We start from the raw sequence: 125,825 nt of genomic DNA on the forward strand, positions 1-125,825 counted from the left end.
ATCCCCACTGGTCTGTCCAAGGCCAGGCTTTGTCCCACCAGCTGCATTCAGCAGCCCCAGAACCCAGAATGGGAGTGGCATAGATGAGAGTCCCCTCTCCTTCCCGTGATCTGGAAGAAAGAGCTTTGTCTGCTGAAGGGAGACCTCAAAAAAGAATTAGGGCACTATCATCCCACCCCAAACATTGCTTTTCTTTAAATGTCAGTGATTTCAGGTGGAATTTCTCCCCCTGTGGAGACGAAAGTGCCCAGTGTCCCAGCTGTGTTGGGAAGAATGTCGGGTACACATCGTTAGAGAACAGATGACCCCTGGCTGGTGGACTTCTCCCCAGTCCTGCTGCAGTGGAGGCCCTCTAGGCATGTGTGGGTGGGAGCATCCATGTTGGGATTACTGGTCCAGGCAATACTGGGTGCAGATTAAGGCCAGCGTTGGGTCTGAACGCTGTCCAGAGAGGCCGCATGACCGGCCCTCATTAGGTGCTGAGGTCAGAGTCTCCATATTAGGGAACAGAGTAAGGGACTTGTAATGGCCCTCACAGTCTCACTTTTAGAGGGTCAGCTTGTCTAAATTCTTGTAACCTGAGGGTCCCTCCCTTTCTCCCATTAGGGAGCTTCAGGAATGGCCTGTCCCACTTTCCTGGAACTGACCACACTAGGGTTCCTTTCTGCTGCCTGCAAAGGGTGTGGAATGATATATGTGGGGTATCCCAGCCTCCACCACACCCCAGTTACTGCGGAGCAGGAGAGGGGCTGGAGAAATCGGGTGCTCCCCACAGCTGATGCCAGCGCCACCATGGAAATTGGCCAGGGATAAGGCACTCCAGATCATTTCAGGTCATTTTTAGCCTATAGCCCAAAAGGGGTCAGAGACAGGTGACACTGGCTCAACCCAACAGCTGCCAGTGGTTCTCCCATGCAACTCCCTGACCCCAACTTTTGAGGAAATAAACGAATAAATAAACCCCACTATCTCCGAAGATTTTTCTTTAATGAAAAGGATTCGTTTGTCCAAGTTCTATTTCCAAAGCAGAGGTGGTTGCCCGGCTGGAGCGCATGATTCCCGAGCTTCTCGGACTCTAGCAGCGGTTGGAGGAGGCTCAGTCCATCCGTCCGTCTGGAGGGGCTTGTGGGAGGGGTTGGTTGGCTTGGAATTTAGGGGCAGATTAGGATTTTGTTTGTTTGTTTAGGGGATACCGGTCGGGGGGATGCGATAGAACAAATTCAAAAACGAGTTAACGAGCGCGTTCGCCGGCATCTGCTTTCACCCCCGACTTCCTGCGGCTCTGGCCGAGGGCGGGCTCCCAGACCACATTTGGGTCCCGCTGCTGCGTGCCAGTTTCGTTTGGGCAGAAATTTTAAAGGGGGGAAACCAACGCGATCTACTGGAGGACCCCGCCAGGAGGGACCAGTCACCCGCAGAGGAGGAGAAGGAAAGAGGATGAGGATGGCGACGGCAACGCTGATGGCAGGGATCGGCGTCCCTCTGCGCGTCGAGCTGGGGCCGCGATCCTCACACTTGGGGCCAGTCAGCCGCCCCCATCCCATCCCCCAGGGTCTCGGCTTCCCTGAGCTTGGTCCCTGCAACCCCCAACCCCTGTTGCGCCCAGAGCTCAGCCACAGATGTCCAGCCACAATTCTCGGTTGGCCGCAGACTCGTACAAGAATTGCGTTTGGACAATCAGTGGCGAAGCCCCAGAGTTCAAGGCCCCGGTCTCCTGCGGGTTTCCGCTTCGCTCTTTTCTAAAAACGCCGGACCCGGAGATCTCCGGAGCTGCCCCTCGGAATACCTCGCAGACGCTCAGCAGTCTCGCCCCATCCCGCGGTAAGGTGGACGAGCAGGCACGCGGATCCCAACACAGCACGGGGATCCCCATCACCCCTGGAGTCTTTCCTTCGAACGCGGCCCGGGGTCCCTGGAGTAGACCGCGCTGGGTCTGTGCCGCCCCATGTTGGGGAAATCTCCTCTGCCAGGCCCGGGGAACCCCGACTCCCCTCTCCCTGTCCCCCAGCCTGGGCTCGCCGAGAATCCGGAAAGCTGGGGCCCGAGGCCGGGTCGCGTTTCCGAGCCCGGGGTCTGGGCTGCTGGACTCGCGGGTCCCCCGCCCCCGCCCAGCCCCGCGCACGCACCGGCTCGGGCGCTCTCCGCTTCCCTGTGGCTGAGTCGCCGGAGGTGGCGGCGGCGGTGGCGGTGGCCCGGGCGGCGGGGAGCACTGGAATGCGCCGCCGGGTCACCTGCAGCGCCCGGGGAGCCGGACTAAGAACCGGCGTGCTGGCGAGGCGCAGGGCTGAACCCGAGCGGGCGCCTCTGGCGGCTCGGGGCCGGGGCGGGCTTTTAGTGGGCCGCTCCAACAATACGGGCCTGGCGCGGAGAAAGGGGCTCGGCTGCAATTGGTACTGGATTTGAATAACGCCACGGGGCCATCAATGGTCATTGTGTCGGCGGGTAATGAATCTCCGCTGTCTCTCCTCGGGCTGGCCAGGCAGCTGCAACCTGCGCTCAGGCAGCTCTTAAAGACATAGCGTGCCCCTCCCTGGGGGCCGCCCCCCTCTGCACCGGCCGGACCCTTCGCCCTCCCACCCCCACACAGCGCCCTCCACTCCCAATGCCCCGCCTGCTCCCTCAGCCTGACCCCTTTACCCACGTCCCCTCCCTCCTGGGCCAGGCACCCACATCCCGGCCTTGCGCTTTGTGACCCGAATCAGGCCCTGGCCTTGGCTGAGCTCCCCAAGAGAATTCAGGGGACCCCAGAATATTAAGGCCCAATCCCTGCCTTCCAGCTATGTCTAGACCTATGACCTGGCCTCTGAATCGCTTCTTCCTTGAGCTCCTGTCCAGGGTATTATTGGGAGGGGGGGGGGGAACAGTCTGGAGGTCAGAGGGTCAGCCAGCCCCTAAGAAGGCCATGTAGTAGGATAGGATAGGAGGGATGCAGCCCCAACCCCCAGTCTGAGGATGCCATCTCCAGAGACCACACCACTAGGGATCTGGAGGCTGCCCCCTTCTCCAACCGAGGAAAAAGGCTTGGTTCCCAAGCTCCAGGCTCCAGGATACCTCTGCTGTAGCAGCCGGGGAGGGGGAGCAGGTGGGTGTTAGAGGGGCGTGGAATTTATTAATGCTTGTGTCCTCACTGTCTCTTTCATTGGACAGCCCACCCATTCAGGAGAGCAGGGACTCTGAAAGGTCTGATACCCCCACACCCACTCCTCACTAGGTTCTTACATTGCTGGGTAAAGAGGTACCCGACTCGCTTCCTGAGCTCAGTCTGTCAATCCCAGTGAATATCACCCCTGGAGGGGGAATGAATGGCCAGTCTTCATTCATCCTGCCTTCTATCCACCTTAAACCCAAAACTCTGCCCTTGCACACCCTATCATCCTGCTCTGAAATGCTCTCCTGTCCTCACAACCTCTGGGCAGCCCTGCCATATGCCCAGATGAATTGTGATTATCAGTTTGACTGATTTTGTTCCCTAGGACAGGAAGTGAGTCCTTTCTATCTTTATTCCTCCAGAGTCTAGAATAATGTCCTCCCCCAACAAATCAAATGTCTGTGGGTGTTTGCATGCATACCTCATTAACTTAAAATGAACCACATAGATTTCTTGGAGTTTCTTTTTAAAAGGTGGCAAAATATGGCTTCTAGATTTTATAGAGACAAAGCCCTGCCAACCAGATCTCAATTCCTGGAAGTGCTCCACTTAATAATAATAGCAATAAGTGTCTTAGATGCTGAGCACTAAGTGCTTTAAAGATAGTTTAACTGGGCATGGTGGTACACACCTCTACGGAGGCTAATGCAGAAGGATCACAAGTTCAAGGGCAGCATGGGAAACTTTGTGAGACCCTGTCTCAAAATAAAGAGTAAAAGGGCTGGGGATGTAGCTCAGTAGTAAAGTGCCCCTGAGTTCAGTTCCCAGTATCACAAAGAATAAATTGTTTAGAAATAAAAAAAATAAAGGTAGCTTACTGACACTGGTGCACCTGTAGTCCCAGCCACTCAGGAGGTGGAGACAGAAAGCCAGCCCTCAGCAGAGCAAGACCCTGCCTAAATAAATTAATTAATTAAATGAAGGTAGTACCTTGTTGGCTCTCCACACAACCTTGGGAATTAGGTACTATTATCATCACCACCACCACTGAAAAACTGAGATTAGTGGTTAGCTCCCATCTGCCAGGTGATGTTGCCAGAGTTGGAACTCAAGGCTGTCAAGCTGCACACTGGTTTTTCCAGGCTTTTCTTAGCAGATGTGACTGTTGTAAATGCACTCAAAACAGTGGGACCTGGGAGACACTCTATCCCTGTCCGTTTACATTATAATCCAACCCTATACTATCCTCGTGCAAGTACAACCAAGATGGAGCGGGCAACGGGATGTCTCTGAGCGGGTGGGGAGCTCCCGGCTGGGTCTTAGTTGAGATCTAGGAGGAGGACTTTTCCTCCTGCTCCTGGGGATGTGGACACTATTGTTTTGTTCATTTGGTTTTTGGTGTTGGGGATCTAGCCCAAGTCCTTGCGCATGCTAGGCAAGTGCTCTTCCACTGAGCTGCACCCCAGCCCAGTGTCAGCACTATTTAAAGCCCATCAGTTGCCCTTCCTCTCACCCTTGGGGACTGAGGAGCCAAGGAGCATCTACTCTGGTCTTTGAATGTTTATGGAATGCCTACTGTGAGCTAATTAGGGGCTCAGCAGAGGATAGATATTCCCAGAGGGGGTACAGTGTGCAACTGAGGCAGGTCACAGGAATGGAGAGCCCCAAGGAGGAGTGAGGAGTTAGGCAAAGGCAGACACTGCATCTCCCATCCAAAGCTAGCAAGCAAAACGGAACATGGCACGGCGCATAGTGCACACCCATGTAATCCCAGTTTTTTATGAGACTGAGTCAGGAGGATCACAAGTTCAAGGCCAGCCTGAACAATTTAGTGAGATTCCGTCTTAACTAAAATTTATCTATATATCTATCTATTTATTTATTTATTGGGAATGAAACCCAGAGGTGCTTTACCACTGGGCTGTATCCCCAACCCTTTTTATTTTACATGGGGTCTCACTAAGTTGCTGAGGTTGGCATTGAACTTGTGATCCTCCTGACTCAGCCTTCTTCGGAGCCACTGGGATTATAGGCGTGCACCACTACAACAGGTAAAATAAAATTTAAAGTAGAGCTGGGGATGTAGTGACAGAGCGTTTGCCTGGCAAGCTTGAGGCCTTAGGTTCAATCCCCAGTGGGGGTTAGGGGGCTGGCAAATTCTGAGAAGGAAAGGAATTCAGTGTGGCTGGAGTGCCAAATGGAAGAGGAAGTTCCAGATAAAGCTGAGGTCAACCCTGCTGGGTCTTGCAGGACATTGGGAAGGATTTGTGATTTTATCCTAAACGCTGTGGGGATCCTGAGAGGTCTGACAGGTTCAGATTTACATTTTTAAAGATTTGCTGGGGCTGAAGTGTGGAGAAGCGGGAGGGGGATGGGCCAAGTTCATGACGGGAGACTAATTAGGCTACTGCTGGTTTGCAGGTGAGAGCTTGCAGCAGTGGAGCAGGGTCTGTGTTCTGGATGGTCTGGGTGACCTGTGCCCAGCAATGTTTAGTGGGCACCTGATGTATACACTAGGGGAGAGGAGGTGAACAGTGATGTTGCCCCTCCAAAAGCACCCAGCTGGTGGACAGGCAGGATACCCAGCCAACCCCAGTGGAGGTGGGAGAGCCACAAGGAAACACGTTCGTTCTTTTCTTTCTTTCAATTGAATCCAGGGATGCCCTACCACTTCGTTGAGGCAGGGTCTCACTAACTTGCTAAGGTGGGCATCCATGGAACTTGGAATCCTCCTACCTCAACCTCCCCAGGCGCAGGGATTACTAGCATGTGACACCACACCCTGCTCCAGGGAAGTATTGGCAAAGTTTAACTGAAGTATTGGCAGAGTGCTCTGGGACTACAGAATGCAGACGCTCATTTGAACAGGGAGGCTGTGGGGAAACTTGCGGAAGAGGCAATCTTACCTTGGGCTTCCAGGGCCAGTGAATTCCCATAGCTGAACCATAGTTATATAGTCTATAAAGTGGGATCACTTTATACCTGGCCACTGTGCCTGCCCTGCCTCCCTAGAGATGGTTGTAGTGCAGAGGATCCAAATACACTTGGCCTTTGCTTGTTGTAAGGAGAGAATTCTCATTGTCCTCTAACTTGGGTGCACATGCACACACACACAAATGGGTGAGTGTTTGGGCTCCTGTGTGCACTCAACTTGTCTAGCCTTTATGAAAACCAGCTCTGCCTTCTCCCTTATGAAAAACAGTTCTCAGAATGTGGGGAGCAGAGTTGTCCTCACTCCCCGGTAGCATGCTCTTCCTTCCCCCTAGGACTGGCATTTTACCAAGGATTTGACCAAACACTGTACCCAGCACAAAGGAGCTGCTCAGTAAACATCTGCTGAATGAATGATGGCTGAATGTGTGAATGAATGCTTTATTGACGTAATAATTACATGAATGAGCAGATAGATGGACGAAAAAGCAGACTTGGGGACAATTGAGTGAAGGATGAATAAAGAATGGACCAAAAAAGTGGACAGTAGGTGATGAATGTTTGTAGCCAATCAAGGTTCTAGGTGCAGAACTGCAAGTGTTGATGTGGGGCTCATTAAAGGGGCTGGAAGAGGGTTTAATCACACAGGGCCTCCATTTGGTGCTTTGAAGTTAGGCCAGGATCCTGAGGATGACAGCCAGGTAGGTGTCCAGGCAACAGCTGTAGCTGTTGTACTGGACCCAGCTCTGTACTGGGTATTTCCAAAGCTGGAGTCCTGTCCCTGAGTGTTCTTATCAATCCAGGTCTCAGTGTGACCTGACCCTTCAGCCTGGGATCCACTGGTGTGCCTCCTCAGGCTAGCCCTGGCCCACTCTGGGGTCCAGTTGCTCCATCAGTTCTCTAAAAGGGACCCATGCCACATGGTGACTGGCCATGTGGCCCACCTTTGGAAATGAATTGACAACCTGACATGCCCAGTCTCAGAAGATGCCAAAGCTCGTCATCTGTCTTCACTCAGAAAGGATACCAAGGACTCCTCCACCCTGCATTGTGTGTTTCAGTGTATGAAAGATGTCCTTCTCCATGAATTGGGTGAAGCAGGGCAGGAATGCCTTCTAGTGTAAAGGAGCCTTTGCTGCTAGCCATGCCTGTCACCCCAGCCACTCAGGAAGCTGAGGCAGGAGGACTGCAAGTACCAGGCCAGCCTGGACAAATTAGTGAGACTCAAAATAAAAATTTTGAAAGGTTTGGGGATGTAGCTCAGCAGAAAAGTGATTGCCTAGTGTGATGAGGCCCTGGGTTCAATTCTCAGCTCCACAAAATAATAATATTAATAATTATTAATTAAAAATAAATATATAGTAGCTGTCACCATCACCCTGTCACACTGTGCTGTGGTTTCATGGCAAGTATCACTCTCTGAAAGTGTCACACTTATCAGCTTTCTTGCCTGTCTCTCCATTGGAATGGAAGCCTTATGAAGGAGGACGGGGTCATGTGCTGTCCACTGCTCCCTCTCTGGCAACGAGAATGATGCCTGACCCTTACAAAGTGGCAAGTTTTATCAAATGCTTGGGTCAAAGAATAAAGAGGAAGCTGCGTGGATTATTGTAATCCAATTAACAGCCCTGCGATCCTGAGCAATGGGCACTTTTCCTGCATCACTACAACCCTGTAAGAGAAATGTCACTCTCCCCATATTGCAGATCAGGAACCTGAGGCCCAGAGAGAGGAAGCAACCTGCCACAGGCACAGAGCTACTGAGCAACAGAGTTAGGTTTTAGACCCATGTCTGTCAAACTGCAAAGTCCGTGTTTTTAACCATTCCACCCTCGCCAACCAGCACCCAGCCAAGTGAGGTAGCAGCCACTGAAGTTGTAAATTGGCATTCAGATATATTGTATGATTAAATTTGTATGCAGTATAGGCAAATATGTAGAGACAGAAAGTAGATTAGCAGTTTGCTTGGAGCTGGGGAGAGGGGAAGTTGGGAGGAGCTGTGGGGAGGTGATGGCTAATGGTTCTTTCTTTTTTGGAGTACGGGGGGATTGAACTCAGGGGTGCTCTACCACTGAGCTACATCCTCAACCCTTTTTATTTTGAGACAGGACTAAATTGCTGAAGTTGGCCTTGAACTTGCTATCTTCCTGCCTAAGCCTCCAGAGTGGCTGGGATTACAGAGTGCACCACTGTGCCCAGCAACCGGGCTTCTTTTAAGAGTGATGGAAATGTTATAAAATTGAAGGAGGTGATGGCACACAGTTCTAAATATACTATGAACCATCGAATTGTATGCTTTCAGTGGTCAAATTGTATGCCATGTGAGTTACATCTCAATAAAAGTGTTGTTTAAAAAAATAATTGAAGCCAGCTTGGCACAGTGGCGCACATCTGTAATTCCAGTGGCTGGGGAGGCTGAGACAAGAAGATAGTTCAAAGCCGGCCTCATCAATAGCGAGGCACTAAACAACTCAACAAGACCCTGTCTCTAAAAAAATACAAAAATAGGGCTGGGGATGTGGCTCAGTGGTTGGGTGCTCCTGAGTTCAATCCCCAGTACCTAATAATAATAATAATAATAATAATAATTGGAGGGGCGGGGATGTGGCTCAAGTGGTAACGAGCTCGCCTGGCATGCGCGGGGCGCTGGGTTCTATCCTCAGCACCACATAAAAAAATAAAATAAAATAAAGATGTTGCGTCCACCAAAACCAAAAATAAATATTTAAAAAATTTTCTCTCTCTCTCTCTTTAAAAAAAAAATGATAATAATTGGAGCTCAAGAATCCCACCTCTGCCACTTACCTACTAGTCATGTGAGGTCACATCTCTGAGCCTCAGTTTCCTAACCAGTAAAATGGGAAAAATAAAGTCTCATGGGTTTTCTGAGGATTAAATGAGATAATATTAGTATTCCCATTTTTGTCAAGGAAGAAGCTTAGGCCTGGAGAAGGAAAGTGACTTGGTGCAGACAGGACAGCTGGCCTGTGACAGGTGAGAGACTCAGGCCTAGGTCTCTTGTCAGTTCCTTGTCTTTTAGAATTATCTAGACTGGATCAATGTGCGCCCCTCCCACTTCACCACCCCCACTATGTACTGTCTTCCATCTTCTCTTGGGCTCTGGGACCTGTCTCCCCACTGTCCATGTCCAGAGCAGGTGGGGGTCGCATGTTTCCCCCAGAGCACAGGACGCCCTTTTCCCCAACCCCCACCCTGCTCCTCTCCTGGGGCCATGATGCTGTCTTGCTTTTGCTTGTAATAAAGAAAATATCTCAGCTACCCTTCCATGGTTGCTTGGCAACCCCAAGGGGGGTTGGGAGGGAGCAAAGGGGAGGAGGGAAGGGGAGGACTCTGGAGCCAATCTGGAGACAAAGAGTAGGATTTGGGTGACATGGAGCCTGTTCTTAGTGCTAACCTGGCCTGGCCAGGGCGGTGGGTGGGGGCGGGGGCTTGCTCCCACCCCAGGGTCTCACACCAATAAATATGGATTAGGGAAATGGGCAGAGTTTTTCCCACGGGCCTGAAAGGCCACATCTGACCTTTCTACCTCCTTTATGTACCAACGTGACAGTCAGAGAGAGCAAAGAGCAGGACCCCCTGAAACGCCTCCCCATGGCCTTCTGACTTGGGGAAACTTTTCACCCTCCTCCTTCCCCTGGCCCCAGACCAGGTCACAGCCCCTCCTGGGCCCTGTCCTGGGGATGATGAGGAAGCTGGTTTTCAGGTGGACATCAAGAGCTTCCAGTGGCAGTGTCCAGCTCAGGCCCTGCCAGTCATCCTGGCACCGAGCCAGGTGGTGAGGCCGTACCAGTGTGTCGAGGTCCTCCTGCTTCCTGAGCCAGTCATAGTTCCAATTGTACCCTCCTGCCCCTTAGACTGCAGCCTCCTCCAGTCCCTTGTCCACCCCTTTTCTACCTTCTGAATTTATTTCCCTCTTCGCCATCCCCCTATTTTCCCTTTCTCTCTTCTCAGGAGTGGTCCCTTCTTCCCCAGTCCCCCATGCAGCTGAGAAGACTTGTGGCTGCTGTGTTCCCGCAGCAAGGATGGCAGGGAGCTCTGTGAAGGAGGGGAGGGTGGGCGGTGATCTCGCTCCCTGGTGCCCTGGCTTGCTGCTGGCCGCCGGCCTGGGGTGGGGATAGACCAGTCTGAAAGGAGTCAGTGTGGAGAGAGGAAAAGCAAACACCAACACCGCAATGTGGGCCCCACCGGCCTGGGGGTGCGGTGGGGGAATGGAGCAGGGGCCTGGGTCTTCTTAGCCTTTCCATCGGCCCTCTCCCTACTCCTGAGTAGTGCCTCCTTGGACCCTTGGCATGGTGTCCACAGGAGAGTGGGGCTAGGGTTTGGTGATAAGCCTTCTAGGAGATACCCTCACTCAAATCTTTCCCTGTCCCTCACCCACCCCCAGGCCAGTGCCCTTCCTGTCCAAAGATGCCAGGAAAATCTGGGCCTGGGAAGGGCTGGCCCAGTACCTGAGGGCTGCCTGACTGGCTCTCCTCAGCCACAGGAACTGGGCAGGCAGTCACCTTGTGCTAGAGACACCCCAGCAGTGCCATCCACCTCCAGGGCAGAGGGGAACCCCAAGATGCTCTCCCCAGGTAAGTGCCCCTCTGGCCACAGCCAGGAAGTGAGGGAGGGAGAGGCTGACCTTGATGGGTTTCCTCAGGACACCCCACAAGCTCTGAGTCCCAAGATATGTGGCATTTTCTGTTGGACTATCTTATCCTCTGTCTGTGGCTCGTGTGTCACTCACAGGTGTTTTGGTGCAGGGAGCTGAAAGGATGTTTGGAGAATCTAGAGGAAAACCCTGGGAATGAGGGGAGGTGGGAGGGACTGGAGCCTAGGTTGTAGGACTCCTGGATTCTAAGCCACTTTTTTTTTTTTTTTTTTTTTTGAGATGGATTCTCACCATGTTGCTGAGGCTGGCTTTGAACTTCTGAATTCCAGTGTTCCTTCTGCCTTAGCCTTTCTGATAGCTGGGACTGTAGTCACAGCACTCTGCCAAAACTGACTTTGATTAGACTTGGCGAAATCAGAGGCTGCTTTAACACTTTGGAATCTAAAAGACTTTTGGAATGAACTCAGAAAGTTCATCCTGGATGAACAGCAAATCAGTGGATGTGGTGTTCAAACCAGTCAGGCCCCTTTACACACTGAGGCCAGTACCGTTTGTGCTGTGGTCATCACCCCTGGCCACCTTTATCCCTCCCTTTCCAGACAGTTTTGCCCTTTTGGACTTAGGAGGCTGGTTGCTCTGGGCGTGGTGGTGCACATCTGTGGTCCCAGTGACTTGGCAGGCTGAGGCAGAAGGATCACAACTTACAGAGACGCTGTCCCAAAATAAATAAATAAATAAAGGGGGGTTGGGATGTATCTCAGTGGTAGAGCACTCCTGGATTCAATCCCCAGTGTCACAGGAAAGAAAGAAAAATAATAAGGGCTGGTTGTGGGTAGAAGAGGAGCAGGGTCTGAACAGCACCTCAGGTCCCCTCCCTTTCTGTCCCTGCCCTGGCACCATAACATGGAAAGAGCTGGAAGCCAGAGCAATCACTGCTGTGCCTCAGAGTAGCTAGTCTCCTCTGATCCTCCCTGGGGATTCAGGGTTGGCCTTTGCTTACAAATCCCAGAGAACAGGGACCTCTTTGCTCTGGGTGTCTAACCATGACTGCATGCTACAGGGCCCCAGAGATGCCCACTGTGAAGTGTCCCAGCCTGTGGGACCCAACTTGGGAGGATCGTGCCAAGTAGAAACAGGGTGTCCACATTGTGTCAAACTCTGCTCGGAGGTCTTCCTGTACCTCCCTGAAAAGTCACCACAGTCCTACAAGTTGGGTTCAGTTTTATAGACTAGAAAACCATGGCACAGAGGGTTGAAGTAACCTGTTCATGGACACACAGCCAGGAAAAGTCAGAGCTGGAATTCCAGCTCACAGCCGGGCTGGCTCCAGAGCCCCAAGCTCTTAAATGTTCTTCTACATGGCCTCTAATTCCTCAGAGGCCTGCACTGGGGGTTACTGTGTCCAGTCCACTGAGTCTGGGTGTCCACCCTGGCCAATCTCTGGGCACAGACAAGAACCAATCTAGTTTTTAAAGGCACCTGCTCCAAGGGTGGAATTCCCCCTGGGGGTAATCAGACATTTATTTATTCATAGCCTTCTGGCTGGGAGGGGAGGCCCTCCCACCCGGAACTCTCTAGTCTCAGCTGCCTCCATGCTCCTGTCCTTCCCACTGGAGTATAATCAGGAGTAAAGCAGCCTGGCCATGACAGCCTCCAAGCTGGGACCCTGGACAAGTGACTCAACTTTTTTTTTGGGGGGGTGGGGTGGGGGAGGGAGTTACCAGGGATTGAACTCAGGGGCACTCCACCACTGAGCCACATCCCCAGCCCTATTTTGAATTTTATTTAGAGACAGGGTCTCACTGAGTTGCTTAGTGCCTTGCTTTTGCTAAGGCTGGCTTTGAACTCGTGATCTTCCTGCCTCAGCCTTCCAAGCTGCTGGGATTACAGGCAAGCACCAGTGCACCCAGCATGACTCAACTTTTTTGAGCCTCATTTTATCAAGGTTAATTTCTACCTGCTTGTGAAGTGCATGAGGTTTAAATGATTAAAGGGACTGAAGGCTAGACAGGGTTGTCCTATCAGCATAGTGCCAGCACCTAGGAAGTACCCAGATAAAGTGGAGTATATGTCCTTTCACCAACGTCATCATCCCATGATCTTGCTCTGTTTTTTTTTTTTTTTTTTTTTTTGGTGGGGGGGAGACAGATTTCATGTTGCCCAGACTGGTCTCAAACTCCTGGGTACAAGGGATCCTCCCACCTCTGCCTCCTGAATAGCTGGGACTACAGGCACTTGCCACTTGCCCAGCCATCATTATTGAAATCCTTCTGCCCACAAGATCAGAATCTCCTGCTTTAGTCTTGTACTTGAGCCTTATTACAGAAAGGGAAACTGAGGCCACGGTGAGGAAGGACTTGCTCAGGGTCACACCGCAAACTGGTGATGGAGTGGGAAGTGGCTATTATGACATAGTTGGATCCCACTCTTTTTTCACCTCCTGCCCACCTCAGGTTATCCCCCATTGTGCCCTGAGTCCATAGCCTGGTACCCAGTTTAGCCTAGGCAGAACCCAGGAGAGAAATGGGCAGCGGTTGGTGGAATCGACACTGAGGCCTGTTCGTTCTCAGCCCTGGCTCTTTGTCTGCTGCTTTGTGATGGTAAGTGCTGCTCCTAAATCAGTTCTGTGACACTGTTATTGTTGCCCAGGGCGCAAAGAGTCTAAACTTTTCCCCTGAGGTCAAGAATGTGGCCGGTCCCCAAGCCGCCCAGCGTAAGGCCTGGGTGGCTGGGGGTGGGGCTGGGGCCTCACCCCGAGCTGGGGCGAGATGTGGGGGGGAGGAGGGTCAGCAGGAACAAAACGCTTTGAAATGCCTCCTCTCCATCACTGCCAACATTGTCCGCTGCCCGCGGGGGGCCTGGCACCGCCTCCCGGGGCTCCGGCCCCCAGCCCTGGCCAGGCCCGGCCGCATCTGAAAATGGACAGAAGGTTATTGTCCCTTCCCGCAGCCCTTTGTCTGCCCCAGTTCCAGATGTCTAGGCTGGGACCAGGGAACTGACCCATGGTGGGCAGGGGGGAGGGGACAAAGGGGAAGAGCACGGGTCACTGCATCCTGAGGGGTCGTTCCCAGACCCTGAGATCCCACCCAGCCCCAGTCAAGTCACCTTCTGGGCTGTCTTATCCCTCGGATTGTCCCTATTCCCTTGCCCTTTCCCCAGACCAGGTTCTGGCCTCAGGAGAGAAGGCACAGGGAGACAGAGTTAGAACAGGCGGCCTTGGGAGATCCAGCAGATGGGCTGAATTTCAACTCTCCCCAGGTGACTGGTAACTGTGATCTTGGGCACATTGTGGTCCTCTTCCAGCCTGCTTTCCCCTGGACCAGGCTTCACTCACATATTAGGACAGGGCACCCCCCATGTACCCACTCTGTGCTGACCATGGAGGTGCTCCTTGGTGGCACTCAGATCCTTCCAGATTGTGGTTAACGGTTACTCTAGCTTTCCCACCACACCTTCTGTGTTGGGTCCTGGACTAACCACTTGCATTTTCTTATCCTTTCCACAACAAAATCAGGGATGCAGTACCCTTGTTCTTTTCTCCATTTTCCAGTTTTGGAGACTGAGAGACTGAGAAAGAAAGTCCCTTGCCCAAAGGAGGTACTGAGCTGGAATTCTAGCCCAGGCTGACCGCAGCCACCAGGAGTAATCCACTAATAAATACTTGGAAGGTGTTGCGCACAGCTCCTGGCACAGCGCCCAACTCAACATCCGGGAACTGGTGGGGTGTTAACTCCATCCACTGGTTTCCCCATTTCTCAGAGGCCCAGACTAGGAAAAGAGAGCCAGGGTCACAGGGCTCAGGGAACCTTAAACAGCAATACCTGGTGTGTGTGCGTGGTGGGGGAGGTGATTCCAGAGCCATCAGGATTGGCCAGATAAGCAGGTTTCAAACCCTACTCGCTGTGAGCTATGACTTAGACTCTCTATATTTTGGTTTCCTCGTTTCCTCTTCTGGAAAGTAAATATGTTCCCCACATCATGAGGTTGTTGGGAAAAGGAAATCAGGTGATGCATCTTAAGCACTCAGCACAATGGCTGCCACACATCAAACAGTTAAGGGTGGGTATTAGTACTATAATTATTCTGATAAAATTTGATGGCCCTTTGAACCTCCGCATCACCTGGGTTCACCTGAGGACAAGGCTCTGTGTGAGTAGCAAGTTAGCAGTTGTTGGGGGGGCGGGGGATAAGATACTCCATCTTCTTGGAGTCCTTAAAAGTCCTTGGGACAGGATACTCTGTGGGTTTGGGGAAGGCAAAAAGGATGAGGCCAGGAGGAAGAAGGGCCGCCTGGGCTGGAGGAGTTAACAGCTCCCAGGCCCTGGCCCAGCAGGGCTGCCACGCTGCAGCAGAGCAACGATTTTAGCAGAGGAGCCAGGGCTACTTCCTGATGGGCAAAACAGCTGGTTGCCCAGGGAAAACAGCTGGCCTGGTCCCAGCCTCCTGAGAGCAAGGCAGAGCCTCAGAAGAGGACAGCTCCTCATCTGGGGTCCTGAAAGAGGAGGGCATGACCAAGAGGGAGAGGGTAGTCCTTCAGGATGTGTGTGGGTGTTGGGTGGACCCCTGGAGATGAGAGGGGTGTGAGCAGATTCCAAGAGCAAAGGAAGGATATGCTGACTCTAAACAGTCAGGGCAGGGGTGCCTCCAGATGGGATTCAGGGGTCTCAGTCTTCCCTCAAATAGGGAACATGAGGGACAGGGTTGCATATGGAAGACAAGCCTCTGCTCAGTCCTCTTGGAAGTGGGCTTGGAACCAGAAGTGGGGAGGGGGCCCAGGCTGGGCTCTCAGATTCCCATCAGCTGAGCTGCACCAGGAGCAGGGCCAGGGGCTCATCCTCTGACCAGGATCCTGGGCTTCCTTGGTCACAAAGCAGGACGCGACCCAGAGAGCCCCCAACTCAGGAGCTGTGAAGCTGGCAACTGGTAAGAGCTCTATCCAAGCATCCTCCCTGCTTTGGGTCCCCATTCCTAGCCTGCTTCGCTACCAGGTCATGAGAACTCCCAACCAGAGTGCCTCTCCTGCTCTGGGGCACCTCCAGGTTGTTCCTTCTCATTAGCAAGCGATACCTGGGACCTCGAATGAGGTTGGGCAAGGTAGGAAGATGGCTAATGGGGGAGTGGCCAGACCCCATTTAGCCTGAGCTGCCTACCAGGGCCACTGACCTCCAAGTCCCAGCAGCCTGGCACCCCTATTTTCTCTCTGACCAAGGGGGTTCTTCTAGCCTATCTACTTAACCCTCAGGTAAGGGCTGGCCCCCAATTTGGGTGTGCCAGCCTTAGTACCCCTCTCTCTGGTAAAGGCCAGACTGTAAAACCTCTGCCAGTTAGTAGCAGACCTTGGAACTCAGGCTCCCAGCCCGATGTGGGTCTTGGGGAGGGGGCCAGTTCTCTCAGGGTCTCTAGCTTATGAAGCCAGAGTGAAGCCTGAGGTGCTGGCGCCACCATCTGGTTTGGTCCAGAACTGAAATGAGTTTTGGAGGGACGGAAACTGAACCCAACTAGGGGTGGATAGGTCTGTTTTTTGTTTTTGTTTTTAATATTTATTTTTTAGTTTTTTGGTGAACACAATATCATTATTTTATTTTTATATGGTGCTGAGGATCGAACCCAGCGCCGCACGTATGCCAGGCGAGCACGCTACCGTTTGAGCCACATCCCTAGCCCCCAACAATCATTTTTTTCCCCAGGCGTGTACCCAACATAACCTGGATGAGGACTTAGGCCTCATAGATCAGCAATTGCAAACTTTAGTCTGAATCAGAATTACCTGAAAGGCTTTTTAAAACATTGCCGAGGGCCCGGGGTATAACTCAGTGAAAGAGCACTTTTATAGCATGTGCAAAACCCTGGGTTCAACCCCCAGTATCCCACATACGAAAAAAAACAGATTGCTTGGCATCCACTCAAAGAGTCTGATTCTCTAGGCATGGGATGGGGACTAGAATTTGCATTTCCAACAGTTTCCAGATGGGGCTGATGGGTCCATGCTTTGACAACTACCCTAGCTTTTGAGTTTCTGTGAATTTGACTAATGTTACTCTTGAAGGGTATATTCTTATGACTATTTTGCAGAACAAATAAATGAGCATTAGGGCTGGGGATATGGCTCAGGCGGTAGCGCGCTTGCCTGGCATGCGTGCGGCCTGGGTTCGATCCTCAGCACCACATACAAACGAAGATGTTGTGTCCGCCGATAACTAAAAAATAAATATTAAAAATTCTCTCTCTCTCTCACACACACACACACACACACTCTCTCTCTCTCTCTCTCTTTAAAAAACAAAACAAAAAACAACAAATAAATGAGCATTAAATGAGACTACAGGCACTTGAGTAGCTCACCTCCATTCATGACCCAATTGTTTTTCTCTTTTTTGTACTGGGGATTGAAACCAAGGGGCACTTTACCACTAAGCCACATCTCCATCCCTTTTTATTTTTTATATTGAGACAGGGTATCACTAAGTTGCTAAGGGCCTCACTAAGTTGCTAAGGCTGGCCTTGAACTTGTGATCCTCCTGCCTTAGCCTCCCAAGTTGCTGGGATTACAGGCATGTGCCACTGTCCCTGACCTCAATCAACCATATGTCTATGGAGAGCCTACCCGATGCCCTGTGCCCATGGGTCCTGCACCAGGGGTAGGGATGGGATGGTGAATGTGGAGGATGGTCCCTGATGTAAAACTCAGAGCCAGATGAGTCTGTCATGAGCTTTCTCAACTAGAGTTCCAAAGGCAACACAAAATAAGGTCCAAAACAATGCTGGGTTTTCACATTCCACTTGCCTTTTCTGGGTCCTCTCCATTTAGTAACTAACCCACCATATTCAAGCTAGTGACAATGGCCATCCTGATTTCTTGCTCTGTCATCCACATCCAATCCCACAGGGCCTGTGGGCTCTGCCTCCACCATACATCTTAGCTCCACCCACCAGAATCATCTCTCTGTGAACTGGGATCTCCCAGGTTTCATCTCTGCCCCCAGGTCCATCTCCTTTTTTCTTTTTTCTTTAATTTATTTTTAGGTGTAGATGGACACAACACAATGCCTTTATTTTTATGTGGTGCTGAGGATTGAACTCGGGTCCCGCCTGTGCTAGGCGAGCGCTCTACTGCTGAGCCACAATCCCAGCCCCCAGGTCCATCTTCTGAGTAGTAGTTAGAGCAGTTTTTTTTAAAGTAAATCACATAATTCCTCTGCTGACTTGCTCATTGTCTTCCTAGCTATTGGACTTTAAAAAAAAAATCTAGGAGCTAGAGTAAATCACAAATTTTGCATGCATGAGGCTCTAGTTCCATTCCCAGCACTGCAGGAAAAAAAAATTCAAAATCCTGTCCTGGTTTCAAGGCCCTGGGTAGCCAGGCTAAGTCCACCCACTGGATCTCCCATTTTCCCACATTACCCTGCTGCCTTGCTCCAGCCACACTGGCTTTCTTGCCTGCTCCACCTCAGGACTTTTGCACCACCTCTCCCTCCATATGGAACACTTTTCTTCAGATCTTCCTTTGATCCACTCCTCCTTATACTCCAAAATGTCTTCCAGATCTTTCTGGGTGTTGTCCCACTTCCAGCTACTCTCTGTTCTTATTCAGTTGTTCTAATTTGTTTATACTACCTACCATTCCTTGAACTTATTTATTTATGGGTTTGTCTGTCTCCTGTCTATCTACCCTCATGAACATCCTAACAGCAGAGACTATGTCTGTCTTTTTTTTTTTTTTAATTTTTTTTAGATGTATGAACCTGTATTTTATCCATTTATTTACATGCGATGCTGAGAATCAAACCCAGGGCCTCACACATGTTAGGCAAGTGCTCTTACCACTGAGCCACAACTCCAGCCCCTTATGTCTGTCTTTTGCACCTCAGAACCCACAGGACCTCGAGTTCTCTGTGCACTCAGCACATGCTCAGTAAATATCTGCTGAGTGGATGGAGTAGGAGGCTATGTAGGGGTATGCCCCCCAGACATCGCAGCAAGGAAGGCTTTCCAGAGGAAGGAAGTGCAGCTGAGACTGCAGGGCCTTAGTGCAGGAGTCACCCTGGAAGGGAAAGGCCAGTCCATACAGAAGGACCTAGAAAACAACAACAGAAAAGGGATATAGGAAGGTCCAAAGTGTGGAGCATTCTGGAAACTGTAAATTGTTCAATTTGACTGGGGTAGAAGCTGGGCAGGGTCAGAAATCAGAGGAGCTGGAGAAGTAGAAGGCAGGACACTTGGCCTTATTACTCCCTGAAGAATTGGAGCTCCGTGGCAGTGGGAACAGTGTCCTGGCGGGCATTTTAGAATGGGCTGCTGAGTGCAGAATGCTTTCTATGAAGAAAGCTTGGTAGTGGTCCTGGGGTGCTGGGAGGTGCCGTGCCCAGGTGAGTGATGTCAGTGCCCTGAGCCAGGTAGGTGGTGATGCAGAAGGAAGGACGTGGCCACGTGTGCAGGAGACATTGAGGAGCAGCCTGGCCAGGGCTGAATGGGGGAGTCAGAGTCCAAGTCTCAACCTGCAGGGACTCTGTGGACAGACGTGCTGTTCCCTGGAGGTAGGGAGGAAAGAGCAGGTTTTGGGAAAGACTGGGGTTCTGTGTTGGATTGGTCGAGTGAGTTGGGTCCAGGTAGAAAGTTGTACAGTTTAGGGTTCCAGAAAGAGGGTGCAGTCGGCCACAAAGGGAGGCTGCACCCTCTTGGATGACATATGAAGAGGAAGTGTCCACTGGGGGAGTGGCTGGAGGACGCTGGACTCTAGCAGCCTTGGCTTGGGTCAAGCAGTGAACGGAAGTGAAACCAGAAGTGGAGTGCAGATTTCTCTGTCAAGAAGTTTGGAGGGAGAGCAACAGTGCTGCTGCTGGGAGCCTCGCAGATGCCTTAGTGTTTTCTTATTTGAAGTTGGAAAGGATTCAAGTCCTTTGGAATTTGGAAGGAAGGATCCAGAAGAGAGGGAGGTTGGCAATACAGGTAGGGCAAGGGGATGGCATGGAGCCCAGGTGGTTGAGGAAGGGAGCCTCTTCCTTTGTAACAGGCAAGGAAAGCAGAATCCAGCTTGGATGCCAGGGGGCTGGGAATGAGAGTTCCCAGGCAATGGCTTCTATTTTCTCCAAAAAGTGGCAGGGGGAGATCCCTGGATGGTTCTGGAAACTGTGAATTGGCCATAGAGTGGGGACCTTGGAAGACTGGGGGCATTTGAAATGCCACTGAGGGGAATGGGCAGGGAGCACAGGAAACAGGGCTGCTGGCATGAGTGAGAGCCCATCTGAGGATGGAGATCAGCAATCTGCAGTGGCTCCAACCTGGCCTTCAGCAAGATGGCTATAGGGTTTTTCCAGACAGAGGTGACAGGAAAATCCTATGGGCTGGAAGTCAGTGATAACTGGTGACTGGGCACCGGGAAGGTAAGAAGGGAAGAAATAGAAAGGTCAGTGCACTGGGTGGGAGGAGAGGACTCCATGCCAGGGAAGAATCTGGAAGTCCCCATCTTAGTTCATTGGGCTGTTATAACAAAATGCATTATTTATTTATTTTTGCAGTGCTGGGGATTAAATCTAGGACACTGTGCGCGTTAAGCATCCCCAGCCCTAGACTGGGTAATTTATAAACAGGAATTTATTGCTCACAGTTCTAGAGGCTGGGAAGTTCAAGGTCAAGGTGCCAGCAGATTTGGTGTCTGGTGAGGTTCTGTTCCTCAGAGTGGTGCCTTTTAGTCATGTACTCTTTTGTTAGGAGTGGGGAACAACCTTTTTCAGGCCTCTCTCTTTTGAAAAAAAAATTATTAAAACAAAAATTATTTTTGGCAGGGCCTAATACATGCTGGGTTTTAGGACTCAATCTCTCAGTCTCTCTCTCTCTCTCTCTCTGGTACCAGAAATTGAACTCAGGGGGACTCAGTTACTGAGCCACATCCCCAGCCCTATTTTGTATTCTATTAGAGACAGGGTCTCACTGAATTGCTAAGCGCCTTGCTGTTGCTAAGGCTAGCTTTGAACTTATGATCCTCCTGTCTCAGCCTCCTGAGCTGCTGGGATTACAGGTGGGCGCCACCACACCCTGCTCAGGTCTCTTTTTTAAGGAGAAAACCCTCATGATCTAATCATCTTTCAAAGGTTACCTCTCTTTTTTTCTTTATTTTTTAAATTTTGCAGTAATGGGGATAAAACCCAGGGTGCTCTACCCCATGCTACTCTCCAGCCCTCCCTCCCCACCTTTTTAGACAGGGTCTTGCTAAATTGCTGAGGCCAGCCTTGAATTTGCAATTCTCCTGCCTTAACCTGGCAAGTTGCTGGGTTTACAGGCATGTGCCACCACACCTGGTCCTGAAGACTTTTAATACCAAAGATGTCAGTCACTAAGTTTTTTTTTTAATATTTATTATTTTTTTTTAGTTCTCGGCGGACACAACATCTTTGTTTGTATGTGGTGCTGAGGTTCGAACCCGGGTCGCACGCATGCCAGGCGAGCGCGCTACCGCTTGAGCCACATCCCTAGCCCCAGTCACTAGGTTTTAACATGAGTGTTGGGGTTCAGGAACATTCAGACTATATCACCCCCTGGACCAATAGGGATGGGCAGAGGGTCTAGGGTGGGGAAGTGACAGGGACATTGTTTGACTTTAAAAAGGGAATCCTGGGACCTGGAGTGCCTTCCAGCCAGAGGCTACCATATAAGGGAGGGGACCCAAGATGCTTTCATGGGACCTAGATCCCTTCTCTGGCCCTTCTCACTTTAGGGCCACTGGCCTGGAAATGGCCCAGCTGGAATTTGAAACACTGGAAGCTGTAACACTGGAAGCTGTAACTGGAGCCTTTGGAGCCAGGCCTTGGACCAGGATGCCAGAGTTCAACATGCTCCCCACCACCAACACGCTCACCCTTAGGTAAGCCCATTCTTTGCATGGTCCCACCCAGCCCCTGCCCATGGGGATAGCATGCACCAGTCCAATTCCCCTTCCTGACCCTGGAAATAGGCTAAGAGTGTTCATATGGGAATAGGGAGGGTGAATAAAGGGGACCTCTTTTCTCCAGCTCTTCCTTCCACTTCTGAGCTTTTCGGAAGTAGGACTTCATGCCAAGAGCTTCAAGTGCATTCATTCTTTGAAGGAAACTCTCATCAGCTGGATGGCGCCCCATCAAACTCAGAACTTCCCGCGCTCCAGGCAAGTAAGTACTCCACTACTAAGCTACATCCCCCAGCTCGCATCAGCCGGTTTTGCCGCTCAGGATCCTTGAGGCTCCTGTCCCTCTCCCAGAGGAGACTGGAGACTCCCTTCCATCCCAGCAGGGTCCTAGGATCTGGCTCTGCCCCAGGGAGGCTGTATCTCCCGCTTTGGAAGGGGGCTGGGTCACCATTAGGGGTTCTGTAGTGCCCTATACTAGACTCAGTCTGAGTGGACTTTTGCTCTCTTAAAGAGCCGAAGCAGTGCTGGTGCCGGCGACCACGGCGAGGACTGGACATGCGGGGGCGCCAGGCGCAGAACGCTGCGGGAAGGCGCACCCAGGTCAGGGGGACTCCGACCCCGCCCCTAGAGCAGAGGCTTCCTCTCCGGCCCTCACGTCTCCTCGCGCTTCTGCGAGTTCGCGCCTGGGCCCGCCAGAGGGCGCCCGGGGCGGAGGAGGAGCGGGAGCCGGGGCGCCCCGGGAATGCCAGGCCGAGTGGGTCCCACAGCGTGGGTGCGGCTGAGGTCCGTGCGTCTGCCGGACTGCCAGGGAACTGGCATTCAGGGAAGTCCTGGTTCCAGGGGTTGAGCGCTCAGGGAACGGGCGTTCTCCGACACCGGGCCGCTCCAATGCAGTCACCCCGGATCCTCCCTGGCCCCTTTGGCCGCTCTGGGAGGGACTGTTGACGGGCTGCGACCTGGCCTCCAGCCTCGGTCTCCTGGTGCCGGGGTGGAGCGCAGGCTGAAGCACCCGCGCGCACCCCAGGCCCCTCCCCTCCCCTCCCCTCCGCTTCGCGGGCGAAGCTGCTGCAGCCGCCGAGCGCCCGCCATGGGCGTTATGCTCGCCGCCCGGCTGCTGGGACTGCTGCTCCTGCTAGGGCTGCGGCTCCAGGCTGCGGGCATCGCGGAGCCACCGCTGCCCACCGTGGTGCTTGCCATCCTGGCTCGAAATGCCGAGCACTCACTGCCCCACTACCTGGGCGCATTGGAGCGGCTGGACTACCCCCGGGCCAGGGTGGCCCTCTGGTGAGAGACCCCGGCGCAGGCATCGCTAGGCACCAAGCCCCAAGCCTCGCGATTCGCCCCTCAAGTCTCTGAGCATCCCGCCTAGGACCTCCATCATTTTGGGGGACAGGACAGGCCTCTGAGGCCATAGGTCGACCCACCCCTGCTTCCGGCCCCCTGCTCCTCCTCTTGGGGCCTCCTCTGGGTAATTTGGGTCCATCCCTTCTTGTCCCAGCCCACAGAGCCTAAGCTGAACCCCAGTGGGATCTGTTGTCGCTTGACTTGTGGTGGAGTGGACAGGAACCTCTGGAGTCCCTTGGAACCTAATGTGGCAGAGACCAGTCAAGCTGAAGGTTCCTGGGGAGCAGATAGGGTTGAGTCAGCCCTGGGCCCTATACTATGTGGAGAGTCAGGCTGGCTCCCTCCAGCCTATCTGGGTAGAGGGGTAGGTAAGTCCTGCCAGCCAAGGGCAGCATCCCCCTCCTGGGAGCCTCCCTCTGACATCCCCATAGGGCAGCACTGAGATCAGAGGCCACAGCCCCCAGTTTAAAGACTAGACAGGGAGGAGTCCCAAGCTGAGGTCAGGGATAAACTGAGAGAAATGACAAACTACCCCTCACAGCAAACCAAAGTTGGTCTGGGGTGGAGTCATGGCCTGCAAAGGCGCCCCACAGTCCCAGTCTGGGAGTGAGTTAGTTCCCACCCCATAAGACTTGACACGTAGTTAGTCTTCACTTCTAGGGAATTGGCTTAAAGGGGCAGCATCATCTAAAAGCTTGGTTCTTGGCTAAGTCTACCGCTTCTGGGTATGAGAGCCCCTTCCCCAGGAGACAGGAGGCTGTGCTCCATGGCAGCAGAGCTTTGGCCCATCAGCATTTCTCAGGGACACTCAGGGCATGGTTTAGTCCTCATTACAACCTGTGGGTGGAGGAAAGTAGCAGCTCTTTTGTCTAATTCTGATTCAGAGAGGAAAAGGGCCTGGCTAGTGGTCACAAGGCAAAGAAGGAAGGTGACTAGGGAATGTGGAACCTTAAAGCCATCCTTAAAAATGCACTCCCAGCAGCTCCAGAGGGAGGCTGAGGCAGGAGGATCACAAGTTCAAGACCTACCTCCACAACTTAGTGAAACCCTGTCTCAAAATAAAAAGGTGTGGGGATGTAGTTCAGTGACTGAGTACCCCCGGGGCTCAATCCCCAGCCAAATAAATAAATTAAAAAAAAAACCCCACTTATTTGTGACTTTGGTTATGACATAGGCACGCAGCTTAAAGTTAAAGAGGGAGGATGCAAAGCCTAAAGAGGGACAGGACTTGTTTGAGGTCACACAGCAAGTCACAGACTGACGATAGGGACTTGGCTGTCCTGGTTTCATTCCTTCTATTCTAACACACTTCTTCGCTGCTCCCAGGAGAGGCCAGCCTCAAAGGTGTGGGTGCACCTGAATCAAGATTGCCTTCTGTGATTGTGCCCCCTCACCTTTTCCTCCTCTGTCCCCAGGTGTGCCACAGATCACAATATGGACAACACCACAGAGATGCTGCAGGAGTGGCTGGCAGCTGTGGGCAGTGACTATGCAGCTGTGTTCTGGAGGCCTGAGGGGGAGTCCAGGTTGTGATCTGAGGGATGGATACTGGGGAAGATGGGAAACAGTCGCATCCCAGAGACAAGAAGAGGGAGCCTAGAGCCACAGCCTTCAGGAAAGGGCTGCACTGCAGAGAGGGAGAGGCATGGTAACTACCCATGGGAACAGCTCATCTCTTTACTCCCTTAGGTCCTACCCAAGTGAAGAGGGTCCCAAGCACTGGACCAAAGAAAGGCACCAGTTTCTGATGGAATTGAAGCAGGAAGCCCTGACTTTTGCCAGGAATTGGGGGGCTGACTATGTCCTGGTAAAGAATCCTGGCTTGGATTGGGCTTCTGTGGTGTCTGTCCCTGATATAAATCTTGATGTGACTTGATCATCAGGCTGAACCCAGGGCCTTGTGCATGTGAAGCAGGCACTCTACCAACTGAGCTCTATCCCCAGCCCCATCAAGCTGAATCTTTCAGAGCCAGATCAGATGTTGAGCTGGAATCCTGTGTTTGATCTCAGACTGGGTAGTAAACCAGGATCCCAGAGACAGATCCTAAAATATTTACTGAGCCTAGATTCCTAGGTAAGTGTCCAGAGTATAAACTGAGCCTGGATCCCTGCATTAGAGCTCAGAGTCAGTCTTTGGATCCACTCCAGGTCTCAGATAACGTTTCTAGATAAACTACTCTGTTCTGCTCTCTGGGTCTGGTCTCTAAGCCGGAGTCCTAGACTAGATCCTGGTTCAGAAACACATCTATTGGGTTTATTGGTTAGGACTCTATAAGGAAATGCCCACTGGATCCTAGCAGCTGTTCCGGGTCTCTGGCAATCTGGAGGGATTCTTGCTTCATGAGCTCTTTGGGGGGTCTGCTGCCCAGACAGGCCTTGGGCCCCTGACATCCCCCTCCCCAAAGTTTGCAGACACAGATAACATTCTGACCAACAACCAGACGTTGAGGCTTTTGGTGGAGAAGGGGCTGCCAGTGGTGGCCCCAATGCTGGACTCCCAGACCTACTACTCCAACTTCTGGTGTGGGATCACCCCCCAGGTGAGGGTGGGGCTGGGATGTCAGGAGGCTGAGGTCCTGGGAGGAGGGGCATGAAGAGCAGAGAGCCTGGAGGCCCTGGGGTCTGTGGGCTGAGGCAGGGGAGTTGCTCATAGCTGAGAGCATCCCCCTTCCCCAGGGCTACTACCGCCGCACAGCTGAATACTTCCCCACCAAGAACCGCCAGCGCCGGGGCTGCTTCCGGGTCCCCATGGTCCACTCTACCTTCCTGCTGTCCCTGCGGGCTGAGGGGACATCTCAGTTCGCCTTCTACCCACCTCATCCCAACTACACTTGGCCCTTCGATGACATCATCGTCTTCGCCTATGCCTGTCAGGCCGCTGGTGAGGACTAGCCCTCCTTGAGCATTTCTTGGAGGCCCCTGAGCGTTTGCACATGCTGCTCCCTCTGCCTGGCATGCCCTTGCCTGCTCTGCATTTCTTCTTGTCAACTCCTGTCTGGCCTTTGGGTCAGAGCATTTCTTGAGTCTACTGCCTTTCTGGCTGCCACCGTTGTGGCACTTTCGTGTATTCCTTCACGAGGCAGATATTTATGGAGCACCTGCCATGTTTGAGGCAGTGGGGAAAGAGTGGTGAGTAGATTCAGGCAGTCCTTGCCCTCCGGGAGCTTCCAGTTCAGTCAATCAAAAGACCACACGAATCAGTGTTCAATCACAACCACGACAGGAAGGGGAGCTGTGTGTGTGTGTGGTGCTGGGGCTCGAGCCCAGGGCCTCACGTATGCTAGGCAAGTGCTCTGTTACTGCGCTACATCTCTAGTCTGTGAACTCGTGATCATAGGTACTCTGGAGGGTTAGACTAGAGCTTCCTGGTCAAGGAAGTCTTCCTGGAGGGAGTGAACTTCTGGTCTGTGATCTAAAATCTGAGCAGGCAGACACGCGTGGTGCATGCCTATCATCCCAGCAACTCAGGAGACTGAGTCAGGAGGGTCACAAGATGGAGGCCAGCCTCAGCAACTTAGTGAGAACCTGTCACAAAGTAAAATAAAAAGGTCTCAGTGTGTAAAGCTCTGGACACTGGGGCAACCCTGAGGGGCTGTACCACTGAGCCACATCCCCAGCATCCCCAGCCCTTTTTATTTTTTTGAGATGGGGTCTTGCCAAGTTGCTTAGGGCCTCTCTAAGTTGTTGAGGCTTGCTTCAAACTTGTGATCCTCCTGCCTCAGCCTCCCGAGTTGCTGGGATGCCAGGCATGCGCCACCGCACCTGGCTCTGTTAGTTTCTCGTTGCTACTACTACTTCGATGAGCAGCCACTATTAATTGGTCAGCGTGTGAAGGAATCTGGCGGAAAGTGGTTTTATCTCCATCACTCAGGCTTCTACATGTGCTGTTGTGCCCTTGCTCTGATCAGGGTCTGTGTGCAGTGCTGGGCATGGGTTAGCTTTAAAACAGACACTGAGTGCCTTAATAATTAATAAAGGTGACAGTTTTGTGTATGTGATCCTGGAACTGAACCTTGGGCCTTGTACATGCCAGGCAAGTACTCTACCATTGGGCTACATCCCCAGCTTGAAGGTGACAGATATTGAAGGGGAAAAAAGGTCACTGTGGCTCTCAGGTAGAAGACAGTGTGAAGGGGCAGTGGGGGTGGGGAGAGTTGGGAGTTCAGGGGTGTAGCCACAGGACTTGCTGCCATCCCTCAGCTAGGGTCCTGCTCCTTCCTCACCTGACTCCCTGAGGGCAGGCACCCCATATGTCTAGCTCAACACCACAGCCCCAGTGCCCTGCAGGTGTCCTAGACAGGTCTGTTCAGTAAGCCACCATCTGCTGTTGTGTGTCCCACAGGTGGGGAGCTGAGTCCCAGAGAAGACTCACACACTGGGTTCCTGGCAGGTACTGCGCCGGGGGCCTCTGCTGGGTCCTGCAAGCCCTAGCTCAGTTCTGGCACTCCTTGACCTCTCTCTACAGGGGTCTCCGTCCATGTGTGCAATGAGCAACGTTATGGATACATGAACGTGGGGGTGAAGTCCCACCAGACCCTGGAGGATGAGAAGGTCAACTTCATCCACCTGATCTTAGAAGCACTGGGTGAGGGCTGGGAGCCTGCCCCGCCCACCTGCTGGCTGGTCCCCTGCCTCCTCTTGCTGACCCTTTCCTAGGCCCCAGACTCAAGTCTGCTGGGCTTGGGATTCTAGCCTTTCCCCTAACTTGTTCCATGATGCTGAGCAAGCCCCTTCTGTGGGCCTTTCTTCCTGTCTGCTATGGGGCGGGCAGATCTGTCATCCCAGCCTTTTCTGCCCAGTCTTCTGCTGAGGGGGCAGGAATGAGGCTGGGGGCGAGGACTGCAGGCTGGCTGTCCCCAGAAGTTGGTGAGCTCATGATTAGGGTGTGCTTCCCTTTGCAGTGGATGGGCCTCCCATGCAGGCCTCAGCTCACGTATCTCGACCTCCGAAGAGGCCCAGCAAGATGGGTTTTGATGAGGTATATCTCCCAACCTGTGGAACTGGGGACAGGGGGTGGTGGTCTCTCCCCTCCCCCTGGCCCCACCCCTCTGTCTCCTCCAGATCTTTGTCATCAGCCTGGCCCGTAGGCCCAACCGCCGAGAGCGCATGCTGAGCTCGCTCTGGGAGATGGAGATCTCTGGGCGGGTAGTGGACGCTGTGGATGGCAGGTGAGGCTTCGTGTGGATGGGGTCCAAGGGGACAGCCTAGTCCATCTCTGAGCTCCTGGGAGTGGGTAAAGCAGAAGAGTTGAATTAGTTGCCTGTTCCAGGAAGCATCCAAATAGGGCCTGAAGAATAGGTCTTAGGGAATTCCAGGGCAGACAGATGCAGGACAGGACACCCTCGCTCAGCCCACTAGAGGGAGGAGGTAGAGTGGCTAAGGCTCCAGACCTGGGTTCTGCACTGCCACTTTCCAGCTCTGTGACCTTGGGCAAGTTGCCCCCATCTCTCTGCCCTGTTCTGTAAATGGCAAATAATCCTGCCTGGCTCTTCCTGTTTTGCAAGGGTGCAGTGAAGATTCAGCCAGAGCTCAACACCTCTTAATGCTGTAAAGGGTCAAGTGTCCTTGATACCACTCCTCTCCATCCTGGACTTAAGTCCCTGATGGGTGGGGGTGGGTGCAGCCCAGCCATATTCCTTGGGGAATGCCAAGGCCAGGTTTCTCCAGCCAACCGGGCCTTGTGGCCCGTATGCCCGTCACAGTTTGAGCCCTCCCTGTCTTTCTTTCCCTTCAGTGCTCGGATGGAACGCAGGCTCTTGTGCATACTAGGACAATGCTTTAGCATTGAGCCATGTGCCCAGCCCACCCCCAGCGCTTTTGCTTGTAGGATGTCCATCCTTTGCTTGGTCATCTGCCCGAGAAGTAGCTACCACGGTGCCCATGTTCACCTTGGGGGGCTTCCCCCCAGGCAGCCCCCTCTGTGGAGCTCAGGACCTCCTGAGGTGATGCTGGTTCCCTCCAGTCACTGACAGCTTTAGACCACAGAAAGGAATTACAGGGCTTAAACCTCCTTTGAACTAGAGTCTGTTGTGACTGTCACCAACATGTGCCGGTGAGGCCCTCTGGAGGAGTCTCTGGCTGGCACCTGTCATTCCATTACACCTGTGTCCTGCAGGATGCTCAATAGCAGTATCCTCAGGAGCCTTGGCGTGGACCTGCTTCCTGGCTACCAGGACCCCTACTCGGGTCGCACACTGACCAAGGGTGAGGTGGGCTGCTTCCTCAGCCACTACTCCATCTGGAAAGAGGTGAGGATACCTGCCTTCTGGGCCACGCCCTTCAGGGACATCAGGGGCTGGCTTGTCTTAGACATGATTGTTTTCCCAGCACTCAGGTGTGCAGGTAAATGAGTGAACGAATGCATCCACAAAGCATCTCTAAGACTTCTCTGTGTCCACAGAGGGTGCCCTGGTTCACTCCACAGTCTCTACTGACCATCTGCTGGGTGCTAGCAGATATTCTGTCGAGGAACACACAGAACAGGAAGAAAGCACATCTGTCTCCTTCCTGCCAGAGGGGGATCTGCCTGGGGCTCAGGGACCAGAGATGGGCACAGAACTCAAGAAAGAACCAAACCCCCAGGGGAGAGAAGCGCAGCCTGTCCCCACAGTGCAGTGGCCCTATCTGCTGCCCAGGTTGCCATGTGGGCCTCACCGTGGAGAGTCAGGCAGAGTGAAACTGTGGCAAAGGCGCAGAGAAAGCAAGGGCTTTTCAGGAACAGAGACAGGAAGCCTGAGGCGTGGCCTTGCTCATCCCTTGGCCCAGAGGCCTCTCAGCCAGGGGCCAGGGGGCTGGGCCTCCAATCTCCAGCAATGGTGTGCAGATTCAGTCCTTGTTTTTATTTTCATTTGTTTTGATTTTATAGTGCTGGGAATTGAACCCAGGGCACTCTACCACTGAGCTACGTCCCAGACATTTTTGTTCTTTCTTCTTTATCTTTGAGTCAGAGTCTCACTAACTTGCTGAGGCAAACTTTCAATCCTCCTGCCTCAGCCTCATGAGTAGCTAGCATTTAAGGTGTGCACCATGGCACCCAACTTCTTGTTTTATTTTCTTCTATAGCCACAATATGTATGTATGTGTGTGACCTCATGTTTACATTTATGGTTGATTTTTACCATCTGAACAAATTGAAGGATGACATGGTTCATCATTTACTGAGCTGATTTCATGTTCTTTTCACATTTCCAAAGTTACAGAAAGTATTTTTTCTTTGCAATGTTGGGGGCTGGGGTCTCCCCTCACCCCCACCCAGCCCAGCGTCCTTCCAGAAGCTCAGGAGGCTGAAGAGATGAGCCAAGTCCTGGAGCCCAGCAGTTGCAGGTCTGCTGTGTGCCCTTGGCTGGGCAGTCTCACCTCCTTCCTGTCATGGGGGGTCACATTCCCGCCTCCTGGGTATCCCTGGAGGTGAATGGTAGCACTAGCCCCAGGGATAGAGCAGAGCTCAGTGACCACAGCAAGGGTGGTGATTGCCAAATACTTCTTTTTGGCAAACTAGGCTGGGGATCTTGGGGAGGGCCTGAATTTCATTTCCTAGGCAGTGGCAGCCCCGGTGGGCTTGGGAGTCACTGTGTGAGCCTTGGGATGTAGCTAAGGAAGGCAGATGGGAAGTGGGTAGCTCAAATCTGCAGAGCCATCTCCCTATCCCCACCATGTACCACAGGTAGTGGCCAGGGGTTTGGCCCGGGTGCTGGTATTTGAGGACGACGTGCGCTTTCAGAGCAACTTCCAGGGGCGACTGAAGCAGCTGATGGAGGAGGTGGAGGCCCGGAAGCTTCCATGGGACCTCATGTAGGCAGCCTGCACCCCAGGGGGAAGGGAGAGGGCTGGCTACTTCCTGCTTGGAGTCCTGGCCACTTCCCACCTCTGAACCTGGCTGAGAGGGGACTTGACACCCCAGGACCTACAGTGGCTTCTGGGGCCCTTGATTCACTTGCAGCTACCTTGGCCGAAAGCAGGTGAACCCTGAGGAGGAGGTGGCTGTGGAGGGGCTACCAGGCCTGGTGGTGGCAGGGTACTCCTATTGGACACTGGCGTACACTCTGAGTCTGGCAGGCGCCCGCAAGCTGCTGGCCTCCCAGCCTCTACACCGCATGCTGCCTGTGGACGAGTTCCTGCCCATCATGTTTGACCAGCACCCCAAGTGAGGCTTTGTTGGGGCTGGGCAGGGCAGGGGTGTCCCATCCAGGAGCCTATCTCAATAAGTTCCCTCGCTGGGCAGCTGGGGAGGTGGAGCCTGATCAGGCCCAGGTCACCCAAGAGTGACCAGTGGTCAGACCCAGCTGCATGTGAATGCCTTGCTGCCCTCATGTTTTTTTTTTTTTTTTTTTTAGTTGTAGGTGGACACAATACGTTTATTTTGTTTGTTTCTATTTTTATGCGGTGCCGGGGATCAAACCCAGTGCCTCATGCATACTAGGCAAGCGCTCTATTACTGAGCCACGACCCAGGCCCCCACCCTCATGGTTTTAATCAAATGGCTTCCCCATTATGAGCCTCAGTTTCCTTATATGGAAAATGGGAATAATAGAAGTCCTACTTCTCAGGGCTGTTGTAAGGACCAGTGGGGAGGGTGGTGAGGGGAGGGGAGGCACCAGGCTCCTAGCTGGTCTGGGGTCTGGGATCAGGGGCCCACCTTGGCCCACCTGAACTGTCTTCCTGTTTCACAGTGAGCAGTACAAGGCACACTTCTGGCCAAGGGACCTGCAGGCCTTCTCTGCCCAGCCCCTGCTCGCTGCCCCCACCCACTATGCAGGGGACGCTGAGTGGCTCAGTGACACAGAGACATCCTCTCCTTGGGACGATGACAGCGGCCGCCTCATCAGCTGGACTGGCTCTCAAAAGACCCTGCGTGGCCCTGTCCTGGCTGGCAGCAGTGGGCACAGCCTCCATCCCCAGCCCCGGGATGAGCTCTAGGTGAGGCCCTGCTTGCTGGGCTGAGTCTGGACCTGTTTCCACCTCCTCGGCCATCTTCTCTTGTTCTATCACTGGCTTTGTCTTTGTCTCATTGTGTCTTTGACTCGCTCTTGCTCTGGCTGTTCTCTGTACCTGTTGGTGTTTGTCTCTCTCAGTTTGCATCTGACTCCAGTTCTTTCTGTTTTTCTGTTCCTGCTTCTTCCACCTCTGTCCCATCAGGTCCAAACAGTGACTCCAAAGGAGTGCATAGGAGCAGAGGATATTGCTGGCAGGAGCTGCGCCCAGAAGCCACAAAGCCAGAGAGATCTGGCTGTCGCCTTAGACTTGGCCACTCTGCCTCTGGACCAGTCCAGGTTGGGAGAAACCACTTAGAAATGGATCCCGTTTCCCAGAGGTCGCTTAGCAAAAGGGTAGGATTCAAAGACTCCTGACCCTGCTGGGCCTGGTTCATAGCCCCAGATAGAGGGACAGAGGGGGCTCCTCAGCTCTCAGTTTCATGTTGGGCAGACTCCTGGATCCCTCCCTCCCTAAGGACTCAGCCACTGGTCTCTTCTGTCCCTTCTACCTCCACATCAACAGCCTCCCCTGCTCAACGCCTGGGTCTCACCAGCACCTTCTTTCCTGGCAATGGGAAGTTCAGGGAGGTGGAAGTGGGAGGTAGAGCCCTGCAGACCTGGTGTTAAGCACAGAGTAACCTCAATAAAAGCCAGATGTATTTGCACTTTATACTTTTTAACAAATGGCCAAGCCTCTGCGTCTCTGCTGGCCTGGGAGGGAGGCTTTCCCTATCTAGAGATGAGGAACAGAGGGGAGGGCAGCCAGAGGAGGAGTCAGGCTAGGCTGGCGTCACCTCCTTGCTGTGTGTTCTTGGGCAAGGGCCACCCCATCTTGGCCTTTCTCCCATCCCCAGTGGACTGAGGGTGGGAAGGAAGAAGCTCGTGGGCTGGGTGGTGTAAAATGCTGGGCAGTGAGTGCTCACTTGATGGAGCCATCATGGTGGTCACTGATATCATCACCATCCTTGCCTTGCTGTTGGTCAAGGAGGCCCAGGCCAGACCCGGAGCTGCTGATTCCAGCTGCTCCCTGACCACTCCTATCTTTGGAGCTCAGAGGAGGTCCAAGTTTCACCTCTGGCCCTAACCAGTGGTGCCACAAGAGGGCGCCAGATTCTAGGCCCTGGACCATCTGGGCCAGGGTGCCCTCTGCTCCTGTGAGTTTGAAACCCGGAATGGAGGGCGGGGCATTTGGAACCTGCCCCTATGCAGGGTCATCCCCAGCAGCAACTGCTTGGAAAATGTGCCTTCCTTCCCTCCCATCTGCATAAGCATAGGGCTGGGCCTGGGCCTGTCTCCCATGCCTGCAGTTGAGTCAGAGCAGGAGGGAGAAGTCCCTTTGCCTAAGGTAGCTAGCTGCCTTGGCCTCTACCAGGACAGGATCAATGCCCTGGTGTCTTCAGGCTCCCTTCTTCAGAGAAGCCCCTTCCTTACCCCTCTCCATGGCGGACCCACTGGGTGGTGTGAGCACCCCTGTCCCGGCAAAGTCTAGCAGACACCTCTATGGTTGGACTGTCCCTGGGCTCTGTCCTGTGGTGGGGATCAAGGACTTGGCATGACTGTGAGAAGGGCTTTAGGCCAGAGCTGGGGGCTTGGTGCTTTATTTCTTCCCAAAAGGAAAGTCATTAATCCTGAATGGCTATGACCTTGGGCAAGTCCCTTCTTCTGGTATTCCCTTCATTCAGTGAGCCAGGACCAGGCACTGGGGGTTATAGCAGTAAAAGACACTTCAAAAGTGGACTGGGGAGTGGGGGGCCGGCTCTGTGGTAGAGCACTTGCTTGCACAAGGCCCTGGGTTCAGTCCCAGCACCTTAAAACAAAAACAGACAAAACACCCCAGACCTCGTGGAGCTGCCATCCCAGCAAGGGGGACAGACAACCAGTAAGGAAATTAATTAGAGGCTCTTGGTGCTACAGAGGAGAAGGAGGAGCGAATAGGTAAGTGAACGGGCAAGCCTCGTGGAGGTCTGAAGGAAGGCAGAGCAGGCCAGGGGACAGGTCTGCAAAGGTCCGGAGCAGGGCAGGACTGCAGCCTGAAAGACAACGAAGAGGCCATTGTGGCTGGAGCACAATGGGAAGAGGAGCCAAGGTCAGAACAGGCAGGGCCTTGATGCCAGGTTGGCTTTACTCTGAGATGGAGCCACTGGAGTTGAGGAAAGAGAAGCCACCTGACCTAACTAACTTAGATCAGCACCGACACAGTTTCACCCCAGCACCCAGGCTGCCGTCCTGAGAGGGGACTGTGGGTGGATCCAGAGTGGAACCAGGGGGACCCATGAGGAACTAGGTGTAATAATTCATGTGAGACTCAAGGTGCCTCAGACCAGGTGGTAGCCATGGAGGTGCTAGGGGGTAGAGCAACAGAGTTCCAAGAGGAGGGAACTGCTGAGGGTGACCCTGGGGATTTGACTGAAGAATGGAATTTCCATTGACTGAAATGAGAAAGCACATGGATGGTACTGGTTGGGGACGGATCAAAAGCTCAGGTGCCTAAATTGGAGATCTAGGTGGAGATGTCAAGTAGTAGTTCTCTCTTCTTTTTTTTAAGCCTTTATTTTATTCATTTATTTATGTGCAGTGCTGAGAATTGAACCCAGTACCTCACACATGCTAGGCAAATGCTCTACCACTGAGCCACCACACCCCAGCCACCTCAACTTGTGATGTTCTTAACAGCCTCCCGAGTACCTCGGATTCTTAAATAAAGTATAAAAAAGGGCTTGGGATGTGACTCAGTAGTTGAGCAACCCTGGGTTCAATTCTCATACCAAAAAAAAAAAAAAGATGAATTTGACAGGTCATATACTATGTAATCCCATACATATGAGGGATTAGGGATCTTCCTAACAGCCTCCCAAGTACCAGGCATGTACCACTGTGCCTGGCTCCTGTTTGAATTTTTTTTTTTTTCCTTTTTTGTACTAGGGGAACTTAATTACTAAGCCACATCCCTAGCTTCCCCACCACCTTTTTTTTTTTTTTTTTTTTTTAATCCCTAGCCCTTTTTATGTTTTATTTTGAGACTTGGTCTCCCTAAGTTACTTAGGGCTTCACTAAATTGCTGAGGCTAGCTTTGAATTTGTGATCCTCCTGTTTCAGCCTCCCTGGCTTCTGGGATTACAGGAATACACTACCATACCTGGATGGAAATCTTTTAAAACCTATTTAGCTGGATATGGTGGCACACGCCTGTAATCCCAGTGATTTAGGAGACTGAGGTAGGAGGATTGCAAGTTCAAGGACATCCTCAGCAAATTAGTGAAGCTCTAAACAAATTAGACTGTCTCAAATAAAAAGGGCTGGGAATACAGCTCAGTGGTGCCCCTGGGTTCAATCTCCAATAAAAAACCTATTTAGATGATGGTTTTTCTAAAAAATCTGCTCCCTCATATCTGCAATAGTAAGTAGCACACTCTCTTGTAAACTCAATATTGTAAGCACCCTGGTGCTCTTTGTCTACTGAGGTATAAGGACCATCTGTCCCTTTACTAAGTGACCACAAACCACTGAGCTTTCTAAGTTCCTTAATCATTTTTAAAGTTATTTTGCTTCTTCCCTCTCTCTGAAGTTGCCAGGATGAAGAACATAGATTCTGGGGCTGGGGATGTAGCTCAGTGGTAGAGCACTCACCTAGCATGAGCAAGGCCCTGAGTTTCATCCCCAGCACCACAAACAAAACTAAACTCTAGAGTGGGAGTCTACATGGTTAAAGTTCTACCATCTCATGTGACCTGTGTGACCTTGGGATGTTACCTAGCTTCTCTGAACTTTCATTTTCCCGTGTGAAAATGGGGACATGCTGCCTTTCAGTGGGAAGTAATGCATGGTGATTGTTATTTTATCATTTGGTTGTCTGGGGATTATCCCAGAGCCATGAGTGATGATGATTTCTGCTGCAGAGGGCCAAGAAGCATAACTTGAACTGGTTTAACCAATAAAGACATGTGCATAAGTTTCCCCCAAAGATCCATAGATTAAAGACATGTTTCCTACCCTGTAGCACTATTGTGAGGTGGTAGAACCTTTAAGAGATGAAGCCTAGGGGCTGGGGCTATAGCTCAGTGGCAGAACTCTTGTCTAGCATGTGTGAAGCACTGGGTTCCATCCTTAGCACCACATAAAAATAAATAAATAACATGATGGCATTCTGTCCATCTTCACTACCAAAAAATAAATAGGGGCTGGGGTTGTGGCTCAGTGGTAGAATGTTCGCCTTGTACATGCGAGACCCTGGGTTTGATCCTCAGCGCCACATACAAATAAATGAATAAAATAAAGGAATCCAAAAAAAAAAAAAAAAAAAAAAGCTTTAAAAATAAATAAATAAATAAAAAATTTAAAAAAGAGATGGAGCCTAGTGGGAGGTTTTCTTGTCATTGGGGACATGCCCTTGAAGAAGATATAGGGAGCCCAGCCCCTTCCTGTCTCTCCCTTTCATAGTTTGGCCATGAGATGACCAATTTTGCTAAAGCACTACTGCCATGAGAAACTGTCTCACCACACACCCAAAGCAACAAGACTAATATGATCGTGGAATGAGACCTCTGAAACCCTGAGTCAAAATATTCTCTCCATTTTTTTTTCTTGATAATGCTAAGGATGGAAACTAGGACCTTGCATATACCAGACAAGTGCCCTACCACTGAGCTACAAACCCAGCTTTTTAAGTTGATTATCTCAGGTACTTTGTTATAGCAATAGAAGGCTGTCTAACACAACATGTATTGTCTAACCTAACTAAGTGTCCATAAGTGAAGTGAACTTTGAGTTTGGTTTAATCTCTGCTTCTTTTTTATCTTTTGGGCCTGTGTATTGGTTTATTCTCAGGTTGGTGGCAAAATGGCTGCTGCCATTCCCAGTATTCTATCCTAGACCAGAAATACATCCAGTGGAAAGAAGAAGTTTACTTCTAGAGGCTCTCCCAGAAAGAACCCTGGCGTACCTCCCCACATTGGCCCAAGTTGACTCACATGCCCATTTCTGAATTAACTGTTGATGATCGCAGGCAGAGGGTAGGATTTTCCTCAGGCAACTAGACTCATCCTCAGGGCCTGAGTTGGCCTGCATGAAGCAGGGTCTGAGGTCACATCCATGTTCCTGTGGGCAGTGAGCATGTGGTACTGATGAGCTGGCATGGTCAAGGTGGTATTCCACACCCTGGATGTCTACTTAAGCAGTCCTGCAGGGATCACCACTGCCTATCCTGGACAGAGGACCTTGAACCTCTTGTTGCAAAGGTTCTGGTCCCATGAGCCCCAAGGCAGCCCCTGCAACCCCAAGTGAAGCTGGTCCATGGAGGAGGAGGAGACTGTTGTGCGTCATCTCCTCCAAATGGTTCCACAGATTCATTTTCCCAAAGTCCTGATAGCCCTATCTGTTTATAGCTCACCTGTCCTTTTATTTTTTCAGTACTAGGGATTGAACCTTAAAGTGCTCTTCCACTGAAAAACATCCCAGCCCTTTTAAAATTGAGACAGGGTCTTGCTAAGTTGCCCAGGCTCACTTTGAACTTGTGATCCTCCTGCCTCAGCCTTTTGGATTGCTGATATTACAAGTGTGAGCCACCATGTCCATCTGCATCTTGACAGCTTTAACCACGCATGAATGTTCTGCAAATTAGTGCTTTAGCCTTATTTTGAAATACTGACATGGAGAAGTTGACATTCAATTAAAAATCCACTTGTAAATTTTCAATTTATCGGGGCTGGGGATGTGGCTCAAGTGGTAGCGCGCTTGCCTGGTATGCGTGTGGCCCGGGTTCGATCCTCAGCACCACATACCAACAAAAATGTTGTGTCCGCCGAGAACTAAAAATAAATAAATATTAAAAAAAAAAAAAAGCAAACGCTGGTTAGGAGCTTGCATTTAAAAAAAAAAAAAAATTTCAATTTATCAATTAGTGAAGAGAAAGTTGTTCAAATCTTAAAATATAATTTTAATTTGATGGAATTTTTATTTTAATACTGAGGTTTGAACCCAGAGGTGTTCTACCCCTGAGGTGCATTCCCAGGACTTTTTATTTTTAATTTTTTTTAAATTTATTTTTTGGTAGTGCTGGGGACTCAACCCAGGGCCTCACACATACTAGGCAAGTGCTTTACCACTGAACCACATCCCCAACCCTTATTTTAATATTGAAACAGGATCTTTGCTAAGTTTCCCAGACTGACCTCAAACTTGTAGTCCACCTGTCTCAACCTCCCCAGTTGCTGGGATTACAGGTGCAGGCCACCGTGCTCAGCCCAATTCCTTCTTAACTACCTAGTTGCTGTGTACGTATTCTGTTTTTCAATATGTGCTCTAAGAGCTGTCATCTTCCCCCTGAGTGCTTCTAATTTGCCCTGTTCTCTCTACCCGCAAAGTCAGTACAACTGTGTGCCAACCAAGAGTCAAGAGGCTTTCTAATAAGTAAATGGTAATAGATTTTGGGTATTAACTCTTTTGCCAGGGAAATTTTGTCTCCTTGTTTCTCTACCAAATTGTAGATGCTGGAAAGGGCCCTCCCTGGAAAAGGACAGTTTCTGCAAAGCTTGGTGTGGTTTTGCTAACCACAGCATGGATCATGGGGGCAGAGAAAGATGATCTGAATCTTGTCTTGCCCTGTCTGTTCTGTAACCTTAGGCAAGTGACCTGACCTTTATCTAGCCTCAGTTTTCTGTTCTGTAAAGTGGGGTGAGTACTCATGCCAACCTCTAAGGATATAGTGGGGATTCATGGAGCTATTGCAGGTGGGCATGGTGCCTGGCACAGAGGGAGTACTCCACCATTGGGTGCAAGCCCCCAGGTGACACTTTAGACAATAACAGAGTAAATCCAGATGGACTTGGAAGGTCAGTTGTGCCAGAAGAAAGAGAAGCCCCTCTGGAAATGATGGTCTAGCTTCCATTATCAGATTCATGACTTAATTATATCTGATCTGTGCCAGGTCCTTCTATTCCAAGAATCTCAGTTTCCCCCTCTATGAAAAAGAAGGAGCATGGGCTGGGGTTGTGGCTCAGCAATGGAGGGCTTGCCTAGCAGGTGCAAGGCCCTGGGTTTGATCCTCAGCACCACATAAAAATAAATAAATAAAATAAAGGTATTGTGTCCTACTACAACATATAAAAAACATATTAAAAAAAGGAACATGACTAGATTTGCCTTCCAAGATCCCTCCCTAATGGTCTAGAAACTGTTTCTCAAGTTGAATTCCCTAGAAAACTTGTTAGATGGCTTGTTGGTCCTCAATTCCAGAGTTTCTCATTCAGTTGGTCTGGAATCAGAGAATTTGTATTTCTAACAAGTTCCCTGGTGATACTTATGCTGTTGGTCCAGGGACCACACTTTGAGAACCACTGATTGTAGAACATAGTACCAGCACTGAATGCAGTGTTCTAGTTTCGGAGGCTCAGGATCAGTGAGTTCAGAGAATCCAAGACAAGCAAGTCTTGATGGGGCCTGGGAGAATTTTCTCTCCTAGCTCCTCCCCAAACTTGCAATCTCTCAAGACATCTGAAAGAAAAAAACCCGATGTTTTGTAGCAGGATCCTTATTCCCAGGGGCAGTGCTGGTACAGTTGCATCAAGGCCTTGGAGGAGTTGTTCCTGGATGGAAACAACAGGTAATCAGGCCCTTGGGCAAAGGAAAAGTCTGGACCCTGAGCCCAGAAGACTCTGGCACCTCCCTGCAGAGAGTCCTGCAGGCTGGGGCCTAGTGCTGGAGCCAACACCTCCTTCTTCACCTAGGGCTATTTTCTTCTTCTTTTTTTTTTTTTTTTAAAGATGTTGATGGATCTTTATTTTATTCATTTATTTATATGGGGTGCTGAGAATCGAACCCAGTGCCTTGTACATGCTAGGCAAGCATTCTACCACTGAGCCATAAACCCAGCCCCCACTTGTGGCTATTTCTTTAAGATTTTTTTTTAATAGAGAGTGAGAGAGAGAGAGAGAGAGAGAGAGGGAGAGAGAGAGAATTTTTTTAATATTTATTTTTTAGTTTTCAGCGGACACAACATCTTTGTTTGTATGTGGTGCTGAGGATCAAACCCGGGCCGCACGCATGCCAGGCGAGCGCGCTACCGCTTGAGCCACATCCCCAGCCCCACTTGTGGCTATTTCTAACTAGTGAGAGAAGTCCCTGTTCATTGTGTAAACTTAGAAAAATAGAAGTAGGAAAATAAAATAATCAGCGTTAATATTTTTGAGATATTGGGGCTGGGGAAGTAGCTCAGTGGTAGTACACTTGCCTAGCATGAGCAAAGCCCTAGATTCCATCCCTAGCACTGCAAAGAGTAATATAAAATACACCCTTGTACCCTCCATCCAAAACCTACAATCTTGCTTTGCATTCATACCTACATCTTTCTCCTACCTTCATGCCCAAACACAGTAAAGAGAGTTACATGGAACTTGAGTTTCCTAACCCCTGTTTTTCAACCAGTCCATCATGGATTATTTTTTTCAACAAGTTTTTAATCTTTGAATGTTTTTCTACCTAGAAAGATATGCCTTTTTAAGAACATGTGGAGCTGGGATTATGGGGCTGGGATTATGGCTCAGCGGTAGAGCGCTCGCCTAGCACAGGTGGGACCCAGGTTCCATCCTCAGCACCACATAAAAATAAAGGCACTGTGTTGTGTCCATCTACACGAAAAAAAGAAATATTAAAAAAAAGTGTTTTCACAGAAATGTATAATTTGTAAGTGAAAATCTCCCCTAATTCCATTTTCCAGAAATCATTAGTTTTAACAGTTGAGTGTATAATCCTCCAGATTTTTTTTTTTTTTTACATGCATGTATTCACACAGAAATAACTTGTGTGGGTCTGGGGATGTGGTTCTGTGGTAGAGTGTCTGATTGGCATGCACAAGGTCCTGGTTTGGATCCCCAACACCACAAATAGAAGAAAAAAAAAGAAACAATTTGTGTGTGAACACATGCATGTAGTCTACTTATAATTTTGTACCTTGCCACTCTGAATGACCAGTGCCTTCCATCCTGAAGCGAGCGGCTCTGACCTATCACTACATTTCATGGTGACTTGGGCGTCGTCCCAGCTCAGGAAGTTGAGGGCCTGTCTTCAGGTGTAGGCGTGTCACCCATGGAGTTGAGCTACACTCTCCTGTTCCTTTGTAATCCTACCCCCCTGTTTGGGATAGAATGTTCCATGGAAATGCCCTTTGTGTGTCCCCTTCTCTTGCTCAGTCTTTGGGTGTTGCCTTCCTAGATGTCAATCAACCTGCTGATAGCAGACGTCAGGAGGCTAGGTTCACCCCCCTGAAACTTGACCCCTTGCCTCATTTGAATGGCTTCTCCTCAATAAAAGGGTTCAGCACTTGTTCTCTCTCTTTCTGTGGACCCTTAAGTTCAGAGGAGCCATCACAGGACCCAAAGAAAAAGGTATCTCTGTCTCTTGTGTGATTATTTCGTGCAGCCCAGTTCATCTGGAGTGACCCTGAGTGTTTTAGTCGTGAGGAACGCGACACTTTCCAATGCTGGGAATCAAATCGAGGGCTTTGCATATGCCAGGCAAATGCTCCTCCACTGAGCTACAACTAAGGCTAACTCACTTTGAAAAATAAAAGCAAAACAACTCAGCTATGTTTTTTTTTTTTGCATTTTAAGACAAATATTCTTTTATTTCTGTTAAACTGAATATACAATTATTGCTCTCTAGGCAACCAACTTTTGCTTATAACTACAATTTCAAAAAATATGGAATACTTCACAAATTTGCGTGTCATCCTTGCACAGGGGCCATGCTAATCTCCTCTGTATCATTCCAATTTTAGTATATGTGCTGCCGAAGCGAGCACAGCTATGTGTTTTGAGATCTTTTCATATCTAAATAGTAGTTCTGTTTATCTTTTTTTGGGGATTGAACTCAGGGGTGCTTAACTACTGAATCACATCCTTAGCCGTTTTAAATATTTTATCTAGAGACAGGATCTTGCTAAATTATTTAGGGCCTCACTAAATTGCAGAGGCTGGCTTTGAACTCAAAAACCTACCAAGCCGCTGGGATTATAGGTGTGCGACACAGCTCTGTCTCATTTTCAGTGGTGCTGGAATAGTGTGTAACATAATTATCAGGCAGCTAGGGTTTTTCATCCTTTTACAAATAGTAGTCATTTTAATTAGGCCTCAGGATTAGATAGACCTGCATGCTGGGATTTGGGGGTTATGAGTTCTGCCCAACTCAACTGCCCTTTATTCCCAACTGCACCTAACTACATATTTGTACCAGATTCCAGAGAGAAATAACATACAGGATTTAGTGTTACTTATTGATCTTGCTGCAAATTTCGTAGATTGACTTTTATCTTTTATTTATGTTTATTTTATTTTATTTTTTTGTATTAGAGATTGAACCCAGCACTTTACTACTGAGCTACATCCTCTTTATTTTTCACTTTTTATGTTGAGACAGGGCTTTGCTCAGTTGGTGAAGCTGGCCTTAAACTTGAGATCTTCCTGCATCAGTCTCCCAAGAATCTGGGATCACAGGCATATGCCATCCTCAGCTTCTGCCCCTTCTGAAGGGCACAACTCTTAAGAAACAAAGGCAGGAGAAAAGCATTTTTTGTTCTGGGGTGTTTTGTGTTTGAGCAAGGAATTTTTTCAGGCTATCTGTATTTCCTGGAATGGCTACATTTCTAGATGTTTTTCTGTAACCATGAGATCTATATTAGCCAGAGCAAGAATTCCCGTCACTGTCCCTAGGGACTAGGAAAAATGAGGGATGCAGAGGTCAGGATGGTCTGGTATTCTCCACACTTTGGGGTGGTATGCAGGTGGCAATCACCTGGTGAATACTTTAGTGGTCCTGGCCAGGAGTTTATTAGAAATACAAATTCTCTGGCCTCTTATTAGACTTACTGGATCAGCAACCTTGAGGATCAGGGCTAGTACTCTGTGCTTTAACAAGCCTTATGATTCTGCCTAGAGAATCATTGTCAGGGATGTTTATTTCACATGAGGAACAGAGCCAGCCTGGGCTACCCTAACTCCTGCCCTCCAGCCCTGACAGCTCAGACTTCTCTGAGCTCACTTTCTATGGGTGTCATTTCTGACTGACAGTTACTTGGAGGACTGGGACAGGAGGAGGGTAAAGCCTGCAGGGACTACCAGTGAACTCCCTTGAATACCACCTCCCCACAGGAGTCCCTGCCCGCTTCCAGACACACCCACACAGAAGAGATCCAAACTCTGAGCTCTTCATTGGTCCAAATGATGTGTCAATATGAGCTTCTGGATAAAGGTGGGTTTGGGAAGGCAGGGAGTTCTTGTCTCCAGAAATGACTGCAAAATAATCCCAGCCCTTGGGCTGGGGTTGCAGTTCCGCGGTAGAGCGTTCACCTGGCATGTGCGAGGCCCTGGGTTTGATCCTCAACACCACATAAAAATAAACAAAATAAAGGTATTGTGTACAACTACAAATAAAAAATAAAATATAAAATAATAATAATCCCAGCCCTCAAAGAACTCATGGTCCAGTGAGGACACTGGGCCAGTCAGCAGCACAGTTAGGGCAACCTCCTAAGTATTGATATGGCCCAGGCCTCTTCTCTCCATGTGCGCCCTTGTCCTTCCTTGTTCCATCTTTGCACCTATTACTGTTTAGAGTTCCCTCATTTGCTTGTCTGTCTGGCAAACTTCTACTACCATCTGTCATGGACTCAGCTTTTCTAACACTTAACCTCTGGGAACCACCTCCTGCCTCCAGGCATATTGGGAACCTTCCTTTTTTAGGGGGGTGGTACTCAGGGGCACTCAACCACCCAGACCTATTTTGTATTTTATTTAGAGACAGGGTCTCACTGAGTTGCTTAGCACCTCCTTAAATTCCAAGACTGGCTTTGAATTCCTGAGTTGCTGGGATTATAGGCCTGCGCCATCCCACCCAGTTTGGGACCTTCATTTTTTTTAAAGGAGTGCTGGAGATGGAAGGCAGAGCCTTAAGCATGCTAGGCAGGCACTCTACCATTGAGCTATACTTCCAGCTACCCCCCACCCCTTTTTTGAGATGGACATCTATGTTACCCAGTCTGGTCTCAACTCCTGGGCTTATAGCCATCCTCCTGCCTCAGGCTTCCAAGTAGTTGCAACAGTAGTGTTGCCAAAAGCTTGGGCCTTGTCCCCAGTGCTGAGGACACAATTTTGAGAAAAAAGGAAAAAGAAGATTTATTGCTTTGCTAGCAAAGGAGAACCACAGGGGATTCCTATCCCACAGGCTGTGATTCTGCCCATCAGCAGGAACAGGGAGCTTTTAAAGAGGTGATTCAAAGGTGTGTTCCACAGTGTTCCATTTGTTCTCTGTTGGAGTTGTAATTCACTTATTAATTTGGGATATAGTCACTTCTGAGATCTTCAGGTACCATTCCCAAAGTCTGGATTACTTCGTTCCTAAAGTGGAAGTGTGCTCAGGGGCAGATAAATCTGCCTAAAATGGGGAAGAAAGGTAACCCTGTTTCCCCTGAGACTAGGGAGCTGGAGAGATTAGGGAGGAGCAGGGGAGAAGAAGAAAAAGAACCTTGTCCATTTTAAGAATAAGTTGCAGTGGCAGAGGAGGAAGGGTTATATTTAAAGCATAAAGCAGACCACTGTTACAGTAGTTCAAGCACAGTAGCCTCACCTGGCTGGTACCTTCTTTTCCTTGGACATGTATACATTTCTATTATAATAGCTGCAAGATCACAACAATGCTTTGAAAACCACCACCCGCTGACTAAGAGTGGTTTGCATTCAGAAAACATGGTCTAGCAATTCAAAGCAATATCAAAAGAACTCAAGATTTTTACTTTCATGTCTTTTTCTTTTTCTTTTCTTTGGGTACTGGGGATTGAACTCAGGGGCGCTTTACCAATGAGCTATATCCCTAGCTCCCCCCCCTTTTTTTTTAAATTTTGAGACAGGGTCTCATTAATTTTCCAAGGCTGTCCTCAAATTTGCAATCCCTCTGACTTAACCTCCAGAGTCACTGGGATTACAGGTGGGATCACAATGTTGCCCAGCTACTTGCATTTTTTTTTTTTTTTTTTTGCTGCTTGCATTAAAAAAAAGTTTTTTTTTAGTTGTTGATTTACCTTTATTTATTTACTTATATGTGGTGCTGAGAATTGAACCCAGCGCCTCACACATGCTAGGCAATCACTCTACCAACTGAACCACAAGCCCAGCCACACTACTTGCATTTTAAAAACAGTACAAAAAGGACAGATATCCAGACCACAGCTCTAGTTTTTTAAAATTTCCCTTTTCTTCCCCATCCCATGATCTTCATACCCTGAGCCCCTGTCTTCAGCACAACTCCCCCCAAACTTCCCTGATCCCACCTTCTGAGTATTTCCCTCTTCCTCCTTCCTTTCACTCAGTTTGTGTACTTGTAGAGTGTGTGGGTTGGGAGTGGGGTGACTCTTGATCACAAAATCCCAAAGAAATGCACTGGTAGGGCAGGATTTTTTTTGGGTTTTGGTACCAGGGATTTAACCCAGGGGCACTACCACTGAGTCATATCCCCAACCCTATTTCTTTATAATTTTGAGACAGGATCTTGATAAGCTGCTGAGGACCTTGCTAAGTGATCCTTGCCATGATCCTCCTGCCTCAGTCTACCCAATGCCTGGGATTATAAGCATGTGCTACTGTATTCAGCAGGGCAAGATTCTTATTAGATGGTGGTGCTGAGAGGATGAAACCACATATGCCTAATCACTTTGGAGATGGGGAGGGGAAAGCTTTAATCATTTTTTCTGGTTACACTACAATATCAGAGCATGGGCTAATATCGGAGACTGATCAGACTTAAATGCCCCTTACAATGGGCTTGGCACATAGCACAGATTTAATGAGTTCAATGAATGTGGGGACACTGAGAATTGATCAGTTCTGTCTTGGGGATGGCAAAAGGGACATATTTACAGATGTTTGTTCTAGGCCTTGAAGCAGGAAGTGTATCTTAGGTAGCAAGAAGTATATTTCTACCCCTGAATGGAGAATTAAGGATGGGAGAATAGAGAAAGGATAGGGAGGTTAAGGGAATTCCACTTGATGACTTTATTTTTTTCTCTATGAAAAACGAGATCTTTTTTTTTTTTTTTAATAGAGAGAGAGAGAGAGAGAATTTTTTTTTTAAATGTTTATTTTAGTTTTCGGTGGACACAACATCTTTGTTTGTATGAGGTGCTGAGGATCCAACCAGAGCCACACGCATGCTGGGTGAGCGAGCCCTGCACCATTTTTCTTGAAGCTGCACGGAGCAGGCTCCTTCTCACCAATCAGGTTTCCAGGTGACAACTCCTCCAAGAGGCCTTCCTAGACCACCTTCTTAGGTGGCATCCCCCCATGTCTGTCACCTTATTCCATCTTAATTGTTGTCTTAACTGAAGCCGTTTTATGTATGTTGTCTTTCTCCCCAGCATGAGAATGTAACGAGGGCAGGGAACTTGAATATCATTTTTTTTTAATATTTATTTTTTAGTTTTAGGTGGACACAATATCTTTATTTTATTTTTACGTGGTGCTGAGAATCGAACCCAGTGCCTCACGCATGCTAGGCGAGTGCACCACCACTTGAGCCACATCCCCAGCCTCACTGAATATCATTTTTAAAAAAAAAATTTAAAAATATTTTTAGTTGTAGATGGACACAATATCTTTATTTTATTTATTTATCTTTTTATGTGGTTCTGAGAATCGAATCCAGTGCCTCACATGTGCCAGGTAAGCACCTCTGAGCCACAACCCCCGCCACAGGGACCTTGACTATCTGACCATCATGCTGATGGATCCCCAACACTCAGAATAGCATCTGACACCCAAGGCTCCATATATTTGTTTTGTTTTGTTTTGAAAAAACGAGATCTTGAGCCAAGTGGGATGGTGGTGCACACCTATAATCCCAGCGGCTCAGGAGTCAGGAGGATAAGAGTTCAAAGCCAGCCTCAGCAATTTAATGAGGCGCTAAACAACTCAGTGGGATCTTGTGTCTAATAGAATACAAAATAGGGCTGGGGATGTGCCCCTGAATTCAATCCCAGTACTCCCCGTCCCCTCCCCCACTTCTCCCCACCCCCGCCTAAAAAAGGAGATTTTGAGTATGAGATGGGGAAGAGGAAAAGATTTGAAAAACCCATTGTTGGGAGGGGTCTAGGGACAAATAGAGCAATTGCTTGATGGTGGCCTGTGTGTCAATTGAGGGTGGAGGCAAGGACTGGTGGATTTGATGTTTGCAGAACCTCTTGTGATTGGGTTACAAGAGGGATTGTAGAGCCATTGTTAAACGTGGGAAAAATGAGTGGGTGGAGGAAGTGAGGGCTCCCTAGCATTGAAGAACAAATACTGTATGGTAGATGGTGAAGTTCCTGAAGGCAGAAAATCAGGTTATGCATCAAAGAGAGGTATGCTGGAATTTAAGATTTCAGGTGGAATAGTGGTATGACGCTAGGGTTCCACGGCCAAAGGGCCGGGGAAGGTCGTTGAACTAAGGAGGCCAAGTGACTAAGGAGGCCAAGTGACCCTGAAGTTGTGAAAGTCTCCCAGAATCCAGGGCGGCACTGTGAGCCACGTGACAGCGCCCCAGGATTGGCTGGCTGACAGTGAAGCGGAGTTGAGAAGATGGCGACCCACCAAAAACCTCATCAGAATAGGTCTGTACAGAGAGCGGCCTACAGTGTGCAGGCGGGCAAGGGACAAGGGGCATTCCGACCCTTTCTCCTATGTGGCAGGGTGTGAGCAGTTATGCACTGTGGACTGGGCAGTACTGGATTTCCAGAAGCAGTGTGCAGCCCGGGCGACTAACTTGTTCTGTGACCCCTTTGGGCCTGGTTTCCTAGTGTGAACCCCAGGGAGCGCGGTGGGGCTTGGACGTTTGAGTTCTGGGAAGCAGGAGGACCTGAGGCAGGGAAAATGGCGGAGTGGACAGTGGGTCTCTAAACCGCTGGGCAAGACCCAGCAGGACCGCTGGAGGCGTCGCGCGTCTCCCTGGCGACTGGAAGCGTGGCCCGGAAGTGGGCGGAGCATCTCTGTGACGCCAGGGGCTGGGTCTAAATGGCGAAACCCGAGAGGCTCCGGGGGGGTTTGAACTGGCCAATGGGCGAGCTGCCGACCGGGTGTCGGAAAAGGAGGCGGAAGCGGGGAGGAGCCGCCGCCGGAGCCGGACTGCTTCCGCCGCGGCGTCTCCATGGCACGTCCCTGGCCACCGACTTCAACGACTTCATAAGGAGGCGTTTCTGGGCGCAGCCGTGTCGCTCCTGGTGAGAGGCCGCCGGCAGGCGGGACCGGGCGCTCCGGGCGTCCCCGCGGCAAGTCGCCCGCTCCCACCCCGGCGCGGCAGCCCCGGCGCGGCAGCCCCGGCGCGGCAGCCCCGGCGGTTCCCCGCCGGGTCGCGCCGGGTCCGGGCCTGTGGCGCGCTCGTCCCTTCTGTCAGAACCCAGCCCCGCCCCGCCCCCCGGCGCGGGGCTTCTCCTCCCGCTAACGGGTGGGCCGGCCGCCTCGCTCCTCTCCCGGCCGTCGGCGGGGCTCTGCCCCTTCCTCTGCTGCCCTCGGGCAGGGCTTCGCCCTTTTCTCTATGGGCAGAAACCGGTTCCCTCCTGCCCACTGGTGGGTGGCCGTCCCTTCTATCCACGTCGGAGGGTTTCCCCTCGCTCTCTTGCCGGTCGGCGGGCATCGGCCGGTCGCCTCATTCTCCCTGCGGGCCTCGGCACAGCAGTTACGAGTGGGCAGCGCAGTCCCCTGACATCGCCTCCGGGCCGCCCAGGGGCCTCGCCCGGCATCCCGCCCGCTGCCTGCACAGCCCGGCGTCTAGCCCTCTCTAACTCGGCTTCTGCTGCGCCTGGGAGCGCAGTCCCCAGCAGTCCTGGTGCCCCCTCGCGGCTGAGCGCCCCTTGCCCCTCAGCCTCCGCGCCTCCCTCCTTCAAATACTATTGGTCCTCCCGGGTATCTGTTCTGCCGGGAACGCCCCTTCTCCTAGGAAACAGTTGCTCCGGCCCCGCCCCGAATATCCCTCCAGCTCCCAGCAGGGTTCCCGCCCCTTGGGGGCCCACTTGGGGCCTAGCGGTTCTCACCGGCCCTCCTCGCACGCCAGCCAGCCCTCAGGTTTTCCCCCTGGTAGTCACCCACCCTCCCTCCCGGGTGGGGCCTGGGCGTGGTGATCCTTTCCCTCGCAGCTCCACCCTCCCTTGACCCTACCCGGGGAACTGAGCTCCCCTCACCTGCCTACCGGCTGCCCACCTGGCGCCCTGCAGGTTGCTCAGCCTCTCCTATCTCCTCCCACTTTGGCAGGACAGTTGCTGTGCGACTTGGACAGTAGAGGAGCGCCTCCCAAGTTTTCATCCAACTGCCACCCCCCAAGCTTCCACCCTCCTCCCCTCAGAGAGGAACATTTGATGCCGGGCCCCTGAGACTCTCATTGACAAGCCCCTCTGGGTTCCCCTGAGCAGAGCCTGCTGACCCAATTGCCCACCTTTGCGGCTTTGATGCCTAGCCATGTCTGCCTCATCCTCAGGCGGCTCCCCAAGGTACTGCCAATGTGGGGGGCACCTCTGCCACAGGGCAGGGGAAGGTGGTCAGGGGTCCCCTGGCAGGCTTGCTGGGAGCTTCTTTTTTTCAGCTTCCCTGTTCTGTGTACTAAGAGTCTGTACTAAAACATTTAAAAATAATTTTTAAGGGGAGGAGGAAAGAAATTAACACACAACATCCCATCTCTGCTTCCCCCTCTCCCTTCCCCAAGTGTGGCAGCTTCCTGGTAGCAAACAGGTGTTGTCTTAGTGGAGTACTAAGCTCTGAGCGTTTTTAAAAGGATGCCTGGTGTAAATAAATATGTTGTTGGAGGAGGATGCATAATTTAGCAAGTTGATGATGAAATACAGGTGGCTTGATGGTCTTTCCCCAAACTATTGGTTTTTAAGAGGACAGAAATGTAATGGGGGAGGGGCTGTCTTCCCAGATTTGGTGTTCCTTGGCTAAATGATTAGTAGGACTCAATAAATAATTTTTTCCATTTTTTAACCCAAGGTGTGATATACAAATACCATAAAATGCATGCTGAAGTGCTTGATTATTTTTCTGTTGCATTATTTCCCCCAATAACTTGTGGGGGATGTCAGGAGACAATAGGATGGATCAAATGATTATTCCAAGACCCCTCTCATCCTGGAATTACATGTACTGGCAGATTTTGGATAGATTAAATTTTTTTTGTCTTTGCAAATCTGGTGCTGGGCTATATGTGTATCAGAAAGTTGAATATCTGAGCCTTAATTTGAGTTTGATTCACAGTGACTTTGTTCCTCAGCTGAAAGTTCTATTTCCTCTCTCTCTTTCTCTCTCTTTTTTGGTATCCAGTGGTATCATACCTACTGAGCCACATCCCCAGCCCTTTTTTATATTTTATTTAGAGACAGCCCTGAATTGCTCAGGGCCTTGCTAAGTTGCTGAGGTTGGCTTTGAACTCACAATCCTTCCCCAGCCTTCCCAGCTGATCTGGCTCTGTTCTCTTTGTTTATTTAGTTTTTTTGTTTTGTTTTGTTTTTTTTAAATGTGGTGTTGGGGATTGAACCCAGTGCCTCATGCATGCTAGGCAAGCACTCTACCACAACAACCCCAGCCCTGTCTCTGTTCTCTTTATGTTATTCATTCACTGAGTATTTCTCCAGAACTACCTCAGCTCCAGGCACTACCTCAGCTCCAGGCACTATTCTGGAGATTGTCACACTTGCCCAAAGTAGCACTTTTGCTGCTCTCAGATGCTGCCTACTTTTTGTCACCTAACAGGATGACAGACAGCTAAGCTCCTCAGCAAAAGGTCACAATACATGTGATGCAATGGCAGGTTATAAAAGGTTAGCTATATAAATGCCCTTTGCCCTGTTTCCATCCTACTGATGGGCGCACCATGCGTGTCTGGTGCTCATTTTCAGGGAGCTGAGGGATTCTAGACTGGCTCTCCTGGCTTTGAACTCATTAGTCATCACATGCAGTGTATAGTCTTCAGAGATCTAAGAAATAAGAAAGACCTAGTTTTCTGCTTATAATCTGGTTTTTATGCCCGGGTGCAGGTTTCCATCGTGTGGAAAGAACGGAGTAACGAGTCTCACGCAGAAAAAGGTCTTGAGAACACCTTGTGGCGCACCAAGTGTAACTGTGACGGTAGGTGACGTGCACATGAGCAGCCCTCTCTGGTCTGTGACCCAGCCAGAAATACTTCTGCATACCTTTCCTAGGAACTGCGAACCCTGCTGGTCTGAATGTTCTGCATAGTGCTGTTGCGCATACCCTGCTGATTTCTTACTATTTTTTTTTTTTCCTGTAATAGGCTGCCAATTGTGAGGGGGTCGTCTTAACATTGTCCTTCCAGGCAAATTCCAAAATCTTAGGACAGCGATTTGATAAAAGGAAAGGAAAAATAAATGTATAAAAAAAGTTATTTGGTTTATGTATTGCATTGCTGGGGATCGAACCCAGGGCCTTGCATATGTGAGGCAGGTGCTCTGCCACTAAGCTATATCCCCATCACCTAGGAGAAAATTTTTAAAAGATTAAGGGCAGGGGATAGGATCTGGCAGTAGGCACAGGTTTGTAGCTGGGGTTCTTCCCTGCTCATGGTTTCTTTAGAAAACCTTCTCATCCTTGGCATTTCTGCTGGCTTTATATTTTAACAGTCTTTGCCTGCCTGCTGTCCTATTCTGCATCCTAACCATGTTGTGCATTTCCCATGCTAATCTGCATGCACTCTAGAAGGATCCACCTGCTTTCTAGCTGAGCTACACCAAATCCAAGGAGGAGCTTTGCATTCCGGCAGGCTTAGAAGGCAGTTCAGCTCTGGGGACCTAGAGTCTGCATCTGGGCTCTCTTATAGAGCTGGTTGGTCTCACAGACCCCTCTCTTGTGTGAACCTGGGTCTTCCCGGTGGTCTTCAGCTGGGATCTCTTCGGATGCCTGCCGAATGATACTCAGTGCCTTGGTTCCTGCCTGCATGCTAGTAGTTGTTGCTGTCCTGCTCGCTTGGTGGCTAGGCTTTCTCCCCAGAGACTATGAGCTCTGTTTTTATGCCCAGTTTACTCGTCCACAGATCAACCTTTTTTGTGTTGCTCTCCCCTGCCTGCCAGAAGCGAACCATGAAGGACCGCTCTTCAACTCCCCCCTTACATGTTCACGTGGATGAAAACACCCCTGTCCATGTCCACATAAAAAAACTCCCGAAACCTCCAGCGACCAGCACCCAGGTAGGAGCATGCCAGCGGGCGAGGTAACAGCTGTGGATCAGGGTGATACCTCCCGGCCCAGCCTCCTCGTGCGCTTCTGATTCCAGAGGTTGGAAGACACATACTCTATTCCAGAAGTCACTTGCCTGGTTAGAAGGTAGGCGCCTGTTATCTAGCAACAGCAGCAGTAACTTTAGTCAGGAGAGGCGCCCCTGCAGAGTTTGGAGGTGGATGCCACCAGAGTGACACTGTGGCCAGCTGGGCATGGAGTTGACCCTGGGTTTGTACCTTTCAACAGAAATCTCATAAGCGCGGAATGAAAGGGGACACCGTGAATGTGCGGCGGAGTGTCCGGGTGAAAACCAAGGTACCTTGGATGCCCCCTGGAAAATCATCTGCCCGGCATGTGGGATGCAAGTGGGAGGTAGGCTCATTCTTGTTCAGGCTTTTCTTCTCGGACTGGTCAGATTCTAGCAGGCCTCAAAGTCGGTGTGACTCAGGGTTGCCTGTAGCTGCTGGAGACATCCTAATAGGCCCTTGCTAAATCCTGAAAGTATGTGGCTCTTCTCAATTCCTTACAGTACTGCTATGTGGTAGGTTCTGCTGTCCTACGCTAGGAATGAAGAAACTGATGTTAAGAGAGAACTGATTTATTCCAGAGAAAATAACAAAGATTAGGGCTCCTTCTAGAGGCTAGAAGGAGAAGCTATGTATATGTTTCCCCCATATATCTCTTACAGCACCTGGAGCAATATATAAAACTATACACACATACACACACACACCCCCCAGCATATTCCAACACATTGTAATATGGGTATCCCATAGATGCTGCTTTTTCAAAACCACTTTTGAAACAGTTTTCTATGCAATAATTAATTTTCTTTAGTAATAGTGATTAAGGGAACTAGTGTCTTTTTTTTTTTTTTTGTCACATCTTAACATGTTTTGCTTGTCTCTTTCACCCCACCCACCTGTCCACCTATCCATCTGTTCATCCTTCCTTCTATCCATCCATCCATCCATTCATTCATCCATCCGTTTATCCATTCATCTGCCTACCACCCACTATCTACCATCTATATCGACTGACCCACCAATCAACCAACCCATCCATCCATTTTCTATCCATGTAATGATTCAGCATGTATTTGTTGAGAGTCCAATGAATTGCTGGACAGTTGGGTTACAGCTACAAATGGGGCAGATGTATCTCTTTAATCTTACTTTCTCATCAATTGCAATGAAAAGATTCAATGATAAGACAGGGCTAAGAGCCTTTTGGCCATGTTTTGAACAAAGATCTCATTGGGACAAATAAAGGCCTTAGGACAGCTTTGATGATGCTTAATTTATTTGAAGTTCATTCTTTTTCCTACAGTTTATTACTTTTTTTTGGTACTGAGGATTGAGCTCAATGGTGCTTAGTCACTGAGCTACATCATTAGCCTTTTTATTTTATATTTTGAGACGGGGTCTTTTTTTTTTTTAATTTTTTTAGTATTGGAGATTGAACTCAAGGGCACTCGACCACTGAGTCACATCCCTAGCCCTATTTTGTATTTTATTTAGAGACAGGGTCTCACTGAGTTGCTTAGTGCCTCACCATTGCTGAGGCTGGCTTTGAACTTGTGATCCTTTTGCCTCAGCTTCCTGAGCTGCTGGGATTACATTTGTCCACCACCACACCAGGCTACTTTTTTTTTTTTTTTCCCCAGTACTGGAAATTTAACCCAGGGCCTTGTGTATGCTAGACAAGTGCTCTGCCTCTAAGCTATATCCCCAACTAGTTTGTTACTTTTAAAATGAGAAATCTTTTTTTCATTTTTATTTTTGTTTGTACTGAGGATTGAACCCAGGGACACTTTATCATTGAACCACATCCCCAGCCTTTTATTATACTTTATTTAGAAACAGGGTTTTGCTAAATTGCTTAGGGTCTCACTAAGTTGCTGAGGCTGACTTTGAACTCTGGATCCTCCTGCCTTAGTCTCCCACAACACTGGGATTACAGGCACTGGCCACCACCACACCAGGCTACTTTTTTTTTTTTTTTTAGAGAGAGAGAATTTTAATATTTATTTATTTTTTTAGTTTCTGGCGGACACAACATCTTTGTATGTGGTGCTGAGGATCGAACCCGGGCCGCATACATACTAGGCGAGCGCGCTACCGCTTGAGCCACATCCCCAGCCCCTAGGCTACTTTAAAAAAATTTTTTTTTTGGCAGTGCTGGAAATTGAACCCAGGGCCCTGTACATGCTAGGGGAGCACAGTACCTCTGAGTTACATTCCCAGCTAATTTGTTACTTTTACAATTAGAAATGTAAAACAAAAGTTATATTCTTTTTTTTTTTTTATTTTTTTATTTTTTAATATTTATTTTTTAGTTCTCGGCGGACACAACATCTTTGTTGGTATGTGGTGCTGAGGCTCGAACCTGGGCCGCACGCATGCCAGGCGAGCGCGCTACCGCTTGAGCCACATCCCCAGCCCCAAAAGTTATATTCTGATGTTCATAGTCATATACATCATAGTTTTGACTCTCTTATTTTACCAGTTTATCCCTAAAAGACAAAAGGAACTGGAGTAGTGTCAGGAATAAATGGAAGTTGTTCTGACCGCATATGAAAGATTGAAATTTGGCGCTGGGATTTAGCTCCATGGTAGAGCTCATACTTAGCATGTGTGAGTCCTGGGTTCAACTCCTAGCACTCCACCACCAAAAAACAAACAGTTGGAATTAAAATGCTCTCTGACTTTTTGTACTATTCATACCTCACTAAAAATCATTGGAACTTAAATTGAAAATAGTATTCATTTTAAAAGAAAAGTAGACAATGTGCTATCATTTTTACTGAATGGAAAAAAGTTTAAAAGATTATAAATGTACTGTATCATCAAGCATGTGGGATATCAAGAATCTTTTTAGACATTTTCAATGGGCCTGTGAAACTGATGTGACTGTTCTGCAGATATTTTATGTAGTTGGATACCATCAATCTGTAGTTTCTTTTTTTTTTTTTTAAAGAGAATTTTAATATTTATTTTTTAGTTTTCGGCAGACACAACATCTTTGTTTGTATGTGGTGCTGAGGATCGAACCCGGGCCGCATGCATGCCAGGCGAGCGCGCTACCGCTTGAGCCACATCCCCAGCCCTGTAGTTTCTTATCTAGGATTTTTTCCTTAAAAAGCACAGAAAAGTACTGAGGTCCTTTTTAGAAATTGCTTATGACTTAATAGTTACAGAAAAATGGGAAGCAACCTAAATGTATATTGGGGGTTTTGGTTAAATTATGATATGGGGAAATACCACACAGCCATACAAAGATATTGAGATTGATGTTTGTACATGATAATGAAGCACAGAGATATACAACATGAAGAGTTTGGCCCTATTTGTACAGAAAAAAGGTTGTCTCTGTATGTGTATGTATGAGTTTTATGGACAGCATTTCCAGGAAGATATGCAAGGAAATCAGTAAGCAGTAATTACTTCTGATCCGTGGCAGGCTCTACTATTATACTTTATTTTTGGTGTTGGGGATTGGACCCAGGAGTTTGCTCTGCTGTTTTATTTTTTTGTGGCCTACTTAAATTTATGTACAATAAATATAATATATTTTATAATTAAAAATGCCTTTTTAGGGATCGGGGATGTGGCTCTTTGGAGGGGAGCTTGTCCAGTGTGCTTGAGGGCCTGGGTTCAACTCCAGCACTGAAATAACTAAACAGGTAAATAAATAAATAAATATGCCATTTATTTATTTACTTATCTGATACTGGGGATTGAACCCAGGGATGCTTAACCACTAAGCCACATCCCCAGCCCTTTTTATTTTTATTTTTTATTTTGAGACAAGGTCTCCCTAAGTTGCTTAGGACCTTACTGAGTTGCTGAGCTGGCCTTGAACCTGTGATCCTCGTACCTCAGCCTTTTGAGTTACTGGGATCACAGGCATGTTCTACCATGCCCAGCAAAAATGCCTTTTAAAAAAATGAAAAGACTTGGTAGTTTTAAAAGTATTCATTAAAAAGATGTTGCTGCCTGAGAAAATTGACTTCCTGTTGACATGGTTTGCTAGGAATGATGGCCCCCTCTGGAAAGCTCAATCATGACTCCAGTTCTGTGGCCACAGAATCCTAGAACTTAAGAGTCCAGAAAGGTGACTTGTCCAAGCTCAAACAGTGACTGTCTTTCCTGCTTTCCCTTTTGGATCTGCCCTTTTCCATTCCCCTGTGGCTGCATGTGTTCCTGGGAAGCCCTTACCTGACCTTTTCCATTATGAACAAAAGGAAAACGATCCCAGGAGGTAGAAGTTTGAGGGTAGAGCTGGAAATGGAGACTAGAATTTTCTCTGTGTGTGTGGGATTCTTGTTTGAATTTCTTTTTTTTTTTTTTTGGTGCTAAGGATCCAACCCAGAGGGCTGTCCATGCTTACCACATGCTCCACCACTGAGCTCTACCCCCCAGTTATTGTCTTTGGGAGAATGGAGATCTAGGATTTTTCTTTGCCCCATTATTGAATTTGAGGACATAGAAAAATAAACAAACACCTGTAATTCTTCTATTCAGACTGGTTACTGTTATGTAAAAAGTTTTTGTTGAAAACTACAGGGGAACCTGCACATCCCAAGCATATTGCTTGATGTACCATTCCAAGCCAAATTCACCTGTGCAGCCAGCCCCTGCTTTCTGGAATTTGCCCATTATCGTGTTCCTATCACTGCCTTCCTGTCACCCCAAGAGAAGCAATTGCCCTGGTTCATTTACTATCGTATTTTATCCTATGCATGATTTTGTTGTTGTTTTATAGTGCTTAGGGATTAAACAAGGGTGTCACACATGTTAGGCAAGTGCTCTACAACTGAGCTACATCCCCAGCCCATATTTTTAAATATTTTTAGTTGTAGATGGACACAGTACCTTTATTTTATTTATTTATTTTTATGTGATGCTGGGGATTGAACCCAGTGCCTCACATGTGCTAGGCAAGTGCTCTACCACTGAGCTACACCCCCAGCCCTATTATTATTATTTATATATTTGCTTAGTTGTATATGGACACAATACCTTTTATTTTATTTGTTTTTATTGTTATGTGGTGCCAGGGATTGAACCCAGTGCCTCACACATGCTAGGCAAGTACTCTACCCGTGATCTACAACCCTGGCCCCCTATTATTGGTTTTTAAAATAGAGTTGTAGTTACACTGTCTGAAATTTTCCTGATTTTTTTTTTTTTTTTTTAATATTTTGTGTTAGTTGTAGCTGGACACAATGCCTTTATTTTTTATTTTTATGTGGTGCTGAGGCTCGAACCCAGTGCCCGGCACATGCTAGGCGAGTGCTCTACTGCTGAGCCACAACCCCAGCCCCTTCCTGATCTTTTCTTAGGAATAATCTTTTTTTTTTTTTTTTTTTTTTTTTGGTACTAGGGAATTGAAACCAGGGGCCCTTTACCATGGAGCTATATGCCTAGCTATTTTATTTTGAGACAGGGTCTCGCTAAGTGCTTAGGGTCTCACAAAGAGGTTGGCCTTGGTCCTCCTGCATCAGCCTCCTGAGTCACTGAGATTACAGGTGTGCGCCACATTATCTGGCTGGTATACTTACTCTTTTTGCTTTTAGAAAGAATTGGATCAGCTAGGTGTGGTGGTGAACATGGTTTTGGAGGCTGAGGCAGGAGGATTGCGAGTTCAAAGCCAGCCTCAGCAACTTAGTGAAACACCCTAAGCAACCCAGCAAGACCCTGTCTCTAAATAAAATTCAAAAGAAGGCTGGGGATATGAGCAAATCAATGGTTAAGTGCTCCTGGATTCAATCCCCAGTACCAAAAAAATGAAAGAGTGGGGTCATACTTCATTCATGATTACACACTGTGTTTTTTTCCTGAGACAATGTCTCACTGTGTTGGCAGGCTGATCTCAACCCTTGGGCTGAAGGTGCTCCTCCTGCCTCAGCCTCTCAGATAGCTAGAACTACAGGCATGTGCCACTGTATCCCATCATTGCATATTATTTTTATTTTATATGAATTTTTTAAAAATATGAAACACTTCTCAAAGTTGTGTGTCATCCTTGCACAGAGGCCATGCTAATCTTCTCTGTATTGTTCAAATTTTATTTTGATGACAAAGCAAGCAACTGCACATTATTATTATTATTATTTAACCTTCCTTTCTTTCTCCCCCCGCCCCCCGCCTTTCTTTCTGTGGTGCTGAGGATTGAACCCAATGCCTCACCTGTGCTAAGCAAGCACTCCAGCACTGAGCCCCAGCGCTGAGCCCCAGTGCTGAGCCCCAGCCATGCCCTTTATTTTTAAAGACAGCTTTCCATTGTATGTGCATTTGTACCATTGTGTTTTGAACCAATGTTTTTTTTCTTATACATACATCTCTATCCTTGCCTTGAATTTAAATATTGACTCATGGTCTTGGTATTCTTTTTTTTTTTTTTTTAAACACTAGGAAAGAAACACCTTTATTTACATGTACATGATAATAGTGATGGGATTCTCAATATCAAGGGAAAACTTGACAAACTTATAAATTTTATCTAATCTGTGATTATGAAGGTATATTTGCCATATCTTCTCCTAAAGAATAAAGATAATATTTGTAAAAGTTGTTTGAAAACAGTTAAGAAACTCAGTATTTTTTTTGTTGTTGTTGTTGTTTTGAGAAGGGATGTAGTTATGTTTTCCAGACTGGCCTTTAAAGTCTTAACCTCATACTATCCTCCTGCCTCAGTCTCCTGACTAGCTGGAACTCCAGGCATAATCTCAGTATTCTTTTTTTTTTTTTCCCCCCTTCAGTATTGGGGATTGAACTTGGCCTCTTGCAATGCTAGGCAAGTACTGTACCTCTGAGTTACATCCCCAGCCTTTTTTAAAAATTTTGATATATATCTGAAAGTCCCACCATCATCGGAGTTTAAAAACTATATGCATATGTTACTTTGATTAAGAACAAATTTAAAATTTCTGAATAATGTGAATATCACTTTTAACATTTATATAAGATCATATCAAGGATACATGATTAAGGGGCTGGGGATGTGGCTCAAGTGGTAGCGCGCTCGTCTGGCATGCATGCGGCCCGGGTTCGATCCTCAGCACCACATACAAAGATGTTGTGTCCGCTGAAAACTAAAAAATAAATATTAAAAAATTCTCTCTTTAAAAAAAAAAAAAAAGGATACATGACTAAGACCACAAAAAAATTTTCTTTTGATACAGGGTCTTGCTAAATTGCCCAAGCTGCCATAAGATTTGCAATCCTCCTGCCACAGTCTCCTGAGCAGCCAGGATTACATGCGAGAACCGCTATACCCATTTCAGTCTTGGTATTCTTTTTTTTTGGTGGGGGAAATACTGGGGGTTGAACCCAGGGGTGTTTTACCACTGAGCTACATCCCCAGTCCTGTTTTGTTTTGGTACTGGAGATTGAACTCAGGGACACTTGACCACTAAACCACATCCCCAGCCCCATTTTGTATTTTATTTAGACAGGATCTCACTGAGTTGCTTAGCACCTTTTGCTGAGGCTGGTTTGAATTTGTGATCCTTCTGCCTTAGCCTCTCGAACCACTGGGCTTTCAGGCATGAGCCACCTTGCCTGGCCTCAGTCCTTTTTATTTATTTATTTATTTTTTAGTTGTAGTTAGACACAATACCTTTATTTTATTTATTTTTATGTGGTGCTGAGGATTGAACCCAGGGCCTTGCACATGCTAGGCAAACGGTCTACCGCTGAGCCACAATCCCAGCCCTTTTATTTTTATTTGAGATAGGGTCTTGGTATGTTGGTGAGGTCTCAGTAAATTGCTGGAGCTGGCCTTGAACTTAAAAGATCCTCTTGTGGGGCTGGGGATGTGGCTCAAGTGGTAGCGCGCTTGCCTAGCATGCGTGCAGCCCGGGTTTGATCCTCAGCACCACATACAAACAAAGATGTTGTGTCCGCCGAAAACTAAAAAATAAATATTAAAAAAAAAAAAAAAAAAGATCCTCTTTCCTCAGCTTCTCTAGTTCCTATGTTTATAGGCATGTGCTACAGGTCCTGGCTCAGTCCTAGTGTTCTCTTTTTTTTTGGTAACAGGGATCGAAACCAGGGGCACTTAACTAACACTGAGCCACATCCACCGCCCTTCCTTTTTTATATTTTATTTAGAGACAGGGTCTTGTTGAGTTGCTTAGGGCCTAAATAGCTGAGACTGACCTTGAACTCATGATCCTCCTGCCTCAGTCTCCTGAGCCACTGGGATTACAGGTGAGCACCACCATGCCCAGCTCAGTCTTTTTTTTTTTTTTTAAAGAGAGAGAGGGAAAGAGAGAATTTTAATATTTATTTTTTAGTTCTCGGTGGACACAACATCTTTGTTTTGTATGTGGTGCTGAGGATTGAACCCAGGCCGCACACATGCCAGGCGAGCGCGCTACCGCTTGAGCCACATCCCCAGCAACCCCCCTTTTTTTTTTAAATATTTATTTTTTTAGTTGTAGTTGGACAACACAATACCTTTATTTATTTATTTATTTATATGTGGTGCTGAGGATCGAACCCAAGGCCTCGCATGTGGCAGGTGATCACTCTACCACTGATCCACAACCCCAGCCCCCATCAGTCTTAATTTAGTATTGTTAATAACTCCCCAGAAATAGAAGCACAAGGACTGTGGGGATATAGCTCAGTTGGTAGAGTGCTTGCCTTGCATGCACAAGGCCCTAGGTTCAATCCTTGCATGCACAAAGCCCCAGGTTCAATCCCCAGCACCACAAAGAAAAGATAAAAAAGAAATAGAAGCACATGCTCTTTATTAATTATACTCAATAGGAGTACTCATGTCACAATTACATCTTATTGAACTTTTTTTTATTCCTGATGGTCATCATTTCCCCCTGGAGGTTGGCACATTAGGTTTGCCATCTCAGTGTAATTGTATAAATATTGAGAAATGATATAATACATCAGAATAAATTTATAGATTGAGAGAGTAAAATTCAGGGTTAAAAACCCATGAAAAACCTGACCACCAGATTATATTTTTCTTTCCAGAGTCCTAAAAGCAAAGTGTCATACAGCTTTGCATTGGCTTTTCTGAGGTGTACATGTATTTTCTTAAAACACTTTTTATACTGATTTTTTTTTTTTTTTTCAGTATTGGGTATTGAACCCAGGGCTTCACACAAGCTAGGCAAGTGCTCTACCGCTGAACTACATCCCCAATTCTTTTTTCAATTTTATTTTGTGACAAGATCTTGCTAAATTGCCCAAACTAGCTTCAGACTGTGATGCTCAGCCTTCTGAGTAGCTGGATTTGTAGATATGTGATAACTTTCCTGGCTATGTTATATTTTTTTAAAGTATTTGTCACATCGGGAAAATACTTTAAATATAACCATATCTCTTTTCTCTTTTAAGACTGGGTCTCTCTCTGTTGCCCAGGCTGGCCTCAAACAGTCCTCTGCCCCCGCCTCCTGAGTAGCTAGCATTACAAACATGTGCCAAACACACCTGAATTTCTTTGTCTTAAACTTAACCATCTAACCTAAGCTGTTTCTTTTGATGTTAGAAATTCTTTGAAAAGAACTTTTAGAAGTGGGTGGGTAATGTTCCATGGGGAAAGTGTGGAGTGGTGGTCTTCTAAGGCAGGACCCTGGGGGCTGGCTTAGAGCTGTTTTAGATCTTCCTGCTTCAGCAGTTGACAAATCTCCAGTGAACAAATAGCTGCGCTGGAAATGCTGCTGAGGTTTGGACTTGGGAGCTCACGCGTCTCTCCTCCTTGACACTAGACTCCACCTCATTGCCTGGAGATCACACCTCCATCTTCAGAAAAGCTGGTCTCAGTGATGCGCTTAAGTGATCTCTCTACCGAAGATGACGACTCGGGTCACTGTAAAATGAACCACTATGATAAGAAGATTGACAGTCTAATGAACGCGGTTGGTTGCCTCAAGTCTGAGGTAAGGGAGGTGAGGGAGTAGGACAGCTAGTGCCCCTAGGACTGTGGAGGCAGCCCAGGCTGGTTACTAGTGGACTTGGCTACTCAAGCTGCCTCTGAATAGGCCTCTTACCCTCAGTAACACTGTCCTGGATGTCACAAGGCTCCACCTGAGGAGGAGTTGTGGGTCCACCTGGATTCCCACAAAATGGCTTTGTGGAGCACTTAGCTTGTGTAATGCTTAATGTGGACAGCCTGTAAAGTTGAAAAAAGAAAAGGCCCAGGGAGACAAAGGAAGTTTGCAGAGCTGTCCCTGGGGAAACAGAACTCTGAATGTCTAAGGTCCCTATCCAGGAAGTTGGTGGGGCTGATATTGGAAGCCAGGTCCTGGCTGCTGACTTGACCTGTGTTCAGGTTCAACTCTATGCTCATGGTCCAGGGACCTTCCCAGAGAACCTAGGGCTGGCTGCTTGGCAACAGGCCTGCTTGCCCCTGTAGCCTACTGTGCAATGGCCTTTTTGTGACGTCTGTCCTCTGTATTACGCCAACTGAACCACTGTTGCAACCTAACTCCATCCCCAACCAGCAGGTCACTCAGTTTCCTCATCCACAAAATGAGAGGAATAGCATCTTCTGGGAGAGTTTGTGATAATTCATTGACTGCTCTCTAAATCCCATGAGACCCCCATACCGCATCCATGTGCTCTTAACTAGAGAGGCATTAGTTTGGGCCTAGCAATGTGGTATCAAGAGAGAGCCTGTCCTCAGTGGCCCCTGCCTGTGTACCCCTGCACAGGTCAAGATGCAGAAGGGTGAGCGCCAGATGGCAAAAAGGTTCCTGGAGGAACGGAAAGAAGAATTAGAAGAGGTGGCCCACGAACTAGCGGAGACAGAGCATGAGAACACAGTGCTCAGACACAACATTGAACGCATCAAGGAGGAGAAGGACTTCACCATGTAAGGTGACACCCGCTCTGCCCTACCCCAAGGGAGTGACTTCTTCCTTCCAGATGCCCCAAACCCTGGGAGTGAGAGGTACTCAACAGGAGGCAGTGGGCTTGGGTGCTATACTTGTGTTGGAGCCTGTTCAACAGTCAGAGCTGACCACTTGTGATTCATACTGTGAGGAAAAGGAGGGCCCAACAGAGAGACTCTATCAGGGAACTCCTTGAAAAAATGATCTGGAAGAGGAGTCCTACTAGGGGGTTAATTTATTCAGGTAGGAATGGGGAAGGAAAGTAGATGATGGAAATATCTCATGGAAGGAGCCATTTACCCCTGTGAGATGGAAAGCAGGCCAGACATGGTGGGTGGAGGGCAAGGGATGCCACTGGGATGGCAGGGGCCCATACTTAGTGGCCACTGTAAGGCATTTGGGATTACTTTGAAACATTTGGGATTACTTTGGGAGCCTTGGAAAGGTTTTAAAAGCAGGGTAACCGTCTGTCCTAAGCCAGCAGAGCCCCTGTCTTGTCTGGGTTTGTAACTCAAAAGCTTGCTGGAAGACCAAGTTTCATGAAATTTTTTTTATATTAAAGACTAAAACACTTCCATTTTAAATTGTTAAGTAATTTTATTTTTTAAAGAATATGTGTGCTCTGGGTCCCTTCTAAGAGAACTGATCAGCTTCAGTCAATAAAAAATATTTTTAATACTAAAAAAATAAAATAAAAGCAGGGTAATGTTGTGACCAGGCTCTGTTCTGGTGTGGAGGGTGGATGGGAGAGAGCTCAAAGCAGATACTGCCAGGCATAGTGGCCACAACTGTCATCCCAGCAAATCCTGAAGCAGCAGGATTGAAAGTTCCAGGCCAGCCTTAGCAACTCGGTGAGATCCTATCTCAAAAAATTAAAAAGGGGATGTTGCTCAGTTGTAGAGTACCCCTGGATTCAACCCCCAATACTGGAAAAAAAAAGAAAAAACACAGCTCTGAAGATGATGGTTAGGAAGCCATGGCAGTGGCAACTATGGTGGCTGGCCATAATGTTCCCTGGTGTTGGAGAGTGTGTCTGGTGCTCAGGCAGATGTGAATCCTGGCCCTCATCTTTCTGGAAAGCCATTGGTGCCAGAAGGGCCACCCCTGTCCCCTCCCCCATTCTTTCTTGGCAGGAGGGGAGCCTCACAGTGCATTGTGAGGCGGGTCTCAGAGCTCTGGGCAGGCAGGGCCTGCAAGGGCTCACGAAACCCTGCCTTTCTGGCCCCAGGCTTCAGAAGAAACACCTCCAGCAGGAGAAGGAGTGCCTCATGTCCAAGCTGGTCGAGGCTGAAATGGATGGAGCTGCCGCCGCTAAGCAAGTCATGGCCCTGAAGGATACCATCGGGAAACTGAAGACAGTAGGTGGCAGGCACAAGGTCTGGGTCTGGGCCCAGTGGGTGGGGGCCAGGCTGGGGTTGGGGCTTTACGTAGTCATCAGACTGACTTTATGACATCTCCAGGATGGGGGAAGGGTACACTTAACTCCCCTGCCCCCACCCCCTACTCTCACTTCCTGGGCCTTGACCCTGGAAGATGACCTCTGGTGGCCAGGGCCTCTGAGGAGATCTCATCATGGGTTGCCTGGGATCACAGTGAGTCAAGGCATGCTGTTGATTCCTGCAAGTGTCAGCCACCAGGTGTCGTCATCCTCCCTTGTCTCCTCTGCGAAGCCCGCCCTCACCACACTTACCCACACTGAGGTCTACTACACCTCTTGCCTCCTCAGGCCTGCCTCATCCAGTAAGCCTGCCCTTGATTCCCTTGGCCCAGATTCTCTTGCCTGGGCTTCTTGGTGCCGGCACCTCTAGAGTCCCTTCTCCTGCACTGTGTAAGATGTGCTTTCTTCCAGGAGAAACAAATGACCTGCACGGACATCAACACCCTAACGAGGCAGAAGGAACTGCTCCTGCAGAAGCTGAGCACGTTCGAGGAGACCAACCGCACCCTCCGAGACCTGCTGAGGGAACAGCACTGCAAAGAGGTGAGCTCCTGGCCTCTGCTGCACCCATTAGCACCACCTGCCTGGCTTCCCAAGAGGATACTACTATAAAAAGAAGATTCTACTGGCCAGGTGTGGTGGCACATGCCTGTAATCCCAGGAGCTCAGGAAGCTGAGGCAGGAGGATTGCAGGTTTAAGGATAACCTCAGCAACTTAGTGAGACCCTGTCTCAAAATAAAAAAATCAAATCAAATCAAAAGGGCTGGGAATATGGCTAAGTAGTTAAATGCTTCTTGATTAAATTCCCAATACTAAAAGAGCAAAAAAAATAAAGATACTACAGGGCTGGGATATAGATCAGTGGTAGAGTACTTGCTTTCTGTGCTCAAGATCCTAGGTTCTATCTCCAGAATGGCAAAATAAAAAAGCAGAAACATGGCACAGTGGCATACACCTGTATTCCCAACTCCTTGGGAGGCTGAGGCATGAGGATCACAAATTTGAGGCCAGCCTGGTTAACTTAGTGAGATCCTATCTCAAAATTGTAAAAGGGCTAGTAATATAGCTCAATGGTAGAGGGCTTGGCTAGCAAGTGCCAAGACCTGAGTTCAATTCCCCCCACCCCACCCCTCGAGAAAAAACAAGGAGCTGACAGGGCCTGGGAGAGATCTAATGAAATTGTGTGAAGTTCTTGATGCCCTATAGGCAGGTGCCACTATGGCTGCTGTTGAAGCCAGGCCAGGAGCATAGTTCTTGAAATTCAGAAAGATGATGATGAGTTGTTTCATTGCAGGGGTCATGGGGCAGAGGAAAGAAAGCCAGATCTGCATTTTTTTGTTAAGTAGCAGTATAACTAATGACTGGTGGCCACACATTGGGTGGTGTCACTGTTTTCAGAGAGATGTCCTCTGAAACTCATTTTGGTGTGTGTGGGAGGCAGGTTGTAGGAGTCTAACCCAGGGTCTTGAGCATGCTGGGCAAGTGCTTTACACTGGGCTGTCTCATTTTCTAAATTCATGAATAAAATTGTATGTATTAATAACATACAATGTGATATTTTGAAATAGGTGTACATTGTGAAAGGGCTAAATCAAGCTAATTAACATGTGTTACCATTTATTTGTGGTGAGAGCACTTAAATCTAGTCTTAGCAATTTTCTAGAATGCAACCCATCGTTACTAATTACTATGTTGTATAATAGAGCTCTTGAACTTATTCCACTTAACTGAATTTTTGTATCTTTTGCACAGTCTCTCTCCTAGTCCCCACTCCAGCCCATGGCCATCACTTTTCTTCTCTCTGCTTCTGTAAATTTGCCTTTCTGAGATTCCATTCATAAGTGAGATCATGTAGTATTTGTCTTTCTGTGCCTGGTTTATTTCATTTAATGTCCTCTGGGTTTGTCCATGTTGTCAGAAGTGTCAGGATTTCCTTTATTTATTTATTTATTAAGGCTAGTTAGTATTCCATCGTATACACATTTACCTTATCCATTCAACCATTGATAGATATTTAGATAGATTCCAGATCTTGGCTATTGTGAATATTTTAGCATTTATTCTTTTTTCTTTTCTTTTTTTGCATGCTAGGGATTAAACCCAGGGCCTTGTGAGTACTAGGCAAGCATAAATGGAAATAGCCTATGAAATGGGCGTAGCTCTTCTACTTCTATACCCTCAGCCCAGCAAACATTTCTCAAAAGACTGCTAGAATAAGTAGTTGTCTTCCCGTTTGATTCAAAGGGAAGGATGCCAAGGGTCTCAAAATACCAGTGCTAATGAAATGACATTTCTTTTTTTTCTTTTTTTCAAGTTGTAGATGGATACAGTACCTTTATTTTATTTATTTATGTGGTGCTGAGGATCAAACCCAGAGACTCACATGTGCTAGGAAAGCGCTCTACTGCTGAGCTACAACCCCAGCCCCTGAAATGACATTTCTTTAGCTTGTTTTCTTTCTTCCTTCCTTTTTAACATTGTCAAACTTTCTTTTTTAAGTTAATATATAAAATAACTAATATAAAGTGGGATACTGCCTTATTTTCAAAATAAAACCTTGTCCACATGGTCAGATTCCTTTTTGTCTCCTTTTGTGATAATCTTATCTCCCTCTCCTTAGGGGGAACCTTGATCTTGAATTTGATAGTTTTTACTCATATATGTATCCCAAAGCAACATGTTATTTAGCATATTTTATAACAGTGTAAATGATATTGTTGCATATGTGTTCTTTTGAGTTTGTTTTGTTTACTCAACAATAATTTTATGAGATCATTTATATCCTGAGTCCTAATGTTATGAATCTTCACTGCTATATTCAGTTTTACAACTCTACCACAGTTTATTTATCCCTTCTTCTTCTTCTTCTTTTTTTAATACCAGGGGTTGATCCCAGAGGCACTTAACCACTGAGCCATATCCCCAGCCCTTTTTCAGTTTTTATTTTGTGGCAGACTCTCACTAAGTTGCTTAGGACTTTGCTAATAAGTTGCAGAGGCTGGCTTTGAACTTGTGGATCCTCCTGCTCAGCCTCTCGAGCTGCTGGAATTACAGGTGTGTGCCACTGTGTCCAGTCCCTTCTTTTGAAGATGGACACTTATATTTTCAGTTGTTTGCTATCAAAAATAATGTTCATGTACACTATCTTGGTTTACTGGAGAATTTCTAGTTAGGACCAAATTAGTTCTAAATAGTTCTAAAATAGTTCTACCTGTTTTATTGGCTCAGTAAGCTCAGACAGGTGATTCTTAGTACCTCTCTGGGCCTTAGTTTTCAAACCTATAAAATGGGCACATAATCTTTGTGTGAGAGTTATGTGGATGTGTGGATGGGGATGTGTATCTTTGCTGGGGCATACTGGTGCTGCTGCATTTGTCTGGACTGGTTCCTACAGAAAACTTCTTAATCCTTTTCTCCTTTTTTGACTTCTTAACCTCTATTACCCCGGAGTCCATTGCCAATTGAAGAAGTGTCAATTAGTTTAAATTTCCACCCAGCAAAACATGTTCCCTATTCTGTCCAGGCTCATGTCCTTGTGCCTACTTGGATTCTATAATACAATCTCTCCATTCCCCAAGCCCTCACCCTATCTCGGGTTTACTAGGGAGTGCTCATTGTGTTGGGGAGCTGCTCTAGCTCTGGAGTCCAAGTCAGCCTCAGGGTTCAGCTCTGCCATTTCCAGCTAGGTGACCTTGGCCAACTTGCCTTCATTTCTTCCACTCTCTGCCTCCTCGTCTGAGGTAGTGACGATGGTGCCTCTTAGGGTAGAGTACTTCAGTGAGTCTGTGCACACAGGGTTGCAGGAGAGTTGGTAACTCTTTTAGTGTCCCTCTAGCTGCCTAGAGGGCAGGGACAGCAGCTTCAGGCTCTGGGTCCCTGGCCAAGGCTTTTGTCTGTGTTCTCTTGTCTCTTCTTGTTGCTAGAGAAACTCAGTGCTATCCTCTGCCTTCTAGATCCTCAGGAAATTGGGAACCAGAGAGCCCTTTTTTTCTCTTGGCTTGTGAAGGGGAACTGTGGGACTGAGGGAGAAAAGAGGCAAATCCCCTTCAAGGGGATACTTGGTTTAGGTGCCAGGAAAGAATAGAGACACACACAAATCCATCCAGAGAAAAGATGGGCAAGGGTGAGAGTGGGCAATTGAGGGCAGAGGAAATCCGATGCCTAATAGGCATATGAGAAGATGCTGAGACTTGCTGGTAATTAGAAATAAGCAAATTCAAACAGGTATGGTGTTGGCAAAGACCTTGGTTACAGTCTGGGGCTGCTGCATGTGGGGAAGCCAGGATGCTCACAGCCTGACTATAAGTTGGTGCAGGCATTTTGTGGGGCATTTCAGCCACAAATCCCAGACCTTCTGGCTCTGCCAACCATGGAGAAGCTCCTAAAGACGCTTAATGATGTTCATTGTTACAGTGTTACTAAACATAGGAGCAGCCTTATTGCCCAGACTGTGAACAGAAGTTAAAAATGCAGCCAGGTGCAGTTGTGCATACCTATAATCCCAGCAATTTAAGAGACTGAGGCAGGAGAATCACAGGTTCGAAGCCACCCTTGTCAACTTAGTGAGATCCTATCTCAAAATAAAATAAAAAGGCTGAGAATGGGCAGGTATAGTGGTATCCCAACGATGCAGGAAGCTGAAGCAAGAGGATTGTTAGTTCGAGGCTGACCTGAGCAATGCTGTGAAACCTCATCTCAGAAAAAGATAGGGAGCTGGGGGTGTAGCCCAGTGGTAGAGCACTTGCTAAGGGAACCTAAGGCACTGGCTTCGATTCCTGGTATGTCCCCCTCCCAACTCCACACACACAGAAAAAGAAGCAACGACAGAGACAGAGAAGTTAAAAATTCAAGGACAGATGAAAGGCAGAAAGCAGGTTATAATGGTTCCCAGGGGCTAGGGCTTAATAGTACAGGGTTTCTTTGTGGGGTGATAAAAGCAGAACTAGATATGGGCGATGTTTTTTTTTTTACACACTTTTTTAACATTTTTTTTTTTTAGAGAGAGAGAGAATTTTTAAAAAATATTTATTAGTTATCAGCAGACACAACATCTTTGTTGGTATGTGGTGCTGAGGATCGAACCCAGGCCGCACGCATGTCAGGCAAGCGCGCTACCACTTGAGCCACATCCCCAGCCCCTTTTTTACACTTTTTTAAATACATGACAGCGGAATGCATAACAATTCTTATTACACTTATAGAGCACAGTTTTTCATATCTTTGTATGTAAAGTACGTTCATGCCAATTCATGCCATTATACATGTACTTTTTTTTTTGCATTGCAATTCTTATTACACATATATACCACAATTTTTCATACCTCTGTATATAAAGTATGTTGGCCAATTTGAGTCTTCATTACATGTACTTTGGATAATGATGTCCATCACATTCCACTGTTCTTGCTAATCCCCTGCCCTCTCTTTCCCTCCCACCCTTCTGATATGGGCGATGTTTGTATAATATTTTGAGAGTATCAAATGTAAGTGAGCCAGGCACAGTGGTGCATGCCTGTAATCCCAGCTCTCAGGAGGCTGAGGCAGAAGGATCATGAGTTCAAAGCCAGCCTCAGCAAAACCAAGGCATTAAGCAACTCAGTGAGACCCTGTTTCTATAAGTAAAATACAAAATAGGGCTGGGGATGTGGCTCAGTGGTCCAGTGCCCCTGAGTTCAATCCCTGTACCCGCCCCACAAAAAGAGTCAGTGAATTGTGCAATTAAAAATAGTTCTGATTGGGGCTGGGGTTGTAGCTTAGTGGTTGAGCGCTTACCTCGCATGTGTGAGGCACTGGGTTCGATCCTCAGCACCACATAAAATAAATAAAACAAAGATATTGTGTCCACCTACAACTAAGAAGAAATTTTAAAAAACTGATTAAAATAGAAAGTTTTATGTTGATACTTTACCAAAAATTTAAACATTTAAAAAGTTAATAATATACCAAAAGTCATTGAATTTTGCATACTTTATTTACTCTTTCTGACTTTGTTAAGGTTTTTTATTTGTGTTTGTGTGTCTGTGTGTCTGTGTCTGTGTGTCTGTGTGTGTGTTTGGTGAGATATGCTCTCCAAAGGGCTTGGGCAGCCCTGGTCCTTTTTTATTAGTTTTTTTAGATATACATGACAGTAGAATTTTTGTTTGTTTGTTTTTTTAATTTTAATTTTTTTAGTTGTTGATTGACCTTTATTTTATTTATTTATTTATATGCAGTGTTGTGAACCAAACTCAGTGCCTCACCCACGCTAGGCAAGCACTCTACCACTGAGCCACAACCCCAGCCCCAGTAGAGTACATTTTGATATATTATTACATCCATGGAGTATACATCCCATTTTTGTGGTTGTACATGGTGTGGAGTTACACTGATTGTGTATTCATATATGAATATAGGAAAGTTATGCCTGATTTCATTCTACTGTCTTTCCTATTCTCATCTTCTCTCCCTTCCCTTCATTACCTTGTCTAATTCAATGAACTTCTATTCTTCCATCCCCCTCCCATTGTGTGTTGGCATCCATATATCAGAGAGAATATTTGGCTTTTGTTTTTTTGGGATTGGCTTATTTCACTTAGCATGATATTCTCCAGTTCTATCTATATAGTGGCAAATGCCATAATTTCATTCTTTATGGCTGGATAATATTCCATTGTGTATATATACCACATTTTCTTTATCCATTCATCTGTTGAAGGGCATCTAGACTGGTTCCATAGTTTAGCTATCATGAATTGAGCTTCTATAAACATTGATGTGGGACTGGGGATGTGGCTCAAGCAGTAGCGCACTCACCTGGCATGTGTGCGCCCTGGGTTCGATCCTCAGCACCACATACAAACAAAGATGTTGTGTCCGCCAAAAACTAAAAAATAAATATTATAAACATTGATGTGGCTGTATCACTGTATATGCTGATCTTAAGTCCTTTGGGTATATGCAGAGGAGTGGAATGATTGAGTTGAATGGTGCTTCCATTCTAAGTTTTCTGAGGAATCTCCATATTGCTTTCCAAAGTAATTGTACCAATTTACATTCCCACTAGCAATGTATGAGTGTACCTTTTCCCCCCCATCCTGTTGAAGTATATTTGGAAAGTAAGTAAAGCCGGGTGTGATGGCGCATGCTTGTAATCCCAACAACTCAGGAGCCTGAGGGAAGGAGGATCATGAATTCAAAGCCAGTGTCAGTAATTTAGCAAGCCCTAAGCAACTTAGTGACACCCTGTCTCTAAATAAATAATAAAAAGGTCTAGGAGTATGGTTTAGGGGTTAAATGCCTCTGGATTCAATTTCTAATGCACACACATATATATTTTGTATATGTTTAAGGTGTTCAATGAGATGATTTGATATATATGTACATTGTAAAATGATACCACAATCAAGCTAATTAATGATAACCTTACACAGTCATTTTGTGTGGTGAGAACACTTCGGTTCTCTTAGCAAATTTTAAGCATGCAATTCACTATTATTAACTGTAGTCACCATGTTGGATATTTTAAATGGATGAATAGAATCATCTTCAAATTTATTTATTTATTTATTTTTGGTACTGGGAATTGAACCCCAGGGTGCTTTATCCCTAAGCTATATCCTTATATCCCCAGTCCTTTTAATTTTCTTTCCTTTTTTTTTTGGTACTGGAGATTTAACCCAAGGGTGCTTTACTACTGATCTATATTCCCAGCCCTTTTTATTTTTTTGATTGAGACAGTGTCTCACTAAATTGTTTAGGACCTCAGTAAGTTACTGAGGCTGACCTTGAACTTGTGATCCTCCTGCTTCAGTCCCCCCAAATCACTGGGATTATAGGGGTGTGACACTATGCCCAGCAGCAAATTTGTATCTCAATAAAGCTGTCTTTAAAAAAATCATGGGAGCCTAAGTTAAGAGGATCGCAATTTGAAAGCCAGCCTCAGCAATTTAGCAAGACTCTGTATCTAAATAAAATACAAGAAGGGCTAGGAATATGGCTCAGTCATTCAGCACCCCTGGGTTCAATCCCCAGTACAAAAAAATATTACATTGTGGCCTGGCACAGGGCACAGGCCTATAATCCCAGCTGCTTGGGAGGCTGAGACAGGAGAATCACAAATTCAAAGCCAGCCTCAGAATTTAGCAAGGCCCTTAGCAATTTAGGTGAAACCCTCTCTCAAAATAAAATAAAAATTGGGTTAGGGATGTGGCTCAGTGGTTGAATGAATGCTCCTGGGTTCAATCACTGGTATCAGAAACAAATACCCTCCTCTCCCCCCCCAAAAGTTACATTGCAGCCAGATGTAGTGGCATACACCTTTAATCCTAGCTATACAGCATGCTGTGGCAAGAGGATGGCAATTTAAAGGGCAGCCTGGACAATTAAGCGAGACCTTGCCTCAAAATTAAAAAGGGGTAAAGATGTAGTTTAGGGGTAGAGCACCCCTGGGTTCAATCCCCTGTACTGGAGAGAAAAAAATCAGGTTGCAACACGTAAATACATATTAGTTTTATGGAATTATACACTAGGCCATCCCCCACCTGACTAAAGAAAGATAATATTTCTCTAGTTGTGGCTAAATTTAAGTGCACAGAAAAGGACAGGAAAGACCCTCATTGATTATTATTATTATGGATTCCAAGCCATCACAAAAATAGTGGGGTAAGGTTTGAAGGGGAGGTGCAGGGGAATTTGAACTTTATTGGCATTCACTATTTTAGAATGTATTAATAATCATTTTTAACTCCTAAATTTAGAAATGTTTTTGGAAAAAGAAAAGAATCAATAGGATGTAGGATCTGACTTGGCTTTCCCCTTGCCCCTCCCTAAAGGATTCCGAGAGACTAATGGAGCAACAAGGAGCACTACTGAAAAGGCTTGCAGAGGCGGACTCCGAGAAAGCGGTAACCATTGCCCCCTGTCGGCTGTAACGGGTACAGGCGACCAGAGGGCTGGGTCCCAAAGCATGGAGCTACTGGACCACAGGAACTTGGCATTCCTGATCTGGCATTTTTCTGAGTGGCGATTTCATTATCTGTAAAATGAGTTGACATCCCCTGTCCTGGCTGCTCTACTAGACTTGTCTAGTTGATCACTTGAGAGCTTGACCTATAAAACTGGATACCAACATGAAGAATGGTAATAAGGATAACCTAGTGATTTATAAATCACTAGGTTTTGTTAGACCTACATTTCCGTTTTTATTATGGATTCCAAGCCATCAAAAAATAGATATTGAGCCGAATAAGTTGGTGCATGCCTGTAATCCCAGTAGCTTGGGAGGCCGTGGCAGGAGAATAGTGAGTTCAAAGCCATCCTCAGCAAAAGTGAGGTGTGCTATGCAACTCAGTGAGACTCTGTCCCTAAATAAAATACAAAATGGGGCTAGGGATGTGGCTCAGTGCCTCTGAGATCAATCCCTGGTACCTCCCCCGCCAAGAAAAAATGATATAGAAAAAAATAGATATTGGCTAGGGATGTATTTAGTGGTAGAGCACTTGCCTAGACTGTTGTGAGGCCCTGGGTTCAATCCCCAGAACCACCAAAAAGAAAAAAGAAAAAAATAAGTTAGATGCCTATATAGCTGGTGTAGTGTGGTACATGTCTTTAATCCCATCTATTCAGGAGGCTGAGGCAGGGGATAGCAAATTTAAGGCCAGTTTGAGCAATTTTTTTTAAAATTCATTTTTTAGTTGTAGTGGACATAATGTTTTATTTCATTTTTATATGGTGCTGAGGTTTGAACCCAATGCCTCACGTGTGCTAGGCAAGCACTCTACCACTGAGCTACAACCCCAGCCCCCAGTCTGAGCAATGTAACAAGACCTGTCTCAAAACAAACAAACAAAAAAAATGGGTGTGGTGATAGATACCTATAATCCTAGAGATTTGGTAGGCTGAGACCCTAACTCCAAATAAAAAATAAAAAGGGTTAGAGATGTAAGTCTGTAGAGTGCCCGTCAGTTCAGTCCCTAGTAACACCTCCCTACTCCCTCCTCAAAAAAAAGAGATGGGGATGTAGCTCAGTAGAGCACTTGCGTAGCATGTGTAAGACCTTGTGTTCAATCCCCTACAATACCAAAAAAACCCCAACCCAATTAGTATATATGTCAGATGCTTTCCATGGGTCTCTGTGGTATGTGGGACCTCGGGCCCCAGTGTCAAAGCACAACACAATTCTCTGTCCTTCCTGGGCTGGTCCTCTTTGACCATTCCAGGAGTGTGACCGTGTACATTTTCTCCCAGCGCCTGCTGTTAATGCTACAAGACAAGGATAAGGAGGTAGAAGAGCTCCTCCAGGAAATACAATGTGAGAAGGTACAGTCCCCAGCATCTGCACCTCTTTACAAGCCAGTGTAGCACAGTGGGTGCTGTACTAGGTATAGATCCTGGCTTCATCACTTTCTGTCTCTCCAAAGGCTCAAGCAAAGACGGCATCTGAGCTTTCAAAGTCCATGGAGTCTATGCGTGGGCATCTGCAGGCACAACTTCGGTGCAAAGAGGCTGAGAACAGTCGCCTGTGCATGCAGATCAAGGTACCTACCAGCTGTCCCCAAGTAGCAAAGGAGGAGGTAGGGGCCTGGTCCAGGAGTTCCCACCGTAGAATTGTGCCCCAGAGATCTAGGGGAGAGCTGCTGCCAAAGTACTCATTCTCCAGAGAGATTCTAGAAAATGGCAAAAGTCATGGATTTGGAAGGTCTTTCCAGAGGTGACAAGCTTGGGTGCCATGTCCCTGGACTTGTCACTTAGTTCCCTAGTCCCTTAGTTCACCAGACTCACTAGGGGAAGGCAATATTCTCAACTGCTCTTAAAGGTCAATATCTCTGTTAAGTGAGGAGTATCTCTTCACTACTTGGCTGAGAGTTCAGAGAAGAGGCTTCCAAAGGATTGTCTTATCATCAAAACCTGCTGGTCTGAGACAATCAGGAGGTGCCATGGGGAACCTGGAGGTACCATATCTTTGGTCTACATCAGGAGAGCCTGAAGTCCTTGCACAGCTGATTCATGGCCACTCCCTTATTTCCTCTTTCTGCTTGTGCCCCTTTTCTGTCTCTCCTATTCTGCCTCTGCCTTTCTCACTTCTTTCCTTCTCTTCTCCTTTCTGCCCTCTCCCAGAATTTAGAGCGCAGTGGGAACCAGCACAAGGCGGAAGTGGAGGCAATTATGGAGCAGCTGAAGGAACTGAAGCAAAAGGGAGATCGAGACAAAGATACCTTGAAGAAGGCCATCCGAGCCCAGAAGGAGCGCGCTGAGAAGAGTGAGGAGTACGCTGAGCAGCTGCATGTGCAACTTGCCGACAAGGTAGCAGGCTGGGGCTGGCATCTTGCTGCCCCAGGAGGGTTGGATGGTGGGGTGGGTAGATAGAAGCGATGGGTGTTGAATGGAGGGACGATGGTAGTGGAAAGGAATGAACTGGAGAGATGGATGGCTGGGGTGGGGAATTTGGGGAGACTCAGAGGGGAAAAGGAGGAGATGGGTCTGGAACAATTCAGACCTGTCAACATTGTAGGTCGGAATGATGACAGACAGGATGTGTGTGGTGCTGGGCATCTGGGAACAGCACAGCCTCCTGCTGTCACTCCTGGTGCTCTAGAGAGAGGGGACAGAATGAGGTTCAGGTTGTCAGGGGGAGAGGTGAGCCCCAGCCTCACCTTCCTGAAGCCTGGTGCTGACCCCAGGCTGACATGCCCGCTGTCCTGTGTTCCCAGGATCTTTATGTTGCTGAAGCTTTATCCACTCTGGAATCATGGAGGAGCCGCTACAACCAGGTTGTGAAAGACAAGGGCGACCTTGAGCTGGAAATTATTGTCCTGAACGAGTACGTCTTTGTGTTAGGAGAGGAGGCTGATTGAAGGACTTCAGGGTACAGGAGGAAGGAGTCAGGCACCCTGAGGTCAAGGCTCACAGGAATGCCATGATCTCTCTGGGTTGGGGTTGACTGGGCCGAGATGTGGGCAGCCCTGAGCCAGGCTGTGTTTGGAGCTCATGCAAGCTCTGGCCCGGCCCTGGACTCCCACGCCACTTGCAAGCACTCTGAGGGGGTGGTGGGCTTGCTTCTGTGGTCCCAGAAGCCCAAGTCTGGTCCAAACCTGCAGTATGGTACATGGGCACGCTGACTTCCTTGTTTCCTATTCTTGGGGGATGGAGCAGAAGGTGTTTCCTGTGTCCCCTTTCTTGTTTGACTAGTGGTAAGCAGCTGTCTGTCAATGTCCACTGGTCAGCAGGTCCGTGCTATGGCATGGGAGTAGGGGCAAAAATGGCCTCAGGTTGTTGTGACTGAACTCAACTTTTTTGCTATTTGTGAATTGTCAACAGTGAGCACTCAGTCATTCTCAATGTCAGCTATGGGCTATGGCAATGAGAAGACAAATGTACTGCCTGCCGTTGCTCCAGCGGAGAAGATGGGCTGCAAGAGACAGAATCCCATGGGCTGAGGATGGGTAACAGGGAGAGGCCACAGCTTAGCTTCGCAAATACATGCTGATAACCTGCCATGTGCTGGGCCTTATGCCCAGTGCTGTCCTCAGAGTTCTCCATCTAGTGGGAGAAAAGAAATCATTAAGGTAGAAGGATAGTGGTACAAATGAGAGTGAGGAAGAGATGTCCTAATAGGGACAGTTTTTAAGGGTAAGAAGGAGTTTGCCACATAAAATGAGATGTTTGGTTGGGCCCAGTTAGTGCTCTACAAGTTTTTTTAAACTTATTTTTAAAATATTTTTTATTTTTTTTGGGTAGCGGATATTGAACTCAGGGGCACTGGACCACTGAGCCACATCCCCAGCCCTGTTTTGTATTTTAGAGACAGGGTCTCACTGAGTTGCTTAGCGCTTTGCTTTTGCTGAGGCTGGCTTTGAACTCTCAATCCTCCTGCCTCAGCTTCCTGAGTGGCTGGGATTACAGATGTGTGCCATCATGCCTAGCTACTGCACAAGTTTTTGCTGAATATACACTTTCAGTGAACAGTACTGGGAACACAGCTAGGGATAAAGTCAGGGGTAGAGCACTTGACCCAGTGTGCACAAGGCCCTGGATTTGATCCCCAGCACCAAAACAAAAAACAAAACCAAGTGAGAGCACATGCAGAGTCAAGGTTTTATGATATGTTTGAGGTCAAAAGGCTAGGAAGCATCTGTGAGGCCTAGGACTCCAATGTGTCAGGTCTGATCCCAGACATAATGAGAATGAGGGAAAAGGAAAAAGGGCACAGTCTGCTACCTCCCCAAATGACATCTTTACTGGCACTTAGACCTCTCCCCATACATACTCATTGCTAGCTGGGTGTTCATACCCAAGAACAAGTCAGTAGAGGCACCTGGCAATATCTGTGGGGAGCAAAGTCCAATGTGTCCAGTGCCCTGTTGGTGAATAATGCCTGGCCAGTAATCTGTGGCCACCACTTGGGAGGTCAGGAAACAATTCCAAAGGAATCTTTCATAACACCAAGGCCCTATGAGCTGAGAGAGCAAGTGAGTGCCAGGGGAGCTGGGAGGGACCATGTCCCTGGTTCTCGTCTTCAGGGAGCGTCTTGGCTTCATAGAGAAAGAAGGATGTATTCTTTCTTTCTCTTTTTTTTTTTTTTTCCACTTCTGGGCTTTGAACCCAGGGATTCAAACATGCTAGGCGAGTGCTCTGCTCCCCTGAGCTACACCCCCAGCCCCTGCACATACTTAAGTCATCATTTATGATTGAACTACTATAGATTGCTTCTTGGAGTGAGTATCATGGGAGACAAATCTTAGAGGATTTAACTAGGTAGCAACATGCTAAGAGATGAGACCTGGCATGGGTAGGGATACTTGGTGCCACTCCTCACAAAGACCTGAGCTCCCCAGAACCTGTGGAATTTATTCGATCTGCTGTCATTTTGCAACCTTCCAGCCGGGTGACAGATCTTGTAAACCAGCAACAAACCTTGGAGGAGAAGATGCGGGAAGATCGAGACAGTCTGGTGGAGAGACTGCATCGGCAGACTGCTGAGTATTCTGCCTTCAAGTTGGAGAACGAGAGGCTGAAGGTCTGTTGGGAACTTCTAACCAGGCAGAATGGAGAACCCAAGGCCAATAGTGGGACAGGCCTGGGCTACAGAGATGAGCCAGGGGACTTCAGAGAGCCTTCAGGCAGCTAAAGGGCATGTTCTCCAGGCTATGAGCCCTGGGCTTAGGTGTGCACTCCACCTGTCACTAGTTGAAGGGCCTGGGTGAGACACTGTGTTGCTTATTGCTGAAGTTCCCTGAGCTGAGGGAGAAGAGGGTCCTCATGGGAATATGGTAATGCATGAGAAGTGTTTTATATGGCGTGCTTAGCCAGCCCCTGTGAGATGGATCTGACCAACTTTGAGGTTAACCTTGGTTCTCTTGGGGGACTGCTGGGCCCCTTCACATGCATTCATTCTCACTTCAGCCTCTTAGTTATATAATGATGAAGTAATATAATGATGATCTTCATTTGGAATAAGACCAAGGAAACTGGGTTAGGGGTATAGGTCAGTGGTAGAGCACTTGCCTAGCATGTGTGAAGCCCTGGGTTCCACCTGCAGCACCTCAGAAACAAACAAACCAGAAACTGAGGTTTGGAAAAAGTCAAGTTTCTTGCCGGGATTTTGCCCTGGGAATTTTGAGAGTGGAACTTGAACCTAACCTGAGTCTCAGCTTTGGAGATACACGCTCCCAGCAGCCAGGTCAGAGGCACCTGAGCAGAGATGGACTCTAGAGAGACATCTTTTTTTTGGGGGGTACCAGGGATTGAACTAAGGGGCACTCGACCACTGAAGCCACATTATTAGAGACAGAGTCTCACTGAGTTGCTTAGTGCCTCGCTAAATTGCTTAGGCTGGCTTTGAACTCACGAGCCTCCTGCCTCCGCCTCCTGAGCTGCTGGGATTATAGGTGTGTGCCACTGTGCCCTAGGTAGAGAGACATCTTTGATCTTGGGCATGGCATTATAAGTTTTTTTTCCCCCTGATTTGTTAAGTAAGATTGATTTTAAGTAGGTATGGAAAAGAATATACATCTGATAATTTTCTTTATTTTATTTTTTATTTTTTAATTTTTTTAATATTTATTTTTCAGTTTTCGGTGGATACAACATCTTTATTTTATTTTTATGTGGTGCTGAGGATCGAACCCAGCGCCCCGCGCATGTGGGGCGAGCGCATTACCGCTTGAGCCACATCCCCAGCCCAAGCCACATGGGTAGGCAAGCTCTCTACCACTGAGCCACAACCCTAGCCCCTTGCTTTTCTTATTTCACAGACATCTTTTTAGACCCATTTTTTTTAAAGCTTTATCTATTTATTTTTATTTTTGTTTTGTTTTTTTGAGATGGGGTCTTACTATGTTGTCCAGGCTAGCCTTGAACTTGAGATTCTCCCATCTCAGCCTCTTGAGTTAGGTGTGTACCATGGTGCCGGCTTTTTTTTTTTTTTTTTTTTTTTTAAAATCACTGCTTGTTATTTTACTGTATTTTGATACTATGATTTATACTTATACTGTCTTATCAAAGGTGGTCTTTTGGGTTAGAGGAGGAGATTTATTGACTTGAGAAGAAAATTACAGCATATTGTTAATTTAAAAAGTATGTTGCAAAGTAGTAAGTGAAGTATTATCCCATTCTTGCTGACAAATATAAAATAAGCACAGAACTGTAGATATATAACCATATCATAGGTATTTTGCATTATAATTTGTGTGTCTAGGTTTATGCCCCCCTCCTTTTTTTTTTTTTTTTTTTTGGTACTGGGGATAAAACCCAGGGCCTCACACACATACTAGGCAAGGCAAGCAATTACTGTATCATTGAGTCACACCACCAACCCTCCATTTTCTTGAACAATTCTATATTGCTTTTGAAATAAAAAATGACATTTATTAGCTGAGCGTGGTGGCAAACACCTATAATCACAAGAGGATTGCAACTTAATGAGACCCAATTTAGTGAGGCCCTAAACCCCTGGGTTCAGTCCCCAGTAGTTTAAAAAAAAAAAAAAAAAAATTTGTATCCATTTTCACCTGAGTTGGCTACTTTAGGAATCTTACCTGGAGACTCTCAAGGAAAGCTGCTGTGTGGGTTAGAGTAGGGCCTTTCCTTTGCTGGCTTCTGGGAATAGAGTTGAGGGCCACCTGATCCAGAACTGATAGTTCTCAGAGTATCATCCCTTCTAGGCGAGCTTCGCCCCGATGGAGGACAAGCTCAACCAGGCCCACATTGAGGTCCAACAGCTGAAGGCATCAGTGAAGAACTATGAGGGGATGATCGACAACTATAAGAGTCAGGTAAACCCTAGTCCTCCAAGCTATGCCCACCTCACTACCATCGGGCAGGAGGCTCACCACCTTCGTTTTCCAGGAAGCAGTGGGCATGGCTGGTGGTTCTTAGCCAAATTTGCTTCTATCTAATGTGTCCCATTGCATTGTTGATCCCTAGGTGATGAAAACCAGATTGGAGGCTGATGAAGTGGCTGCCCAGCTAGAACGCTGTGACAAAGAGAACAAGATCCTTAAAGACGAGATGAACAAAGAGATTGAGGCGGTACTGCTCCCCTTCCTTGCTTTCTTCCTTACCCAGTTCTAATGTCTAATTTCATGACTGTGAATCTATCTCCAATGTGTGCCTTTAACCCTGCCTGATTTGGATGACAAAGAGTAACATTTCCCATGGGTGAGCCGGTCTGCTTCACCACAAATACGCTCTCTCCTTTCTTTTTATCTTGTCCTCTCTTTTCTTCTCTCTCTCATGCTTATTATGCCTTTTTTCCCTTGTGGTTTTTTCCCCTCTTCTCTTGCAGTTCTTTTTTGTGGTGGTGTGGGGATCAACCCAGGGTTGATGAGTATGTGTCTATAATTGAGCTATATCCCCAGATTCCACTTTTTTTTTTTTTTATATCTTTATTTATTTATTTTTATGTGGTCCTCATGCAAGGCAAGTGCTCTACCACTGAACTACAGCCCCAGCCCCCAGATTCCACTTATTTAAAAAAACAGAACCAAAAAACCCTCCTGCATGGAGCATCAAAGAGGACTCTTATGAAGATACCTAGGTCTCGGTTTTTTTTGTGTGTGTGTGGTGCTGGGGATTGAACCCAGGGCCTTTGTATATGCAAGGCAAACACTCTACCAACTGAGCTATATCCTCAGCACACCCTCCCCCCCTTTTTTTTTGATACTGGGGATTTAATCCAGGGGCACTTTTTATTTTTCATTTTGAGACAAGGTCTCACTAAGTAAGTAACCTAGGGTCTTGCTAAGTTGCTGAGGCTGGTTTTGAACTTGCAATCATCCTTCCCCAGCCTCCCAAACGCCTGGGATTACAGGTGTGCACTGCTGCCTCCAGTAAGGTCTTGGCTTTTTAGTTTATGGTTGCCACTGTTATTTGATGACTAAACGAATGACAAGCTCAAGTGGCAAAGCAGGCTCAAGTAAGTACCACAGAAAGCAGCTGGACACCTGCAGGGAGAGCAGGCCACGCTTTTGCCTGTGGGTTTTGCAGGATCCTCTTGGGATTCTAGGCAGCCCTGCCCTAACTCCAGAGGACTCTTGTCTGGCCCCAGTGGTAGCTGGGCCTGTGCCAATGGTGGGCTTCTCTTCCTGCTCAGGCACGTCGGCAGTTCCAGTCCCAGCTGGCTGACCTGCAGCAGCTGCCTGACATCCTCAAGATCACGGAGGCTAAGCTGGCCGAATGTCAAGACCAGTTGCAGGGCTATGAGAGGAAGAACATCGACCTTACAGCCATCATATCAGACCTGCGCAGCCGGGTAAGGGACTGGCAGAAAGGGTCCCACGACCTAGCCCGAGCAGGGGCCCGCTTACCAAGATGAGCTGCACGCCCCCCGAGGAAGGACCACTTCCTTTTTCTTGGCTGCTGCTTTTTGAAAGGAGTGAGCTATCATCAGTGCTGTGAAATAAAAGTCTGGTGTGCCAAATACCTCGTGTTTGGACAAAGTGATTGTAGTCATAGGAGCCGTCACTCGTTTGAAGCCCTTGGGCCCGCCGGTGGTTGCCCCGTTCTGAGTGCTCTGTGCTCCCCTGCCTCTGACTATACTCTGCTTCTAATCCTCTGCCCCACAGCCACAGATGGGAGACCCCAAATTTTCCCTATTTGCATCTCTCTCTAGCTTTAACTGCTCTCCTTATTCTTCACAGATGCACTGAGATTCTGTCCTGAGAGACAGAAGCAAGCAGTTCCTTGCTCCAGAATCAGTCTGCCTCTGGGTTACTGGAACCATGCCTACTGCCTGCAGTGTCTAAGAACTCATAAGCCACTCATTTTCGGTGTGACCTTGGGCAGGACCCTTCCCCTCTCTCAACCTGTTTCCTTGGAGTAGTCATGAAGGGAGCTATTGTTTGAGCACCTGCTCTATACTATTCTCTGATTTCTTTCCCTAGGGAATGTATTATTTCCTCATTTATAGAAAGTAGCCCAAGGCCTAGAGGGGAGAAGTAATTATAACATCATACAGCAACTTGGTACCAATAGATCTACCTGGTTCCCAAGCCCATGTCTGCAGACTCTCAACTTAAAATTTTCTCAGTTAACCCTGAGCACGCTCAGCCTTTTGAGCCCTGATGATATGCGGCTTTTGCCTAAAGCAACCCCTGGGTAACTTTAAATTTGCCAGCCTGGAAGAATGGACAGCTGTTTGATTGCCTTGCTTGCATTTGTCCCCAGTTAGGGAAAACTGGTAACATAATTGGTAAAACCACATGGTCCATTGTATGGGATACCATCTGCTTCTGCCTTCTCATGTCTTCCCAATCACAGCTGGGCCTCCAAGTGGCCTCTCCTGATCAAGAAAGCATCATCCCGGTGGTTCTTCAGCATCCAACCTGGCTTCTCCCGGTTTGGAGTGGGGCCTGACCTGTCCCCGCTCTCCTTTCTCTTCCAGGTTGTGTGTTGAGACTTGGACAGCTGCTGAGGGCAGTGTGCCTCTTTCCTGGGTGTGGATGACAGGTCACAGGAGAAGAGAAAATTCTTTCATAAACCAGTCTGTGTTCCTGTCATTGTAGATCGAACACCAGGGGGACAAGCTGGAGATGGCGAGAGAGAAACATCAGGCTTCCCAGAAGGAAAATAAACAGCTGAGTCTGAAGGTGGATGAACTGGAGAGGTTAGAGGCACTTGGTCCCATCTCTTCCTAGGACCTGAGACTTTCGGCCACTTAGCTGATTTGTGCTTAGTGTGCGGAAGTATTTGAGGGACTCAAGGCCCTGGAAGGTGCTAGGCAGACCTCAGAGGAGAAGCTGCTTCTATTCCAGTGGTAAGCCTCGTTGGGAGAGAGGAAGGGGGTCTCAGCCTGGAGGGATGCTATCTGATGGTGTGACCAAGGTCAGCCCACCTGAAGGTACATCTATTCCAGAGGCAGCTCAAGGGCTGGGGATGTGGCTCAGTGATAGAGCTCTTGCCTGGCATGCATGAGGCCCTTGGGTTTTATCCATAGCAAAACACACACACACACACACATTTATACACACAGAGGAAGGCTCCATCCAAGCAAATTGGCAGGGCCAATTAGAAAAGAGCAGCCAGGACACTGCAGCAGGAGGGTGGGCACTTCCTCTCTCTCTCTTCCCTGTGTTTCCGATCCTCTTCCTCATGACCACTCTGATATGACTTTTCTCTGTTATTTATGGACTATTGGAGGCAGATGTGAGGCATGCTCCTTTCAGAATCAAGCCCTGACCTTGAGTCCCAGTTCTGTTATGTAATTGCATTGTGAGCTTGAATAAATCATTTAACTGCTTTGAACCTTAGTTTCCTCGAATTGAGGAAAGGTGAAGGTAGGGATGGTAATCTACCTGATAGAGTTATTTGGAGTCTTCGTTGAGAGGATTCTCACAGAAAGCTTAAGCGCATTACCTGGCATAGAAAGATGTTCATTATAGGTTAATATATATTTGTTAGCTGGTATTCCAGTTTTAAATATGAGGAAACTGGGCTGAGGAGAGGCTGTGACTGGTACCTGCTAAAGCTGTGACTTAGACCTGTCACTGGCTGCCTCCAGTTCTGCATTAGCATCTATAAATGGAGAGCAGGACCTTCTACACTTCACCTCTGTTCCACCCTGTTGGCCTGGAAAATGCAGCCAACTCCATCAGGACTTGCAGCACTCCTTAAATTGGAAGGCACCTGAAAGGGCAGTGGGGATAGAATGTGAACCCACGGATGGCCATGACTGCCCTATGGCTGTCCCATGAGATGCTGAGTGGTCAACCAAAGTCCCTTTGCTGAGGGAGACAGCAGTGAATAGCAGAAGTTAAAGGCACAGATTTTGATGATAGTCCTGCCTGCTGAGCTGCCCTTCAGCCAGTGATTTCCCCTCTCTGAGCCTCAGTTCCTTCATCTCTGCAGTGGGGATGATAATGGCAGGCCCTTGGTGAGCTGCAGGTTGCTGTACTCCATTTGACAACGTGCACGAGTATGGCGCATGCCTGGTGTGGACTTGTTCTTGCACTCTTCATACTGTTCTCTAACAGCTGTTCCAGTCACACAGTGCAGTGGCCACCCTGCTAACCTGCAGATTTCTTTTGGTTTCTTCCCATGGCTCCTTGGAGATTTTTGGCGTGATGAGACCCCCAGTCCAGGGGTGATGGCGCCCCCCTGGCTGGGTGGAACATACAGGTGGATTAGCACAGGATCTGATTGAGTCCTTTCACATAGGAAACTGGAGGCGACCAATGCCCAGAATGTCGAGTTCCTCCAGGTGATTGCCAAGAGGGAGGAAGCCATCCACCAGTCCCAGCTGCGGCTGGAGGAGAAAACCCGGGAATGTGGGTCACTGGCAAGGCAGCTGGAGAGCGCCCTTGAAGATGCCAGGAGGCAGGTCAGTCTCAATTCCATTCACAACATTCTGTTATCTTGGGCAAATCACCTAGCCTTTCTATGCCTATTCCCTCATCTGAAGAAATATAGTAGTTCCTGCCTCATTAATTTGTTGGATGAGTATTTATTGTAGAGGGTTCAGCACTTTCTATACATGATTGCTATTTACTTTCTGCCCTCTTGGGACTTAGGCAGTTCTGCTACATCTCAGGTGATGACTCATGGGGCGCTGGGCAAGGGCGAGCAGTATAGCTGGGTTGCAGGAGCAGACCCCATGGTTATCCTACCCTGAAGCTCCAGTAGAAGGCTTTCCATACCCACATCAAGTGCTGTCTGGAACCAGGTTGTGAGAGATCCAGGAGGGCCACTGCACTTGTCTTTGCCCGTGTTACCTGTGTCAGGTTAGCCAGCCCCACCTCTCTGTCTTCTGTGCAGGTGGAACAAACCAAGGAGCAGGCACTCTCCAAGGAGCGAGCAGCCCAGAACAAAATCTTGGACCTTGAGACCCAGCTGAGCAGGACCAAAACTGAACTCAGCCAGCTGCTGCGGACCCGTGATGATGTGAGTTGGACTGGGGGAATGGGCCGGGGGAATGGGCCAGAAGACTGAGATTTTAGCTTTCTGGGGCCTGCAGGGGAAGGTGTTCTGATGAAACTGTTTTTATGAACTTCATACTGTTTTTATGAACTTCATACAGTTTCATTGTTTTCTGGGTTGTTTTTTTCCCCATCTCTTAAGGGTATCCTTGGCAGATCTGCCTTCTTAAAAACAGTTTTTACAAGGTGTTTGTATCCCATAAAATTAACTCAAACTGTAGAATTCAATAAGTTTCAAAATAATACAAACTTGAACAATTAACCAGCACAATCTAAGTTTAGAATGTTTGGGGTTTTTTTTTGCAGGAGGGTTGCCTGGGATTGAACCCAGGGGTGCTTAACCACTGAACCACACCCCCAATTCTTTTTATTATTTTTTATTTAGAGACAGGGTCTTGCCAAATTGCTTTGGGCCTCACTAAGTTGCTGAGGCTGGCCTCAAAGTTGCGATCTTTCTGCCTCAGCTTCCTGAGTCTCTGGGATTATAGTGTGCCTCTCACCATTCCTGGCTAAGTTTAGAATGTTTTGTGTTTTTTTTTTTTAAATGCTCACGTGGTGGCACATGTTTATAGTCTCAGGGACTCAGGAGGCCAAGGCAGGAGGATCTCTTTTTGAGTCCAGTTGTTTCAGGTCTTGTCTCTTAAAAAAAAAAAAAAAAAAAAAAAAAAAACAAAAGAAACCCCCTACCCTTTAGCAATCTCTTCCATCTCCTCCAGTCCCTGGCACCCTCTAAAAAAGTCCCTGTGTGTCCAATTTGCCTGTTCCAGATGACTCACGTACTCTGCCCATGCTTGGCTTCTTCTCTTAGGCTGATCGACGCTACCAGAGCCGGCTGCAGGACCTTAAAGACCGCCTGGAGCAGTCCGAGAGTACTAACCGCAGCATGCAGAACTATGTCCAGTTCCTAAAATCCTCATATGCCAACGTGTTTGGAGATAGTCCCTATACCTCCTATTTGACAAGCTCTCCCATCCGCTCCCGATCTCCCCCTCCCTGAGGCCAGCTATCTAGGGCCTGGAGCCCTGCCTAGTGCCCTGGCAACTGAGGTATTGCCAAGCCATAGCTGGAAAGCCTGTTGGTTTTCCTCTCTCGCAGTGATGAAGTATGTTTAGGGTCTTGTCCTTAGCTACCAACTCCAGAAGAGCCCCTAAAACAGCACAGGAGGAAGTGGGAAGCTCTTGGTTTTCTCCTCCCTCAGTTGCCTTATGGGAATTTCTCCTTGACAGGCCTTACATTTACTACTGCACTGGGGTACCAGATTTTTACTCACTTTGACTTTGCCAAGATTCTTCTTTCCTAAGTGAACATTTGGATTGGACTTTTTCCTCCAGTCCCTGTCCAGCCCTTGTCTTTTTAGGAATCTCTGTCCTGGGTTTTCTCTGATCTGAACTAGCAGGAGCCGCTCCTAGGTTGTGAGCATCTTCACTTGCTTTTTTTCTTATGGGTATGGTAGGGTGCAGTGTTTCCCCAAGGCCAGAGAAATCTCTCATGCTTGAATTTCCTTGAACCACTTGCCTCCAAGTATTTCACAGTAGATCCTCATAGAGGCTCATTTCCATCTGTCCTTTTACAAGCATAATCCCAATCACATTGGGCTTTTTTTCTTTTTGTATCTCTGGAATGCATTTATTCTTGAAATATTTGTGTCATTTTATAGAAAGTTTTTATAATTATTTAAATTCCTTTGGATTATTTCCTGTACTACCCACTCCCACCCCCTTTAAAAAAAAAAGAAAGAAAAACTAGTAAATACAGGAGAGAGAGTGAGTAAATGATTTCAAAGTACTTTGTGCATGAAGCACCAGGCTTTTCACTTCAGCCCAGCTTGGTTCTTTCTCCTTCATGTGCTTTCACTTGACAACGTGAGAGATGTCCAGAGGAATGAACTTTGTAAGGCATTGCTCAATGTTTTAGGCAGATCACTTTAGGAAGGGGATGGGATGTGCTTATAAAACATGACTTGGTTAAAAAGAATAAAATATGAATTGGTTTCTGAATTATAAGATCATGAACCATTTTTATTCAAATTTTCTTGCATTTAAAAGAATAGCCAGGGTGTAACTCAGTGGTAGAGTGCTTGCCTACCATGTGTAAGGGCTTGGGTTGGATCCTCATCACCACAAAAACAAAAAACAAATTTTAAGAAATAAAGAACACTTTTTTTTTTTTTTCCAAATTTTTATGCTAGGATTGAATCCAGGGGTGCTTTACCACTGAGCCACTTCCCCAGCCCTTTTTACATTTATTTTTTAAATACTTTTTTAGTTGTAGGTGGACAAAATATCTTTATTTTTGGTATGTGCTATTGAGGATGAACCCAGTGCCTTCCATATGCTAGGTGAACACTCTACCACTGAGCCACAACTCCTGTCCCCTCCCTTTTTTTAAAAAAAATTTTGAGACTTAGGGCCTTGCTAAGTTGCTGAGGCTGGCCTTGAACTTGAAATCCTCCTACCTCAGCCTCCAAAGTTGCTTGGAATACCAGGTGTACACCACCATGCCTGGCAAGAACAAATTCTTCAAAGAGAACAAATTGACACTGTAGTAAACCCTAGCCTTTCTTCTAGCCGGTGATGGCCTTCTGGTCTTGGGTTTTGTCATTTCAGCCATTCTAACCCACATCCACAACTCCAGAGGTTTCTTTGTCCACAAAGACAATCCCCTCCACACCCAGACCCACAGCATCTGGATTTCAAAGACCAGAAAACTCATCACCATTTATTGGTGAGTGGACATTTGTCCTTTCCAACTTTCAGTTGTTCAAAGGAAGTTCATTTAAAAAAACTACAGCATCCATTGCCACAAAACTGAGCCTATTTTCTTACCCTTTATGTAAATGGATTTGAACTTATGAGTCCTTTCCAAGAAAGGACAGTCTGCAAACTTAAGCAAATGTGCACAGATATCTGTATAACTTCTCAATTTTGCCAAATTACTGAAAACATCCTCAGTGCAGTGTTAAAAATGTCCAGATGCTGCAAGAAATCAGGCCTGTGCTGAAGTTACTCAGCAAGGCAAACTTATGCAGAAGGATGTGCTACAGAACAGTGAACAGTCTGGCAAGCAAGCGTGTGTAGGCAGGTAGTCTGTCTGCTTTTATCCATATCGGCACTGCGCTTGCTCTGATAGAAGGAGTTCAGGGTTACCATCTATGTGATTGGCTCTGAGGAGGGCAAAGGGAAGGGCTACAGTTAAAATGGCTAGACTGGATACAGGTTGGGAATCTCAAACTAGCTCTGATTGAATCTTAATATCCCACTTTTACACTTAAGCCTAAATACTATGTTCTGAAAATAGACCACCAGACTTTCTATTTCTTAGGAGTGCAAAGCCAAGCTGTTTAACTGGTGAGGGAAGGGTCTTTTTTGAAGGGTACACTCCTGGAGGACTCTCCCAACAATTATTTTTTGTAAAATATTAGAAAAAGTCCAGGGAGTTTGTTAAAAAAAAAAAACAAAAAAAAAAAAACAGAAAATAAAAATGGTTTTACCAAGTGAGGTTGTGCATGTCTGAATTCCAATTACTCAGGAGGCTGAGGCAGGAGGATCACAAGTTGGAAGCCACCTAGACTAATTGGTGAGATTTCTGTCTCAAAAAAGTAAAAACGAATAGAGATGTAGCCACGTGGTAGAGTGCCTCTGGTCTCAATCTAGTTTCCAAAAACATAATTTTAGTGTTTTTTAGCATATTTACCAAGGTGTGCCACCATCACCATTATCTAATTCTGAGCCATCTTCACCACCCCAAGAAGAAACCCATGCCCATTAGCAGTCACTACCCTGTTCCCTGCACCTTTCCTGCCCCTGGCAACTACTAATAAAGTCTCTTCCATGGATTTGCCTATTATGGACATTTCGCATAAATGGAATCACGAGGCCTTTCCTGACTGGCTTCTTGGCAAAATGCTTTAAAGGTTTGTGTTGTTGTATCAGACCTTTTTTTTTTTTTTTCTTTAGAATAATTTCATTGCATGGATATACATATAACATTTATCCAGTCACTAACTGGATATTTGGGTTGCTTGCATTATGACTACGGCTGCTATGAACATTATTATATAAAGTTTTCGTGTGGGTGTGTTCATTTCTCTGCTTTATACGCGGGAGAAATGTTAACTCTACTTAGCCATTTGAGGAACGACTCAAGTTTACATTCCCACGAGCAGTGTGAAAAGGTTCCAGTTTCTCCAAATCCTTGCTAAGGGCGCAGGATTTTCTGCAAAGGCTCACTTCGCTCTGCACAAGCACCCTCTGCAGCTTAACCTGCATTTGCGCCCGGAGGCGTGGCTTGGACCGTTAGGAACGGGGCTACGCTCCCTGCGCAGCGCTGCGTGCGCGCCCCGGAAGCGGAAGCAGGCGCCCTTTCCCGGCGGCTGATTCGAGGGCTTGTTTTGACACCAGAGGCGCCTCAGAAGGTGCCGCCGGACTGGCCATGCCGTCCGAGGGTCGCTGCTGGGAGACCCTGCAGGCACTGCGCAATTCCAGCAAAGGTCGTCTCTGCTACCATCGCGACTGGTTGCTGCGGGGCGAGGTGAGCGGCGGCCGCGAAGAGGAATAGGCCCTGTCAACGCCGGCGACTGGGCCCTGCTCTTTCCCCGCCCTGGGACGCCCAGCGCGGGGAAACCCGTGCGTTCTAGCGTCCTGCGTGCATTTCTTTACTGCTGTGTGAGCGTGTCCCTCCCTCCTATTCTAGATTCTCGAGGGGCTGCCTTACTTCAGAGGTACTCTTCCGTCTGAGGCTTCATCGCCATCCCAGCCGGAGTTAGGTACCTCCTCCTGTTGTCAAAGCAACCCTGGCTTCTCCGGCTCTGTTAATTTTCCCACATGCTGGGATCTCCGGGAGTAGCGGAGAGTGAATCACATGGTCACTGATTTACTGTTGCTGCCAGTGAAACGACCAAATGTTTAGATGTCATTGGGCGAATCTGTTAGTGGGGGCGGGCGTGGTCACTGAACCTAGTATTCGCAAAGTCCTGTACTAGAGGTGGGGGGAGGTGGAGACAGTTAAAGCCGACTCCTATTCACTGGTTGCAGATAACCTATCTACAGATGTCTCCGGCAGTTTCAAAGAATGTAGACCTTACATTGTAAGGTTGATTCCTAGTCTGGTATTTTCAAACCACCAGACTCAGGTTGTGCATTCTTAGCGGGAATGCCACAGAAATGACGCTATATTCTCAATAAGTCAGGTGAAGACACCCACAGATGTCAACCCACCTTAACACACTGATGATGCTCACCTTGATCCACCTGTTCATGTTGGTATCTGCTGAGTCTCTCCACCTAATTCCTTTTCACTTTCATAGTTGATTATTATTTTGCAGGGAGGTTTTCCAGAGATTTCCAATATGTCTTTTCCTCATTAAACCTTTTCTCCTCAACCTGAGAATTCATACATGTTTTCCGCCTGAATCAGTCACCTCTCTGATGTTGCCAAATGGTGTTTTTGTATCTTCCCTGCTCCCTCTGTTTTTTGGTTGGCATTTTATTGTAAAGAAGAGCTTTCTTTTCTCCTCTGATTATTTATTTCAATATGGACTCATGGGTTCCTGTTTTATTCAATGAGATATCTATTACTATCATTATTCATTTACTTATTTTGTTTTAAATGTCTCAGATTTGTCCAATGGAAGCCTCCCTCCCAAAATCCCTTGGGATTGAGCCCAGTTGAATTGAACTACAGGTTAGGCAAGTGCTCTAGAATTGAGACATAAGACCCAGGAGCCTCTTTGTCAACTCTTGGGTTCCTTTGATATGTTTTCATTTCTTTTGGCACAATAAAGTGTCCCAGGTTTAAATTGTATTTTCCCTGTTCCTGGACTCAGCAGTTTCTCCAAAGAGCTTTACTTTTTTTAATTTTTATGGTGGTACTATAGATGGAACCCAGGATCTCACACATGCTAAGCAAGCATTCTACCACTGAGCTACATCCCTACCCCTTTTATTTTTTATTTATTTATTTTGAGGCAGAATCTTGCTAACTTGCCAATGCTGGCCTTGAATTTTTTTTTTCTTTTTTGGTGGTGCTGGGGATTGAACCCAGGGCCATGTGCATGTGAGGCAAGCACTCTACCAACTGAGCTATATCCCCAGCCCATACAAATTCTTTATGTATTAGAGAATAGTAGTCCTATATCAATTATCCTAGTTCATTTGTTGAAATTTTTCTTTATGGTGGTTTTTAAAAATATTTGCTCCTGTAATTTATTTTGGTATAAAGAATGAGTAAAAGGTATTATCTCCGCAATATGTTTTTAATATTGACCTTGTTATTATAGAGTATGTATCAGCGTGTTGGCTTTTTGCCCAGATTGTCCATCAGGGGTTGAATGCCTGTTTGTTGTACATGTGATGTGAACCTATTATCTAGATTAGTATTTCTCAACCACTTTACTTGGGATTGAACCCCGGGGGGCTATACCACTCCCAGTCCTTTTGATTTTGAGATAGGGTTTTGCAAAGTTGCTGAGTCTGGCCTCAAACTTGAGAGTCTCCTTCTCAGCCTCCTGAGTTTATAGATGTGTGCCACCATGCCCAGCTCAACAGTATTTTGTTTTATTTTAGTACCAGGAATTGAACTCAGGGGCACTTAACCACTGAACCAGATCCCCAGCCCTTTCTTTCTTTTTTATTAGTTGTAGATGGACACAATACCTTTATTTTATTTATTTTTATGTGGTGCCAGGGATCGAACCCAGTGCCTCAAGCATGCTTAGTCAAGTGCTCTGCCACTGAGCCACAACCCCAGTTCATCCCCAGCCCTTTTTATGTTTTATTTTGAGATAGAGTCTTGCTAAGGCCCTTGCTAACTTGCTGAAGCTGGCTTTGAACTTGGGATCCTCCTGCCTCATCCCCCCCCTCCACAGTCACTGGTGTTAGATGTGCGCCACCACACCTGGCTCAACCAGTATTTTTTAAAAAATATTTATTTTTTGTAGTTGGACACAATATATTTATTTATTTATTTATTTATTTTTATGTGGTGCTGAGGATGGAACCAAGGGCCTTGCATGTGTGAGGCGAGCAATCTACCACTGAGCCATAACCCCAGCCCCTCAACCAGTATTTTAATGTGACTAATACTCCACTGTAATCATAATGTTTATGACAATTTACTTCAAAATTCCTCTCATGTTCTATTCTTTTCCAGTGTTTTAGATTAGTTTTTTTTAGGGAGGGGTATACTGGGGTTGAACTCAGGGGCACTCGACCACTGAGCCACATCCCCAGCCCTGTTTTGTATTTTATTAGAGACAGGGTCTCACCGAGTTGCTTAATGCCTTACTTTTGCTGAGGCTGGTTTTGAACTTGCAATCCTGTCTCAGCCTCCTAAGCCTCTGGGATTACAGGTGTATTCCACTGTGCCTGGTTTAGATTAGTTTAATGGCAATATTCGCACAGTGTGCCTTTTCATGCAGTTAAAATTGTTATAGTCATATTTTCTTTAGAAGAACAGATGTTGGGGTCATTACCAAGGAACTATACTTTTTATCCCTGATTGTTAATGCAGTTACTTCGAGTCTTTGGTATTTATTTATTTGGTCCCTAGTGTTCAGTAAGGCATGTAGTGGATTATGCTTGATCAGTGGACATGCAAGTTGTGTTTAACTTGGGCTTCTTCTTTCTAGGATGCTTTAGAAGAATGTGTGTCTCTTCCCAAGCTGTCCCCTTATTCTGGATGGGTGGTAGATCACATCCTACCGTACAAACAAGAGAACCCCGTTCCCTCAGAGACTTCACTTTCATCTGGATCTGCTTCTGCCCTAGACCAACCCTCAGTAGTCCCCAGATCTCCAGTTGGAAGCTCTGCCCTCTCACCAGCATTGCCTGCAACACCAAATGGAGCCCAGGTAAAATGTGATTAGTTGAAGACAGAACACATAGTAATGGCAAAGTTGGAGTATATAAGAACCACATGGCTCTTCTACATAGAAAGTTTATGGTTTTAGTTTGTATCTAGTTCTTCATTTTAAAAATATTAGTCTTTTAGGGCTGGGATTGTGGCTCAGTGGTAGAGCACTTGCCTACCATGTGTGAGGCACTAGGTTCGATTCTCAGCATCGCATATAAACAAATATATAAATAAAGGTCCAACAATAACTAATAAAACATTTTAAAAAATATTAGTCTTTTAAAATCTTTATTTCTTTCCTTTTTTGTGGTGCTAGGGATTGAATCCATGGGCATCCTACCACTGAGCTACACCCCTAGCCCTTTATCTTTTATTTTGAGATAAGGTCTTGCTAAGTTGCCTAGGCTGACCTCAGACTTGGAATCATCCTGCCTCAGCCACCTGGGTAGCTGGATTACAGGCATGTACCACCATGCCAGGTTCTTTTAAAAATATTTCTAGCAGGCTGGGTGTGGTAGCACATACCTGTAATCCCAGCAGCTCAGGAGACTGAGGCAGAAGGATTACAGATTTAAAGCCAGCCTCATTAACTTAGTGAGGCCCTAAGAAACTTATAAAGCCCTGTCTTAAAAAAAAAAAAAGAGGGGAGCTGTGGTTGTGGGCTCAGTGGCTAAATGCTCCTGGGTTCAATCCCCTTCTACCAAATATATGTGTTTTTAGCAACTGAACATCATACACAAAAAAATCAACCTTCACCTAAACCTTTTATCTTATATAGATATTAACTCAAAATGATCACTGACTTAAAGGTAAAACTCTAAACTTTTTAGAAATAAAACTATAAAGTATAATTCATAAAAGGAAAATTGACAAATTGGACTTCATTAAAATGACAAATTTTGTTCTCTGAAAGACCATGTGAAGAGAGTACATACTGGAAGAAAACAGTTGCAAACTACCTGTCTGATGAAGTTTTTCTGTCTAGACTATATAAAGATCTCTTTAAATAAATAAAAAAATATAGGCAAGGGATATGACCAGACATTACCTAAGACAGTATATAGATGGCAAATATGCATGTGAAAATGTTTTTAACGTTATTAGCTACTAAGAAAATGTAAATTAAAACTACAGTGAGATAATATTGCACATCTATAAGAACAGTTAAAATGAAAAATATTGAGGGGCTGGGATTGTGGCTCAGTGGTAGAGTGCTTGCCTAGCATGCATGAGGCACTGGGTTCGATCCTCAGCACCACATAAAAATAAAATAAAGATATTGTGTCCACCTAAAACTAAAAAATACATATTAAAAAAAAGAAAGAAAGAAAAATAGTGAGAGCACTGAATTGTTGGTGAGGACATAGAAAGTCTGGATCTCACATATATTTTGGGTGGAAATACAGAATGGTTCTATACCCCAAGAAAGAACCATTTTTTTTTTTTTTTTTTTTTTTTGGTACTAGGGATTAAAATCGTGGCACTCAACCAGTGAGCCACATCCGCAGCCTATTTTGTATTTTATTTAGAGACAGAATCTCACTAAGTTGCTTAGTGCCTCACTGTTCCTGAGGCTGGCTTTAAACTTGCGATCCTCCTTTCTCAGCCTCCCAAGCCGCTGGGATTACAGGTGTGTGCTACTACACCCAGCCAAGACTCGTGCTTTGAGGGCTTGTTCCTTAGTGCATCAATGTTCAGAGGTCGGCTTCCTAGGAAGTGACTTGATCATGTGGGCCCTGACCTCATCAGTAGATTAATCCCTTGATGGGTTCATAGTTGATGACTTTATTGGGAGATGGGGGAATTTGTAGGAGGTAGGGCCTAGTTGTAGGAAATCGGTCACTGGGAGCACATACATAAAGGGCATTTCTTGATCCTGGTCCCTTCTTCTCTTTTTCTCTTTGCTTTCTGGCCACTGTGAGGTGAGCGCCTTTGCCTCCATCACACCCTCTATGCCTCACCATAGACCTGAAAACAATGCAACCAGGTGACTATGGGCAGAAATAAAGAGCCAAAATAAAGTGCGACTTACAGGGACTGGGGATATAGCTCAGTTCTGTAGAGTTCAATCCCCAGTACCCAAAAAAAGTTAATATACTATATAATTTCTTTTGTTTAACATTCTTGCATTCTTCTTTTTCACAGTACTGTGAATTAAACCAGGGCTTGGTGGCACACCCCTGTAATCCTAGCCATTCTGGAGGTGGAAGCAGGAGGATCACAATTTGAGGCCAGCCTCAGAAACTTAGTGATATCCTATCTCAAAATAAAAAGAACCAGGAATGGAGCTCAGTGGTAAAGCACCCTTGGGTTTAATCCCCAGTACCGAATGAAACAAATTTGTAATTCTTTTGCCTCAGCCTCCAAGTAGCTGGGATCATAGGCAGGTGCCACCACACCCAACCTTGTTTAATATTCTTTGTGTGTGTGTGTGTGTGTGTGGTACTGGGGATTGAGCCCAAGGATTACTGTACCATTTAGCTACATCCCTAGCCATTTTTATTTTTTATTTTGAGTCAGAGTCTAGCTAAATTGCCAAGGCTGGCCTTGAGCTTGTGATACCCTTGCCTCAGATTACAGGTATGTGCCACCCAGCCCGGTTTATTTAACATTCTCTAACCAACAAAAGTATCAGCTTGGAGAACAGAATAGGGTTTAGGGATGGAGGAGGAAATGACATGGCTACAAATGTAAGTGTGGTATGAAGTAGCTTTTTGGTGAGGGGAGAGAGTTCTGTATTTTTCTTTTTTTTCAATGCTAGGGATTAACCCCAGGGCCTTGTGTATACTAGGCAAATATTTATTGCTGAACTACACTCCTAGCCCCTGTATCTTGAGTGTGGAAGTGTTTACACGAATCAACACGTGAGAGATTGCATAAAAACTGTACACAAGTACAATGAGTGCCTGTGAAACTGATAGAATCTGAATAAGCTTGGTGGATTGTACCACTGCCAATCTCTTCCTCCTTTTAATGTTTTATTGTATTTATGAAAGATGGTGCTATTGGGGGAAACTGGATCAAAAGTACATGGGACCTTCCTGTACATAGCTCTTCAGCTTTCTGTGGTTTATATCATTTAGGAATTTTTGGTGTTGAAAAGAAACCCAGTTTAACCAGTTAAAGTAAAACAAAGGATGGGGAGGAAATAATTAGTTCAGGAAGTCCAGGAGAACATCTGGAATTAGATCTAGATGATTACCATTGTTCTTTCTCTGCTTATTATTATTTTTTGAATCAATGACCCATAAACAGGGTTTTGCCTCTCCGTCTTTCCTTTTTGTCTCATTCTTCTTGGTTTTGTTTTTCAGATAGACACTGTCTGGCATATTGGCTAATGGGAACCCCAGACTTACATCTTAGGTTAGCATTCCTGACAGAGAGAGCCTTCCTGGTTGGCTCCATCAGAAAAGGTCAAAGATAGGCTCTGACTGGGTGTGATGGAGTATACCTATAATCCCAGTGGTTTAGGAGTCTTGAGCCAGGAGGATTGCAAGTTCAAAGCCAGCTTTAGCAACTTAGTGAGACCCTAAGCAACTCTGCAAGATCCTGTCTCTAAACAAAATACAAGAAAAGGGAGAGGGATGTGGCTTAGTGGTTAAACACTCCTGGGTTTGATCCCTGGTACCAAAAAAAAAAAAAAAAGATAGGCTCTGGCCTAGCTTGGGTCATATACCCTATTCTCAGATGGATATACAATACAGGAGGAGAGAGCATGTTGATTGTCAGTCTTGTCAGGTGCCTTCTCCTGAGGCACCTTAAAGTTTGGAGGAGTAACTGGGGTTGCTCCATCCAAACCACCCCAGGACAAATGGATACTTATCAGAAGAAAGGGGGAAGTTTTGCCGAACACACAAGCTAGTAGGCTAAATCAAAATAAAACAAAAATCTACCCAAAGCAACAAACATCAGTTTATTTTATTTTATTTTTTTAAATTTTCTGTATAATTTTATTTTTTATTTATTTATTTATTTTTTAAATTTTTATTGTTGGTTGTTCAAAACATTACATAGTTCTTGATATATCATATTTCACACTTTGATTCAAGTGGGTTATGAACTCCCATTTTTACAAACATCAGTTTATTAAAACAAAAACAAAAAACAGAACAATGTCAATGTTATGAAAAGCATACTGTTTCTAACCTAAATTGTGTTTTTATTGTTATAAATTTTATAAATTTGGATGTGATCTGTAGACCTAGAAGAGATAACGCCAACTTTACAAGGTTAAAAACAGTTCTTTTTCCCCTTCTTCCTGTGTAGAGCAAACAGGAGTCTCAACATACAGAATCTATGGCACTTCAGTCCTCTCGTGGAATTAGAGTGGAAGGCTGCATCCGAATGTATGAACTGGTCCACAGAATGAAAGGAACAGTAAGTGAACCCATGAAGTAAGGCATGCCTGATCCACTTACTAGAGAGGTGCATTCAACTTCATTCTCCAGGGTTTATAAATGCCCACTGGACAGCAACTCAAGAGGCTAAGGCAGGAGGATCACAAGTTTGAGGCCAGCTTCAGCAACTTAATGAGACTCTATCTCAAAATAAAAACAAACTAAATAAAAAAGGCTGGAGATGTGGCTCAGTGGTAGAGCACCCCAGGTTTGATACACCAGTACTGGGGGAGATAAAGGAATGTCCACTGTATGCTCATCATGGTGTCCTACACACAGAAGCTTATTTGGGGAGGTAGTATAATGTAGAGGTTAAGAGACCACTAGGGGCTGTCTCAGTGGTAGAGCGCTTGCTTAGCACATATGAGGCACTGGATTCAATCCTCAGCACCACATAAAAATAAATAAATAAAGATATTGTGTCCATCTACAGCATACACACACACACACACACACACACACACACACACACACACACTGGTTTCACTGGCTTTTGTATTTTACATGTAACTTTGGGAAAAATATGAAGGTGTTTCCTGGCCTCTGTTTACTTTTCTCTAATTTGGAAATGGTCCAGGGTTGTCAGGTATGACTAAACTATGAAAGTGGGATCTAACAGCCTCTGAAGAAAGAATGGCACGATTTTAATTGATTTATTTGACTTTTGGGAACACTTATTCTATTGTATAGGATGAAATAATGCTCAATTCTATAATTGAAAATAAAGCTAATTAAGGTTTGTTTTTTTTGGTTTTGTTTGGTGTTGGAGATTGAAGCCAGGGCTTCACATGCTAGGCAGGTGCTTTGCTATTGTGCTGCATCCTCATCCCTTTTTATCTTATTTTGAGATAGGGTCAGTGCTGGGAATGTATAGAACAATTTTCTTGCGTGTACAAGGCCCTGGGTCCCAACTCCATCCTGGATGGCAAAAATCAAAATTGAGAGAGAGTCTTGCAGTTGCCAGGCTGCCTTAGCCTCCTGAGTAGCTGTAGGTGTGTGCCACAATTACCCAGCTCCTCCCCTTTCTCTTTCCCTTCTTTTCCCCCTCCTATCCTTCCATTGTTTGGAGGTTGAGCCTTCTTGCTTGCTGTCCATCTGTCTGTCTGTCTGTCTGTCTCTTCCCCCTTCCTTTCTTCTACCCTTTCCTCCTTTCTTTCTCTGCAGTGCTAGGGATCAAGCCCTTCCTTCCCTTTTTCCTTTCTTCCTTCTCCCTTTTTCTTCCTATTTCCCTCCTTCCTTCCCTTTTCCTTTTCCTTTTCTTTCAGAGAAGAATTCTCCATTTCTTTCCTGAAGTATACGTCACTATGTAATATCCCAAACCTGGTGGCTTGAAACAGCTGGCATTTGTTACTGTTGTGTGTCTGTGGGTCGAGTAGGCTCGGCTAGGAGATTCTCACTCGGAGTTTGTTGTGGTTGCAGCGGCTGAGGCTAGAGTCATCTCAGAGCTGTACCTGTCTGGCAGTTGAAGTTTGAACAGCTGTCCTGTCCACATGGCCTGGGCTTCCTCATGGAAAGGTGGCCATGTTTCAAGAGCAGGCATCCTACAAAACAGGCAGAGCTGTATGGCCCTTCAGACATTGACTGAGAAGTTCTCATTTTGGGGGGCATGTCTCCTTCACCAGTTGTAGTGAAGTCCTATTCATCTTGAAGTGGAGAGGGTGGGAGGAAGGAGTGTCAAAAAATCTGCAAGTTGGGTGTAGCTCAGTGGTAGAGTAGTTGCCTAGTGTTCCAGCCTCAGCCCCAGCTCCATCACCAAAAAAAAGAATTTTCAGATTTTTTTAATTTTGTTTTTTTTGGTACCAGGGATTGAACTCAGGGACACTCGACCACTGAGCCACATCTCCAGCCCTATTTTGTGTTTTATTTAGAGACAGGGTCTCACTAAGCACTGAGTTGCTTAGTGCCTCACTTTTGCTGAGGCTGGCATTGAACTCTAGATCCTCCTGCCTCAGTCTCCTGAGCCACTGGGATTACAGGCATGCACCACTGCACCTAGCCTAACATTTCCTTTGCGACTACTAAAATGAAAGCTGGGAAGAAGACACAACAGAGTCTATGTGAGAGAGATCATTAGCAGGGAAATACTTTTTATGTTCTTCTGGAAGACAGAATGTCAGTAGAGGAATGGTAAATGATAAAGCAAAGATAGACAAATCCCAGGATACAGACACACAGACACACACAAATGCACATAAATAGACTCTGCCTTTGGAAAGCAAAGAGGCTTCAGACTGGAAATAGCAGGTTTGAGATGATGTGGGGTTTGAAGGGCTGATAATGGGGATGAGCTGAATGTGTGTAGACAAAAGGCATTAATTCTTGCCCTGACCCCCAGTCAATAGACCAAAACAGCCAAGAGCCACACACATGTACTATAATGGTTTTAAAATATATAAAAATTTGTCAGGCATGTGCTACACACCTGTAATCCCAGCAGTTCCAGAGGCTGAGGCGGGAAGATTGAGAGTTCAAAGCCAGCCTCAGCAATTTAGTGAGGCCCTAAGCAACTCAGTGAAACCCTGTCTTTAAATAAAATACAAAATAGGGCTGAGGATGTGGCTCAGAGGTCAGGTGCCCCTGAGTTCAATCCCCAGTACCAAAAATCAAAACAAAACATGAGAAGCCAGGCATGGTGGTTCATGCCTATAATCCCGGCATTTTGGGAGGCTGAGATAGGAGGATCATGAGTTCAAAGGCAGCTTCAGCAATTTATCAAGGTTCTGAGGAACTCAGTGAGACCCTGCCTCAAAATAAAACATTAAAAAAAAAAAAGGGGGGGCTGGTAGGGGTGGGGGGTGGGGTTGTAGCTCAGTGGTAGAACGCTTGCCTAGCACGTATGAGACACTGGGTTTGATCCTCAGCACCACATAAAAATAAATAAAGATATTGTATCTATCTACAGCTAAAAAAAAAAAAAAATTTAAAAAGGACTGCGGATGTGACCCAGTGGTTAAGTACCCCTTGATTCAATCCCTGGTACAAAAAAAAGAAAACACACACACACACACAAAAAAATATATATATATGAGAGAGAGTATTTTCAATAGGTAGTAAATGAAATATCTGATACCCTTAGGTGTTTTTTTCCTTAGGTATGAAGGAAAGGACTCCTCAGTGGGGGTGGGAGGATAATTTAGGCAGAGATGAGGAAGGAAGTAAGATAAGAGTGAGCATCGCATGTTTGTAGACTTAGAGTAGAATAAGGATTTCGTATCATGAAAATTTATGAATGGAAATTTTTTTCTTTCTATTAAAGATTACTTTAGTTTCTGTAATCAAATCCATGTAGATAAGACCTTACATATTTGATACAGTGGGTTACCCATGTATAAATTGAAAAAAAATTAAGGTTACTATTTCTGGACATAAATGACTGTTAATTTCTGTACAATGCTTACTCAAATTGAAAACTGGGAGACTTTTTCCAAAGTTGGCAGCACAGCCAGTGTTTTCAAAATTTTGAATTATTTGTGTATGTTGTGTGTTTATATGTTATTATATATATATATTTATATGTATATGTATTTATATAAAAAGACCAATAATAGCAGTATGTATGCATCAGTAGCAGCCTCAGCTTTTCCAGATTTTTTTAGTCATCTGAACAAAATTGTAGAAACATCTAGCACACTCCATTAAAAGGGGTGGGGGATTGGTAAAAAAAAGAAGCAAAACCTGAGAAAAAATTCTGTAACTGTTGTAATACTTGGGACCATTTTTTTTATTAGCTTCTTAATTATCATATGAAAAGAAAGATTTCTAGAATAACGACATTGAAAGCAGCTCTGATAAAGCACAGTCACTACTGCATATGATAAACTAGATACAAGAGGTTTTACATTCAGAGGTGTGATATAGTTCTGTCCCACGTCTTTCACATTGGAGGAAACAATTAAAAAGGCATTTATGAGACTGGATTCCACTTTAGGATGGAAATTTTGAAGTGCATGGTTGTTTGATACTATGTTGACCAAAACCATAGGGGACAAACTGGAGGGGGCTTTCCAAAACTGCTTAGTTTAATGGTCAGTCCAAAGGAAAGGGGCTCCTGCAAAGGTCCTGTGAACTGAGCAGATGATTCCATGCCCTGGAGAGTCTCTGAGGAGAGGGTAGCTCAGGGGCAAAGGAGCAAGGTGGTAATGACATTCTGAGGGCAGATGTTGATCCTCTTCAGGAAGGCTTAAGGCAGTGGCAGGAGGAGCAGGAGAGGAAAGTACGAGCCCTCTCAGAGATGGCGTCTGAACAGCTGAAGCGGTTTGATGAGCTGAAGGAACTGAAGCAGCATAAAGAATTTCAGGATTTAAGGGAAGTGATAGAGAAGAGGTGAGTTTCCCTGAATTACAACTGAGATGTTCATGTATTCAACCAAAACTCTTTCCCTAGAGGAATTCTAAGGGGAAAGAGTTGAACTTCTGAGTCCTTAAATATCAAAATAAAATAAGTGGAGAAGAATATAACCTGGAAAATGACCAACCTTGGGTTTGGGGAGAGGGTGAACCATCTTGAGAAGCATCCCTGACTATTCTTCCTGCAATTTCATTTAGTACCAGGGAAGCCCTAGGCCACCAGGAGAAGCTGAAAGCTGAGCATCGTCACAGAGCCAAGGTCAGTGCCTGGGAGATTCAGGAAAGGTATGTTGCTATCTGTCTGTAACCTGTCTGAAGGGTCAAGTTCTGTCAATCATCCTGGAAGACATGCCCATATCATGCCTCTGCACTACTGGCTTCAGGAAGTCATTTTCCTGCTCATCTATAGGCATATAAAGCACACCTAGTACTCTAGAAGTGTGGAAAGAGAAAGGCCAGGAGCCCTTCAGAAAGAGTGACACAATGACCCTTTCTATAGATTCTCAACCTGAAACTGCGAGAGGCAGAGCAGCAGCGCTTGAAGCAAGCAGAGCAGGAACGACTGCGGAGAGAGGAAGGCCAGGTTCGCCTGCGGAGCCTCTATACCATGCAGGAGGAGGTACTGCAGCTCAACCAGCAGCTGGACACCTCCGACCAGCACAAGGACCTGCTGAAGGTGGACCTGGCTGCCTTCCGGACCCGAGGCAACCAGCTGTGCAGTCTCATCTCTGGGATCATTCGTACCACTTCAGAGGTAAGAAGCCTTAGAGTGACTGTTTTTCTATCTTTGAAATGGAGTACCTTATCTGGGTATGGTGGCACACACCTGTAATCCCAGCTACTAGGAAGGCAGTGGCAAGAGAACCAAGTTTGAGGCCAGCCTAGGCAACTAAGCATGACCCTTTCTTAAAAAGCAGCACCAGCCAGCCTTGTGTGGTGGTGCGCATCTGTAATCCCAGTGGCTTGGGAGGCTGAGACAGGCGGATTGCAAGTTCAAAGCCAGTTCAGCAAAAGTGAGGTGCTAAGCAAGTCAGTGAGACCCTGTCTCTAAATAAAATACAAAAGAGGGCTGGGGATGTGGCTCAGGGGTTGAGTGCCCCTGGGTTCAATCCCTGGTATCAAAAAAAGAAGCAGCGCCAGGTGCAAGGGTGCATGCCTGTAATCCCAGCAACTCCAGAGGCTGAGGCAAGAGGATCGCAAATTCAAAGACAACCTTAGCAACTTAGTGAGGCCCTAAACAAACCCAGTGAGACCCTGACTCAAAATGAAAAAGCAGGCTGGGGATGTGGCTCAGTGGTTAAGTGCCCCTGGGTATAATCCATGGTTCAAAAGAGAAGGATTTAGCCAGGTGCAGTGGCCCACACCTATAATCCCAGCAGCTCAGGAGGCTGAGACAGGAGGATCATGAGTTCAAAGCCAGCCTCAGCACGGTGAGGCACTAAATAACTCAGTGAGACCCTGTCTCTAATAAAATATAAAAATGGGCTGGGGATGTGGCTCAGTGGTTGAGTGCCCCTGAGTTCAATCCTTGGTATCGTCCCACCCTGCTGCCCCCGCCAAAAAAAGGATGTGGCTTAGTGGTAAAGTGCTTGCCTAGCATGCTGGGTTCCATCCTTGAGGCCACAAAAAATAAAACAAAGATGAATAAAAAAATCAATTAGGGCTGGGGTTCTAGCTCAGTGGTGGAGCACTTGTGTAGCATGCCTAAGGCCCTGAGCTTGAACACCAGCAGTGCAAAAAAAAAAATTAGTTTATATGAGTTCTAAGTGTTCAAGCATTTATTTATATTGAAGCAGAAGTTTTATAGTTTATTACTTTTGAATTCTCTTCATGAGTTTTGTTTACCTTTCATTTTGTAAAATTACAAACCAATACAGGAGTAGAAAGGATAGCATAATGAATCTTTACACATCCATTCTGTAGCTCAACAGAGGTCGGTGCATGGCAACCACACTTTATCTATACCTCCAAAGTTTAAAAAGACTGCTTTTAGCAAAATACTGATGTCACATGTAAAAATTTAGTAATTTAATATGATCAAATATCTAGTCAGTGTTCAGATTTCTCTGACTGGCTGTATGTAGTGATGCTTACCTGTAATATAAACCTCTCAGGAGTCTAAGGCTTAGCAAGAACCTGTTGAAAATAAAAGGGCTGGGGATATAGCTCAGTGGTGGAGTTACAGATTCAATCCCCAGTACTCGAGGGGGCCCTCGTGGAGGGGGAGGGTATAGAAACATAATTGTTCAATAATTAGAAAAGTAAGTTCAAAATCACCTTTAAAACATGTGTTGCAAATTAAAACTAACATTGTAAACTAGCATATTGGTTTTTTGTTTGTTTGTTTTTTTGGTCAATGGACCTTTATTTTATTTATATGCAGTGCTGAGATTCCAACCCAGTGCCTAACACATGCTAGGCAAGCATTCTATCACTGAGCTGTGACCCCAGCCCTATAATCACATAGTTTTAAAAAATTACTAAAAATTACTATGGCTGGGTGCAGTGGCGCACACCTGTAATTCCAGCAGCTGGCAGGTGGGGAGGTAAGGGGGAAGCATTGTGAATTCAAAGCCAGCCTCAGCAATTTAGCGAGGCCCTAAGTAACTAAGTAATTCAAAAAACAAACCTTTTGGGCTGAGGTTGTGGCTCAGCAGTAGAGCGCTCACCTTGCACATGCGGGACCCTGAGTTTGATCCTCCGCACCACATAAAAAAATAAATAAGTGAAATAAAGGTATTGTGTCCAACTACAACTAAAAAATAAATTAAAACAAACAAAACCTTTTTTTGTTTCTGAATAAAAAAGGGCTGGGGATGTGGCTCAATGGTTGAGTGACCCTGAGTTCAATCCCTGGTACCAAAAAAAAAGCCAACTTTATTCTTAGATACTATGGATGGGATTGGGATGGTCAGTCTAAAGAAACTAAGGAGCCAGTTAGTATCAGAGTGTTGGGTATTCCACTGGCCCAATAATTCCACTTCTATAGATGTATTGACTTGTATGAGGTATGATTTAGCTCCACAAGTTTTCCTAGGGAATGAGCTCCAAATGCTGTCTGTTCCACTCTGCCAGAGTGGCTATCCCACAGCAGAGAACCAAGCTGAAGCCGAGAGAGCCCTGCAGGAAATGCGGGACCTCCTCAGGAACTTGGGGCAGGAGATCACCAGAGCCTGTGAAGACAAGAAGAGGCAGGATGAGGAGGAGGCCCAGGCCAAGCTGCAAGCCTCACAGATACAGCAGGGGCCAGGGCCCCACACACAGTCCCCAGTCCCCAACCAGGGCCCAGGAGGGACACGGAATGAAGGTGGGTCTTGGTGTGAATACAGTCTTGTAACTCAGCCTGAGTTTCAGAACTTGGTGAAAAGAAGCAAGGGTGTATGGCCAGAGGTTGGGAAAATTTAACCAAAACTTACATATAACATATTTAGTTTCGTTTGATGTGGAGCCTGATTTCATATCATAGCACTTTGCATGAAGATTTGAAGTCTGGGGGCTGGGGATGTGGCTCAAGCGGTAGCGCACTCGCCTGGCATGCGTGCAGCCTGGGTTCGATCCTCAGCACCACATACAAACAAAGATGTTGTGTCTGCTGATAACTAAAAAATAAATATTAAAAAAATTCTCTCTCTTTCTCTCTCTTAAAAAAAAAAAAAAAAATTTGAAGTCTGTAATTCTGGCAAATATATTATTCCAAGTATTGCTATTACTGAGTATTTTAAGTAAATATATACAGATATATGTTCACTTAATATATACAAAGCTTAGTATAGTATAGTGTTTGAGAGTATGGGCTCTGGATGGAGCCCAATCAATGGATCTAATTGTACTTACTAGCAGTGTGACCTTGGCCAATCACTTAACCTTTCCATTGCCTGTTTCTTTTTCCACAAAATGGAGAAAATAAGGGCTGGGGAGATAGCTCAGTGGTAAAGCACCTGCCTAGCATGCAAGAGGCCCTAAGTTCAATACCTGTCACCACATAAAAAAATAAAAATAAACAACAACAATAAAATGATATCTTTAAAAAAATTGAGATAATAATAATAATAGTATCTACATCATAGTGTTATTGTAGCTATTAAAGCAATTAATATGGGCTGGAGATATAGCTCAATTGGTAGAGTGCTTGCCTCACATGCACAGCCCTGGGTTTAATCCCCAGCACCAAAAAAAAAAGCAGTTAATATGTCAGAAAGTGGTTAGCACAGTTCATGGCTCATGTAACATGTTCAGTAACTACCAGCCACTATGAAATCTTGTCTTATTCCTTAGACCTCCAGATGAAGGTCCAGGACAGCACGATGCAGTGGTACCAGCAGCTGCAGGATGCTTCTGCCCAGTGTGTGTTGGCCTTTGAAGGTCTGACCAGCAGCAAGGATAGTCAGGTAGGGGAGGTGTAGGTGGCCTGATGGTGCTCCCCATAGCCTCCTGTCACAGGAATATAGCTGTTGTGTCACATCCCCTAATCCTGAGGGTATCTACTCAGTTCTTCAAAACGTTCTCATTACTCACTATTCTTTTCTGGCAGGCCAAAAAGATAAAGATGGACTTGCAGAAGGCTGCCACCATCCCTGTGAGCCAAATCTCCACCATTGCGGGTGAGTCAGAGGATTGAAAGCATGGCCCTTTGCCTCATTGTCTTGTTTTATGTTTCCAGATCTACTTAGCTGTAAGGTTTCTATGTAAAGAATATGTTCAGGCTCAGAAATATGACTTAATGCTAGAACACTGGGCTAGCCTTATGTGAGACCCTGAGTTTTATCTCTAGCACCACATACACACATAAAAGGGTATGTCCAAACAAATGTTGGCAGTTGCATTGAGTACATGTAAATGGTATGAATCCCATTTTTCTTTCCTTTTTCCTCTCCAATGCATAGAAAGAAGTTATAAGGTAATCATGTATTTTTTTGTACTGCGAATTGAACCTAGACATACTCTATCACTGAGCTACATCCCAGTTCTTTCTCTCTCTTTTTTTTTTTTTGTGGGTTCAGGGGGTACCAGGGATTGAACTCAGAGGCACTCAACCACTGAGCCACAATCCCCAGTCTTGTTTTGTATTTTATTTAGAACAGGGTCTCACTGAGTTGCTTGGTGCCTTGCTTTTGCTGAGGCTGGCTTTGAACTTGTGATCCTCCTGCCTTAGCCTCTCAAGCCACTGGAATTACAGGCATGCACCACCTTACCCGGCCTCTATTTCTTTTCTTGAGATAGGGTCTCACTAAGTTCCTGAGGGTCTCACTATCTCATTAGGTTGCCCAGGCTGGCCTCTGGATCTTCCTACCTCAGTCTATGTAGTGGCTGGGATTACAGGTGTATGCCACTGTGCTCAGCTTGGCTTGTTTTTACTAAGCTATGTATCAATAGGAAATTGTTTAGAATGGCTTTTAACTTTAAAGTTGAAAGTTACTATTGCAGACATCATGAAAGGAACCTATGACTTGTAGTCTTTGATTTTAAGTCTTACATTAGCTTTTGCAAACCTCAAGCTTGCCAGGCTAATACTTTAGGACATATTTCTTTTTTCTTCATAGACTGAGATGTAGAAAGTAAAGGGGCTAGGAATGTAGCTCAGTTGTAGTGTCTGCCTAGCATGTGTAATACCCTGCTTCCCATCCCCAGTATGGCAAAAAAAAAAAAAGTCAGAAACTGAGAGGTCGATACCTTTCTTCTTGTTGTTCTTCTTGTTCTCCTTCTCCTTCTTTTTTTTTTTTTTAATTTTTTTTTTTTTTTTCACCAGGGATTGAACCTAGGGATGCTCTGAGCCACATCCTCCAGCCCTTTTTTATATTTTGTTTAGAGACAAGGTCTCACTAAGTTGTTGAGGCTGGCTTTGAACTCACAATCCTCCTGCCTCAGCCTCCTGAGCTGTCGGGATTATAGGTGTGCACCACCGCACCCGGCTCAACACCCTTCTTTTTTTTTTTTTTTTTTTTTTTTGACAGAATCTTTTTTGTAGATGGACACAACACAATGCCTTTATTTTTATGTGGTGCTGAGAATCGAACCCAGGTCCCGCCCGTGCTAGGCGAATGCTCTACTGCTGAACCACAATCCCAGCCCCACACCCTTCTTTTTTTAAAAAAATATTTATTTTTTAGTTATAGGTAGACACAGTATCTTTATTTTATTTTTATGTGGTGCTGAGGATCAAACCCAGTGCCTCATGCATGCTATGCGAGCACTCTACCTCTGAGCCACTTCCCCAGCCCTCAACACCCTTCTTAAGAACAGAGATTATTTTATTTTTCCACAGCTATAGACAAGGACACCTATAAATGAGACTGTGTCATCCCTGGGCAGAGGAGTATGCACAGGTAGAAAGTTGCTCTCACTTGTATTGGGCCCCAGTGCCCCATTAACTTGTCACCTAAAAAATAGGATTTCCTGCCCTTGAAAGCCATATGGCAAAACTCATGTAACATGTTGTTGCCTGAAATTCTTTCTGGAACAATGCAAAGTATAAATAAACACATGTCACTTGGTAGAATTTAAAGTGCTCTTTCCCTTGATAGAAACAGCAAGTGGGGAGAGGTGTCTGGACAACCACCCCACACCTTCACTGCTCTCCTCAACTTCTCTTGGTTCTTACCCCTCCGTGCATATAACCACACCTCGTCCGACGACAGCAGGAAAGTGGAAACAGCAGGGTGTGCTCCTGGGGGGTCTGCCCCTTCTGCCTCTCGCAGCCCTGACCTCCTAGTTGCCTATTTCAGGCTGAGGCTACCTTCCTGTCTTAGCTTACCTTTCTGCCTTTGCCCTTGTTCCCATCCCCTGCCTTTCTTTCCTGTTTTCTGCAATTACTCCCTTTTACAGGCTGCTTTTCCTCAGCTTTCAAATATGTGTGAGTCTCACATTATAAGTTTCCCTTGATCCTCTGCTTTCTAATTTTTTTGTCTTTATCATGTTTCCATGTGACACTGTTGATTATTCTCTTCTCTAAAAATTTCAACTCTCCTTCAGCCTGCATGACGACATTTCTTTCCAGGTTCTGCTTCTCTCTCCCTCTTAATCCTTTGTGGGGTCCCAGTCTCCTGTCCCCACCTAATTGTAGGTGTTTCCTAGAGATCTGCTCATATCTCTGTTCTTTTCCTCCTATGTCCCCCCTCTTGCCCAAGACTCTTTCTCAAGTCTGTCCTGGTTTGTTTCTTTCCTCTGAGCTTCAGATTCTCTAGCTTAGCCTCCTGAAGGCCATCTCTGGTGGATTTCTCTTAGCTACCACCAGCTTAGTGTGGTCAGATCTGAATGTGACATCTTGCTTATGCCTCTTTCTTCCTATTTCCTGAGTAATCAGTCACCCTGTTATCAGTTGCTATGGCCGAAGCCAAGAGTCATCTTCCTGACTACTTCCTGTTTCTTTCCCTACATCTAATTAGTTTCTGGTTTTGCTCTTTTTCGTTTTTTACATATGGCTTAATTTCTGTTTCTCTATCACTAACTTTAAGTCCTTGAGAATTTCCAGGGTAGCCAGACATAAGGCATACTCTAGAATTCATTTTCAATGAGTATTGAATTAGGGGAAATTAAAAAAAAAAAAAAAAAACTCCTTTCTATCTCTGAAAAAAAGGCAAATATCCATGAGTCTTTAGATTTGGAGGAAAATTTAAATGAGGATGTGGTTGCTCATGGATCTGGGAGGCCATGTCAGGCATATGGAAAGGCTGGGAGAGAGGGGTGGGTGGGGGACTCAGCCAGTGGGGATTTTTGAAACTGCCCTTAACGTAGCAATAGACTATGACGTAGCCGAGTGTGACCTAGGGAAATTTGTATGGAAATATATATTTTTAACATTTCAGTAAGGTTTGGGTCACTATTTCTGTTTTTTTGGGGATTATTCATTTTAGGGTTTCTGTGGTGTTTCATTATTTGATTCTTGCTTCCCTCCTGAATCATTTTTTTGAATAGGATTTTTCTGAGACTTGTTACATTTTTGAAGTGATTAGAAACTTTGTTGGGGGGCTGGGGATGTGGCTCAAGCGGTAGCGCGCTCGCCTGGCATGCGTGCGGCCCGGGTTTGATCCTCAGCACCACATACAAACAAAGATGTTGTGTCCGCCGGAAACTAAGAAATAAATATTAAAATTCTAAAAAAAAAAATAGAAACTTTGTTGGGTATTCTCAACTGGAGGTGATATATTAATTAAAACTTTTTTTTAATCAGGAATTGAACCCAGGGGCTCACTACTGAGCCACATCCCCAGTCCTTTATATTTTTTATTTAGAGACAGGTTCTCACTAAGTTGCTTAGGATCTTGCTAAGTTGCTAAAGCTGGGTTTGAATTTGTAATCCACCTGCCTCAGCTTCCGAAGCCACTGGAATTACAGATGTGTGCCACTGCACCTGGAAAAATTTGATTGTAAATAATGGAAACAAATTCAGATCTGCTTAAGAAAAAAGAATAGTGTTTATCCTAAAAATCAAGGGATATTTCCAATAGCAGGAATGGAGTAGGGTCTTAGGAGCTAGAAACTTTAGTTCTCTGTTCCTCTCTTGTCTCACATTCTTATTTTATGGATTCCTGGTCTTTGGTTCACGGGCAGGTGTCAGACCCCACTACTTCCAGAGTGCATGTGTTGCAGGTCAGCACTCTAAGGAATTGACTCTCGTTGCTCAGTTTACTCAGCCTGACTGCCTAGTACCTACTTGTAGGGCTGGGCACTCAGGGTCTTCTATCAAACATAACGATTAGGAACTGTCAGCTTTTCTTTACTATGACAAATAACTGAGATAATCAGCTTATAGAGAATAGATTTGTTTTCTCTCACATTTTTAGAGATTTCAGTCTAGATCAGTTGGCCCTGTTGCTCTTTGTATGTGGTAGCACATCATGACCCTAACGGTCAGAAGGTGAAAAAGAGAGAGAAGAAGAGACCATAGTCTCACAGTCCCCTTGGAGGGCATGGCCCCGGTAACCTGAAAACCTCCCAAGAAGCCCCATGTCTTTTTTGTTTTGTTTTGTTTTAATTAGTTACACATGACAGTACAATGATCTTGACATATCATATATTTGTATCAGATAGGGTATAATTTCTCATTTTTCTGAGTGTACAGGTTGCAGAATCACATTGGTCATGCAGTCACGTATATACATACATCAATAATAATGTCTATTTTATTCTGCTTTCCGCCCACGAAGCCCCATGTCTTGAAAAGTTCCTCCATCTCCCAGTAGCACTGAGCTGGGAAGTGAGCCTGTACCACATGGATCTTTGGACTTACAGTCCAAGCTTTCACAAGATCCCACTCCTTTGTCTTTGAGGATGTAAGAGCCCCAGAGAAAGGGAAAATCATCTCAAGTTGGGAAGATCCTTTAGCAGGTTCTTCCTAAAGGTGCAACTAATTCCTCTAGGGATAGCCACCACAGTCTGTGAGATCTGTAACACTTATTTTATTTTATTTTTTTAGTTGTTGATAGACCGTTGTTTTTTTGTGTGTGTGTGTTTTTTTTTTAATTTATATGAGGTTCTGAGATTTGAACCCAGTGCCTCACACATGCCAGGCAAGTGTGCTACCACTGTGCCCCCAACCCCAGCCCCTGTAACACTATTTAACAACTGTTTTTCTTTTCTCTGTCGTGTGTCAGTTTCAGAATTAGTTCATTCCCATTGGGCACATTAGTACAGCCTATAATCTCTCAGCTACTTGGGACATTGAGGCAAGAAGATTACAAGTTCAAGGCCAGCATCGGTAACTTAGTGATCTGTCTCAAAAATTAAATAGAAAGGGCTGGGAATGTAGCTGAGTGGCAGAATGTCCCTGGGTTCAATTCCCACTAACACACACACACACAATTCATTCTCAAATAAGGAACTTCTTTGGAATAGTACCATGACTTGTATATTTTGCAGCCCCCATAACATGAATTTGATTTTTATATAATTTTTTGCACCAGTGTTTTTGCTTTTGGCTCTGAACTTCTGTAGAGGATCATGGTTGGATTTCTATAGATGCTTGGTAATCACTTGATGAAAATAGATTGACGCATTTGTTGTGCCTTTTCACTGACTTTTTCCCTGTCATGCACAGGTTCTAAGCTGAAGGAGGTCTTTGACAAGATCCACAGCCTGCTTTCTGGAAAGCCTGTTCAATCTGGTGGGCGCTCTGTGTCCGTCACACTTAACCCACAGGGCTTGGACTTCGTTCAGTATAAACTGGCAGAGAAATTTGTGGTGAGAAACTCAGAGGTATGGGAAGAGGAGGCTGATATACACCTTTTTGGGTATTAATTAAAATTGTCCCCCATCTCTTTGTTCTCAGAAACAAGGGGAAGAGGAGGTGGCCTCTCATCATGAAGCAGCATTCCCCATCGCAGTTGTGGCGTCTGGGATCTGGGAGCTCCACCCCAGAGTGGGGGACCTCATCCTTGCTCATCTACACAAGAAGTGTCCTTACTCTGTTCCTTTCTATCCAGCTTTCAAGGAGGGGATGGCTTTGGAAGACTATCAGCGGTGAAGTTGTTTTTCTCCTTATTCACTCTCTCTGGGGTGATTAATAGAATTGGAATTTTTTTTCCCTCCTTCTCACAGTTCTTCTGTGTACCTTGAATATTCTGTCAGAAAGGTCTTTGATGTAACCTGGACAACTTTTGGGATTTGTGGTGTTAGATATCAATAATAATAGTTTGTTAGAAAGAATATTAGACCTAGAATCCAGTGGTCTTAGAAATTATCCCTGCTTTTCATCTAAGAGCTTTGCAAAAGTGGGTAGATTATTTAACGTCTTTGAGTATTAGTTTTCCTATTTGTAAATGGGGTAGTGATAGCCATTACCTTCTGATTTTACCTGTGAGTTTACCCTGCAGGGCTTTTGTGAAACAAATTTGTTGACGAATACCAGTGCTTTGCTATAATGTTAAACGTAACAATATTATTACTTTTACCCATGAAAAGTAATCTCTGGTTTGTTACCCTTATTGTGGCCTTGTCACATTGAGTTTTTCTCTTCCCATGTAGGATGCTCGGCTACCAAGTGAAGGATTCCAAGGTGGAACAGCAGGACAACTTTCTAAAACGCATGTCTGGGATGATTCGTCTCTATGCTGCCATCATCCAGCTCCGGTGGCCGTATGGAAACCAACAAGAAGTGGGTAAAAAAGGCTAACTGCCAGTAATGAGAAGTTGGATGAGGGTCCATGTTGGTGATTCCACCCACAGCAAACATTTATTTCCCTTGGTGTCAGGTTTCTGTTATTGCAGCAAAATACCTGAGAAACAGCTTACAAGGAGGAAGGGTTCATTTTGGCTTATGGTTTCGTAGGTTTCAGTCTGTTCAGCTGGCTCCATTGTTCTTGGGCCTGTGGCAAGGCAATACTTCACAGGAGGAGTATGTGGTAGAGTAAAGCTGCCCATCCACAGCAGCTGGGAAGCAAGAGAGGGACAGGAAGGGGTGGGGTCCTAAAATCTCCCTCAAGGGCACATCCCAGTGGCTGATCTCCTCCAGCTAGGCTCTGTCTCTTCAAGGTTCCATCATCTTGCAATAGTGCCATAGGCTGGTGACCAAGCCTTTAACACATAGGCCTTTGGGAGACACTTCCAAACCATAGCCTTCCTTCCGAATCACTCCAGTGAAACAATGAGGGAAAGTGTCTGGTACCTTCACAGGTTTTTGTTGTTGTTTGTTTTTTTTGCTTTACTAGGGATTGAACCCAGGGCCTTACACATAATAGGCAAGCACTGAGCGATATATTTTTCAACCATTTTTACTTTATCTTTTTGAGACAGTGTTCTGCTAAGTTGCTCAGGCTAGCCTAAAATATGTGATCCTCCTGCATGTTTCCCAAGAGGTGCACCGTTGCATCTGGCTTCATAGACCAGAAGAGAGGCTATAAGTCAATCATTAGATTTAGAAGGTATTCAGGATTGAACTCAGGGAATCGTGCATGCTAAGCAAGCACTGTACCACTGAGCCCTATGCTTTTTTATTAGAGGGATGAGCAAGAAGTTGTCATCTTACCCCTGGTTGGGGCCTTGGAATCTATCTAGGTCCCATTGCTTACCTCACAGATAGGCAATGGAAGCATACAAAGCTGGAGGGATTCATATCTGTCAGTGACAGAGCCATGGCTGGGGTTCTGGGCTTTGACCTCTCAGCTCATTTTTTTCTCAAGGAGTACAGGTAGAGAGGTAGAGAAGTTAACAGACTTCAAAAAAATAGAAGTTGATTGAATCCAAGAAGTTTTTATTGCTGTGTCTAGGTTCTAAGCTAAAGGTACCAAGAAAAATAGAATGTCAATAAGAGCCATACATATTGGTGCATATCTACAATCCCAGTGATACGAAGGCTGAGGTAGGATTATGAGTGTAAAGCCATAGCAAGATTCCATCTCAAAAAAAAAGTTTTAAGCTGGGCCTGGTGGAGCATGCCTATAATCCCAGTGGCTGGGGAGGTTGAGGCAGGAGGATCACGAGTTCAAAGCCAGCCTTAGCAACAGCAAGGCACTAAGCAACTCAGTGAGACTCTGTCTCTAAATAATATACAAAATAGGGCTGGGGATGTGGCTCAATGGTTGAGTGCCCCTGAGTTCAATCCCTGGTTATGCTACCCCCCACAAAAAAAAAAAAAAAAAGGTTAATACTGTAAGTATTGGCCTATGGAATCTCTGAAACTGAAGTTGTCTTATGTGTCAAAGGGATCCTGTAAAGAAGGTGTGAGAGTGTACACATTGATTAGAATATTTAAAACCAAAGTTTGAGGCTGGGGAAAAAGCTCAGGTGATAGAATGCTTGCCTTGCAAGCATTAGGCTCTGAGTTCGATCCCCAGCACCAAAAAAAAAACAAGAATCTGTTTAGCTTGTGTTATTTCCGCCTTGTGGCATGTTCCTGGGCGAAATGATCTTGGTGTTCATGTCTACTTGGTAGTAGCTGAATAACATGGAGAGTTTAGATCTCTGAATAAAATGAGATCAAATCATGGTAAAACTTCTCTCCTCATAGATTCACCCTCATGGCTTAAATCATGGCTGGCGCTGGTTGGCCCAGATCTTAAACATGGAACCTCTGTCAGATGTGACAGCCACTCTCCTGTTTGACTTCTTGGAGGTACGTAATTTAGATACCACACAAGAGAAAGCCAGTGGTTGAGATGGCCTCAGGACATTGAGTACAAGGATGGGTAAGCAGTGTAGAAATAAGCCTGGAGGTGAACAGTATTTATTACACCAGTGTTGCAGATGTTTTTACCAAACCACAAGAAAGCTCTGGCTTTCACTTTTTCTAAGCATTGTACTTGCCTTCTCTATGTAGATGGTTTTTTTTTCATTACCAAAATAAGAAAATGGTGCATCCTAGCTTAAGTTAAAAAATAGCATTAGTTTTAGTGATATAGAAGTGACTCCCACAACCAAGGTAGGACATGCAGTTGAATCTCTTTAGAGCATGGAACCAAGGCACTGGAATATCACCAGGCACCAGGATAGTCTCTCTGTGGCACCATATGACTTTCATAACCACTGTTTCTGCAAGCTGCCTCACTCTTGCTCTGTTGGCTAACATTGCCAGTTTCTCTGCATGTAGTAGGGGAGGCGGCAATCCTGGCTGTCACTCATCTCAGCATGATCACTCAATGTATTGGGACCAATATTTCACTGTTCTGAGATTCCTTACTTCCAAGAGAGAAAATACCATACCCAGCTTGGGTCAGGTATCTTCCCTATCTAGAAGGCTATATACAGTTCTGTCTGCCTCTAAGGGACCACCACATTTAAAACCAGAGTTTGTTTAGCTTGTGTTATTTCTGCCTTGTGGCATGTCACCACAGTAGGGTGACAGCAAGGGTTTCCACGGAAAGTAGATACTTCTTAAAGAATGCTTAAGGGCCGGGCACAGTGGCGCACGCCTGTAATCTCAATGGCTTGGGAGGCTGAAACAGGAAGATCGCGAGTTCAAAGCCAGCCTCAACAGTGGTGAGGCGCTAAGCAACTCAGTGAGACCCTGTCTAAATAAAATACAAAATAGGGCTGGGGATGTGGCTCAGTGGTTGAGTGCCCCTGAGTTCAATTTCCAGTAACAACAACAAAAAAAAGAATGCTTAGGGAACATGCCATAACAGGTCTGGGGCCATTTCACCAGTAATGCTAGTAGTTCCTAGTTGCTTTTAGTTCCTGGAGGCACCATACACTAACAGTGAGCCTGAATCTTTGAGAACACAAGTAGTATCCCCTATTTGCTTCTTACTAGGGTTGGGAGGGTGCCAGACCTTCAGAACGACTTGGGTTTGGTAGAGTAAAAGAAGAATTGTTCACTAAGACCTGACAGTGTGTGTATTGCTATATACAGAGAAATGCTTGTAGTAGAAGAGTGGTTTCTTTCCATTTATTCCCTCGTTAGCTAGCTCAGTAGTATGGCTGATATTTTTTGAGAGGTGTGAAAGGCAAAGGCTGATCCCACTTTGTGGATCTGTCCTGGGAGTGGATTTTCCTCCCTGCCCTCATGGTTCTTGTCTTTTCTATTAGGTGTGTGGGAATGCCCTCATGAAGCAGTACCAAGTCCAGTTCTGGAAGATGATACTACTCATCAAGGAGGACTACTTCCCAAGGTATCAGGCTTGTTGAGCAGGCAACTGGGATTTATTTTTTTATTTTTTATTTTTTTTAAAGAGAGAGTGTGAGAGAGGGAGAAAGAGAATTTTTCAATATTTATTTTCTAGTTTTCGGTAGACACACCATCTTCGTTTGTATGTGGTGCTGAGGATCGAACCCGGGCCGCACGCATGCCAGGCGAGCGCGCTACCGCTTGAGCCACATCCCCAGCCCGCAACTGGGATTTAGTTAGTAACAGTAGTGAACCAGGTAGAGATACCCTGGAGTGCTATTACATGCTATTTTTCACTGAAATTAAAAATGCTAGGGGTGTAGCCAGTGGTAGATCACTTGCCTAGCTTGCACAAGGCCCTGGATTCCAACCCAGCACTGAAAAAAATTTTTTTAAAGCCTGTGTTAAGGGCTGGGGTGGTGGTTCAGTGGTAGAGCACTTGCTTAGCATGTGTGAGGCACTGGATTCAATTCTCAGCACCATATATAAATAAATAAAATAGGGGCTGGGGTTGTGGCTCAGTGGTAGAGCACTTGCCTTGCATATGTGAGACACTGGGTTCAATTCTCAGTACCGCGTGTAAATAAATGAATAAAATAAAGGTCTGTCAACAACTAAAAAGTTAAATAAACAAACAAACAAATAAAAGTCCATGGATGACTAAAAAAATATGGGAGGAAAAAAGCCTGTGTTAAGGATCACATCTTTTTACTCCTGTATATCTCTGTTATTATTTTTTTTGCTTAAATTTTTTAGTTGTAGATGGACACAATACCTTTATTTTATTTATTTATTTTTATGTGATGCTGAGGATCGAATCCAGTGCCTCATGTGTGCTAGGCAAGTGCTCTACCACTGAGCCACCCAACCCCAGTCCCCTATACTTCTCTTTTATATTTGAATAAATACTTTTGAACTCTAAATGAGAGTCTTTTTAAAATATTGTTGATTAAATGAAACACAATTAGGAAAGTCTTAGAGTAAGATATCTGGCATTTTTAAAAATTGTTCTTTCCCAGGGTCCCCCAGATAATCTAGGATGGTGATTATATGTAGCCATGAGTTAAGCCAAGAGGTTAAGTCCCCTCATCAAATCAGATGGGGTAACTAATGGCAAAGCCCTGATCACAAAGACCCTGGAAAGGAGTGTGCTCCCTTCTCCTTTTTCTCTGGCTTGAAAAGGTTGAGATCATTTGGAAGAGCAGCAATACCCTTAGCTTATTAGCCAGCCCTGTGAGTCAGTGGGACACACGGTACTCCAGATCAGTAGTGTGCTGATACACACCCTCCAAAAGAGGTGTGTATCATGGGGGGTTCACAGATCTCCTTTTTCTCCCTGTAGAATTGAAGCCATCACAAGCTCAGGACAGATGGGTTCTTTCATACGCCTCAAGCAGTTCTTGGAGGTAAGATGTCCTCAGCCTAATATATCTCAAACTGTTGACCTGAGACTCACCTGAGCCTGACAAGTCCCGCACCTCCAAACACTGATGGCAGCCTCCTCCTCTAGATCATCCCAGCCCTGCTGTTTGTTAATGATTCCCACTTGCCTCTCTCTCTGGACTGGGGCTGCCATTTCATCTTCTTCCTGCATATCATTCTTCATGCTGCCTGTGAAGCAGCCACCCTAAGAGATGAATAAAATATATAATGAATCTTCTCTCACTAATACTTTTTTTTTTTGCTGATACTGTGGATGGAACTCAGGGGTATTGTATCACTTAACTATATCCCCAGCCCTGTATTTTTTATTTGGTGGGGTTCTTTTTTTTTTTACTTTTGTGGAACTGGGGGTCTAACCCAGGGCTTTGTGAATGCAAGGAAGATGCTTTGCCACTGAGCTTCATCCCAACCCCATATTTTTTTATTTGGAGACAAAGCTGGCCTTGAAAATTGCAATCCTCCTGCCTCATTTCCCAGGTAGCTGAAATTACAGGTGTGGCCACCATGCCTGGCTTCATCAATACAAGTTTTGCTTATTGACCAAATTTCCTTTCTCTATCTTGGGTTTGGGGAACTGGTAAATGTGGTCACTTTTCTCCATAAGAAGAGACTATACTTTCAATTGGATTCTCCCCCTATTTCCAACGGCCAAGAAGTTTTAAGAGGTAAATTTTCACAAATAATTTGAAACTCCATAGTAGGTGTACTAAAGTAATCCACTGATTTTGAGCTTCTAGGAGCCCCATTGGGAAAACAGTGATGGTGACAGATGAAGCCACACTGTAGGGACAAGGATGGAACAGGCGTAATAACAGCACTTCATTTGTCTAGTCTTACACAGAACCATTAGTCTTATTTATGGGCTTTTTCCTTTGTCTACTCTTCCAGAGGACTTAAACTTGCTGTTTGTCCCTCCAAATTTCTTCCAACTGTAAAGCATAAGATACAGTGTTATTAGAAACTCATTCTGAGCCAGGTATGGAAGCATACACCTGTAATTCCTCTCAGGAGGCTGAGGCAGGAGGATCACAAGTTCAAAGATGGCCTCGGCAACCTGGTGAGACCTTGTCTCAAAGTGAAAATTAAAATATAAAGGGCTGGGGTGTAACTCAATGGTTGAGCACCCCTGGGTTCAATCCCCAGTAATGCACACTCATTCTCTTTTTGTCTTAACTCATTCTCTTTTTTCTTTTCCTGACCAGAAATGTTTGCAACGGAAGGAGATTCCTGTCCCCAAGGGCTTTCTGACTTCCTCCTTCTGGCGTTCCTGATGTTACTCCCATCACCCAACATCACCACTATACTGTGAAGAGGCAAGAATAAAGCAACTGAAGATAGTTGTTTTTGGAAGAAGTCATGTTAAATTTAGAAGTTTGTCAGTGTGTGTTTTTACATATTTGACCATGTGACTAGGAGAGAAGATTTTCACAAAATCTTGGTAATTCCTTTACAGGTTTGGTAACTCATTAAGGCATCCACATGCTGGATTAAATAGAGCTGGCTTTTCTGTTTTTTGTAAAATTTGTGAGCAAAGGTGTTTAGTACTTGGTCTCATCCTTTATTTCCTTTGTCTCTGAGTGTCTTTCAGAAAGTTGGTGATACATTAGCCATTTTACTCTGAACTAGTCTGAGCCCACCAATTCACCCCTGTTCAGACAAATTCCCAGAAAAAGATTCGTAAGATACCATTCAAAGTATCATTAAATGGTTAAAGCCAAATCCTTACATGCATGTCTGGGTTATGATGGTTTTGCCTTTCTCAGCTTGTGAAGCATTTCTAAATGCAGAGGAGACGAGTGATGTGTAGTTAAATAAAGACATTTGGGAGGAATTATAATTTTTTTCATGTTCCAAGTAATGAATGATGATTAATTCGCCGACTGAAGTCACTGCAAAAATCCAGAATTTGAATGTTCAGATAAAAATTGCAATTTGTTTTATGGAAAGACTCATTCTCTATTATACTGCAGAGGCAGCAGCCAAAGATCTGTCCCTCTACGCTGAGTGCTTTGTGGGCATATGTATTCACTGGTACCCAAGTAGCTTGAAGTGACCCATTCTATGAATCCTGACTGCAGTGCCAAAAAATAAGTAATAAAGCTTGATTTTTTTTAATATCCATTGCTGATATATAGTTGATTTAATATAATCAGTTTCCTGCACTTTGAGTTGTGTAAATCGTTAGAGGAATTGTGTTCTTGTAGTACACGAGTCTACGTATGGAATGATATGTATTTCTTCCTCTTTTGCCTTTTTTTTTGTGTGTGTGTGTGGTACTGAGGATTGAACCCGAGGGTGCTTAACCACTAAGGCACGTCCCAGCCCTTTTTATATTTTATTTTGATACAGGGTCTTGCTAAGTTGCTGAGACTGGCCTTGAAATTTGGATCCTCCTGCATCAGCTTCCTGAGTCACTAAGATCAGACATGTGCCACTGCTCCCAGCTGTTTCACCTTTTTTTTAAGAGATAGAGCTGGGCACGGTTGCACATACTTTTGAAATCCCAGTGACGCAGGAAGCTGAGGTAGGATCACAAGTTTAAAGCCAGTCTCAGCAACTTAGCAAGACCCTGTCTAAAACAATAAGAAAGGCTGGGGATATGGCTCAGAGGTTAAGTGCCCCAGGATCATTCCCCAATACCAATAAATAAGTAAAACATTTTTTTAAAAAGGGGAAAAATTGAATATGAAAAATCACTGGGGACTGAGGATGTAGCTCAGTAGTAGAGTATATCCTGTGAAGTCCTGGGTTCAGTCCCTAGCACCAAAAAACAAACAGAGGTTGAGGTTGTGGCTCAGCGGTAGAGCGCTCCCCTGGCACATGTGAGGCCCTGGGTTCGATCCTCAGTGCCACATAAAAATAAATTAATAATTTTTTAAAAAGGCATTGTATCCAATTACAACAAAAAGTAAATGTTTAAAACAAACAAACAAAAAAACTCTCAATGGACAAGATGATATTAAGGTGTCTCATAGTAACTTTTTTTTGAGGGGGGTACCAAGGATTGAACTCAGGGGCACTGAACCACTGAGCCACTTCCCCCGCCCTAGTTTGTATTTTATTAGAGACAGGGTCTCATTGAGTTGCTTAGTGCCTTGCTTTTGATGAGGCTGGCTTTGAACTTGGGATCCTCCTGCCTCAGCCTCCCATGCTCCTGGGAGGCTTTTTTTTTTTTTTTTAATGTGTAGTCGTAGATGGACACAGTAGGTTTATTTTATTTATGTGGTGCCGAGGATCGATCCCAGTGCCCCACACATGTAAGGCAAGCACAACCCCAGCCCTCATAGTGTTTTAATATTCTTCTAGACGTGGTTAGCAGTTTTGCATATGTCAGTCGGTACCAGTATTCCTGATGTATTCTCAAAGGTAAACCAAGAAAGGAGAGTATTGGGAGGCCAGGGTTTTGATGTCCACTGATAATGTCGCCTCAGAGATCATGATCAACAGTGGACTGATACAGCTCCAAATAGGCGGAAGCATCAGATTCCTTACCATAGAATGCCAGGAGCTGCATTTGCTTTTTTAACTCAAGTACTTGTCTGCTGGCTTTCTTTCCAACTTGACCTCGTTTCTCAGGCTGAGTGCCCACATTTTTGTCTTATCATTGTCCTATATTATCTTTGAGCAAATGTGATGATGCATTGAAAATTCCGGTAAGACAGAAACTCTACACATCCACTGTAGAGAAGAATGGAGTTGCTCTGGGGGTTTCCCACCCATGCATTTGGAGCTTTTCCCTCCTTCTCAAACTTGCTGTGATGGTAGCGTGATGCGATTAGTGACATCTCAGGCCCAGGGTAACCAAAAATAAGAGCTGTAGAGCTTCTTTTGGGGTGTGTGTATGTGTGTGTGTGTGTGTGTGGCACTGGGTATTGAACCCCAGGGCCTTGAGCATACTGGACAGGCATTCCACCACTGAGCAATATTTTAGCCCCCTTTTAAAATTTTTAAAGGCTGGGGTTGTGGCTCAGGGGTAGAGCACTAGCCTAGCACATGTGAGGCTCTGGGTTTGATAAAAATCAATAAATAAAACAAAGATATTGTGAAAAAAATATATGTTGAGACAGGGTCCTGCTAAATCACTCAGACTGTCCTCAAATTTGTAATCCTCCTGCCTCAGCCTCCCATGTCACTGGGATTATAGTCCATAGAGCTTCTTACAGGTCCTTATCACACACAGCCATTCTCTTCCCTTTTCTTTGTTCTACCTAATGAATTCCGGATAGTGGATTTCCTGTGGACTTATAGCAAACAGATGAGAGCTGTAGTCTTCCAGCTGTGTGATGCATTTACAAAGACACTCATTATACAGAAGTTTATCTTCTAGCTTACAGCCAGGCTCCCATTTTTTAAAAATACCAGTTTATACAAGTTGATGTATTCTAGAAACATTTTTTGTTTGTTTTAGATTTTTCAGGATGTTTATGCTAAATGCAGAATATGATCCTGTATTAGAACCTGGGCCAGAGAAAAGGATTTTTCTGCACATTTGTGTTTTTGGCTATAAAGAATATTAGAGCAGAACATGGTGGCATACATCTATTATTCCAGCAACTCGAGAAGCTGAGGCAGGAGAATCACAAGTTCCGGCCCAGCCTGAAGAAAATAAATAAAGAAAGAAAGAAAGAAAGAAAACCCATTGGGCAATTTGCAAAACTTGCATAAGGTCTATGTATTAGATAGTAGTATTTTGTCAATATTAATTTCTTGACTTGGATAAACAAATACATATGGAAGTAAATGGGAGTGATGTCTACAACTTATTTTCAAATGATGTGGAGAGGGGACAAACCTATATGTATAGATATGTGTATATGTATTTTTTATTCTATATGTATATGTGCATGTACACATAGAATAATAAAGCAAATATGTTCAAAGGTTAACAACAGAGGAATCTGGATTTAGGGCATATGGGATAATTTCAACTTATAACATTTTGCAAAGTTGAAATTATTTCAAGGTTAAAAGGCGATCTCACCCTCCCCCCCCCCCAAAAAAAAAAAACAACAAAAGACCCCTTCATGCACCAGGTACAATGGCACATACCTGTAATCCCACCTACTTGGGATGCTGAGGCAGGAAAATCATAAGTTTTAGGTTAATTTGGGCAACTTAGCAAGGCCTTGTCTCAAAATTTTAAGAAGGACTGGGGATGTAGTTCATGATAGTTCACTTGCCTAAAGTATGTGAGGCCCTCGGCTCTATCCTCAGTACTACCAAAAGAAAATCCCACAAAGCCAAAAAAACAAAAACCCTTCATGTTTACAGTTGTTCCAACAAGGTGACAAAATCACATTGTAGAAGCTACAACCTTATAACTGGATCCTGGTGACTAAGGTAGTCTTGAAGCCATCAACTTGTAACAGGATGGAGAGCAGGTTTGTTTTTTGGAGAGCTGAGGGGGACAGATACCAGGGATTGATTTCAGGGGCACTCGACCACTGAGTCACACCTGCAACTCTTTTTTTTTTAAATTTAGAGACAGGGGCTGGGGACATAGCTCAGTTGGTAGAGTGCTTGCTTTGCATGCACTAGGCCCTAGGTTCAATCCCCAGCACCATTAAAAAAAAAAAAAAAAAAGAAAAAGAAAAATTAGACAGGGTCTCTCACTGAATTGCTTAGGGCCTTGCTAAGTTGCTGAGGCTGGCTTTGAACTTGCAATCCTCCTGCCTCAGCCTCCCAAGCCACTGGAATTACAGGAGTTCACCACTGTGTCCAGCTGCATGTTTTAGAAATGGCTAAACCCAGGCAGATGGAGGAAATGGTATAGTGGTGAGGTAAATTGGAACAAGATTGTGGAGGCTCTGGAAAAGTTCATTTAAATCGTTGGGCTATTCTGTAGGCAATGGGAAGTTATTAAAGTTTTCTGAGAAGGTTTGACACGGTTTGTGAAACTAATTCTAACAATATGCTTAAGATGAACAGGATGGGGCTGGGGTTGTAGCTCAGTGGTAGAGCACTTGCCTCACACACGTGAGGGCCTGGGTTCGCTCCTCAGCACCACATAAAAATAAATACATAAAGATATTGTGTCCATCTACAACTAAAAAAAAAAAAAAGTTGAACAGGAGGAATGGAGACTGTTCCAGCTTAATATGCAGTCTTACCAGGATCCAGAGGTGACATAACGGGGGCTGGGCTAGGACAGTAGTTAGGCAGGGGGAAGGGGAGCTCACCCTTCTGCTGTCATCTGGAGTCTTTTAAGCAAGTCAGCCTGATGAGGCCAAACTTCCAGCAGTAATCAGGCCTCTTCTTCGAAGTCCTTGATCTCAGAAACAATTACTTGTGTTTGTTTTTTTGTTCTTGTTTTGCAGTCCAGGGATTGATCCCCAGGGGTACTCTACCACTGAACCACATCCTCAGTCCTTTTTATTTTGAGACAGCATCTTGCAAAGTTGCCCAGCTTGGCCTCAAACTTGTAATCCTCCTGCCTCAGCCTCTCATGTAGCTGAAACTACACCTGTGCATCACTGAACTGAGCAAAAGTTTAACCATTCTTAAGTGTACAGTTCTATGACATTAAGTACGATCACAATGTTATTCAACCATCATTGTCTAGAACTTTCTCATCATCCAGATGGAAATTGTACTCCCCATTCCTTCCTCCCCTCAACCCTTCATAACCACTATTTTAACCACTTTGTTTTTATGAGTCTGACAATTCAGGGATCTTCTATAAGCAGAAAAATATAATATTTGTCTTTTGGTGTCTGGCTTATTTCACTTAGCATAATGTCTTCAAAGTTTATCCAGTCACTGTCTTTAGAAGAAGTGTGCTATTGCTGGCAAGGTCTGACACTGCAGAATGTCATCTGGGAAGAGGTGCGGTCCCCTTGCCAGCATGGCTTTTCCCAATCAGTTCCTTTCTTTACAGGGAGGAAAAACAGCTCAAGTGCTTACTTTTGAACTCTGGGGGATGAGAAGGGGGTGGAGGTGGGGGGTATTTATCTTAAGAGAAATACGTGGCTGGAGCATGTGAAAACATCATTACAATCAGTGCACTTCCAAACAGTTGACCTCTTGAACAACTTGAGAAGGTGCTGGGACTGCTGAGATGTTTAAACTTAGGCTACTTATCAAGCCTTCAGCAGACTGCTAGAAACAGAAGGAGTATAGAATCTATTCCTACCCTCTGCTTCTCAGGAGGTAGGGAGAGATGTGACTGAGAACATGGAGTGACTGTAGAGTTGTCACACTGTCGTGTGTGTGTGAGTGTGTGTGTGTGTGTGTTTCCTAAATTTCTTTTAGAAAACAAAGAAGGCCATTATCTGCTTTATCCTGTTCCTGTCCCTACACCTAGCAGAGTGTAAGGCATCTGCTGAAATTAGTGCGAGGGAGGGAGTCAGACAATAGAACACATGAAAAATGACTTTTGAAATATCTCACTTCCAGTGCCAAATGCAGACTGGGGTGGGTGAGTGAGTGGGGATATTGTTTCTTGGCCATGGCTCAGATCCGAAAAAGGGTTGACAAATAAGATTTTAGTTTCTATAT

The 125,825-nt window shown here is 46.1% G+C and overlaps 3 protein-coding genes and 3 non-coding genes across 12 annotated transcripts; 3 read left to right on the forward strand and 3 right to left on the reverse strand.

The window, feature by feature from the left end:
• The first annotated feature begins 21,253 nt into the window (after positions 1-21,253).
• On the forward strand, positions 21,254-32,499 carry Cercam (cerebral endothelial cell adhesion molecule). 7 transcript variants are annotated; one of them, XM_027943462.2, is made up of 15 exons: positions 21,254-21,492; positions 21,641-21,775; positions 22,025-22,113; positions 24,273-24,383; positions 24,547-24,664; positions 25,263-25,397; positions 25,534-25,738; positions 27,323-27,442; positions 27,759-27,835; positions 27,919-28,025; positions 28,973-29,105; positions 30,521-30,648; positions 30,797-31,000; positions 31,527-31,773; positions 31,993-32,499. In XM_027943462.2, exons 2-14 carry the CDS (start codon positions 21,734-21,736, stop codon positions 31,771-31,773), a joined length of 1,716 nt encoding a protein of 571 aa, XP_027799263.2. In that variant the 5' UTR covers positions 21,254-21,492; positions 21,641-21,733; the 3' UTR covers positions 31,993-32,499. The 7 variants fall into 7 exon arrangements, with proteins under 7 accessions (XP_027799263.2, XP_027799270.2, XP_027799285.1 ...); XM_027943469.3 differs by having other exon boundaries at positions 21,716-21,775; XM_027943484.2 differs by lacking the exon at positions 22,025-22,113.
• A 9,016-nt stretch (positions 32,500-41,515) lies between these two features.
• Positions 41,516-41,622, reverse strand: LOC114100979 (U6 spliceosomal RNA). Its single transcript, XR_003584189.1, has one exon. It is a non-coding gene; the product is annotated as a U6 spliceosomal RNA (small nuclear RNA).
• A 6,274-nt stretch (positions 41,623-47,896) lies between these two features.
• Positions 47,897-87,752, forward strand: Odf2 (outer dense fiber of sperm tails 2). Its single transcript, XM_071601010.1, is given in 23 exon segments — positions 47,897-48,060; positions 50,863-50,953; positions 51,913-52,029; positions 52,307-52,432; positions 61,803-61,973; positions 62,748-62,908; positions 64,156-64,285; positions 64,777-64,908; positions 73,177-73,248; positions 74,591-74,662; positions 74,764-74,880; positions 75,461-75,646; positions 76,054-76,163; positions 78,224-78,359; positions 80,506-80,616; positions 80,768-80,872; positions 81,936-82,094; positions 83,347-83,464; positions 83,467-83,531; positions 83,533-83,597; positions 84,998-85,160; positions 85,595-85,720; positions 86,564-87,752. Coding segments are annotated over 23 exon segments (2,886 nt in total). The 3' UTR covers positions 86,753-87,752.
• Positions 58,054-58,156, reverse strand: LOC114100986 (U6 spliceosomal RNA). Its single transcript, XR_003584195.1, has one exon. It is a non-coding gene; the product is annotated as a U6 spliceosomal RNA (small nuclear RNA).
• Positions 87,753-90,115: 2,363 nt separating the features above from the next.
• Positions 90,116-120,449, forward strand: Gle1 (GLE1 RNA export mediator). The gene is made up of 16 exons (XM_027943384.2): positions 90,116-90,285; positions 93,383-93,604; positions 97,873-97,983; positions 102,178-102,326; positions 102,548-102,608; positions 102,849-103,103; positions 105,425-105,656; positions 106,625-106,737; positions 106,881-106,950; positions 112,383-112,525; positions 112,614-112,804; positions 113,309-113,438; positions 115,290-115,394; positions 116,807-116,889; positions 118,228-118,291; positions 119,531-120,449. Exons 1-16 carry the CDS (start codon positions 90,187-90,189, stop codon positions 119,597-119,599), a joined length of 2,097 nt encoding a protein of 698 aa, XP_027799185.1. The 5' UTR covers positions 90,116-90,186; the 3' UTR covers positions 119,600-120,449.
• Positions 91,773-91,845, reverse strand: Trnav-cac (transfer RNA valine (anticodon CAC)). Its single transcript has one exon. It is a non-coding gene; the product is annotated as a tRNA-Val (tRNA).
• Positions 120,450-125,825: the final 5,376 nt, after the last annotated feature.

This window comes from Marmota flaviventris, chromosome 13 (assembly GCF_047511675.1).
Source record: "Marmota flaviventris isolate mMarFla1 chromosome 13, mMarFla1.hap1, whole genome shotgun sequence".
In the NCBI taxonomy this organism is placed as follows: domain Eukaryota; kingdom Metazoa; phylum Chordata; class Mammalia; order Rodentia; family Sciuridae; genus Marmota; species Marmota flaviventris.

Bases quoted from the DNA above. Each gene is read 5' to 3' on its own strand.
- Cercam (XM_027943454.3), top strand. From the start codon at position 22,601: ATGGGCGTTATGCTCGCCGCCCGGCTGCTGGGACTGCTGCTCCTGCTA. The intron at 25,398-25,533 runs GTGAGGGTGGGG...CCCCTTCCCCAG, and splicing joins GGTGTGGGATCACCCCCCAG to GGCTACTACCGCCGCACAGC. The intron at 27,443-27,758 runs GTGAGGGCTGGG...TTCCCTTTGCAG, and splicing joins CCTGATCTTAGAAGCACTGG to TGGATGGGCCTCCCATGCAG.
- Gle1 (XM_027943384.2), top strand. From the start codon at position 90,187: ATGCCGTCCGAGGGTCGCTGCTGGGAGACCCTGCAGGCACTGCGCAAT. The intron at 105,657-106,624 runs GTGGGTCTTGGT...CTTATTCCTTAG, and splicing joins AGGAGGGACACGGAATGAAG to ACCTCCAGATGAAGGTCCAG. The intron at 112,805-113,308 runs GTGAAGTTGTTT...CTTCCCATGTAG, and splicing joins GCTTTGGAAGACTATCAGCG to GATGCTCGGCTACCAAGTGA.